Raw genomic sequence first — 133,924 nt, 5'->3', positions numbered from 1 at the left:
CAAAAAAGTAACTTTTCCAAGCTCTGAGTGAAACTGACCACAGTGGGGTGGGGAGGGGAGGAGGAGGAGGAGGGAGGGGAGGAAGGGCAGAGGGGAGGACTGGGATGGGAGCAGGCAGGAGGGGGAGGAGAGAAGCATAGGTTTCATCATTTGCATGTTTATTAAGTTCAGTGGGATTTACTCCTGTGCAATCATGCTTATGATAGGTAAAACTGACCGGGGGGAGGGAGGGAGGGCTGGAGTGGGCAGGGGAGGAGGAATAAGGAAGAGGGGAGGGGAATAAGGAAGAGGGGAGGAAGGGAGAAAAGAGGGGAAGGAGGGGAAAGGCAGGTCGGATCATTTGCATGCTTATTGAGTTCAATGGGATTTATTCCCATGGAATCATGGGATAGGTAAAACCAACCATGGGGGAGGAGCAGCGGGAGGAAAGAGGAGAGGGAAGGAAAAAAGGAGTGGAGAGGGGAGGGGGAGGGAAGAGGGAAGAGGAGATTGGAAGGGGAGGAAAGGGGCAAAAGGGAGGTGATGGGAGGAAGGAGGAGGAGAGGGCAGGTTTGATCATTTGCATGCTTACTGAGGTCAATGGGATTTACTCCCATGCAATCATGCTTAAGATAGGTAAAACTGACCATGGGGAGGAGGGGGAGGGGATAGGAGGGAGGAGAAGGGAGGGTGGGTTTCATCATTTGCATACTTTTTGAGTTCAGTGGGATTTATTTCTGTGCAATCACATTTAGGATAGGTGAAACTGACCTGGGGGAGGGGCAAGGAGGAGAGGAGAGGAGGGAGGGGAGGAGATTAGGTGGGTGGGCACTGGTCAGAGGGGAAGCCCCTTTCCTTTCCAAAAGGAAAACATCGTGAACAGTATCATCCTTTTTCAGGGTTTCCCCCCACCTTTTTATTCTACAGCAGGCACATGTTTCCTCCCACCCAAACTTAAACCAAAGCTGTCCCTGGCCACATCCACGCCAGACCTTTATTTCACTTTTGTCAGTTATGGCTTCCCACAAAGAATCCTGGGAAGTGTAGTTAGTGAAGGTTGCTGATAGTTGCTAGGGGATGCCCTGTTCCCCTGACAGAGCTTCAGTCAGAATGGCTGACTGTTAAAGCACTCTGGCCACTGGAGCTCTGTAAGGGGAATAGAAGTCTCCTCTCAGCACCCTTCACAAACTACACTTCCCAGGATACTTTCAGGGAAGCCATGACTGTCTCAAGTTAAATAAAGGTCTGGCGTTGGTGTGGCTTCCTGATTAGATAAGCCAAGCAGCTGTGAGTCTGGTTTTTAGAACACTGACAGTTGGTTCTTACTGAGCATGCCCGACATTATCATTCAGTTCAATGTAAAATTTCTTAAATTAATTAAAAATCAGCCAGGAATTTTTTAAACTTTTAAACTGCAAAAGATGATGGTCAGAGTATGGGGCAGGGACAGTAATAGGATTACAGGTATTCAGTGAACACAGCTGATTTTTAATTAATTTCAACAGATTATGAGAATTCTGACAGAAAAAAGTCCAAAATGGTGGGTCTGGTTTCTCTCTCCTTTTACACTTTGAACTCTCGATTCTCTCTGACTATTTTGTTTATCACCATGAAAACGTAGAGGGTTATTAAGCAAGCATTTCTGAGTTCAGGACTATGTTTCATAAGGTTTTGTTTTGAAATGAGCTTATGGGAAGCATCAGAATGGCATGGGGGTATTTTCAATTTAACAATGAGGAATGCAAAAAATCCACGCTTACTATAGTATACAGCCACTCTTTTGGCTGTATGAACATAGGGTGGGAGGGGGGCAGGGGAAGAAGGAGATACTGCATCTCCTTCTCCCTTCCTGACTGAGAGCAGGGGGGTTCAGTCCTGCAGGGCACAAGACACTCTTTCGCAAGTGCCTTCTCCATATGGAAGATTTGCCTAAGGAGCACCCCGCAGGATTGAATCCCAACTCCCCCTCCCCAAATACCTCCCCCAGGCCTCCTTGTGACCTGTTCCCAAAGCCCTGTTGCCACAGCAACTCCCTAGGGCTACCTTCAGCCATAGTGCAGCCTCCTCCCTGGTCTCTGCTGGCCATAATTTCTCACTCATTTCTCCCCATTGGCTTGTAATGAAATGTATTTAGGCTTGTGGTTTATTAATCTGTCTGTATATTGTGTTTCCCTAGCTCTTGTATAATATCTGAACTTGGTTTAAAAGTCTGGTCCCCAATGTCCAAAACAGGAGGAGCTTTGATGATTGATTTCAGTTAGTAGCAATGGTTTGTTTAGTTGATGGGTGTTCCCCTTTACGTGTGATGGCTTATTAAGCCCCTGTGAATGGATTTGAGCTGATGAGAGGGACTTTTACAGTACAGGATCTATACTGTAGCTGACAATTAACTGCAGATGGTTCAGCCACACACACACAAACACAATGGTGGTGGTGGTGGGGAAAGGCTATATTAAATCCTGGTGTCAGTCCTGAAACAGGATGTCATGGTACCACTTAAGCAACTGAGACTGAAACAGGAAGCCTCCTCTTCCTCTGATGAGGATCAATGGAGGAAGGATGGGGGAAAGAGAGATTATTTGTCTGAATATCAGGCAAGTTCATTATCATACTTAACACTTGCATACCACTTTCAAAGTGGTTCATATGAATTACTGAGCTGTAATCCTCAGAGCTAGGAAAAGTTACTTTTTTGGACTACAACTCCCATCAGCCCCAGCCAGCATGGCCACTGGATTGGGCTGATGGGAACTGTAGTTCAAAAAAAAGTAACTTTCCCAAGCTCTGGTAATCCTTACAACAACCAAGTAAGGGAAGACTGAGGCTGACAGTGTGATTTGTCTAAGGCCACTTAGTAAGTTCATGGCAGAGGCAAGATTTGAACCAGATTCATAGCTCACTGTCTTGATCACTATACTACAGAATACTCACCTTCCCATAAATGTTCACTAGCCATGTATCCCTGAATCAATGACTTTCTTGAAAGCCTAATCTTCCAGAGCTAAATATTACTATTCAGCCTTCTAGAAAAATCAAATATTGCACTTGGGGACACTTTGGTAAACAAAACCTGCCTCCCACCCTTTCCACTGAAAGGCTTAGGATCAATGACAGGGATCTTATAGAGAAGTTAAAAATTACACAGAATGCAATATGAAAGGCACCCCCATCTCCCCAAAGAAAGGCATGTCAAGTTTCAAGTAATAGCTGTGGACACTCTCAGGGCTCTCTTTTCTGGCTGTTCCAGGTAAAATTCTGTGAGCTCTTCCACAACTGAAAATGGGAAACGTCTGCTTGTGCACACAGAGCTGCCTTCACGGAAGAGAGCCAGAGTTGACAATGCAACATCCCAATGCAGTTACCCCTTGTGGATTTGGGGTTGCCAGGGTACCCATGGGATTTCTGTATATGGAGTGTCTGCCTTCTTCACTGTAATGGAGAAGCAGCTTTTGCATGTAAGAATGTGGAATTAAACCCTTTTTTGAAATGAATGGGGAGCTTAATGTGTACACAGGAGCTCCCACAGAGCTTTGGATTGGAACTAGGGTGACTGAATTTTGCACAAAGTTACATTTTTATCACTGATCCTATACAGGGTTGGAAAAATGCAACCCTAATATCCTTTGGAATACCTGGAAGTTTCACTGTTTTAAAACTTTGATTTAAATAGGGCTGTGCTGAATGTTCTTGGGTGAACATTTCCAGCACAGAGAGGGTATGTGGGGTGATTCCTTTGAAGCCTTCCCCTCCCTCTACATACCTTTTTTGGTTCCTGTTTGACTGCTGTGAACTTCCTATCTGGGAAGTTGCTTTGGTGGTTTTATTTTTATTTGTATTTTGTTTATGTGTGGCATGTGAGTCTTCCATTGCAGATTCTTTTCCATAATGTTATCCCAGCTAATCAGGGATCATATTGTACACCAGTCAAGGCTGGTTCATTAGGACAAATGGAGCACAACCTCAGTCAGCCCTCGGGTAGCCCCCATATGCCCTGCCTTTATGTCCAGTCTAGGGAGTGGCATGGCCTGTCCGCTTCCTTCTCCTCACTCTAAGTGTTGCTGTTGCAGAACTCAGCATGGAGGAGAATGGGGGCAAAAACCAGTTAGTTGACTCTGGCTGTCCTTGGTTCTGGCTCCACCTACTATGGCCTTCCCAGCCTTCTGCCCTTCCAGCTGCAGTGGGCACCAGCCATTGTGATGATGTCACAATGACAAATAGCTGATCAGCATTGTTACGTGCAGAGGGGGAAGGGAATCTTGCCAGTTCAGAGTAAGGACATTTCTTCCTGCATTACATTACTCTGACTAGTCTGGCAGTTCTGGAGTGAGGGACACAGCTAGTATTGTGGATGCTGCTGCCTGGGGTGGTTAGCCAGATAAGTGGTGGGAGGAAGGGGAGTGTGCCTGCTGCTTTTGCCTCCTGGAAAGTAAGATGCATGAGACTTCACCCCAGTACAAAGCTCTCTCGCATGGCACAGAAAGCGGGGGGCTTTTATTGCTTGCAAAAGGGCTGAGAAATGGGGAGAAGATCTGGTTCAGCTTGTTTCAACACAGCTTCCTAAAATGTATTAGGCAGGGAAATGGGGATACCTGATATGGAAAGGGGGAAACAACCAAAACTGCTTACCACGTTCCATGTTCTTCTGCATGAACATTAAAAACACCTACTTTGGAGGGGTGGTTTTCCCCCCCCCGTTTGTTGTAAACACATCATTTTGATGCTGATCTTCTTGGCAGCCTTTTCCTTCCTCCTGGCCTTCACAGACCCTGCCATCATTGTCACAGACCCTGCTACTTAGCCTAGCACCCCATGTGACTTGTTGATAAATCATGACATTGTATCTTATGTGACAATGTTATAGATGTTGAGCAACAAACAGTCACACAGAATGTCACAGTCAATTGCGCTCAGTGGCAGTGTGGGCAAAAGATGCCAAGGACTCTTGAGGACTAAGCAGGAAAATGACCCTGGGAAGGAAGAGAGCCAGGAAAACGAAGGGCACCAGTCAGTACTGAAGCAATGTGAATTTTGATATAGTGAGTGTTTCTGGAGGGTGGACTGGGGGCAATGGGCAGTCTCCAACAAGGTGCTTCCACTTGCTCAAGGATTTCTGCTTGCGCAACAGAAATTCTCTTCCCTCTCCCCTCACACCAGGCCCTCCACAAACCTGTTCTAGAGGGTTGGGAGAACCCCCAGAACAGATTTAGGGGGCCTGTGGTAGGTGTGCAGGGAGAGGAGAGGGAGGTTCCAAAGTCCTTTGGAAGCCAAAAATCTTTGTGCTGGCAGAAGCACTTGGCTGGATTCTGCCCAATCTGTTCAGCTGTGTTGAACGTTCGACTTTTGAAGCAAATATAAAAATTAGAAAATATTTGGTGCATGTTTTAAGTATAACTGTGGTATTGATTGCTCGTAATTTTATTTTGGTATACCATTCCTCCCATGCATTTTGTTGTTGTTGCCGTAATCTCAATGTAATTGGACACATGGCCACCAGAGGGCAGATACAAGTTTAAATATCTGACTCATTGGAGTCTACTTTCCTCCAGCTCTTGTTCAAAGCCTAGTTTCTCATGCTTTCCACAAGTTGCTTAGCAGTATTCTTGCAACAGTACCATCCAGACTGTGTCTGCTTACTGTGACTAGTGATTCCAAGGCTTAGTGGAATGATAGGCATAAGATATACATGTTGGCCTATTTAATGTTAGTGTTACATTTAATATTTTTAGGTTGGTCAATTTCAGACTTTTTATCATATGATACAGCAGTATTATACATACCTTGCTCCCTAAAGTCTTCCACCCACATGGGTACCTCAGAGATCTCAGTTAGCAATCATGTAAACAACACACCTATCAAGGCAAACTCACTTACTGTGAGAAAAACTTGCAGCAATAGCAACCACTTGCAACTATGACAACACTCACCAGTCATGTTGCATACATCTTTGCACCAAGCAACAGGCAAGGGCATCACAAATGCAGAGCTGACCTCATTTAGTCCATTCCCCTAAGGAGACAACAGCATCCTTCCTTTGCTGGCCACCTTAGCTCTATGCTGATTGTTGAGTGATAATTGAAGGGGGACACAAATTAAGTCAAGATTAGGATTAGAATGGGGATTAGGATAGGGATTTATACAAATCAGACTTGATTTTGCATCCCAGTTCTACATGAAACCCTTTTCAATGACGACACCCCTGGGAGGTTGGTTCAAGTCTACCTTTTGCTCCATCCCCATCAGCAGTTACCACACAATGCAATGTGACACTCTAGACACTGTGGTCACCAGGAACAGCAGGCGGATTGAGTCCTTACCTCAGTGGTATCTTTGAGGGCAATAGAGAATGGCTGCCATTCATGTCTGTGGGGCTTCTCTTGGAACTGCACTGGGGCAAAGCCTCTGTGATGAACCTGCCCCATATTTTGTGATAAACCAGTTTCTGTGATGAACCTGCCACTGACTATTGTTGCTGCTCTGGAATTGATTTTGTAGCTTTCCCCCACCTGCCATTCTGATCAGGTTAGCATAGCAATGAAGGCTCTTTCTGCTCTCGGAAAGTCTCTGGGATGGGGATTTATACACAGAACTGAACCAGTCTGAGTGAATAGGATCCCAACTGACCAAGGCTCTCCCATTCCTCCCCCAAGACCCTGTCTCCTCCAGCTTGCATAACTTGCAGAGAGGATCATGCTGTGAAACAGCCAGTAATTAAGTAGCCTGTTTGGGAGCAACTGAGTACACAGCCTGATGGGCTTTGTTATAATTAACTTATGCCACATAGAACCAAATATGCAATACAGGTATTCTTGGGAGTGCTCTTTATACTACAAAATATTTCCAGGAGAGAAAAGATATCTGCCGTGCAACTATATCAATTTCAGTTTCTTCAGTCATTGGGAATTCAAAGGCTCCACTGACTTAAAGGGCTCCAGAGGATCAGGACCAATGTTTACCAAAAAAACAAAACCAAGCAGGGCAAAAATGTTTATAGACCTAACCTGTCACTAGGCATCTATAAATAATTTTCTGTCCTGGTCTTCTAAGGTGGTGGGTTAAGCAGGTTCAGGCTAATCCCTGTTTTCAATGGAGCTTCATAGGGATGAGGTTCTTCATTTTTCCATAAACATAGTGCCTGCTGAAAACAGTAATACCAGCTACTGACACTAGATGTCATGAAAAGAACAGGGTTTTTTTTAAATTCTGAAATGTGCCAGCCCTGCGTTGACACATTTTTATGCAGGTTAACGCTAATCTCCATTTTCAACCTAGCTTCCTAGAGATGTAGATGATTGCTTTTCTATCAGCATGGTCTCTGCTTTTGTTTCTTGCTTATGATATATAAAGTCTTCATTTTCCATTTTTGTTTCTGCCCATATTTCTGCTAGATTATTTGGGTTTTACAAAAATGTTTATGTAATTTATACCATAAAGTAATGCTAAGTTTTAAAAACATAGTGCTTGCTGGAAGCTATTATGCCAGCTCCTGGCCCTAGAGGTCACCGTAAGAATACAGATTTTTCATTTCAGAATATTTCAGCCCTGTGTTGATGTTTTCAGTGCAGTATTACTTTTGATAACCTCCATTAAACAAAGCAAGAAGTGGCATGCAAAGCAATTATCTTGGGATGTATTGATTGCAGAGTAAAAAGTTCATGGGTCCAGCTCTCTGACAACATCAGTGATTGAAATATTAGTGCAAGAATGAATATGCACATTAAGAGTTTAATATATGAATAGACTGATGGAATACCTTGCTCTTCGCCTAATCATTTAGGCATACAATCTTAGAGATTTTTATTAGTGGGCCCCATACAAGTGGCTTGTAAGAACACTGCAGCAGCTGCTGACTTGCACAAATGAGTCACTGTCTGTGTGAACCAGTGCCTGTGGTTGGATCACCAATACAAGCATTGTGTATACTATGGCTAAGATTTCAGTGGTGGAGATGCTGGTTTGTACAGATGGTGGATCTACGATCCCATGGCCCAGCCAACAGTATCCCTCCGTATTCATATGTGGGCTGCTGTCATGTGTGAACTGCCCCTTGGTCAACTTTTTATCATAAGCAATCTTGCAGTCCCCTTTAGACAAAAATTGTGAGACTTGACGAGGTGTTACTAAAATCTCTTGCTCCAACTGATGTTCAGAATTTCCATGTGCAGAAGTATTAGCGAGGTTACAGGTTTAATTTCAGGCCTGTGTTATTTTCTTCATGTCATTTACACCTGGAGTGTTGTCATCTGTGAGATGGTTTAGTGGAGTCAGTGTAGTATTGTGACCCTAGATGTGTTTACTTAAAAGTAGGTTTTAATGTGTTCAGTGGAGCTCACTCCTAGATAAATGTGTATAGGATTGCAGCCTAAATGAGGAGGAAATGTACTATACAGATGCTATTATTATCTGAATCCATGCAGCTGCTATTTATTCTTATTTCATCATTGTTATTATTTACATGCGCGCACACATATTATTTTCCTATATTGTAGATGGGAGATGAGTATGAGAGACAGAGATAGAGAGAGAGAGAGAGAGAGAGAGAGATTAAGTGATACAATCAGTTGATAGTGATACAATTAGTTGACCTATCAGTTAACCATGGACTTCGTGGCTAGAGGTACATTGGAATTTCCTTTACTATATTCTATAGACTCATTTTATCCATTAAATTAAAACAAAATATTGCCTAGGGCCAGATTCATACCTACCTAATCAGAGCAATTAGTTCTTGGTATAGCAACTTTTGGAAAAACATGTGCAGAAATCCATAGGATATGGCTTTGTCTTCATAAGCAGCTACCCCTGCGTCAAGGGAGATTACTCTTAATAGGATTTGCTACTTGCAGGCTGTTATGTCTGTTGCAAAAGCTGCACTGTGTTTACTTACAGAAGAATATGGATCTCATCTGTCACATATTTCTTCTTCTCTTGTTTTATGGGACAAACCTGGTGATTTCCTCTTGTGTCACAGGATGCTCTTGTGCCAATTATAACTTTGGAAGGTAAGAAAGACTGACAGTTTCATAGAAAAGTGCCTTTTGAGATCTCTGTTTCTAAGCAGGCTTATTATGCTAAATAGTATCAGACAGGGAAATGGTGACTATAGGTACAAAAAAGGTTAGTTATGAAATAAATGGGATATAAGTTAGGCTTATTTGGGTGTAAACTGCAATAAAGAGGATTTAGTTCTGAATACATATCCATAGGATTGAATAGCACGGCCTATTTCATTGCTTTCAATGGAACTTGGGGGAAATTAACAGTTGCTGAATTGCGCCCATTATCTCTAGTATTATTTTGAATCTATTTGGATTTTAGGATATGATTTTTAGCCTTCTGAAATATGAAGAACTTTTAGATATGGTGCTAATAATTATTTCAATATGCTTTTGTTTGGGTTTTATGACCAGGAAGATGAAAATGAAACAAATGTGTTCTTACAGTGCCTGGAAAAAAGAAAAGTCAACTTTGCAGTCATTTTATTCATGAATTAAACCCAACTAGGCTGCCCATAAGAAGCAGTATTTTAACTTTGCTGATTTACTTTCTAGGAGTTTGCTTTGCATGTCTACATCTTTGAGAAAGATCCCGGAAGGCATCCCTCAAGATATAAAAAAATTAGAATAGAAAATTCTCACTTAACAGAATTGCCTCATGGGTCATTCTCTAATGCCAGTGCCTTGGAATATCTTTGGCTTAATTTTAATAACATCACAGTCATGCATCTAAAAAGTCTTGTGTACCTGAAGGATTTGACTGAACTAAGGTTGCAAAGGGAACAAGTTGAGTTCAGTACCATGGACAGCATTCCAAGATACCTCATCTTTAAAAATACTGGATCTAAAGCACAACAGGCTTGATGTCCTTGCAGAACATGCTGTCCGCTATTTGCCTAGCCTGACCTATTTAGACATATCTTCCAATCAGCTTACAGTCATCTCAAAGGATGTTTTCTATAATTGGCCTGTGTACCAAAAAAAACAGCAGCTGGAGAAGAAGATGGAAGCTATTCCAATGCAGTCTTGGCTTTCCATGATAACCCATGGATATGTGACTGTCGCCTGCAAGGGTTTGTCCAGTTTATCAAATCTATTAGCCCACCCATCATTCTGATGAATTTTTATTTAACTTGTTCAAGTCCTAAATTTAGAGCAGAGAAGTACTTTCATGAAGTGGAGCTGAACAGCTGCATGAAGCCATCGGTATCATCCTTTGAGTCAATGCCATTGTATTTGTTGGACTAAATGCTACCTTGACCTGTCTGGTGCAGGCCAGTCCTTCTCCAGCAATCTGGTGGACCTATACACTAAAGCACCTCAGAGTATTTAATGGTAAGCATTATTTCAAGAGAAGTTATTGAATTGTCTCTGTACTTCTTTGGATCAGTGGCTGGCTATATAACAGCTAATCTGTCTTAGTCCATTGAATTCAATGTTATGTTATGTCAATGTTTATTTATACCCCGCCTTTTGGCCAAAAGGCCCTCAAGGCGGCTTACAGAAAAAGTAAACACAAATATAAAAATACATCAACAAGGCAATACATCAACAAGGCAATACATCGTACAAAAAATTAAATTAAATATCAAATAACATTATATCAAGAAAAAATATCCAGGAAGGCATTCTGTCTCGCCTGAACTTACAACTATTTCAAGGGTGGTACACCAGTCCGAAGCAGCAATGGCCTGCGACTCAGGCCAAGAGTAGTACAGCTTAATGCTGAGGGTCTCCGTCTGCATGCCCTGGCCCATGACGATGATGATGACGCTGGTAGAGTAGAAGCAGGGTGGCGGCAACTGGCAGGCTGACCAACTGGTCTGGCCCGTGGGCCCTCCAACACCACAGTGGCAGCTCCCAGGCCTCGCAGTCCTGCAGCTCTTCTGGGGCTGTGGGTGCCATCGTAAGTACCCCTCAGGCTGGCCAAATGACTCCCCGGCAAAGTCTGCAGGTGGAGCGAACAGACCGGGCAGTCTCAATGAGACTAAACTGCCTTATTCGTCTTTTTTGTGTGTGGATGGGCTGTCAGTTACTGAATAGAAATGCTGAGTGAAACACGAACAACAGTCATGTGGCATTATATGACAAAAGCCAATCAGATTAGGAGCATAGGAAGCTGCCTTATAACAAATCAGACCATTGGTCCGTCTAGCCCAGTATTATCAACACTGACTGGCAGTGGCTCTCCAGGGTTTCAGGCAGGGAACTTTCTCAGCCTCACCTGGAGATGATGGGGATTGAACCTGGGGTCCTTCGTATGCAAAGCATATGCTCTACCACTGAGCTATGGCCCTTCCCCAGATAATGTTGATTCAGGAGGACAAAAGTTTTAGATATCTTCATAACCAGTCTCTCCTTCTTTATCTATTAGATTTATATTCTGCCTTACCTCTAAGATCATCAGAGCAGCATACATGGTTCTCTCCCCCCCCCAATTTTGTCCTCACAACAATTCTGTGATTAGGCAAGCTAAGAGATGGCAACTGCCCAAGATCACCCAATGAGGTTCATGGCTGAGTGGAAAATTGAACCTGGGTCTTCTCAGTCCTGTCTGATACTAACCACCACATCACACTATCTCTCATCTATGTGATGGCAGAGGAGGAGACTGACAAATAAAACATACTATACATGGATAGATATGTGCCTCCTGGATTTTCTTTTTTGCATTCCACATTTTTATGAATTGCTAAATGTAGCTTTCTGCAACATATAATGCACCTGAAGATCAGAATATTGTATCATGTTTTTGAAGCCAATCACAACAGGCTGTCTTAGGGAAGGAAACGTCTCAGTGCCTGAGCACCTGCTTTGTATGCAGAAAGTTCCACATCTCCATATCCTTCACGTCTCCAAGCGAAAAGGATCAGGTACCAAGATCCTTGATGGGAAAGACCCCTTCCTGAGGCCCCACAGAGTCACTACTAGTCAGAGTAGTCAATAGTGGGTTAGAGAAACAAACAGACTTGATATAAAACAGCACCCTATGTTCCTTAGAGTGCTTCTATTGATTTTGCCTTGCTTATTAGTTTTTCCATACATTGGCCATGATACAGTACCAAACTGAAACAACTGGGATGAAGTATTCCTATAACATTATGTTGAGTTGTGGGCATTGAGCATAATCCAGCACAAATTTGCTACGACTGAGTCCAACTAAAATGAATGCAAGCTGATTATTTTCTTCCTTTCTTTCTGGTATTTCTTACTTGTGCTTCACTCTAAGGTCCCAGGGTGGGCTACATAAACTAAAATACAATCACAAAATAATAAACACAATCAACAAATACTAACACAGCAACAGTAACAACGTAAAACAGATAAACTAATAACAAAATTCACAGGATGCACAAGTAGAAAGTCATACTTCACTTTCAAAGACCAGGGAAAACAGGAATGTCAAGAGGCTAAAAAACATGTCAATGCCAAATGTACATCTATGTGGAGGGAGTTCCACAGTTTTGGAGCCACCACAGAGAAGGCCTTGTCATGAGCCACTGTCACAATTAAATCCCTTTCCATTGCTTTTGATAGGACATAATTGTCAGCAAACTTTTGCTGGACTGTGACTCTTTACACCATATCTGATACTGAGACCTTTCACCTGCTCTGTATGTTTACACTGAGTATAAAATGGATGCAAGAGTTAAAAACATTAACTGAGCAATTTTATACGCATCTTCTCAGAAGTAAGTTCCACTGACTTCAATCATACACCCGAATAAACATCCAGATGGGCAGAGAGAGGCTGACAGGAGCAGTGGAGGAGCTGAAGAATCCAAATCACAGCTGCGCACACCAGCCAGAGCTGAAGACAGGGGGCTGGGGCAGTAGAACTGCTGGTTTTTGATGTTTCAGCTCCAGGCTGGCACACCAAAGAGGCCTGGATTATCCCATTGCTGGTAGCTGCAGCGACTTAGGATCCAGTAGATTTTTGGCTGGCCTCTTCCCCTCCCTTCTCCTGAAATGCCCCCATTCTGGGGTTTTACATTGGCTACCACTGGCAGGCATATCATTGATGGTAGCTGCTGCTTACCTGTGTTTTCAGCAGGTACAGTGGGGATTTCCTTAGCAGCAGTGGCTCCGTGCCGGTAGAGCTGAGTGGAACCAGGTAGAGGGAATCCTCTGCCACATCCCAACACCCTGCAATGGTAGACTGAATGGGGGTTGCTTCAACTGTATTGTACTTTTGCAGCCTTAGTATCTTGGCTAAATTGCCCATAACTTTCTTAAACTGATTCTTGTAGGGCCGAAATTGGCCTAGGCTGGCCTCAACTCTGATGTAAATTATTGTAGACAGTTGAAATGAAATTGGTTCAGCTTGTTTCTGAACTCTCTCTCTCTCCCCCGAACATTCTCCCATTGCAATCTTTTGCAGTTCACTTGAATGGTTATAGCTAGAAAGAGTAACCTTGATTTGATTCATAGACCTTAGAGAGAGAAAAGGAAAGTCTCAAGTGTATAGTAAAAGTGTTTCATATTATTCTGGCATTTTAGGTCAGTTGCCAACCAGTATGAATTATTTCTGCTTTGTTGACTTAAAAATCCTGTTTGATTCTAGAGAAGAAATTTTGTGGCTCATAATTTGTGAAGGAGAGATACTCGGCTTTATCATTGCCTGGCTACCTTCAGTCAAGACCTGTCAAATCACATCTAGAATTTCCATGATCATTGGATAAATCCATGCTCTTCATAACAGTTGCTCTTGGGTCTGCTTGAAGTATGAGATTTACAAAATCTGTAATCTCCTTGTTCACCAGGTGATCATGTGCAGTGCACAAGCTGGGGAGTATCAGAGATTTTCTTCATCTTGTACCCCTCCTGGCCTGGTTGGCATCTTTTCTACCATCACCTCACTTCTTGGTTTGCTGGTGGTTGTGGTGAGCTCAGGAGGTGCTCAAATTGTAGAGAGACCCCCCTTATGCTCATGAAAAGGCATAGAGACCTCACAGATTTGTAATTGTTCCATTTAAAGAACTGGTAATTCCTGGGAACCCTGTTACTTCATTACTAATGGACCAGGGGAGTCTGCTCATCACTAATGTAGGCATGGGGCAAAAAAACAGGTTAAAGAACTGGTCCACTTAGACCCAAACATTACATTGAGATGGAAGAAAAAAATAAAAAATACAAGCATATAAAGTAATATAATCCTTGAGGATTACCATTCCATTGCCCTCCAGCACATTTATTATGAAATAGAATTTTAGAATTAGGAGCTACTTTGGAGGTCATCTAATCCAATATCCTATTCAGTGAAGGAACCTGTGCTTTTTTCTCATGGGGTTATGTAATAAACCATTAACTTTTGGAATTAGGCTCACTAGACTGGATATCAAAACAAAACATCTGGATTTATAGTTATTTCTAAATCTTTGGGGCACAATCTAACATCCCCATTTTCACAGAGAATAACAGGATTAGCATTCCATATTAGGGCAATACCTTGATTAGGCCAACCAAAATGTTATCAAATAATGTGCAAGTTTTCGAGTTCCCCAGAACTCTTCATCAAAAGTTTGCACACTATTCAATGACATTTTCCTAGGCCTAATAAGGACATTACCCTAATTCAGACAGTGCAGCTTTTCTTATGGGGCAACATAGCTACCTTTAAAGGATTAGAATTGCCACGAATATTTGCCTAGTATGATATCTTAAAACATGATTTTGGAGATTCCTTCTCAAGCAAGAACATTTGAAGTAATTCGGATGTGAAGGCTATCAAAATTTCATAGGATGACACTCTGCAAAGCAAAACCTATGCAGAATTTGTTTTATTACATTCCCATCCCACCCCTTCCTTCAAGGTGCATGGGACTTTCCCTTTTTATCCTCACAACAGAAGTACCAGGTGAGATAGCATGAAACAGAGAATCTGAATATTTCATCATACAACATCAATGGGAAAAGCTGGTATGAGGGTGTGTGAGTGGAGCAGATGTCTGCTCCTGCAAAGGGACTTCCCCTTCTTCACCTCCCCTCTGCGTTCCCATACGTCTGCTTGGTGGATCCTCCAGAGCAGATGTTGGGGGTGCAAAAAGGACTCTATGGGGAAGGAGAGGAAAGGTAAGTGAGCTTCATGGCTGAGCATGGATTGGGACCCAGGTCTCTCCAGTCCAAATCTAGCAGTTGAAGCATATCACACTGTCTCTCTTAATTTGACAAAACATTTGAGGAATTTCAAGGAAAGCTAAAAATCATCGCACTAAAGCTGCTGGAATGTCTCAGGGACCTTTGCATACCCCTGGAGTTCTGTGTGATTTGGATAGTGCCGTTCAAACAATAGGGTGTCTACAGTGCTGCTGGTACTAACACATGTGCGTTGGCTTCCTTTTCCCCCTAGTATCCACCACCCATATCAGTGAAGATGCAATTAAGTCAGAATTAGTGATTCCTTCAGCCCACCTTGTGGATGAAGGCAATTATACCTGCATGGCTGCCAACTTCCATGGCAACACCTCAGCCACTATAATGCTGAATGTTCAAGCCCCCAGGATGATGGCCTCTTCCTTCTCTTCCTCAGTCTCAGAAGAGAATTTATACATTGATGTGAGGATCGCCAAGCAGACAGTCTATGGGATCACTCTGGAGTGGTATACCATGACAGAGAATCCAGGAGAAACCTGGTATACCCTCCATTTTGGGAAGCATGATGACTCCAAGAAAGACATGATCTACGTTGGCCCTGGTGTCAACAGCTACTCTGTCAATGACTTGCTCCCTGCTACCAAGTATGAAGTGTGTGTTACTTTGAGGAACCAGATGCCTCAAAGGGGGCAATGCATTGTGTTTGTTACAGGAAGTGACATCAGTGAACTGGCGCAGCGGGAGAAGCTCATCCATGTCATCATCATTGTGTGTGCCATGGTTCTGGCTGTCCCTGCTGGGATGTATGCATGTACCACAGAGACCAGATTTAATTGCATGGAGAAATGTGCTGACCTCTGCCACCCAAACAGGAAAGGGCAAAATCTTAAGAGGAGTCAATAAAAAGAGCACGTTTGACAGCTTGCCAATGGGTAGCGAAGAGGGCCTGTGCCACCGAGACTCCAGTGATGAGAAGAAAAAGCTGAAGGCTTGCAAGGGTAAGGGGAAGGCCAACAAGCAGAAACCTGAGCGCAGAAATAGTGCTGATCTCTATTAGCCGATCTCCAAGCACAATTCCATCTTAGGTAAGAGGAAGATAAATATAGGAAGACTGATGGATGGTAGGTGTGTGCTACATCAAAGTCAACATGCAACAAGCATACACAACAGAATGTATGGAACCACCAAAACCTACAGTGGACAAGGTTATTGGTAGGCAAGAGAGGAATGCACAAGGCACACATTCCAACAGGAACATTATGCCTCTCGAGTGAACTGGCTGTGATTTAGAGTTTATAAAGCAGGGAATAGATGGATGGAATTGTATTGCTTATAGAACAATCATAGAAGTATGAACTATCCATATACACTCAGAGGGCATTTATAGAGGTGCACCTGTAATTTAGATTACTAAACTGTTTTGGGACCTCACCACACCTCTTTTCCCTATTGTAACTGTTTGCTTGCTTGTTGTTGTTTGAAAGAAATTGATTGGGAAAGTTCAGAAATGGGACCTGAAAATGGGATCTTACCAATGGTGTTAGTAAAACAAGGACCTTTGTCTAAAGGCTTTTAAAACGAGCAAAATAGGGAAAAACTCTAGTTCAGATTAAGAACTGTTTTGCATAGGAATAACTCTGAAAGGCATCACAGTGTAAGACCAAAGCAGTAACAGAAATGTAAACAAAATAGTTTTCTTAAAATACATTGTACTTTTTTTTTTTATCACATCAGCCCCAACGTGCTCTAGTTCTGTGTAACAGCTATTGGTTCTGGAAGTAGATGTGCATCTCTATCAGCATTAAAAGAGGCATCCATCTTGGCCACTGTGTGAACAGGATGCTGGACTAGTTGGGCCACTGGCTTGATCCAGCAGGCTTTTTTAATGTTCTTATTGCAATGGGACTTGATGAGTATTGCAGGGGAATGCACATCCACATCAGCACCACATCAGGAAGCCTCTCTTCCACTCATGAATCTTATAGACAGCTTCAGAGGAGGAATAGTCAAATACATGGAAGAGAGGATATCTTCAGAGGTAGTACACTCCTGAATACCAGTACAAAGTGAGAGGGGTCTTGCCTTCATGCCTTATATGTGTGCTTCCTTGCAGCATCTGGCTAGGTGCAGAATATTGGCTAGGATGCTTGGTTGGATTCATCAGAGTTTTTCTTAGGTCCCTATAGATCTCCCTTGCTGGTCAGAGTCAACCATTTTTAACTAGATACGTTTATTTGAGCCTTCTAGTGAGACTTGCAGTAGTAATTTCATAAGCAGCACAAACAGCCAATATTGTTTTAGCTAAAGCCAAGTTAGATAACAAACCTTAAAGCACAGAAAAGCCTCTTCGTTACTAAAATGAAGTGATGCTTTTTTTTTTTTTGATCAGTTCTGGGTTGTGTGTTTTGTTGGTGGTGTTTAGAAAAAAAATGTGCATGTGCACATGCACACACCCAATCATGCAATATACACACTGCTCACAATGAGGATTCTTCATTGTCCGCACAGGTCAAAATCCAGTGCCCATTGGGGCAGGGGGAGATGCCAGGTCCACATACCTTTGCCTCTTCATGGCGAAAAGCAGCTATGGAGGAAAAATAAAATCAACAGATGTATTGCCCAAACAGAAAGGGCAGAGCACCGCTCTCCCCATCACTTTTCCTATCAGTTTTGCAGGCACGAATGCACTCACATGCTCCATGAAAGTAACAATAAATAAATCTGAAGACTCTTCTTGCATCTCCCATGTCATAACCTTTATAACCTGCCCAATAAACTTTTATCCCCAAATGTTAAAAAAAGTAATAGGCATAAGGGAAAAAAAATACAATCCATCTTCTGCAGAACCGATCTCTAAGATTTATTTGTGTCTTTTCTGTCTGGGACACTCAAAGCAATTTACAATAAATGCAATTAAAATACAAAATAGAAACCAGTCAAAAAATAATAATCAGTAAATGAAGAGTCACCAGAACAGTCTGAAACATGGCACTTGTTCATCATAATGGGTGTTGAAGCTATTCTCTTTTAAATGTGTGCAACCCCCACCCTCACTCCAATGTATATCGGGGGGGGGCAGCCTCCAGCCCACAGGCCAAGCTTGGCCCATTAGAGAGTCCAATTTGGCCTGTGAGGCCATTTTCCCCAAACCATGCCCATCTGTTCATCAACTGATGTAAGTTTTCTTTCTCCCTTTTATCCCCCCCCCACCTCTGCCACTGCTGTCTCAGCTGTCATGGGAAGCAAGTTTTAACATAGTTGTATACCTTCATTCATGAGAACTACACTATCTACTGATCTTAACTTTGAACTAGAACCTGAAACATTCATATTTTAATATTTTATGAATAGGCTCTTCAAAAAATTATGTAGAAACATTGTTACTTTTAAAAACAATTTGTATATCTCATCCTTCTTCAAAACAGCCCCTGCAGTAACTCTGTGAGGTAGGTTAAACTGAGTGACTGTCGCTGGTCCAATGACATTGAACAAGGTTCACAACCAAGTAGAGATTTGAACACAGGTCTCCCCAGTCCACGTGCAACAGTGTCCACTACACCACATTCATAAGCTCAGCTAAGTTTCATATTCCAGAGCTTCTAGAGCGATAACCTAAAGGATTTCCTTGTTCCTCTAACAATGACATTTGCTGCTCTAATATTTCCACAAATTAATTTCCTAATCCTTAAATATGATTGTGTTGAATATCAAAAATATATATTACAGTAAGAAGTTGTTAGCTGTAAACCCATGTTTTAAAATTAAACAAATGGGTTTCCAAATGCTTCTGTGTTTGTTGTGATACATTTATTCATTTTACATGTACATTCAGAGGATGTCGGGGGAAACACACACCACAATAAATTGAAAATCTTAACATGGCAATGCTTCAAATGACACCAGGGATGTATATTGGAGAATGGCCTTAGTTAAGAAGAGCAGTTGGTGAGTTGAGGACCCCTATTAAAGAGATCCAAAAGGAGGAAAAGATGATGCAGCTTTTAGTTTGCATGCTCCACTGTAGTTTGCAAACGTGAAGTGCTCCTGTCATGAAGCATCTTTTGGAAAAATGTAGCCCCTTCATGATAGCTTGAAAGTTCTATGGCATTGGTTCCTGAGAAAATGGTACAAGCAGGAAAGTAGAGTGGGAGAAATAAGAATACATAGATATCAGGGCTGCAGACAATTTTTTAAAAAACAAACTTTTGTGTTTAATGGAAGTTGAATGGATCATTTGTCAAGTTTGTCAGGTGAAATGAACATTTGCTTTTTGAGAAAAAATATGAGTATGTGAGCCCTGCCTTGAAATGGGACCTCTAACCCGTTTGATGTTGTCACCCCTGCCACTTAGACAAACCCATGGAGGATGAGGCTATCATGGGCTACTAGTCATGATGGCTTTACATTACCTTTAGTATCAGATGCAGTATGCCTCTGAGTACCAGTTGCTGGTATTGTGCTCATGTCCTCGTTGTGGCTTCTCATAGGCATCTGGTTGGCTAGTGGGAGAACAGAATGCTGGACTAGATGGGCTTTTAGCCCGAACCAGCAGGGTACTTCCTATGTTCTTAGCTCTGTAAACTGGAATGGGCTTGCCAGGGGGTATTTCTTGGGTCTGACTCTAATTACCTAGATTTGTTCCTCAGGCACCTCAAGGCTAGTCCCTCCTCATTCCCACTGAGGCAGAGTTGTCCAAGATAGTGGGGGGGGGATGAGAAGCATATATAGCCCTCTGACTACAATTAGGCTGAAACTGAGGTCCAAATTAGATGTTGTAGTGAAAACATGGCTTCTGTTTAAAGTGGCAGCCATGTATCTATTTCCACCTCCATAGCGCCCAGCACAACTTATTCATATCCAGATGTCACAACACTCTTCATTTTCCTGCCCTCTGATAGTAGCAGCTAATGAAGAGGAATCAGGGTATGGAAATGCAGAATACTATGACAGCAGATCACATATTGCCTTATTTTTTGACATATACAATCGCTATTTTGATATAATGACACACCCATGAAAATTGAAAATCATAGCAATGGCAGATAAGGGTGACAGCTAGTGAAACAGCAAAGAGAATTCAGGGGTTGTCTAAGCTATATGAAAAGGGCCAATTCACATGGTATCCTGGTATCAAGGCTGCCGATGAGGGTCCAGAGCAGCTGCCTGTGTGACAGAGAGATGCCCATATGGGTCAGGCTAAACTTAGCATGAGCAAATCTAGCTGAAAATGACGGCTTTCACTCATGGCGCTAAAATGTCACTTGAACTATGTTGATGTTGTTTCACACAAGCAGCTAACCATATCCACATGGATCAAGCCACAGGTGGCTGGCAACAATGTCATCAGGGTAACACATGAATTGGTTACTTGTATAAGTGTTTCATGTGTCTGGCATCTGGTGTAATTTGGCATTGTCAGGCTGGATTTTGTTAAAATCAAGTTTCAAGTCCTCATTCGCAGATGTATAGAAACATTTGTGGGCAATTTATCTGGAAAGCTCAGAACTAGAGAGGGGCAGTGTTTCTAGTGGTCAGAGGGTGTGGTTTAAGTGCTGTGCAAAGGTATTTGCTCCTATTCCTTGATTTCTATTTCTCTCTCCCTCTAACTCTAGACTTCATCTCGTTCTGATTTTTAAGTCCTTCCTTCTTTCCGTTTCCCCCTTTCCGTCACTCATGAAAAAATAATTACAAATTATTTGAAAGAGTGAATCTCAGGAACCAAATAAATAATTTAAAACAAGCAGATGTATGCACATTTTATTTTTGCATGCATATGCCTGTGGAACATTTGTCTTACCGTATTTGTGCTGTGGCAGTGAAATCCCTAAGACCAACGGGCTGGGCTGGTATATCACTAATCATTCCAGCTGCTCAAAACCGCCACAAGGTTTTCAGCTTCTGTAGGGAAAGTTGTCTGTTTGGGATGAAAACCTTACACAGGGCCTAGGAACAGGGGAAATTTTTGTAGATCAGGCCAAGGATAAAGATCTCAGGCAATAAGGTCACTGAAAGACAGAGAGCCCCAGAGGCAAGGTGACAGAAGAAAGGATATGATGGACTGAAAAATGACTGTGAGGCAAGGATGGGTGGAGGAGAAAGAGGGCTGAGGGAAACAGCAGAGGAGAAACAGTATTGTGGAAGGAATTACTAATGAAAGAAGGGGTTCTGTAGAAACACGATGGAGCTTAAAGAAAGGAAGGCTGTATTGTAGGCTAGGGCTGGGGGAAGAATTTGATTCAGTTTGCATTTGAAGGCAAATCTATCTAATCCACACTTTCCAGAACAGAATATGGACTGCAGCACAGCCAAACTTGCAGACTTTGCACTTCTCTAAATTTTGCAGGGCAGCTCCCCAGCCAGGGAATGTGCACAAAAATCCACATGCAAAGGTAAAGGGTGCCCAAAATTGTATATATTAGTGAAAATAACATACAAAATGCATTATATTAGGGAAAAACTGCTTGTGAAAATGTGTACATCAGGCAAAACTGCATACAAAAATGAATACATGAGGAGAAACTTGCACTAACATGCTGATGAATTTTCATGAGGACTTTTTTAAAAATTGCAAACTGATATGGAAATGTGGAGAACTAAACTTAAAGACTGGAAGAAACTGAGAAACTGAGAGAAACCAAAATTTTCAGTTCACCCATTCCTCAGTGTGGCCTAGGAATCCTAAAGGTAATGAGGGCCAAGACATCTTGGCCAGTGGTGGAGTGGACGGGAGCAGGATTTCGCATATTGATTTACAGTAACCAGTCAGTTCTTGGGTTGCAGACTTTTAGCAGAATCTTGGATGGCCTTGACCAAAACTTTTCTGGTCTAGAACACTCACAGTATTGAATATAAGGAATCACAGGGACCAGAACATCAAAATAAGGTAGCAAGTGCATTTTATAGGTTTTATTAACAAAAACATTCGGAACACAGTTTATGTAGTACATAGTAACTGTATTCAATGGGGAAAAGGTTGCATTGTGTAAAAGAAAAACAGGTTTCCCTTAATTATTTTGACACCTATACTGGTATTAAGTCTACAGTGTAAGGTTTTTTAAAAAACACATTACTTAGGGTTGCCACCTTTTCACCTGCAAAATTATGGACAGTCCGGCCATTCTTAATGTCAGTGGGTAATAGCAGCTCTGGATCTCCTATACAGGAAAAAAACAGTGAGATTGGGTTTCACTGCCCATTCTGTCAGTGCAGTGAAGCCCTTTGAGTGTGGTGTGCAAATGCATGCACACTCACACTGGCAAGGAGCTACAGGGAATATTTAATCCCACTCCACCTCAACTCCAATCTCTTTCCATTTCTAGCATCCACTTACTTTCCTTTGGTTATAGTGCAGACTCAGTCCTCCAATTCCTTAGGTCTGGGTAGGATTCTTTTTTTTTTTTTGCCTGTTCATGCATTGGCCTTGTGAACAGTTTTTTGGCCTACTCTGCACTATTTGCCTGAGGGAGATGGTTAATGTGTGGTGTTCATTAAATAGGTTGTTTTGGTCACATTTCTGGCAGGAGGGTGCACTAAACGGGGGAATTGTGTGTACACCCCGAGGCACCTTTGAGGCTGACAACTTCCAGCTTAGGGCTGTGGGGCCCGTGGGTGGGGTACAGTGCACCTTTGAGGCTAATCTGTGGGGGCCCAGGAGGGGGTGGTTCTGGAAGGCTTCCCTTTGCATCTTAACAGGTGTGACCCAAGATGGGGGCAGACTCACCATAGGCAGTGATAGTGCAAGTCTGAGTTAGTTCCCACTGCAGATTAACCTTAGGATAAATTAATGTAGCCCTAGTTTGACCCATTGTTTGTTATCTCACCTATTTCTGGTTCCAACTGCAAAATCATTTATGAGATAAATGAGTGGCATGGGGGTGGGGTTGTTCTGACCACAGAATCATTATTGTCTTTTGTTAGATTGATACAATTATTTTATATTATTAGAGACATGGGGAGGGGGGAAGTCACCAGTGCCTAATGGTCATTGTAACTCCAAGGTTACAACTCCATTGTAACGTCAAGGTTTCCAGAGAAGGCAGCTAAATAAAAAGAACACGTGCACAGTGCAATCCTATATGTCTACTCAAAGATAAACTCCATTGCGTTCAGTGGGCTTTACTCTCAGGAAACTGGGTATAGGATGGTAGCTATACTGCATTCGTTAAATGTAAAATCAACAAAGAGTCTTGCTGCACCTTAAGCACATTTTATTGTGGCATATATGCTATAATAATATAAGCTAGTCTTTAAGGTGCCACAGGACTCTTTTGATTTTACTAAAGACTAACATGGGTACCCCTCTGAAAATTGGTACAATGTACTGATTGTTTTTTGTGTTGCCAGAAACTTCCCTTTCCTTCTTCAAACAGAGCATTTAAAAATGGAATGTGGAACTGATTAAAGCTTGTTTGGGCTGAAAATGTTGACTTCACAAAAATATATGGACACCTTCTGTGCCTATAATAAGTTTTCTAATCATCTGGACAGATATTTCCAAAATTTAAAATATAAATTATGAACAGATGGCAACTCTAGAGTTATTTGACCCTTGTCACATTAAAAACACTGGCAATAAAATATTATGAAAAGAAAACAACCGTACAAACAATTGTTAGAAGCTTTTGGTACCTTAAGAAGTATTTGTTTAAATAGTTTCTGAAACAAAAGAAAGATATTACATGACTTACAAATCACTTCTTTACATGCATGTGCACCTCTGGGTGTAATACACACAAGAATTGTGCTTCTTTCTCTAGTTATTTATGACACATACACACAGCACTTCATCTGAAGAACTCAAAACAATTCACATACAGATCCTAGGAGGTCTTCTGTCCAGGCTATTTACATAGCTGGACCTGATAAACTTCAGCAGTAGCACTGTTTCATATGCCTTCAGGCCATTCTGTGATCCTATGGTTATTCGTGGAGATCTGACTCTTTGGTAGAACTGTACTCCAGAGCAGGACTGTGCAATACATCTGATGGATGTTTTTTCAAGAAATGGAAATGAGGTGCGTGTGTGTGCGCACAATCTTCTCAGGACTGAAACTGAGCAAATGAAATGGAGTAACATTTTGTTAGTTTGGTTCAGGGGTAACCAGGATGGTGGCCACTGGATGTTGCTGGGCCACAAGTCCTATCATCTTTGACTATTGGTCAGCTGGCCAGGACTGATGGGAGTTGGAGTCCAGTAACATCTGGAGGGCACTACATTGGCTGTTCCTACTCTGGGCAAACTATATATCTATATTACCTCCTTCAAACATCCTAATTTTATTTCCCAAACATGAACCTGTAACATCACCATTAAATTTTGCTTTGATGGCAACTTTCACTTCAAACTAGTAAGAAATCATGTTAGGACCACCACTGAAGATCTACAAACCAGTCTAGATGACACAGATCTAGGCTTCCCTAAGTCTTCTGGTTGCATTGGTAAAGGTGCTTAGTATATGTTGCTATTATAGCCACAGGTAGGTCATAATATCTAGAAAGTTGTGCTTTCCTCATGGCCTGTGTTGCTTCTGTGTCATGACTCACCTGTGGGCCAGTCACTCTGGGCAAAATGAAGGAGGATTCAATAAAAACAATACAACCCCCCCAATCACTTGGTTGTCAGAATACAGTTTGCAAGCCTGACATTATCTACACCATGTATTTAATGATATAGTGACTACCATTTTAAGGGGTACTGCTAACTACATCCCTTCAATGACATCAGGTCAGAAGTTCACCCAAATTGTGCTATGCGTCAAAATGCAGCAGGGTTGCAAGTGACCTCTTTCTTCCTCTCTGTCTCTTATTCACACTTTTCTTTGCACAGTTCTACTCCAAGGTAAACATTTCTGATGTTTCCTGTATAACTACACCATACAAGATGGAATTTTCATCCTCTTTCTCTGTAACACCTTCAGCTTTTCTCTTCAAATTCTCATAAACCTGGGCAGTTTAAACCTTCAGTGGTTAGGATGCTCATAATGCTGTAAACTGTTTTGCAGGTATGAAGGGAGCAATTCTGCCTTTTATACAGACACCACACTTGATTTCCTACTCCACAGTCAAATGTTTTACATCACTGGTTTGGTGCAGTGAGGCATATCAGACAGAAACAAGTCTACGCTCAATAATACTGTGTGTGGGTCAATGTACCATTTTCTTTGACAATAATACTGTGTGTATACAGCATTATTCATGCACTATTTAGTTTTGTAGGGCTTCGTCTGAGCCAGGGTTTCTGCAGGGTCGACCCAGGAAGCTATTTAGAATGCCAGAACATGACCCTGGACCATGTGGAGTGATAACAAACCTGGGAGCACCTCTGAGAATGTGCAGAGTGTACTTTTGATTCCCAGGGTGGGGAATATTTTTCAGTCCGAGGGCTGCACTCCCTTCTGGGAAACCTTCTAAGGGCCACATATGGGGGGGGGGCAGAGGCAAAATTGGGCTGAACAACAAACGTAAATTTTACATTTGTACAGTATGTGAGTTTCTATTCACTCACTCATCCCTCTCTATCCTCCATCCAAGCAAGCGAGAGGCATTCTCAGTGCTAAAGGAACATGCTAGCCAGGCAAAACACCCAAGCATGGCAAAGCAGAGAAGGTGAAGGGTGTGGCCTGAGAAGAGGGAGTGTGGTTAGGAAGGAGGTGTGGTGTGGGAAGGACCAGAAAGAGAACTTTAGAGGGCCTTATTTGGCCCCCAAGCCTGAGGTTCCCCACCTTTATCTTACGCCAAGTAACTGGAGTCTGCCTCTCCTACACAACTAGGATTAAAGGGGAGACTTCCAGGTCAAAGGATGTGACCTCTGGGAAGATTTGAGTGACAGGACCTCTCTTTCTAGAAGTTAAGCACTGTAACTTTCTGCCTGCTCAGAAATATCACCCCAAATGAAGCAAAAGCTGCTTATACATCTTACGAAGACAGTTCATATTAAGTGGATGGAACTAAGATACGTTTTCCTAAAATATGGTCATGGTTGCACTGCAGAATATTCTGGTTATAGTTTTCAGACTTTTTGTTATCCTCTGTCCCTTCCCCTGGACCTGCCTATGTTTGTTAAGTAGGCTGTGCTGAGAGAGGCAGGCAAGGTTTGCTTGGCAGATCAACCCAGGTTACTCTTTGTTAATCACTACCCCCATCATTAATATCTCACAAAAGCCACATTTTGCTGGAAAGGTGCAAAAGAAAAATGGCAGCAGCAATGAACAGTGAGGACACAAGAATTGCAAGTTGCTCTGCACACAGCTGCCAGTGATAGTCCCGCTGGGAGCCCATTTTTGTTTTCAGTGGCTGCCATCTCCCCTTCAAGAATGATCCAAGTCCCAGGGCATTTGGGGAAAAGAAAATGGTGCCTGCTGGGAGGCAGGCACCAAGAGCACCTCTGCTGCTAGCCAGAGAAGGTAAATCCTACCACCCTTGGATGGCATGAATGAGTAATGAATGGGAGTAACAAAAAGTGTGCTCCATTCATATTCCACAAATTCCTCAATGTTTTCAGCTGGCAATGAATAGAAAATGACATAAATGGGCCCCATTTCATTCAGTGTATCATTCATTCTGAAACAACCTCTTCCCCCATCCTTTAGAACTGATACCCAGCTGCATTTGAGAGCAAGGAATAAGTCCATCTTTTTTATCAGCATTCCTCCTCCTCAGGTTTGCAACTGTACTCCAATCAAATCAGGAAAGAGTTGTGTAAAATGAAACAAACTTTACAAAACAAGGCCAGGCCAGTCACTTTTGAGGAAGCGCAAGACCTAGAACATGCTTCACAAGCTATTGCAAAAACAAACAAAACCTACAATGTTGTTGGGATCCTAAGTGTACTTTCTCAGAAGAAATTTGCCTTGAAATCAAGATATCCTCCCAGTTCTGCCCAGCTTTGCTAGTCTCCTTGTCCATTTCTGTTCCCTGTGTTACTACTTGCCTGCATACTTCATGGACAGATACCATGAAGAGGCAGGGGCTACAGTGTCTTTGCTTGGAACATACACAAAGCCTGAATTCCTTTTAGGATGTATACAGATGTACTTGCACACTCCTAGTGGTGCTGTCAGAACAAGAGTTTGGAGGAAGATGCCTTGGGCTCCACTCAGTAGAATGAACAGATTCCCTCCGCCCCCAGTGCAGCAGGGCTGGCTTACCACATCTGGAAAAAGTGCATGTCATCATATAGAGAGGGGGTGGGCGGGCTGGAAGACCATTCAGTCCAAAGTCTAAAATTATTTAACTGTACCACTGTGCATCCCTACCTGTGATGCTGTCTCTGTACTTGCAATTGCCCTTTCTTTTGTCACAACAAACTTTGGTTTATTTGCCATAGGTGCAGACCATCAGATGGAACTGCTGCTGTATTATGCATTACCTGCACGTTCTAGAAATGATAGCTCTTCAGAGTCATCTGTCCTCTCTTCTGCACCCAAGAATTTATCTTGGGGAGGTTGGATCAATTGCATATCATATTGGGGCACATTAATCTGCTGCTTGACATCAATTTGATTAGGCATATTGCCAGATTCTGGCCCAAGTAAATTTTTGGCTTGATTCACAACTTATGGCTGGGGCAGACCAATTTCTAAGGTTAAACAATTTCTGAGATGGCCCCTGGGCCTACAAATTTCAGAGGGTGGCATGGGACAACCTCAGGGCTTGTTAGGCTTACCTGGCTACTCCTTGAGGCCTCTGGTATGCGAACAAACTTTTTTAAATATTTCAAACACAGCTTTAAGAAAGATCACTGGAAATTACTAAAAAGCATTGGCTAGATACAGAATAGGCATCTTGCAAATTGTAGCACAAAAGCAGTCTTTGCATGAGCGATCTGGATAAAAAATAGTAACAAACCTGCATCACACTACCACAACAATTATACAGGGCAATAGGCTAAGTACCAGCATGCAACCCATGCAAATGGTTGTGAAATACTGAGTGTTTTTAGCATGAGGGGAGATGGGAAATTGGTACAAAATGCAAATAACAAATCACACCATGTACCTGGAATGGCACACATACACTCCATATGCAGGCTTTAGAATACATTAAATGTGAGGGTTTGCTGCATTTCTCATTTCAAACCTCTGCTTGAGCTCTGACACCAGGGCATTGTGGGATGTGCAGATAGGGCCCTTTTTCTTGGGGCTCAAGGATCCTGATACTGTGGGCACTCTCCATTCAGGGGCATTACTCTTGATTGCTGGGGTTGGAGGTAGGTCTGGAGCACTGGGTGGTCGAGGTCGCACCTGTAAGTTGTTATTGCTATTCTCATTTTGTAGGCTTTTGGCATCCTCTTGAATGGTAAACTTCTCAGCAGCACTGCTGGATCTCTTGAATTTCAGCCACTCCATCCTGATCATCCTGGGCTGATAGTTCTGTCTTTTTTTAATGATCTGCCGCAATGGCATGATTTTGTTGGATCTTTTATTGCGCCAGAACATGGCAGTAGAGATCAAGATGGTGATCACCACCATCACCCCCATGACACCAGTTAGCACTCCTAGGGCTTTCATGGGGTTATCTTTTGTTTGCATCAAAAAGGCAGCCATAGGCCCTTTGTGAAGAGTCTGTAAAAGAGTACAAAAAGAACATAGTGACTTACTCTGGGGCACAGACAGAGACTTCACTTTCATTTGCCCAAAATATGTGACAAGCAGGGTTGACCAATACCACCAATCCATTTCCAATTTGGCATTTGAAATTCAGATTTAATACTACAAAGGCTAAAGGCAATCCGTACAGTGTTGTAGTAATTAAATAGTGGAGCGTTTCACCCAGGATGCTGAAGTTTTGGATAATTCCTATGAAGTACTCTAGTGCCTGTTAATTGCAAGTGGAAACAAAACCACCGGGATGTGCAGTCAACAGCACACCTATACAACAAACAGGGTTGTGGAACCCTGGAAATTGTAGTTCTGTTAGAAGGGGCTAGAGATCTCTAATGGAGAATTCTTAACACGCATAAACTACAATTCCTTAGGATTCTTCGGGGGAAGTAATCACAGTTAAAATGAGTATCAAACTGAGATAATTTCAGTGTACAGACATACCTTAAATGTGTTCATTATGCTTTACATTTTATTTTAGAATCTCCCAAAAGCAAAACAATGTTTTCAGAGCAAATATTAGTAACAAGATTTTCTTAACTATTGCTGTAACTGAAAACATGTTGAGGCTGTCAAATCAGTTTTTAAATGGCATACACTGTGCATGTTCTGTTTTCAAGTACTCTTTTACAGACATTACAAAAACAAAACAAACCACTCCAACACTATGAGGTAATGAATCTAAGTTGAAGAGACAGGCTCTGCATGGATGTGTTTCTCTTTGTTAAAAAATCCAAAAGTTAAATTAAGAGGTAATGTAGTCTCTCTGTATGGCATATTAAGGACAAATGAATGAAAAGTTCATTTAGCAGCTTAGCACACAGAGCACCGTGGTGGTCCCCGTACAATTTTCCTGATTTTGCCCTGAGGATGAAGTCTGGATCTTTTCACACTTTTCCAGTACATGATGGTGGAGATCACCATGGTTACAGAAATGGTGGAAAGGACGCCACTCATGCAAATCCCAAATATTGTCCATGGATGTTTCTTGAGGCCTAAAATATAGGATTTTACCCTTGCTTTGATCTGAAAATGTCAAAAATGAGAAAACTGATCAACCCATGAACCATTGTCATACAAGAAACTATGACTCTCCCTACTTTAAAATGTAGCATTGAGAGGAGCTACTTGATGTGCCAGGACATTAACAGCAACAAAAGAGGTGATGGGGAAATGCAAGCATTAAATATTTTTAACCCACCCTTCATCAATACCAGGGTGTGATACAATAATAAAATTTAAAAACCAGACACAGTCAACATAAGCACAGATAAAAGGAGTGGATAAAATCATAAACAAATTGGTGGCTAAAAGACCAGTTTTAGAAGCTAAAAAACTGCCCAGGTAATAAGGATGAAGGAGTGCCTGGAGTTACACATAGCAGTACCATAAATAGTAACATTAGATAACTGGAGAATGGAAGTATGCAACCACAGGTGTTAATTGTTGTTATTACTGTAGCTATGCTCTAATATGTGTGCATGTAAGCATACCATCAGCGTAAGAGTGGTGTGGTTATGCCTATATCTAAATATGAAGCAGATATTCTTTAGCTCAGAGTTCCTGAGGCCTGAGGCTGGCAGATGGAGCTTGAACTAGGCAGGAGGTATTGTACTCTTGAACTGGTAAAGGCAGAAAGCCAGGATCCCATTATTTATATTAGGCTTGGCCAATCTAGGGGCTTCCTACTGACTGTTAATTGTGGGGGCTGCTACTACTGCCTTCGGTGATTTCCTCACTGAATCATGAGGTACCAGATTGCTGAACTTTGTTACATTCTTCCTTTCCAGCAGGGTATTAAGTGCTTTCTGCCTCCTTTCTTGCTTCCTGCCAGCTGTCTTAATGTTAGTAGCACAGCAGGAAGGAGATACTACACAGAGGTAATTGTGTGCAGGATTCCAGCCTTAGAGACTGACTGTGCTACAATCCTGGTCAATGAGAAGATCCATCCATTGATTTAGAATGGCACAGAATATAGTCTTCCTGGGATTTCTGGGGTAGGCTACAATTAATGCGTGCTCTCTTGAGCTGCCTGAATAATCTTTTACAAGCTTGACTATCCAGTAAGCACACAGGTGACTCTGCACAGAGTTCATCATTAGATACACTTAAGATGACGCCCATTTCTTCAACATCACTGTGCATCATGACACATTATAAGTATTCTTATGTCAAATGCAAATGAGATGAGGCAGTGAATAAAACACACAGGTATGTGTTCAGTACAGCTGACATCTCATATAAAAACCTCTAGCTGCATGCAGCGGTCAATTCCCACACAGCATTACGATTACAGATCATTGGCATGCTAACAGTGTACGCAGATGGCCTGGACCACATTGTGAGGACCTTTGAAACAAGATAGCAGTTGAGTGCATCATTCCTTTTGGGTCATAAGGTCTCCTATTTCACTACCATAATATATAGTGATGGCCACTATCTCAGATACCTTTTTAAAAATCTGCCTTTGTCACCCTGATGGATATCCTAGCTTGGAAAGATATGGGAAGGGAGACACTTCTAATTCTCCTGGAACTCTCAGTGGCTTTTGATTCAATCAGCCAAGGTAACCTTTCGGATAGGCTGTCTAGGTTGGAAATTGATAGTATGGCGATTCAGTGGTTTTGATCCTAAATTGGTGGGGGGCTGATTTGAAATGTGATGATAAGGACAACTGCCCCAGCCCCATGACATCTACACTTTCTACACATAGCAGTAAGATAAACTGTAAGATCAGATGACTGGGAAATGGAGTTCCAAAAAGTTCCATCCTGTCCTCCATGTTTTTAAATATCTACATTATTACACAAATTGCAGCCTTTCCTACACAGAGATTTCCTGGCTATAGTCATCCATGCTCTGGTAAATTCCATGTTACCAGAGTACTGCAATGTGTTGTAAAGGGGCTGGCTTTGAAGAGTGTCCAGAAACTGCAGTGTGGTCTAAAATGCAGCTGCTAGACTACTAACTGTGATCAGTCATTTGGAACATATTTTACTAGTGCTTAAAGAACTGCCCTGGTCCATTTCTGAGCACAATCTGAAGTGCTATTGTGATATGTATAAAATGTGTTGCTTTTGCAGGGTGTTTAAAATGTGTAAATGTGTGACTTTTTGCAAACGTTGGGTGTTGTTTGGGAGGGGTAAGGATGTGGTTAGTGAGCAAGGAACATAAGCTTAGCTAAAGCTATGTAGACATAAATACCAGGAAACGGGTGTAGCAAAAGCAGCTTGTGGCTAGGTTCTGCTCTATCGGTTGGGAACAGGGGAGGGAGATATACCAAATATGGGTAATAATAAATATGAGTATGGGGGAGCTAAAATATGAGTAGTGGGAGATGTAAACAGAGGCAGGACTTCCTGTGACATGAATAGGCGGCACGGATAGGCTGTAAACCCTGAAGTACTCAACCAATGAGGAAACAGGGGAGGGAACGAAGCGACGGGCTTTAGGATAAAAGAACTGTACCAATGTCTCTTGGGTGTGCCTACTTTGTGGACACCCGCTCTTGCAAGAACGTATAATAAACTTTAATTGCTGCTTCACTAATGGTTTCGTTGTGGGTCTCTTAAAGAACCGTTGTTTCTAACAATTGGGGGCTCATCCGGGATGACTTCATTGGGTTGACCGGTGGTCCCAGTCGCGCCATAGGGAGACGTGTCCCGTTGTCCTTTTACAACAGTCCTACATGGCGGCAGGGGACTCTCTGGTCTCTCCAACTGACAGAAATCCCAGGACCCAATTAGTACACCAAGCCTTGTGAATCAGCGGGAAAAAGGGACTGTAGGCACATATGTGAAAGAGACCAGGCAACTCTGTGCACGGACCAAGGTAAGAAAACACTGGAAATTTGTGTAAGTATTATCTTGGTGGTCGGGAATCCTGTGGGGGTGTCAGATCTGAATGAGAGTGATTGAGACATGTTTTGAACATGAAGTGAGTGTGGAGTCCGGATTCACGGTTCCGTTTATTCCGCAAGGAATACAGCTGGAGAAGGACGAAGCGAAAAGGAGGATTGAAAGGAAGATCTGACCAAAGGGCAGGATAGGAAATAAGAATACTAAGATGAGTAGTATTCAAGATAAGGAGATGATTAATATACCTCCTGAAAGTCCCTTGGGGGTAATGTTGAGAGTCTGGAAGGATGCATCTTGTACAAAAAACAAAGACAAGAAAAAGATGATTAAATATTGTTGTTTTGAGTGGCCAAATCAACCCTTACAACCCCCGGGCATATTTTGGCCTAAATTTGGGGCCTTTGAGGGTTGGCTTTGTCAACGTTTAAATTGGTTTGTGAACAATAAAGAACCATTTTCACAGGAAGAATCAGATTATGCATCATGTTGGAAGGGAAATATAAGTGGGACCCTATACCCCTTAAAAATTACAGGAAATAAGAATCAGACCACGCAACAGACCAATAAGACACAAGATAAAAAAACAAAGGAAACAAAGAAGGATGAAAGTCCATCTTGGGATCCTATACAATATCTCCCACCACCTCCCTATCACATAGACCCGGAGTTGAGGGAACTGCCAGGACAAGACTTAATTGACCTAACTGAGTTGCAGGCTCCAAATAGGTCTGAAAACAATACACCAGTTGAATTAACAGTCCCCTCCAGTTCTACACCAGTTGGATTAACAGTCCTCTCAAGCCCCCCTGTAGTCCCCTATGCTCCCTCACCACCCTTTAGTCCACTATACCCAAGACTAAAAAAAGAACTAGAACAATGTATGAAAGATGTTGCAAACTTCCCTTTCACCACATTATTGAAGGAGGCAAAAACAAATTTGTTTCCTCTTTGGGAACTTCCTATGGGAAATAATGGTATTGGATATGTGAGTGCTCCACTTACCAGTACAGAGGTGAGAACCTTTAAAAAGGAAATGAAATCTCTCATTGAAGACCCCACAGGATTAGCAGAACAATTGGATCAATTCCTGGGACCAAGTTTCTATACATGGGGAGAAATGATGTCTATCATGAATATTTTGTTCTCAGGAGAGGAGAGAGCTATGATTAGGAGAGCCGTAATGAGGGTGTGGGAAAGAGAACATCCTCCTGGTGTAGGGGTACAAACAGCCAAACAAAAATTCCCAAATATTGATCCAGGTTGGAACAACAACAATGAAGAACATAGAGGGACTTGAGAGACTTGATACAAAAGGGAATTAAAGAAGCTGCCCCAAAATCACAAAATTTTAGTAAAGCTTTTGAAACACAACAGGAAAAAGAGGAAAACCCCTCAGTGTTTTTACAAAGACTAAGAGATCAGATGAGAAAATACTCAGGCATGAATCCAGAAGACCCTGTTGCACAGGGTCTCTTAAAGGTACAATTTGTAACCAAGGCGTGGCCAGATATAAAAAGTAATGTTCAAAAATTGGATGGGTGGAGCGAAAAACCAATGGAAGAATGATTGACGGAAGCACAGAAGGTGTTTGTAAAAAGGGAGGAAGAAAAACAGAAACAGAAGACAAAAATAATGGTGGCCAAGGTAGAACAGGTGGTGAAGAAAAAGAATGAGGTAGACAGATTCAGAGGTAGAGGACGAGGTGGATTGAATAGGGGAAGAGGCAGGGGACAGGATCGTAATTTTAAGCCCAATCCAAAATGGACAGGCCCACAGGCAGGATGTTATAAGTGTGGGAAAATAGGACATTTCAAACAAGAATGTCCTGAATGGAAGAAAGAGGAGAATATAACATCACTAATGGCCTTTGATGAACAATAGGGAGGTCAGGGGTTCCCTAAGGTTGGGTCCCATCGGGAACCCTTGATAAATATTAAGGTGGGACCTTGAGGAGAGGAGGTGGTGTTCCTAATAGACACAGGAGCTGCCAGGTCATCTTTAAATTTTATCCCTAAAGGAATGAATTTGACAAATCACAAGTTGTCCGTATCAGGAGTAAAGGGAGAAGCATTTGAAGTGTCAATATTTGAAGAAACACAGGTGGAAACAGACCAACTAGGGGTCAAGGGACAACTACTCTATATACCCGAAATAGGAAGTAATCTATTAGGAAGAGATTTATCGATAGAATTGGCAATAAATTTGGAAATCCAAGACAAACAGATTATAGCCACAAGTGGAATACAGAAAATAACTGGCTATTTTGACACAGGAACAGGAGGAAAGAATTGACCCAATAGTATGGGTCAGAGAGGGAAACTGGGGAGGTTTAAAGATTCCCCCCCTAAAAATAAAACTTAAACCAAACGAAGACCCAGTACAACAGAAACAATATGCTATTTCTTTAGAAGGACAAAAGGGGTTGCAACCAGTAATAGAGACTCTAATCAAGGATGGATTACTTGAACCCTGTATGTCTCCCTTTAATACACCTGTGTTACCAGTGAGAAAACCAGATGGGACGTGGAGACTGGTCCAAGATTTGAGGCTACTGAATAAGGTGGTCGAAGTACGCTACCCTGTGGTCCCAAACCCTTATACACTTCTTAGAAAAATCCCTCATGATCACAAGTGGTTTAGTGTGATTGACTTAAAGGATGCCTTTTGGGCTTGCCCACTGGCAAAAGAAAGTAGGGATATGTTCGCTTTTGAATGGGAAAATCCCTATACAGGGTGAAAACAGCAATATAGGTGGAAAGTCCTCCCACAAAGGTTCACAGAAAGTCCAAATTTGTTTGGACAGGTCCTGGAACAGGTCCTGGAACAATTCATAGTATCCCCAGAAGTGACGCTGTTACAGTATGTTGACAACCTCTTGATTTCGGGGAAAAAGAAAGAATCAGTAATAGAAGCCTCTAACCAACTGCTGGATTTCCTGGGGCAACAAGGATTGAGGGTATCCAAAAACAAACTTCAGTATGTAGAGTCAGAAGTTAGATATTTAGGACATTTAATTAGTAAAGGGAAGAGAAGAATCAATCCTGAAAGGATTGAGGGAATAGTAACTTTAGGATTACCCAAAACCAAGAAGGAACTAGGAAAGTTCCTAGGCTTGACTGGATATTGTCGGTTATGGATAGAAGCCTATGCCCAGAAAACTAAAGGGTTATATGCTAAACTCCTCGAAGAGGAACCTAATGTGCTAAAATGGACACAGAAAGAAAAAGACCTTATAGAACAACTTAAACAAAGCCTAATACAAGCTCCAGTATTAGCATTACCCTCATTAGACAAACCATTCCACCTGTTTGTAACAGTAGAAGGAGGGGCTGCCTTAGGAGTCCTGACCCAAACATGGGGTGGACAGAAACAACCAGTTGCATACCTATCCAAGTTGTTGGATCCAGTATCCAGAGGTTGGCCAGAATGCATTCAGGCAATAGCTGCTACATCTCTCTTAGTAGAGGAGAGTAGAAAGCTCACATTTGGGGGAGCCTTGGTGATAAACACTCCTCACCAGTACGAACAATTTTGACCCAAAAGGAGGGTAGATGGTTGACAGACTCTAGAATTCTAAAATATGAGGGCATCCTAATGGAAAAAGATGACCTTGTCTTAACAACAGATAATTGCCTGAACCCTGCGTCCTTCCTCTGGAAAGGGGAACCTACACAAGAAAGCAATGAGCACAATTGCCTGGATATAATAGATCTGCAAACTAAAGTTAGGATGGATTTGAGAGAGATTCCATTACACGCTGGTGAACGAATATTCATTGATGGGTCATCACGAGTGATAGAAGGAAAAAGACATAATGGGTATGCTGTCATAGATGGAAACAGTTATACAGTCAAAGAGGCAAGTAGATTGCCAAACTCATGGTCGGCCCAAACATGTGAGTTATATGCCCTAAATCAGGCTCTAATGATGCTCTCAGGAAAGGAAGGAACTATATATACTGACTCCAAATACGCCTTTGGGGTAGTCCATACCTTTGGAAAAATCTGGGAAGAGAGGGTACTGGTGAATAGTAGAGGGAAGGAATTGGTACATGAAGAATTGGTTAAACAAATCTTAGAAAACTTAATGTTACCTGAGGAAATTGCAGTAGTTCATCTTAACGGACATCAGAAAGGGAATACACCAGAAATACAGGGAAACAGATTAGCTGATGAAAAAGTGAAAGAAGCCGTTCTAAATTCAGAACCAATCACCATTCATGTATTAATTCCATCAGTGCCCAGTATGGAAACTATTCCCATATTTACAGAACAGGAAAGAAAACAATTAAAAGAAATAGGAGCCCTCCAAGCAGAATCAGGCAAATGGGTATTACCAGATGGCCGAGAAATGATAAACAAACAACTTATGAGAGAAGTAATGGCCATCCTCCACCAGGGAAGTCACTGGGGAGTACAAGCTATGTGTGACATAGCGTTGAGAAAATATGGATGTATGGGCATCTATACAGTGGCTAAACAAGTTTGTGAAGGATGTATAACATGCACAAGAATAAACAAAAAAATACAAAAAAAATGAACTCCAGGGGGTCGAAATCCCGGGTTAAGACCCTTTCAAAGCGTCCAGATAGATTACACTGAAGTCCCACCAGTAGGGAGACTCAGGTACCTGTTAGTGATAGTAGACCACTTAACAGGGTGGGTGGAGGCCTTCCCAATGGCTCAGGCAACTGCTGCAGGAGTATCCAAAGTCCTTTTAGAACAAATAATACCTAGATTTGGGATAATAGAAAATATTGACTCCGACCAGGGGAGTCACTTTACAGCCCGAGTGTTACAAGACCTAATGAGGAAGTTGGAAATCTCATGGGACTTCCATACTCCTTGGCACCCCCCTTCCTCCGGAAAGGTAGAGAGAATGAATCAGAAGAAACAGATTTCAAAACTAATTCCAGAGACCAAGTTGCCATGGACTAGGTGTTTACCTATTGCCCTCTTAAGAGTAAGGACGGCTCCCCGGAAAGATATAGGAATATCTCCTTATGAGATGCTATATGGGTTACCATATCTGGGAGATACAGGAAATGCACTAACCTTTGGAACTAAGGATCAATTCCTGAAGAATTATATACTGGCACTATCTTCTTCTATATCCTCTTTGAGGGAAAAAGGGCTTTTAACCCAAACCCCGCCATTGGAATTTGCTGTCCACAAGACAAAGCCAGGAGACTGGGTGTTCATAAAAAGCTGGAGAGAATCCAAATTACAACCTGACTGGGACTGTCCTTACCTTGTATTATTAACTACTGAGACAGCGGTTTGAACAGCGGAGAAAGGTTGGACCCACTATACTAGAGTAAAAGAAGGATCCCCTCCCACTACGTGGACCAGCACTGTGCAGAAAGAAGTCCCTGGACAAGCACCACAGCTACTCCTCCGGAAGACCACTACAGAATTGAGTTAGAGGATCAAAACTGGACAGATAAGGAAAGATTTGAGAATTTACTAGTGCCAGAATTAGATACTTGGACTTCAGGGTGGGAGTGGGAAGAAAACTTGGCTAGAGCCTTATGTCAACATATAAGGTTTAAAATATACCAGGCAGAATATTGTCCAAGGAAACAGTTAATAATCTTGTGGGGGAGGAGGGATCGAGGATATTGGATAACACATCATAAAGAACAAAATCTAGTCTTCCCCATATATAACTTCAAGTGGGTACGAAAAGGTTGGGGTTGGCAAAGTACGGGGGAGCTGGGGATAAGGGAACATCGGAACAGTTTAAAGTGTAACCAATGTGAGAAGGAGTGGGATTTCACAGAAGATTTGCAAAACAGCTCCTGGACCCCAGAAGAAGTAAGGCTGGATAGAGAAATGAGCAAATGGGAGGAGGGATACCCATTGTACTAGAAACCAGATCCTTACCTATCAGAGAGTTGGGGATTCAACCAATAATATTACTATACAAGAAACCTGGACAAATAAGACCAGAGATTATAGCAAAAGTACCTCTCCAAGTTGGGCCTACACCTGATAGAATACCCCCAGGTGGGATCCCTATATTTCCAGGTTGGCGATTGGCACCATACCAATAAATACAGACTGGGTAGAATGTATAATGTTACCATAGTCCCCGTTGTCCTTAACGAAGGTTGGATTAAAATAGTAGGGACTATAATCAGTGTTTGTATTATACTCATCTTCTTATATCTCTTTTGCTGTAAACGTCTCCCCTAGGAGAGCAGGAATTTGTGGGACATTCACCTAATAAGATGAAGAAGTGGATATGGCTAACTATATTCTGGGTCCTACATCTTGGGACCTGTGGCCAAGCATGGGCACCCCCCACTAAAATCCTACCAACTAACTTTGGGACAGTGAAATTCAAAACCAATATTTGGGAACAAACGACTCCACAAGCAGTACAGTTTGATATATGTACTCTTTTTGAATGCGGAAGCCTGAACTATCAGCGGTACATAAGACCCAAAGAGAAGTACATGTGTCGCGGTAACTCATGCCCCAGGTGGAGTGATGTTTGGTGGACAACTGAACTGAATGGATGGACGGCAACCACGTCCTCCAGACTCAAGGACATGATCAAATTATATAAAGGGGCAGCAAACAATAAATGTATGCTGAATAAATGTAACCCCGTAACCATGGTTATTAAGCAAACATCTTGGATGGAAGAAATAAAGGGGGGAAAACTATAATAGAACAGTAAATAACACCCTTTTTGGGATGGGAATCTCATTATCTGGAATAGATCGCTTGGAATGTTGCTTCAAAATAGTAACACTCCCATTACCATACAAAAAGACTGAGGCCACTGACAAAAGAATGCCTCAGGTAAAAGTATTCAGTCCCCCCCAGATCGACCCTAGCAAGGTAAAAGTCATAGGGGTTCAGGATTTGGCACAGACATTTGAGGTGGAAACAGGATATGGAGAAATAAATGCTTGGGTAGAATGGGTAAAGTATACAGTAAAAAGCTTGAACAAAAGCAATTGTTATGCTTGTGCCTCTGGAAGACCAATAGCACAGATAACTCCCCTCATTATGGGATGGGATAGCCACCCCACCGAAATGAGTTGCTTAGTGGCTCTATACCAAAATGAGGATGCCTGGAAGAATGAGACAGGTCAAGAACTTTCTCTCCTGTTTCCAGCCTTGAAACCTAAGGACATAAAAATACCACCAGCATTTTCCAGAGTTGTTAGGAACCATTCTACTTGTCTCTCAAGGCAGGATGATGAGTTAACTCGACCAGTGGGAATGCTGGATACCTGTGTCCAAACTCTAAATATAACAGGAGATACGTCAGGCAATTATTCCCATTTAACGGTAGCCCGAGCAGACTTGTGGTGGTACTGTGGAGGAAAAATATTGAGAGCTACCCTCCCTAAAAATTGGAAGGAAGTGTGTGCTATCATACAATTAGCAATACCATTTACCCTTGCATTTGAACAAGAAAAGACTCCAAACCGGAGAACCTAAAGGGATATAATGAGCACCTCATTTGATGACAGAATCTATATAGATTCCATCGGAGTTCCACGAGGAGTACCTAATGAATTTAAGGCTAGGAATCAGATTGCAGCAGGTTTTGAGTCATCTCTATTCTGGTGGGCAACCATAAATAAAAATGTGGACTGGATTAATTATATATATTACAACCAACAGCGGTTCATTAATGATACAAGAGATGCTGTAAAAGGAATTGCAGAACAATTAGATGCAACAAGTAGAATGGCCTGGGAAAACAGGATGATATTGGATATGATCTTAGCTGAAAAATGAGGAGTATGTGTAATGATTGGGGGAAGTTGTTGTACATTTATCCCAAATAACACCGCTCCAGATGGAACCATCACCAAGGCATTACAGGGTCTTACTACTCTAGCAGAAGAACTAGCCGAGAACTCGGGAATAGATGACTCACTCACCGGGTGGTTGGATTCTTGGTTTGGAAAATGGAAAGGGATGGTAATATCAATACTCACCTCCCTAATAGTAGTAGCAGGAGTATTAACTGCAGTAGGATGTTGTATCATACCATGTGTACGGGGGTTAGCACAAAGATTAATAGAAACGGCTGTATCCAAACAAATGCCTTTAAAACCACCTCCTTATAATGAAAATATGTTGCTCCTACGAGAACAAGAAGACCATCTCTCTCTCCGGGAAATACAATATGAAACAACATTATCCAGACTAGAGGAATTACACAGAAATATGAGAACTTCATGAAAAAGCAACAGAAAAGTATAAAAGAAAAAGAGGAGGGATTGTGATAAGTATAAAATGTGTTGCTTTTGCGGGGTGCTTAAAATGTGTAAATGTGTGACTTTTTGCAAACGTTGGGTGTTGTTTGGGAGGGGTTGTCATGGCCCCGTCAGAGGACTCCTCAGATGAGGACAACTCGGGAGTAACAGCAGCAGACCCAGGAGCAGCAGACTCAGAAGGAGACATGGAGGAGCCTCCTGAGAATCCAGCTCCTTCTCCCCCTCAGCTGCAGAGCACCCCAGATACAGCAGAGGCCCTGCAGCCGGACACAGACAGTGCACAGGATACTCCCCCCTCACCTGCAGAACGTAGACAGCAGAAGGTCAGGCAGAAGAGGGGCAGGCCTGTCTCCTTAAGGCCCAAACGCTGAGGGCTCACACCTGCTGTCAACCCTGCTCTTTATAAGGCACACCTTGGCTGCCGCTTGTTGCTGACTGCAACGTCAGGCGTGGCTTGTGTGTTCCCAGTTTCCTGGCACCCTCTTTCAGACTGACCCCTTGGCACTTGATCCCGGACCTCTACTGACCTCACTTCTGGACTCCTGACTCGGCAAGTACGCTTCGGACAAGCCTGGCCCTTATCAGCTCCCCTCCTCCTAGACCTGGCAGATTTATGACCAGACTGCCGGCTAAGGACTTTGCTTCCCTGCCAACCACCCAGGAATTTCCAGCCCCCCACCGGCACTGCTGACGCAGTGTAGAGCTGACAGTTTGCAGTCAGCCTAAACAAAGCAGGCAAACGAGGGAGTGGGGGAAGTGCTGACCATGGAGCAACTCCAGCAGGAAAACTTGCTCCTGCGCTCACAAGTAGACCAGCTGTTGTTGGCCATCCAAAGCTTGCAAACCCAGCTAGCAGCAGCCCCACCCCCTCTCCCTACAGGGAGAGCCAAGTGCCCTGTGACTCTCCCAGAGAAATTTACTGGGGCTTCCGACCAGCTCCCAGCCTTCTTGGCCCAGGCCCAGCTCTTCATGGAGTTACGACCAGAGGCCTTCCCAGATGATAAGACCCGGGTGGGATTCTTGATTAACCTGTGCACCGGGGCCGCAGCTAGATGGGCCACGTCCCTACTCCTCGAGCGGAGCCCCATGCTCAACGACTTAGCCGCCTTCACCAGAGAACTGAAGGCTATGTTCGAGGACCCAGTCCAATCAGCTACAGCCAACCGCCGCATACGCCGGCTGCGGCAAGGCTGACGCCCCTTGGGGGAATATGTAACAGACTTTTGTTTATTACAACAAAACCTGGGCTGGAATGAAGCAGCTCTCATGGACCAATTTCAGGAGGGGTTGTCGGATGAGCTTCTGGATGAGCTAGCTAGGGTGGAGTGCCCTGGAACCCTGCACGCCCTCATACGCCTGTGTCTCCAGATTGACGGGAGGCTGGAAAGCAGGCATGCTGCCAACCAACCCCGGCCAGTCTACAGAGCATCAGCCCCAGTGGCTGGGCCCTCGGAGCCCATCGGCAAGGACCCTACACCCCCGGCAGAACCGATGCAGCTGGGAGGGGCTCGGCCACATCTCTCTGCGGCCGAAAAGCTGCTGACGCCGGCAACAGGGCCTCTGCCTGTATTGTGGGGCCCCGGGACATTTTGCAGCCCAGTGTTCCGCGAAACGACCCACAGCCCCTGCCTCGGGAAACGTCCATGCCCCGGCCTTCACAGGCCCCTGAGCCGGGGCAACCTCGTGGTTCAAGGGGCCTGCCACCTCAGTTCCTCACTGCCCAAGCATCTGACCGTGTTGATCACACTGACAGTCCCCTGAAGGGGGACCCTACAAGTACCCGCCATGCTGGACTCGGGATCCACCAGCAATTTTATGGACGTGTCCTTTGCCAAGCTCCACCGGGTTCCTAGTCAACCCATTCGCCGCCCCCTCCTGGTGGACACTATTGATGGCCGGCTTCTCGCCTTGGGCCCTGTAGTACAGGAGACAGTGCCACTCGACGTGGCCCTGGGGGAGCACCAAGAAAGCCTCCAGTTCTACCTGGCTGCCGCACCCCACTTCCCAGTCGTGCTGGGCCTGGCGTGGCTCCAGCGGCACGACCCCATCATCCAGTGGTCCACGGGCCAGCTGACCCTCAGATCCCCCTATTGCCAAGCCAACTGCTGGAGGCCAAAGGAGCGCATCCTGATGACCCGGGAGGCAAGCTCCGCGCTCGAGCCCTTACCGGAGCAGTACCGGGAGTTCGCGGACGTGTTTGGGAAGCAAGAGGCAGACCAGTTGCCGCCCCATCGTCCTTATGACTGTCCCATTGATCTGCTGCCCGGAGCCAAGATTCCCGTGGGCCGGCTTTACTCCCTGTCAGAACCCGAACTGGCAGCCCTCAGAGAGTTCCTAGACAATAACCTGCGCCGAGGGTTCATTCGCCCTTCCACGTCCCCTGCAGCCGCCCCTGTCCTCTTTGTCAAAAAGAAATGTGGGGAACTCCGGCTGTGCAATGACTACCGCTCCCTCAACCAGATTACAGTTCGGAATCGCTACCCTTTGCCCCTGATCCCAGAACTGTTAGAGCGGCTGCGGAGCGCTCGCATTTTCACCAAACTAGACCTGAGAGGGGACTACAACCTGGTGCGTATGCGGGAGGGCAATGAGTGGAAGACGGCCTTCCGCACCCGTTATGGGCACTTTGAGGACACCGTGATGCCGTTTGGCTTGTGCAACACTCCTGCTGTCTTCCAGCACTTCATGAACGACATCTTCCGGGACCTCCTAGACCGCTTCCTGGTGATCTACTTGGATGACATCCTGATCTACTCGCGGAACCCCTCGGAACATAAGGAGCACGTTCGAGCGGTGCTGCAGCGCCTGTGGGAGAACCGCCTCTTCGCCAAGCTTGAAAAATGCGCCTTTGACCTCACGACCGTGGATTTCCTAGGCCATCGGATCTCACCCTCGGGTATCCAGATGGACCCCGCCAAAATTGAGGCCATCCTCCACTGGGCAGCTCCGCGAAGCCCCAAAGATGTGCAGCGCTTCTTGGGCTTCGCCAACTATTACCGCCGGTTCATCTCCCACTTCTCCGAACTCACCACGCCCATGTCAGACCTGCTTCAAGGCAAAGAGAAGTTTGTTTGGACGGAGGCCGCTCAACAGGCCTTCCGGCGCCTCCAACACGCCTTTACATCTGAACCCATCCTCCAGCAACCCGACCCTACCCGACCTTACATAGTGGAGGCCGATGCATCTGATAAGGCAGTGGCAGCGGTCCTACTTCAGCCGGTGGGGAGCAAGCAGTCCCTGCTCCCCTGTGCGTTCCATTCCCGGAAACTCAACGCTTCGGAACAGAACTACACCATTTGGGAGAAGGAGTTACTGGCCATCAAAGTAGCTTTCGAGACCGGGCGTCATCTCCTGGAAGGGGCACGCCATCCGGTGCAGGTACGAATGGACCACCGAAACCTGGAGCACCTGCAAAGCGCCCGACGGCTGAACCAACGCCAGATCCGGTGGTCCCTGTTTTTCTCCCGGTTCCAGTTCACGGTCACCTACCTCCCTGGCCGCCGAAACACCCTAGCAGACGCGCTCTCTCGCAAGCCAGAATACCGAGCCGAGCAGGTCAATCGCCCCCTTCGCCCAATCCTCCGCCCAGAGAACTTCGCCGCTACACACCAACCACAACCCCTCCTGGACCGGGTGCAGGAGCAGCAGCACAAGGACCCCTATGCCCTGGCCCAGCAGCGAGAGCTCCAGTCCGGGACGGCCGCCCGGGACAGCCCCTTTTCCTTGCATCAGGGCCTCTTGTACCACCGGAACCGGTTGTACATTCCCCCAGGAGCTCTGCGGGGAGAGGTGCTCCACCTCTGCCATGACAGCCAGCCGGCAGGGCATTTTGGAACATATAAAACCCTCCACCTGGTCCTATGGGATTTCTGGTGGCCCCGGGTCCAAGTGGACGTCAAGGACTATGTAGCAGCCTCTGATACCTGCCAGCGAGCCAAGAGCCACCACGGCAAGCCCCCAGGGCTCCTGCTCCCACTGCCTACCCCCCAGGGCCCTGGTGCTTGGTCTCCCTGGATTTTATCATGGACTTACCAGCCTCCCGGGGAATGACCACCATCCTCGTAGTTGTAGACCTGTTCACCAAGATGGCCCATTTCCTCCCCTGTGCCGGACTACCCTTTGCCCCAGAAACTGCGCAACTGTTTTTGACCCAGGTTTTCCGGTTGCACGGCCTCCCCGACCACCTGATCTCTGACCGAGGAGCCCAGTTCACCGCCCGGTTCTGGCAGGCCCTGTTTCGGGCCCTGCACGTCCAGATCCACTTGTCCTCCGCCCACCACCCTCAATCAGATGGACAAACAGAACATACCAACGCCACCGTCGAACAATACCTGCGGTGTTACACCTGCTTCCAACAGGACAATTGGGTGGATCTGTTACTGCTGGTGGAGTTCGCATATAATAACTCCGTGCATGCCTCCACGCGCCAGACCCCGTTCTTTGCCTCCTATGGCTACCACCCCCGATTCTTCCCCTCAGTGCAACCCCCGTCGCCGGTCCCCGCTGCGGATGTCATGCTGCAGGAGTTGCAAGCCCTGCAGGCAGTCCTGAAGGAGCAGCTGGAGCAGGCCAAGGACGCGTATAAGCGCTTTGCTGATCGCCACCGCCAACCAGACCCGCCGCGGAAGGTAGGGGACCAGGTATGGCTCTCGACCAAATTCCTGCATTCACAATGGCCGTCTCACAAGCTGGAGGCTCGGAACGTAGGTCCCTTCCGGATCACCCAGCAAATTAACTCGGTGGCATTCCGGCTCCAACTCCCTGCCTCCTTCCACATTCACCCTGTCTTCCATAGATCACTGCTGACTCCCGCTCTCCCACCTCACCCCTTGGGTAGTCAACCACGGCCCCCACCACCGACACAAGTCAACGGGGAAGAGGAATTCGAAGTGGCACAGATCCTGGACTCCCAGAGGCATCGGGGCTGCCTCCAGTACCTCATAGACTGGCAGGGGTACGGCCCTGAGGAACGCTCATGGGAAGATGTGGCGCAGGTGCATGCCCCTCGTCTGGTCCGGCGCTTCCACCAGCGCTACCCGGATAAGCTGGGCCCCGGCGGGAGGCAGAGGGTTGGTCGTGGGGCGGGGGATAGTGTCATGGCCCCGTCAGAGGACTCCTCAGATGAGGACAACTTTGGAGTAACAGCAGCAGACCCAGGAGCAGCAGACTCAGAAGGAGACATGGAGAAGCCTCCTGAGAATCCAGCTCCTTCTCCCCCTCAGCTGCAGAGCACCCCAGATACAGCAGAGGCCCTGCAGCCGGACACAGACAGTGCACAGGATACTCCCCCCTCACCTGCAGAACGTAGACAGCAGAAGGTCAGGCAGAAGAGGGGCAGGCCTGTCTCCTTAAGGCCCAAACGCTGAGGGCTCACACCTGCTGTCAACCCTGCTCTTTATAAGGCACACCTTGGCTGCCGCTTGTTGCTGACTGCAACGTCAGGCGTGGCTTGTGTGTTCCCAGTTTCCTGGCACCCTCTTTCGGACTGACCCCTTGGCACTTGATCCTGGACCTCTACTGACCTCACTTCTGGACTCCTGACTCGGCAAGTACGCTTCGGACAAGCCTGGCCCTTATCAGCTCCCCTCCTACTAGACCTGGCAGATTTATGACCAGACTGCCGGCTAAGGACTTTGCTTCCCTGCCAACCACCCAGGAATTTCCAGCCCCCCACTGGCACTGCTGACGCAGTGTAGAGCTGACAGGGGTAAGGATGTGGTTAGTGAGCAAGGAAGGAAGATAAGCTTAGCTAAAGCTATGTAGACACAAATACCAGGAAACAGGTGTAGCAAAAGCAGCTTGTAGTTAGGTTCTGCTCTATCGGTTGGGAACAGGGGAGGGAGATATACCAAATATGGGTAATAATAAATATGAGTATGGGGGAGCTAAAATATGAGTAGTGGGAGATGTAAACAGAGGCGGGACTTCCTGTGACATGAATAGGCGGCATGGATAGGGTGTAAACCCTGAAGTACTCAATCAATGAGGAAACAGGGGAGGGAACGAAGCGACGGGCTTTAGGATAAAAGAACTGTACCAATGTCACTTGGGTGTGCCTACTTTGTGGACACCGTCTCTTGCAAGAACGTATAATAAACTTTAATTGCTGCTTCACTAATGGTTTCATTGTGGGTCTCTTAAAGAACCGTTGTTGCTAACACTAATGCTTACCTTTAAAGTCCTGTATGGCTTGGTATCTGGGAACTTGAAGAACTGCCTGTTCTACATCCACCTGCCTCTACACAGAGATCATCTTTGGAAGTCCTCTTCTGGGTGCCCTCACCGTCTGATGTCACATGGGGGACAACTGGGGAGAGGATCTTTGCATCTGAGGGATCCTGCTTATGGAATTTACTTCCCAGAGTGGCTCACTTAGATATTATATTAATGGCTAAGAGTTTTCTATGTTCCCAGATGTGATATGCAACTTATTTTTATTTTTATTATTATTGTTGAGATTTTTAATGTTTTAATGTATTTGTATGTTTTTATTTTGTACATCGCCCAGAGTGGCTGGACAGCCAGCCAGATGGGTGACTAATAAATTTAATAAATAATAATAATAATAAATATTTTTTTTAAAAAATGAGCTCCTTCTGATTATTTCTTTACTTCTTCTACATCACCCTTCAATAAATATTTTTGGGTGACACATTTAAAAAAAGATATCAAACAATAACTGCATAATAAAAAAAATAAGACGTAGGGATTCATGGGGGATAGGCCTGTCAATGGCTGTGAACCATGATACTAACATGGAACATCCACGTGTGGAGGTAATTTACCTCTGATTATCACATCCTGGGGACACACACCATGGGATGACCACCTTCTTCATACCTTGCTTTTGAGCCCTTAAGAGGACTCTGATCGGCTGCTGTTGTAAACAAAATGTTGCACTGAGAGTCAAGCTGTACATCTTATTCTTCATAGTGTCCTACCTCTGCCTGCTATAATCTAGAAGGCTACCTGAAGGATCCCTCCCTATAGGCAAGAAATGTCTGCCCATTAACTTTCCATGCTTTCTTGAGGAAGAGTAAGACCAGACTCACGCTCACATCAAACAAGGAGTCACTGGCTGGGATTTTTACTTTCATGTTTTTCTCTCAAGTAGCTAATCTTCCCTAACAGGAAAGGCAGGGGAAGATTAACCATGAGCTCTTCAAGTCTCTCCTCCTTTCCTGGCCTATACAGAGGGACCCTTTTGGAACCCTTTAGGGATCTAAGCAGGCAGAACTAGGCTGCTTCCCAATCTCACATAAGTGTAGTAATGTGTAGCTCAGCTCTGAATGGACCTTGTTCTGGTCCATTTATGTTCAGGATAGTTAGTCTAAGTAATAGTCATCCTTTCTAAACGTGTGTTTTTGTAGTCTTATTGACTATTGGCAAACTCCTGCAGAACCATTAGTGTGCTCTGTCATTGCAAACCACAGACCACAGAAATCTAGGCTTAAACGTTTTTTCATAAAAATCTGTAATCAAGGACAGAGGGAAGTAAATCACATATGTACTGCAGCACACTTTCCCCCCAGTGGGTATTAAAGAAAGTGTTGGTTTATAATCAATATCACTTTCTGTAAAAATAGAACCAGTTAAAAACAATCCCAAGGCTATTTAATTTATCACTGCATTATTTCAAGAGTAAAAGATTTTTTGATGTGTGACACCACCAAAACTAGCCGCAAGGCATCCATCTAGAAGGGAGCAGCATTGTGTTAATTGCTATGGTAAATGTTAATCAAAGATATGCCTGTTTAATGACTCATTGTGATTAACACTGCTGGACACCTCTAGTTATGTTGTCAAAGAAGTGTTTCTTTCAAAAAGGAAAACAGCAGACAATCCTGCAGGAAGCGGAGGGGTGAGTCAGACACAATGGAAGAGGAGCAGATGCATTCAACTACATCCTGAGCACATAATTCAAAGAGAGTGCCTCATTTGCATGCCATTGACTTTGATCATGCCATCTCTACCTGAAAATGTTTTTCAGTGTAGTATATGCTGACCTTTTTCCTCCTGAAAAAATGTAACAAAACTTTAAAGATGGAGGTCAGTCTCACAGATGGCTTCATGTACCATGCAAGCTCACAGGGGTTAAGTACAGATGCAATGAAGGCTCAAAGGCTATAGTAGATATAGGATCTACTATAGAAAGACAAAGGACTGAAGCAAATAAGTACATTATTGCAGAGCAAATTATAGTCAACACAGCAAAGACTAGGGAACAAGAGTTTCAGATGGACATTTGTAGATAATAAGCTTTTAGGATAATAAAGCTTGAGACGGGCTCAACGGATGGTATTTCAAACTTCGTAACTACTAATTTGCTGTGCTTATTCAATGAAAATAAACATTCTAAAATAGCAGAATAGCATCCTGGTTGCTGATATTAATTGACATCAGATCATCACCCTTTGTGGGCTGAATCACCACAAAAGGTAATGGGTAGAAGGGAATCCTAATATACATAAGAGGAGTCCATGGAATAAAATGTGTATGTATCATCATCAACATCATCACATGTATGCATTGTGGAAAAATGTAAAGGAACATCTACAGTCTCACAATTTATCAGCTTGCATAGCTGGGTACCAAGAAAAACAGCTAGGTTCTAGCATAGACTTCACCCTGACACGCTGTCTATGTATATGCATTTTCCTTTGATTTCCCACATGCAGCCTGACATAATGCAGCTCAGCAATATATTTTACAAGACTGCTATTGCATAGTTATCTCTCTGGAAAACTGAGGTAAACAAAGGAACCCATTGCATGTCTAGGTTGTCACTTCCATCCTTAAGACATATGTGGTCTGTGATAGGTATAAGGAAGATTGTGCCTTAAGTAATCATCTGTACATCTGAGGCAGACTGCCAAATCTAGTCCGCCTACACAGACATAACACACACCCCAGCAATGGACCTTCTACCTCAAACATTCTGAAAATATCTTTGGGGAAATTAAATGTAATAGTAAAGACATTAGACTGCAATCCAATACATGTCTACTCAGAAGTAACCTGCATTGGGTTCAATGGACTTACTCCTAGGGATGTGTGTATTGGACTGCAGACTTAATGAGCTGTTTGCAGAATGGAAAAATTAAAGGTGAGTTAAGATAGGTGTGGACATTTATGGCCATTGATGGAAGGATCTGTCAATTTTGATTCAGTTTTTCATTTTTCCAATCTTAAATTCAGTTCTCCACATTTCTGCAGTGATTTGCAATTTTTTTTAAAATCCTCATAAAAATTCTTCAGCATTTTAGTACGAATTTCTCCTACTAAACACATTTTTGTATGCAATTTTGACTAATGTACACATTTTTGCAAGCAACGTCTAATATACTGCATTTTGGTATGTTATTTTCATTAATATTTCATTTTTATACACACTTTTACCTAATGTATGCATTTTTGTAAACATTTGGTTGGTGAATTGCATAACAAAATTCGGCTAAGTGCAAATCTCAAAGAATGGTTGCACTTTAGGTCTCATATTGTTTCAGAAAGTGAAAATTTCATAGATTCAGCTTTAAATGGTAGCTGAATTTAATTTCTCCTCCATCCCTAGCTGTAAGACATCCAAATTTTCTCCTTCCTCACTTTCGGTGTATCTGAAGCAATTGTAACTCCAGTCTGGTAGTGACAGGGCTAAATAGCACAGCAGAAGCCCTGCAGCTCACGCTTGCCACATGGAAGATGGGGGAGCACCTTTGTCACAGTTTTGCTGTGCCAACTCCAATCTCGTACAACAGACAGACCAGGATTGGATCCAGTCAGTAGCTGGGCTAGCTTAGATCTATTCTACCCTTCCCCAGAAATTCTCATTTTCCCAGCCAACAGCACTCCTTTACTTCTTCCAACTTTACCTTGGTGTATTAAATAATGAAGCTTTTGCAAATCACTTTTTGTTTTTCAGCCACAAATCCAGTTTACCATTTCTCTCCAATATCCTATCTTCTTACCTCTTCTGTGATACCAATCTTCAGGACAGCTGTGGTACTAAAGGAAGGAGAGCCACGATCTTTTGCTTGGACTACCACTGACCAAATGCAGTCTTTGTTCTTGGTGATGTTGTGAATGATATCCAAGGATCTTATGTAAGATTTCAGTTTTATTTCCCCAGTGCTTTGGTCTATATCAAACACATTGGCAGGATCTGCTTGCATAATAGAGTAGTCAACTATATTATTGGGTTCTTCTGCATCTTGGTCTATTGCCTGTTTTTTGGGGAGTGGTGGAAAGAAAAATGATGTAAGAGAATCTTTTATTGAATGGACAAGTAGAAGAATTCACTTAACACTTAAAAAAGATCTGCCTCAAATGGATCCTGCCTTGCATTATGAAGTTCCATACTTCTAGAATGGCTTCTCTATCAGAACTTGGTGGGGTGAAATTCAGTTGGATTCTAGAGTGTCTCAAAATTTATCTGGGAGAAAATGCAAATGTTAAAGGTTGAAAGAACAGTTCAATCCCCCCGAAAAATGTTTGACAGTTCAGTTCTCCTCTACCATCTACCACTACCTCTTTTTTATTTACAGAATTGTGTGATGGTGAAATATGGAAATTCCACCATTGCACAATTTTGCCAATAAAAAAATGGGAGAAGGAAACCCAAGAAGCTGTTCTTTTGAAGTTCTCTTTATTTAAATTTCAAGTAAAGCCTCCCCCTCGCCTCCCCCCTGCAATGGAGAGATAGATATTTGCACAATTTTACCACTGTGCAGTTGCAGGGCAGTTTTTTTAAAAAAATAAAAAATAAGTATAAATATATGTATTTAATATTCTGATTTGAAGTAAATGGCACTTGTGCAGAATTCTGTCAGCTACATTCTGGAATCAGTATTTCCAATCAGAATTAAACTGAAGTGGAACAAAGGTGGTGTTGGAATCCCAGAACATACATACATATACTTATTTATTAGATTTATATCCTGCCCTTCATCCCAGTGGTAGCTCAGGGCAGCAAACAAAAGCATTAAAAACTCTCTAAAACATCATAAAAACAGACTTTAAAACATATTGCAACAAAACATCTTTAAATACATATTAACACAAAACATTTTTTTAAAAAAGCTTTCAGAACAATTCCAACACAGACGCAGACTGGGATAAGGTCTCTACTTAAAAGGCTTGTTGAAAGAGGAAGGTCTTCAATAGGCACTGAAAAGATAACAGAGAAGGCACCTGTCTAATATTTAAGGGGAAAGAATTCCAAAAGTAGTTGCCACTACACTAAAAGTCTGCTTCCTATGTCGTAAGGAATGGACCTCCTGATAAGATGGCATCTGCAGGAGGCTGTCACCTGCAGAGTGTAGTGAGCTGCTTCATTATGCTCATTTTATTAACAATTTCATAGTATTCCACCTAAGAGTAAGAGTAATGGGAATGGGATACAGCACAATCAAAATGGTACCAAAATGGCATATGCTTTGGGGAGAGCACACTTTTAAATAATGCTTTGCAACTCTAGTACTCAAATAATGGTTTCAGGCTTTTATTATTATTTCTTATAAGCAAAAAACCCATGACATTTTATGGGTAAGAGGGGAGATTTGGGAAACAGGGTACTCCAGTACCTTACTCCATTTCTTTCCGCTCCATTTCTTCACTCCGTTCCTCTTCACTCTTTCCCCCTCCTTTGAAATATTCCCCGGCTCTCTTTCTCTCTTCTTCCATTAGTCCTTTACACTTCTTTCTCTTCCATTTGGCACAACTCCAGCTCTCTTTGTACTCGAATACCCTTCTGGATATCCCCCCTCCCTCTCTGCATGGTGATTTGTCTTTCCATAGGCATTTCCAATAGGTATTTCCACTGGAATGACTAGAAGTTATTCACTTACGGAGGAGAAAATAATGAAATGCCCCCTGGACTGAGTATCCAGTCCAAGCTAAACTTGCCCCCTGCCCCTAGTGAACATAGCTATTAAGAGTAAACTCTGCTCCTACCTGCCTTGTTTTTTCATGGGCCTCTCTAAAGTATAATGGTATTCTGAAAAGTGGCTTATACTCATATCTGCATTGATTTACATTTCTTGTTGGACACGTAAGTTCTTTATTTAGCCTTCTAGTCCCTATTATGAAACTTCATGACACAAGGAAACAATTGTGATCCCTTCAATATAATATTACCTACAACTCCACACATAAGGATATCATGACCAACCTCCACTTTCACTGGAGAGCCAATAATCATGGTTTTTTCCTGGATGTTCTCGTTGAACTCTGGGGAGTGATCATTGACATCTAACACAGTAATGAAGACTTCAGACAAGCTATACTTCCCTTCTGTATCTTCTGCCTTCACGTAGAAGTTGTACTTGGATATAACTTCTGCATCTAATGTAGCCCATGGCTGAGTGTAAATAATTCCAGTGGATGGATGGATCAGAAATCTAGAAAACACAATGACAAGGATTATGCTTATTTCCTACTCAACTGCAGGGAAGACTACAGATAGAAGAAAGGAGAGGTGTACCATTTCCCCCCTAGCTGCTGTGGTGGCTCTAGTTCTAATTCTGTTTGGATAATTGGAATTTATTTGTTAATTAGTTTATTTACAAATCCCATTAGCCCATTCTCTATAAAGTACTCAAAGCAACATATTACAAAACTAAATTATTTAACATAATGTATCTCTTCAAAACAACATTTCACACCAATAGTTATAAACTACTCATTTAAAATCAAGCTCAACTCAACCATTTTCAGATGTCATGGTGAATACGAATGCATTCACTTGCAGGTAAAAAGAACACCAGGATGGAGTCTGGTATACATCTTAGTAGGGAGCTCCATGGGGAAAGTGTCATAACTGAAAGCCTTACTCTCTGCCTTTACATTTTTAACTTCATTAAAAAAGGTATGCAGGAGGAGGTGCTTCCTGAGGTATACATGATACAGGCTGTGTACAGCTTTAAAAGTAAGTGAGCGCACTAATCGGTATCCAGTAGAGATGCTTTAAAACTGATGCTACTGTTCTCTGTGGCCATCCTTGGCAAAATCAGGTTTCTATGAATACTTCTGTTAGTGCAACTTCTGGGCATGGATAAGATTCAAGGAATGGTACCAACTACCTGTATCCCTGCCCATTCTGACTGATTAAGATATGTAAACTGGGACTAATTCTGTGGGATGGATGATGTTATGAATGCCTCACTGAGAGAGTGTAATGTTCCAATTGCTCTAAAGAAGGAAATGATAGTTTTCATTATTATATAAAAAAACAAGCACTACCATCTTTGGACCCCTCAGTTTTGAGTTGACCTCAGGCTTAAGAGGTGGCAGCAAGAGACCTCTGGGAAAGAGGGGTCATCTAGAGTCAGTGCTGAGAGTAATTTCTTTATCTGTTCCATCTCTTCAGTGTCCAGTATAGCCTCATTCCCCTAAAAGTGGGGAGTCTGACCTTGAGACAATGACATCTGTTGGTTCTTCTGGATCTCTCAGTAGCATTCAATACTGTTGTGAGTTTGGGGGTTAGAATGGATGATCCCTGTGAGTCCCCTTCCAGCCTCTGATCTGGAATCCTGTGCCTTGGGGTGAGGGGTTGGCTCTGCTGGCCGGATGAGTTTCTTTTGTTAAGCTAATAGAGTGGCCAATTTGCGAATGGGTCTTTCAGGTGCCCAGCAACTGGTGAATGGGTCAGGAAGATCCTTTTGTCATTTAAACTCTTCAGGAGAGCCTCCTCCCCCTCCTGGCGGCTAGCAGAGGTTTGTGCTTTGAGTGTATGTAGGGTTGTGTTGGAGAAAGGCTGAGAACTGTAGGCAGGCAGAGAGGCTGTCTCTCTGCACCATGGCTTTAGGATGCCTCGTGTAACACTGATGGGAAAGCTGGATATTGGACTGCAGATGCTTTGAACCCCTCCATCCTAAGCTCAGGTTGGAATGTGTGTAAATAAATAAACCATATTTCATAAAGACACCACAGTCTCCGCTGACCTTCTTCCCAAGGAAACCAAGCCCAGGTCAAGCGCAGGGACCCCGGAATCTCACCGCTCATAGATTGGGAGGCGTGCAACACTACTATCTATCATTGTATCCTTCTGAGCCACCTTGTAGGGGCCCTTGCCACCTTGGGCTCTGAGAGGAAGGGCAGTATATATTTCTATGTATCGCTATCTCTATCTCCATCTCTAGACAGATGGGGGCAAGACTGGGAGGCACCATATACAGCTTTGGTTGTTTCTGGAGGGCAGGTCCCAGAAGTTCATGCTGGCTACTACTTTCTGGACATTGGTTTATGTGGTGCCACAGGGTTTCACCTGTGCCCTATACTGAAACCACTGGATGAAGCAGTCTGGAGATTTGTGCTGAGGTGTTAGTAATATGTTGATGACACCTAGTTCTCACTCATTTTCTTCAGATCCTAGGGAGGCAGTGGAACTTCTGAGTCAATGTCTGATGTTAGTGAAAGACTGGATGAAGAGGAACAAAGTTAATAACTATTGGTTGAAGGACAATAGTTTAATCATATATGTAGTAGGTACGCAGTCTGTCTTGAATGGAGTTGCACTCTCCCTGATGACAAGATCATACTGTGGAGATCTCCTTGATCTGGCACTATCTTTGCATGTCCCGGTGGTGGTGGTGCCAAACTTTTACAACCTTTGGCACACAGTTCTTGCAGAATTCAAATATGGCCACAGTCATTTATGCTTAGTAATTATCTACAGTCCATTGGAAGGACTGTAGCTCAGTGGTCAACTATCTGCCTTGCATGCAGAAGGTTCCAAGTTCAGCCCCTGGGTGTCTCCAGGCAGGGCTGGGAGAAATATTTTGCCTGAAATCCTGGAGAGCTGTTGCAGAGATAGTCAGGGTAGACAATACCAAGCTAGATGGATCACTGGTCTGACTTTATCTGCAGTCAGCTGAGTCTGATTCAGCATCTGGCAGGTTCCTATGTTCCCAACTGGACTACTATAACACATTCTGGGGTGTGTATGTGTGGAATGGATGTCCAAAAGGAGCAAGGTTTTTTCAGCTGTACCAATCCTGTAAAATCCCTTCCCTAGGGACGCCTGCCTAGTCCCAACACTTTTAGGCACCTCGCAAAACCCTGCCTTTCTAGAGAAACTTTTGTTATTGAATGCCCATCAGTCTCTTACGTTCTGCTTGCCTTCCTTGCTGCTGTGTTGGGAACATCTTCTTTTCAATGAAAAATAATTTTAAGGAAATAAAATAATCTTGAACGTATGGAGCATTTCTTCGGGATGTGAAGGGCATGTTATCTGTACACTGTTCTTCATAAATCAAATCAAATCTTTTATTTGCATTAGCCACAAGCCATTGCAATTGGAATATACTGTTCTTCATAATTTGTGTACATGTTTTCATCCTTCACCCTACTTAAAATATTTTAGAAGCTTTTACAACAGTTGGAAAACTGCTCTGAGCAGTGGTGGTGGGGGAGTATGTTACTTGGTTCCAGTAATATCACAGATGCCCACATAGGCATAAACAGTGCGTGAATCAGACTTCATTCCCTTTCTTGGAGTAGTAATTAGGTTTCCCAGGTTCAGCTTGGAGCATGTCAAACTCTTGCAAAATCAGTTTTACTAGAGCCCATAATGAGGCAGAGAAATGGGTGATACATACTGCAGGTAGTGATGCTTCTGTTGTAGCACTCCCACTGCTGTGAAAATGATACTTCTGCTCATAGCCTGATGATCAATTGGCTAAGTCAGCCTTCCCCAATCTGCTGCCCTCCAGATGTTTTGGATTACCACTTCCATTGGCCCCATCTACGCCAAACATTTAAAGCATTATGATACCACTTTAAAAGGTCATGGCTAGGGATGGAAAGATCTGTCAATTTTGGTTCTCTTAGTTTTTCATTTTTCCAATCTTAAATTCAGTTCTCCGTATTTCTGAAGCAATTTGTGATTATTATTTTTTAAAAATCATGAACATTCTCCAGCATTTTAGTGTGAATTTCTTCTAATAAAACACAGTTTTGTAGGCACTTTTGACTTATATACACATTTCTCATAATAGTATGCATTCTTGTATGTTATTTTCACTCATATTTTTATTTTTATGCACTTTCCCCTAACATACGCATTTTTGTAAACATTGCTTGGTTTGCAACTGCATTGCAAAATTCAAATAAGTATGAATGTTGAAGGATGGCTGCATTATGGTTCTCATATTGTTTCGGGAAGTGTGAATTTATTTTTTGAAATGCAAACTGAATCGAATTCCTCATCCATGGCTTCTCCCAAAGAATGTTAGAAACTGTAGTTTGTTAAGGGTGCAGCGAGTTGTTAGGAGACCCCTATTCCTTTAGAGAGCAACAGTTCCCAGAGTTCCCTGTACTTAGTGCCTGGCATTTTAAGTTTCATGTTTTAATCCATTTTTGATATATTCCTTGTTAACAATTTGCATATTTGTGAACAGCGTAGTGCAATGCTTTCCCCCTCAATCTCTCTGTGTTGAAACAAGAGAGAACTGCACATTTATGTGATTTGTGAGAACAATATATTGAGTCATGCCCTGAATACAATAATACTGAGACCTTCAGAATGCAGGCAATGGAAGCATGATGGATGCAATATTTGACTGCTAGTTTTGCTGAACAGTTCATCAGATCCCATTTAAAACAAGGGAAGAAGAATTTATTTGCCTCCGATTCTAAAGGCAGTTACTCTGCTCCTCAAGCCATCTGCATGCAGAGTAATCCCGAGGTACATTTAGACTACCCCAGAGTAGGGACCTCTGAGCATTTTTATTTAAAGGTGTGTAAGACTACAACCTTATCCTTCACGCACACATAAGTCTGGAGGCAGCAGGTAAGCAGAACTAGCAGTCATACATTCAATACCAATCATTTCAGAGGACAAGCTAAATTTATTTGAAAGATGCTAATATGAAAGTGCAGACTGAATTATTTGAGGAGGATTTTTTTAAACATAGGATAGTACTAATGGACAAACATTCTGTTCTGAATTTCTTTTCTTTTACAACCTCAATAGCAATGAAAATTAGGTATGTGTAATTAAGGCTTAGTCAGAAGTTCTTGAATGAACATATTTTACTCAAAAATTGTGCTGGAGTGTGGGGAGAGGTTTCACAAACCACTCCTCTCACCTTTTTCTTGCTACCAGCATCTGTTTCTGGCCTTACTTCAGTTTGGTTTCATGATAATGACACGTAGCAGATGTGACTTGATTGCAACTTCATAAACATTTATTTAGGACAGAAGTTCTATTGCTCAGAAGGACTTACTTCTGAGTAAACGCATGCATAGGACTGCACTGCAAGCTGTGTGATGATGCCTGAAGCCAAATCAGAATGACGGCAATGCTTCCTGCCCTTACTTACTCTGATTATAAAAATAAAGAAAATAATGCTGCCTAATAGCACACAGGATGGCTACCACTGAAGCCAGGAGCATCAGCAAGTGAGCTAAACTTCACAGGAGTTCTTCAAAATTGCTGAAATGCCCCATCCAACTACTGAATTCATCCCAACAACAACCATAACAACCTCCTAATGCAAAATGTTCAAAGCAGAAATTAAATATCACCATTGTCTCACTAGGCATGAAAAAAAACACACAGAGTAAATATTGGAAGTAATTAAAAATCTAATTATTTTGCTAATCCGTTTGAGACTTTTTGTTAGGTATTTTAGCTATGACTGTGGATCCATTATTTGTGCTCAACTTTCTGCAAATGCAAAGGGCAGGATATTTCAAAGGTTGTTAGTGAAGACTTGTTATTACTATTATAATTCTGCTTGAGCATAAGTGCCTTGAGCTTTTCAGAAGTACCAAAACAGATAGCCTATCCCACAAATTGCTTAACATCATTCTAAAAGAGAAAAAAATATATGCAGAAGATGCACTTTTTAAGTCATTGTTATTTTTATATTATCCCCCCTTTTTTGTAGACGGGAAGGCACACATGGAAGCCCCCCCCACTCCAAAAGACTCTATCAGGGCTGGTCCAAAACTTTTTTGATGTCCCAGGCAGCTGCACTGTTATCCGAGAGGGTTGCCTCACTATCCCTTACCGCAGGCGTGGGGAACCATTTTCAGACTGATAGCCACATTCCCTGTTCAGCAACCTTCCCGGAGCCATGTGACAGTAGGGGTGGGTGGGTAGGAGGAGCAAAGGAGGGCAAAGCAAGGAAGGTAAATGTAACCTTTGTACATTAGGCTAGTTTCTGCATGCATTCACATGCCTCTCTCTATCCTTGATCTGGACAAGCAAGAGGCATTGTCTGAGTTCAAGGATACATTCCAGCCAAGTGAAGACACGAAAGGAGGATGCAGAACAGGGACAGCAAGAGACATGGGTAGGGAGGGTGTTTGGCATGAGGAAAGTCTGAAGGGCCCGATAGAAAGGTATGGCAGGGCTGCATTTGTCCACCCCCAGCCTAAGTGTCCCTACCTCTGCCTTTCAGCGTTGCAGAGGAGGGATGTTATGTGGCACGTCTCTTGAACCACATGCAGCTCCCTGCTAAAAGGTTTGCTGGCCCCACTCCCAACTTTTTACCCTTTTACTTTTTATTTATGAAAACCTTTTGAATCCCACCACCTTTGCACAATTGCTCAAGGCAGTTCTTTATATCATTTTCACACTGTTTCATGCAACAAAACAAACTAAAAAGTACACACTAAAACTGGGAACATTAAAATGAAAAACAGCAACACCTATTCCACAGTCTGTTATTCATTTGCGCATTATTATTAGGTTTATGCCAAAGAGCCTAGGAGATTTGGTCCTCTGCCTGCTACTTTGCTTGAAATAGAACATTGTCAGTGAGAAACAGCCAGAAAAAGATATAGATTCCCCTTAGGAAGGAATTTCATCACATTTGAATGTGATGTACCAGAACATTACTCTTGTGCGTTACCCAGTAGCAACCCAAATTATTCAAACTTTTTTTTGTATATAAAAAACATTATAATATGTATATCTTTGTATCTTTAAACTTACAGATCTGCACCTGTTCCATAAATGGAGTATTTCATTTCACCCCAAAGGCCTGAATCAGGGTCTGTTGCCTTAAGAAGAGAATGGAAAGGGGTTCTGATTGATTAAAATAGAAATGAAGCTGAGTTTCATAGCATGCAGAACTGGTCACATTGGGGATGGAGAACTACAAATAACGTGTATGTGTGAAATAAAAAACAGAAGGCTACTTTCCCTAGGGAAAAGCAGCTTTGGGAGTGGGATTTGGAATGAAGAAGTAGTTGGAGTGACAATGAGTACTTAACCCTACTTCTTCACTCCAAATTGCCACCACAAACTGCTTCTCTCCCCGCTGCCTGCCGCTGTTCCCTCCGCTGCTCAAGCACGTTTGGAGATGCAAATATAAATTTGAAACCTCATGGGAGGGGGAAACTGCACTTAATGAATGGGAAAGAAGAGTTGTGTTTCATAGAACAGTAGAGTTGGAAGGGGCCTATAAGGCCATCAAGTCCAACTCCCTGCATTTCCAAGAATTGCAAAGGAGAGGATTGTTGCTCCTGAGGTATGTGTGAGACATTAGAATAAACTTCAGATTCGTGATCCTACATCCAAAAATTTAAAACTCTTGAGTAGAAGAATACACAAAGAAAAGGTGAAAATTTCCAACTCTGTACTAGCAGCAGCACAGAGCATGGCCACTGGGTGGCTCCCCTCACTTGAGATACAGGCTACCATTAGGTTTGGGGCTAGAAAACTATGTTAAGATCCTCATTCTATTTACATTTTTCTTCTAAAATATCTAGGTATTGTGGAGATCGGGCACCTAGAAAATATGGGATATGGGTGAAAATCTACTATCTTATGACTTGCTGCATATGTCTGACATGTTTTAACTTTTACTCAGAAATTCTAGCTAGACTAAACAACATCTGAGATGGAAGAAAGCATGCAGTGCAGAAAATTCCAGCTTCTCCAAGGGCATATCAACAATACAAACTTGTATCCTCATTATATCAGCTTAACTGTTATGTCTTCCCCTAAAGAATCCCAGGAATTAACTTTGTAGTGCAATCCTAACCATGTCTGTTCAAAGGTCTATTCAGTTTAATTCAATGGTGCTTACCCCCAGGTAAGTGGGGTTAGGATTGCAGCCTTAGTGAGGTACTGAGATTTTTTTTATTATTAGAGATCTAACACTCCCCCAATTAAAACTGCAATGCAGAAGATACACTATAGTGTGGACAGAGCTTGGAAAAGTTATTTTTTTAAACTACAACTCCCATCAGCTCCAGCCAGCATGGCCATTGGATTGGGCTAATGGGAGTTGTAGTTCAAAAAAGTAACTTTTCCAAGCTCTAAGTGTGGATATGCTCTTGGTGTCACTACATGTTTTATGTTACTAAAGTCTCTGTACTTTAAATCAAGAATGGGATACCTGTGGCTCTCCAGATCCTCTCCATCATTCTTGACCATTGAGCATGCTAGCTAGGCTGATGGGAGCTGGAGTCCAACAACATCTGGTTTCCCTAACCAGGTCCCCCACCCCTGCTTCAAACACTAACACAATAAATTCTGAAGCAGCAAAACACTAAAAAAGTCCAAGGACAGTCTCAGCTTGATGTCACATGGCCAGGCAAACCATCATACTGTGTATCCTGTAACGTCAGGTCTTATCTTTAAAATAGTTTCCATTTTGAAATAATTATCTGGGGAGTCCTCCAAGCACAGAAAGCACGTATTATTTCCTCTGTGCTGGGATTTCCCCCCCCCCCCATTTCAGAACATGATGAAAATTGTTGGGGGAAATTTCAAAATTTTAGTAGCCTGCAAAGTCTTAAAGTGGTGATACTACATTCTTCTATCTGTAGGAACACACATTATAACTTTTTGAGTGGAGATATTTTTTGGGGGGTGTAGGAAAATATTGTTATTGTATAATTTAACAAACACATCTCTGCTTAGCACAGCAAGTTCCAGAATTTATGGTAATAATAAACTCCGGGGTATTCAAACTGAATTTTCAAAAGGCAGTTTTAGTTTGATTTTGTACTTAGATTCTTGAGAGATGTTGTTGTTAGTTTCTGAATATCCAGGTTCCGCCCCCCACCAAGGTGCCAGTACCTGGGGGGGAGGGGTTTGGAATGCAGTAGCAATCTAGGGAATAATTACAGATACTGAGAGAGTTATGGAATATGGAATATCACAGAATTAATTAGTGAAACAGAGCACGACTCTTGAGGAACAAATAAAACTTACCGTTACAGTCACTACATTGGAGCCACCAGGAGAATTCTCTGGAATCCTAGCAATGTAGTATTCAGATGAAAACTTTGGGACATTATCATTGGTGTCCAAGAGATGGATCGCAATATCAGCTGTTGAACTAAACTTCTCAGGAGTGTTAACTTCTATTGCAAGAAGCTAAGAAGGTAATTGAGGAGTTAGTAAGTCATTTACAGTTCATTTACATTGAACTGTAAAGTTCTTTTATGCAGCACAGATATTTTATAGGGAAGTGACTAATATGCATTATAACAAATAATAATATAAAACCACATCAGCAGAGGGCATTTCAGGCAGAACCAAAATAAAGAACGACTTCAAAAGGTTGGATTTACATGGTTGATAAGTAAGACAAAGTTAATCTTCAAATGGCTGCTAAAAGCTATGTATACATTTCTTAAGGCATAGTCATGTTTGTGTGTTATATATTATTTGATAAACCACTGTATGTACCCAAGGTTGCAGCATATCATGAATCAAGATGATTCCAAGTGGAGTTTCAAGCATCACCACTAAGGTCTCAACAAAGAAGGAAACACACAGCATAAGAAGAGCCCTTTTGTTCTTTGCTGAGACCTTGGTAGTGATGCTTAAGGAAACGACATGGCAACTAGCCATCAAAATAAAATGAAACAGAAAAATGCTTTTATAGAGCAATACATCAGAACAGATTACATGGGTAAGGCATGACTCTTTAAACTGAAGGGAAAAACACAAGTGGGATAAATTTATGAGAAGTGAAGGAGTTTTATTCTTGTGACTAACTTAAGGCTAAGATTTTATTATTCTGTGTCCACCTTCCCTGATTCCTTTGAATATTTGACCACTTCCTTAGGCAATAATAGAAAAATAGTGGTGCAGTGGCTTTGGCTTGAGTGTTAGAGTCAATCTTCAGCAGTGAAGATCATTGATTTGCTTTGGGCACATCACTGCTACCTAATCTGCTGGACAGGGTTGTTAGGAAGATACAATGAGACAACCCCTATGTATACCTTCCAGTTTTCCTTGGAGGCAAATGGAGATAAAAATGTGATGAATAAATGCAGCATAGATGTAATCTTGAAGGTCATTTAGTCCAACCCCCTGCCAATGCAGGAAACCATCCCTGAAAGGTAGACATCTGCCCTCTGCTTAGCATTTATGAAGATAATAATTTTCTTTGCTGGGTGGAGGCACATCAATAACTACCAGGTCCAGTTTTCATGCCTATTGTTCTGATTGCTGTTTGAGGAAGGAAATCCTCCTTGATCAGAGTAAGTGCTTTGCTAATTTGCTTTACTTTGTTTCTTTTGTAGTGTATCACATGGCTGTCTATCTTGAGTCATCCAGATTTCATGCTTCTTTACCTTACTGACAGGCCTGCATGTACTCTGTGCTAAAAAGATTTAAAATTCTAGACCCAGGCAATCCAAATTCTATGCCAGGGAAAGCTAAGTTTAGCAACCTGTGTGATGCAAACTGGGTAAATATGAACGATTTCTCTTATATTTGCATAATTTATTCTGCTTTTGCCAGTCTTGAGAAGGCGCAAGGAACACTTAAGGAAGGGCTGTAGCACAGTGGTAGGGGATCTGCTTTAAATGGAGAAGGTCCCAGTTCAATTCCTGGCATCTCCAGGTGGGGCTGGGAGTGACTCCCTGTCTGAAACTCTGGAGAGCCACTGCCAGTCAGTGTAGACACTACTGACCTAGATGGATCAGTGGGTCTGATTCAGTACATGGCAGCTTTCTGTATTCCAAAATTCTGTTCCCCATTCCTGGGAATCTTATTTAGTCACCTCCTTTGGGGCTGAATCGGGGATAGACATAAAATAAAGGTAATGTAAAATTAACTTTGTATAATCTGTAGCTGATGGATGAAAACTACACATCACCTGTCTTAGATATGTCAACTAACCATTTTTTGTAAACCAGTGCTATGTTTTGAACATAAGATCTCATGTGAAAATCTGGTCCCCAATATATCAATATCTCATCCATGAAATGGTGAATCCATGTCAGACTTCTTTGTCTCCAACCAGTTTGGAATTTAGAAAGGGGCTATAAAAGTTTGTAGAAAAGTCCTTTGCTGTTTATCTTCAATCACTTGCAAATAATAATAATAATAATAATAATAATAATAATAATTTTGCCCTAGACAAAGTGTACAATGTCTTAAGCAAAAAGAAACACACTCTTTTCTCTTTTAATTACTTCCTTTGTTGTTTACAGCAGTGCCCTTAATCATGCTGAATTCTATTAATATTCATGAGGCCACACAATGTAATTTCTTTACCATGCATACTTGGGCGATGCTTCATAACCTTCTGTGAATCTTCTAGTTTTAATAGGAATAATTATAGGTTGCATTCCAATAGCACTCTTTAATCTAAACCCCATGAAATAAACAAGCAAGGCCTTGATAGAGCTCAAAAGGAGCAGAAGGTCATCAAATCCAGCCCTCTCCTACCAGACAGATATAGCACATATCATTCCCTACAGATTAACCCACATAATCCAGAACACTTGTGTGCCAAAACCAGAGAGGTCAAACAAGTAGTAAACAACACAACAAGATATTTGCAATACAGGTAGACTGAGATGATTCCTGCAAGCGAGCCAAGGAACACATTTCAGAGAGTGGCAACCCTTCTTGTGACCCCAGGTCATTAGCCAAACTGACCTGAGGGGAATCTATACTTTCAGGGAAACGTGAAGCCACATGAGAAACTTCACTAGTCTCATTAAAACTCTTTTGGCTTCGCTATAAATATTTTTCCTGAGGAGGAGTCTCCATATTTGTTTCAGATTTTACTTTTAGTGACATTTTTATGTCATCCCTATAATTTATCCTATCATGCTAAATCACATGAAATGTTTGCCACTGTCCAATGTCTTGTATACATGTCTTGTATACATGCCCAGTCAGATGGTTGGGAGGGGTGAGGGTTGCTAAATGTGTGTTAAATCTATTTACAACAGCAGATTCTATATTAATCTACACTCTTTGGTGAATACACAAAAACCTCTGAGCCATGGAGAAAGCAGTCATTTCAACAGACACCTGAGAGCCGCTGTAGCTCTCTTCAGGCATCCAGTATTCATGGCAAGTAAACACATGAAGAAAGGGTGGGCACAGCAGGGGACAAGCATGCTAACCTGCCCCCCAGTCACCATTCTAATCGCCCTCCATGAGTTGGAGGGCAATTCTCTGATGCAGGGAGCCTCCTGTATACTCATAGGTGATCCCTGCACATTTTAAAATGGGGTTCTAAAACACTGAGGGAGCCTACACAAACACAGGAGGCTCCCCACTTCACAGGGTTGCCCTCCAATGTATGCAGAGCAATCAGAATGTAATGGGGGAGTGGAAATAGCACCCCTCCCTGCTTCCCCCTCCCCCCCACACTTTGTGTGTGTTTATATAACACAACAACTCTTGGGGCAGCCACTGGAAAGCACCCAGCATGAGTTGGGGACGAGGGATTCAGTTGGGCCAGGTGTCCAGCTCAAGCAGGCTAGATGTAGTGGTGGTGGTGGTGGTGGTGGCTGTCTTCAGCGTCAACACCATGAAGCCAAATCTGGGAAGATCCACAACAGCTCCATTTCCCCATCTAGGTGCTTCCTAACCTGAGCGGTAGGGCTGCTGAGGTTGTTGTCTGACTGCTGTTTGGGTTTGGGGACTACAGGTGTGTACATGAGTGTAAGCCCCCAATGCCATTCCAATGACTTGTCAGGGACTCAAGAGAGCTGAGATGAAGAATCAATCTCCCTTTTGATACATATTCTAAGTAGTTACAATACCTTGAAGGTTAAAACCTGGAACATTTCATAGTCTATGGCAGCAGAGTTTTCTACAATTATTGTGACCTGTGCTTCATTCAGTACAGTCTGAGGGACCACACGGAAAATGCCAACTGGCCCAACAAGGCGGAGGTTGAATTTAGCATTTGCTCCCTGCAAATAAAGAATTGGTGGAACAACAAATTAGAGATTCATTTATCATAGTGTCTAACAGTATTGCTGCTTTTGTTGCTGAAAAATATATTTGTGTGTGTGTAAGAGACCCTGTTCTGCATACATTAAATGTGGAGGAGATGGGGATCACATTTGCTGCCCCCACCCTCATTTCAATGTGTCCACCAGTTTCCCATCTCTGTACATTGACCAGAAAACACGTTCGTGTAACTGAGGGTCTGTATTTATATTCAGGAACCCTCTTGTGGTACAGAGGAGAGTATGAGAGGGGAGAGCTGGAATGACTGCTTAGAATCTTCTGTTCAACAGCCATTGGTTGAGAGAGAACTAAGATGCTTTCTTAAGTAATCTCCTAAGCTTTGGACATAAAACATATGCAGCTTTTATAAAAATAGATCTGGGAGGTTACCTGTTTTTACATTCACACTGGAAGAACAGCAAGTTTAGACTGGCTAAGTGTGAGAATAATCTGGAAGGCAGATTCTGGTGCTGAATATTCAGAATAAAATGGTTACTTAAATAGGGGTCATTTTAGGTACGAGTACACATCCATATTCTTTGTCCAGGGGCATGTTTGAAAATTATCCCCTCCCTTCTCCTGCTAGAAAATACTAGCAGTGGGCCTTGGGTTGGTCATGCAGATCTCTCTCTCTCTCTTTTAACTTTGCCATGGCAGATTAATATGGCTATTGCTCTGGAATTTGTCACTATATATAAGAGCACCAGCATACAACCCCTCCCATTAGATAATTAGCTTTCCTACCTTTTCTCTCTAAGAAGCCTGGGCAGGGCAGGCCCTACCATTACGTAGAGTGAGGTGTTTGTCTCAGGCACCAGATGCTGAAGGGTGAGGGGTGGATAGAACTGCATGTGTCACCAGGCCTACCTTGCATCTTGTAAGCTAGCCTACTGCCCTCAGGTGCAGTGGAGGAGAGTGTCCTATTGCCAATTTTGAATTAAGATTTGACTGCTAGTCTGGGTGATTTTTTTACACATAATGGGGAGAGGCACCAACTTATCCTTCATCTCAGGCAGCAAAATGTCTTGGGCCGACTCTAAGATAGGGCAGTTTCACAAGGGCGACAAAAACTCTGTTAGAGTCTCCATACAGTCTTAAAATTCTAAGTAGGGATGGATATCAATCTGTCTCCAGTCCATTTCAATTTTACATGTGTCCACCTTAATTTGTTTTTAATAAATAACAAAAACTGCACAAAAATCATATTTAAATATGCATGTAGATATGTATTTTATTGCAAAATATATATTTATATATGCATTTTATCTCAATATATACATTTCTAAGTGTGCTTTATTGTAAAAAAAATATTTATTTATTTATTATTAGATTTATATTCCGCCTGTCCTCCCAGTAGGAGCCCAGAAATACACATCTGGTATTTTTTTGAACTGCAAACTGTATAATCCGATTAGAAGAACTGCAAAATATGAAGGGAAATTTTGTTCTGATCCATCCATTTGTCTGGGAGGTGTCATGTTCTCTTTAGATGAGTCCTCAGAGGAGGAAGACTGGAGGGCAGCAGCAGCAGACCCAGGAGAAGGAACAAGCGGAATCTCCGAGGACGCAGCTCCAACTCTCCCTCAGCTGGAGAATGTTCAGGACACAGCTGAAGCCCCTCAGTCAGATTCAGAGAGTGAACAGGGGACTCCACTCCCCCTGCAGAGCGAAGATGCCAGCGAGTAATGCAACAATGCCGCCGGTCTGGCTGTTTAAGACAGTAAGCTCTTGGGAGCCAGAGGGCTGATTACCTGCACCTGTCTTAGGGAGTGGGATTTAAAAGGCAGTTCTTGACTTCCGTGGGTTGTGACCTCCATGCTAGACCCAGATTCTAGAACCCAGACCCTTGGACTGATCTCTTGGCTAACTGGACCTGGAATTCCCCTTTGATTTCACCTCCTGGATGCACTTGGAAAGACTCCTCTGATCTTCCTTCGTCTCTTTCCCATTATCTTCCTGGCCCTGGCAGATTTACAACACAGCCAGCTGCTGGCTAATGAGTTTATGGCCCAGATTTCACCTCGTTGAAGCTGACAGGAAGTGTGGATCAGGTACATTCAGGAGTCCAGCAATGGAATTCTTCAAGCAGTCCAACCTTTCAGTAGAAGGTGTGCCTTGTGCTGTAGATAGGTCTTATCCACAGACAGTTGCTACTAAAGGTAAAGGTGTCCCCGCACTTGTAGTGCGAGTCATTTCCGACTCTTAGGGTGACGTCTTGTGACATTTACTAGGCAGACCATATATATGGGATGGGATTGCCAGTTCCGTCCCCGGCCTTTCTTTACCCCCCAGCATATGCCGAGTACTCATTTTACCGACCACGGATGGATGGAAGGCTGAGTGGACCTCGACCCCTTTTACTGGAGATTCGACTTCCTCCTTTCGTTGGAATCGAACTCCGGCCGTGAGCAGAGCTTTGGCTGCGTTACTGCCTCTTACCACTCTGAGCCACAGAGGATCTAGAGGCATATAATTACAGGGGTTAATCAATGATATGGAATAGCAGTAAATATAGTATATGGAATTCACAGGAACCAAGATACTGTAGCCTGCATGCTACCTTTTTTTTTTTTCCTGGCAGGGCTTCTTTTTAAGTGCTGTGCTTCAAGCAGAAACTTCAGCAGATGCAACTTTTCCCAGCATGGAGATGCAATGATAGGAAAAGCTTCACTTGCTGGATTTCTGTTTTTCACATAGCTATAAAAGCAACTTGAGTCCTGTGGGGGTGGAAGGCAGCAAGCCAGCCCAGTTAAGTGAGAAGGTTTTACATTATCTCCCACTGTATTTAAATGATTCTGAAATACACTAAGGTGGGCCTGGTATAGCCTGGAATGTGAGCGGTACGGATAGGATGGGGAATAATTAGAATATCAAATGGTGCATGCTAGTTTTCCAGCCTGAGATATCATCTGTGCTTAGAATCTTATGTATATGAAGGGTGACGGGGCATGCGTGTGTGTGGAAAGTGAACAACTGTGCTACCAAAAAACCAAAACAGTTATTTCCTGTCACAAAATTTCCCAGAATGAGTCTTCCCTTGGAGGAAAGAATGCCTGGTGAGTCCCGATGAGCAATTTCAGTGTCATTTCCCACAATATAGAAATATTGTAATCATCAACAGTACATATTAGAGCAGCCTTTCCCAACCAGTGTGCCTCCAGATGTTGTTGGACCACAACTCCCATCAGCCTCAGCCAGCATTGCCAATGGTCAGGAGAGATGGGAACTGTGGTCCAACAACATCTGGAGGCACACTGGTTGGGAAAGGCTGCATTAGAGGATGGGGGGAGAGAATGGCTCAACAGAATATGAACAGATACTGAAAAACTGCAGTTAATGATTGATAATTAGTTCAGCCCTCTTTAGGTGTTCAAGCCTCATGCGATTAGAATTGCATGGGTGGGTGTGTCAGGGTTATGCTTGCTGTTGCGATTCTATTGGCCAGCCCAGAGTTCTAAATTATGCAGGGGGGCCACATATATAGAGCAGGCTGCCCTCTTCACCTGTCTTCACAGTGGAGGGCTGAAGAGCTGAGCTACAGGGATGCCACAGAGGGGCTGCTCCACTCTCCCCCTTCATTGAATAAGGCTTGAACCCTTAAGAGAGCTCTTGTGAGAGAGAACTGATACAGACTGACCAAATAGATACAGACCAATTTCAGGTATTGAATGAAAATAGAAATAAAAGTTAAAAAAACAAACAGTATTTAAATTCAAAACAAAACTGTATTGTTTTATTGTAATAAGAAGGGGAAGAGAATGTAACAAACAAAAAACAGGAACAAAATATAAGCCCTGTGACAACCTTTTGCAGGTCTCTGCTTGCTTCATAATATTGGTAAGCACTTTAATTTTAATTTTGCTGCCTTCTGTGACAGCAGTAGCAGCAATTAAGTGGTTGGCTGCCTCAAAAGTAGTTACTTATCCCTTGCAGCCGGCTGGCGGGAAAGCTGCTGACTTTTATACAGCGCAGAATGTAGCCATGTTAGCACAACACTGAATATATGCTACATGTTGATGGGCTAGATTTTCTTTTCAATAATTGCAGTCTTTCATGTGTATTAAACCTTCAGGCCTCAACTTTTCATCTCAGGTTATCTCAGGTGGAAGCTATTACAGAGGTTTCCATAGTAACCCTTGCCATAGTTTCCACATAAAATAAATAGTACTGTAAGGTCTTCAGTAAACCTAGAAGAATCCCACTCCTCTGGTTAAATAATACAGTGCTGCTCATTGCATATGGAATAGAGTGATTAATTTCCAAAACAACATTCCAGTAGGACAGCTTTAACAAAGCTCCAGAAAGATCCAAATCAGAAGCTCTTTTCAATAAAAGAAGTGGGGGAGTACAGGTGTATTCTTTCTTTCAACTAATGGAGCAGATCAGTAATAATGCAATATAGAAAAAGCACAGCACAGCCAAACTAAGCAGACCAGGCTTGCAGGATCAAACCAAACATTCATCTAGCCCTGCATTTTGTTTTTGTTTGGACATGAAGACAATAGACTGTAGGCACCTGGTTTTCAGTGCTATGGCACTTAAAACAACAGGTAGAAAGGCAAGAATGGACAGATAAAAGCACACTGACCTGATCTGAATCATTGACTGTAATTTTGAGGCCTCTCAGAATCTCACCCTCTGATGGATGCTCATACATTGTAAGTTCAAATTGGTTCTGTGGCCCATTTTCTCCATAGAACGTTGGTGGGTGATTGTTGAGGTCAACAACTCTTATAGTTGCTGTGGCAAAGGCATGTGCAGTCACATCACCCTCTGGACTAATTTCTGAGGCCTGTAGTGAGCAAGAGACAATGCTGTAAGAGCTCTTCCAGGACCTTTATTTCTTTTCCCCTACTCTGTTTTATGACGTATGTAACCTTACAGTTTGATCATGCTTTTACTTCTTCAAAGCTGCCACTGAACTCTCCTGTAGGAGAAAAGAAAGCTGTGAGAGAAAAGGGAGTAAATTCCTAAACAAAAACAAAAGAAATGCTATTTCTTAAAAAAGTAAAACAAACCACCCATTTCATGTACAATATACAAAGGGCTCAACGTATATGCCTGTGTGGAATGAATGAAATCTACTGTTGTGTTCTTGTATGACTTCTGTTGCTTTTAGTGGAGCATAGGAAACAGTAGAACTTCCTGGAGAGTTGTGGCCCAAAACAAGAAAGAAAGAATTATTCAGGAACCAACTATACATTTTTGTTTAAGGCTGTTATCATAAAGTCTTGTTAGTGTGTAACATTTCTGCAGGAGGGATACATGCTGTATTAGCCCATCATGACCTCAGGTGTTTGACAGGCAGGCCATCCTGCCCACCCGTCAAAGTGGCCCACAGGGAATGATGGAGCTCAGGGGATCCAGTCTGCTGGCCAGATTCTGTTCGTCACTCCTTCATTAGATGAACTCAGGGTGAAAGTTTACAATACCTGTAAATTCTAGAGGAAGTTCTCATCTTAACAAAACTATCACAACTCTGAAATTCTGTACAGTGGTCATGTTCTCCTTTCCTTTAATAATTCCTCCAATGGTATAGTGTTAGGAATCCAGTACACAGTATACAGGTAGATCTTAATAGCTCTTGTTTAGCATTCCTTAAAACTATGGATTTAACAATCAAAGAACCCCCTATCTAGACATTATTTGCATCAAAAAAACCTGAAATTATTTTCTTAAACTTGACAGATGTAGTGTTTTTATGCCACATTTTTGGTTGTTGCATCCATTTATATGGACTTATGTGCATTTTTATGAGCCTTTTAAAGGAAAAAGCAGTCAATACATTTCAATAATATATATCTCAAACATTTGTACAAAGTAACCATAATACTAAAATGGAAAGTGCTTGCAATTCCTAGACTTAATAACCCATTAATTATATTTGGACAGCTTTGAATAACTGGCAAAATCACTGATATGAAGAAAAAGGATCTCTATAGCACATTTGACACTTCAGGCATGTGTAAAACAGTCTGGGATACCAGTTTGAATTTTAGCCTTCTTGTAAATCTTGCATTGTATAAGAAAAAGGTATTCAGGATGAAGAAGATGCTATGAGCTTGATCCTGCAGGGCAGGGATGGGGAACCTATAGCCCTCCAGATGTTGTACTTTTCCAGTGGCTATGCTGGCTGGGGCTCATGGGAACTGGAGCACAATAACATCTGGAAGGCCACATACGTTTCCCATCCATGCTACAAGATCAGGTCCCTATACTGGACATGTCTGCTGCCAGTTTTTGTTGTCTTTCCAGCACAATCTGTTGCATATTTATCGCCTTCTGCCTAACTCGCTGTTGGGTCTATTTAACAAACCTCCTTGGAAATTCAGGACAATCTTACAATGAGATGCCTACTTGCTTCTACAGTGGAAGTGCCAGTTTCTCTGTTCTGATCTGTTAGGGTTCCATTTGTGTCTGTCCTCTGAATCCCTTGTCTGCCTGCCTTGCGTAGCCACCTTCATGGTTGTCTGTCTGTCCTGGAGAGCTAACTGTACCCTGCTGACTTCCTATTCAGTCTTAGCTTGCTTTGCCAGGAGATCCTGGGACATCATTCCACAAAGACTGTCCAATGTGCTTGGGGATGCCTGTTCATGTGAGTTGGCATGGACTTTGTTCCTGGGATTGACTTCAGCTCATGGGTTTTAGTCTGCCAGTGTGACTTTGACATATCCATAGATGGCAAATGCTAGAAGACTTCAATATCTTAAAATCAATAATCTGGAAGAGAGATGCTGAGCCATCTGGAAGAGATAAACTGAGCCTACCCTAAAGTTCATCTGGAAGGGCTCCCAGATTGGCTTTCATAACACTGAAAAACAAAACAATACCAGCTCTCAGGTTTACAATTGAAAAGATGCAACACAAAAGGCAAAAGAGACTGACAGGAATATGTAATATCAGCTCCTTTAACTGTCAGGCATTATGAAGCCTCTGGATTGGTTAATCCTTGCATAAATTCTAGAAGCCTGGCCTCCTTTGCTGGTTCAACAGAGCAGTATCTTCTGCTTGTTGCAGTTGAGGCTTCAGTTTGTCCAGCTCAAACCACTGGCGTCAGGGCTGACCCAAGGTGAAAGATCTAGATTTGGCTGCTCACAGCCCCAGCCTGGCACTGTGTTAGGTTAGGAGTATTGTCAGTTTTGTGGGCAGCTGCCTGTGTGAATTATTAGAACATCTTTATGACAACAGGACATTTTTCAGGTTCTGGCTTGCCCCAACCCATCTAGGCTGACTTCTGGGCCCTCCTGGACAGAATGGGTTACAAAAGGCTTCCTGTTAGTGCTGAGGCCTTACCTGATCAACAAAGACTTCCTGGCTCTGGTATGTTTCTGTGCATCATTCTTTGACACCTGGCTTGGTCCCTTGGCTCAAACTCTCTGGTGCAATTCTGACAGCTTGGCCTTCTCTGTCCTTCCCCAGAAACATGTACACTAATATATATTCTTATTAAAATGTGTGGTTTCCTAATGAAGGAATCCAGATCTTTTCCCTGTAACACACCAAACCCCTTTGGTAGCAGAAACTTTTTTTTTTTAAAAAAAATAGTATCATACCATACAAAATCGCTATTCTTCTGTATAAAAAGAGTGCACTAAAGTTACAGCAGTTGAAATTCTGCACAGTACAGATCCATCAGAAGTGATAAGATCAAACATTTATGGTGGGAGGGGTAAGACAAATACCTGAATTTTTAGTTCATATACTTCTTTCTTCAGCTGAGTTGGGCTTTTAATAACAGAAATGGCTCCAGTTGTGTTGTTTATTTCAAATGAACCTTCACTTCCTGTTACAAAACAGAGAAATACATGGTTATGCCTATCATATTTTCCATCTCACCCCCCCAAAGCAGCCACCCATCCAGTTTTAGTCACAAGCAACTAGTTGTGCATATTAGCAACTAGCAACCCGGGATAGGGATATAGCCAAAAACTGAGGAGTAATGTTGATTGAAAATAGCTTCCCAGTAACACATTTGACCTGCTGTTAACAGACCTACTTGTGTGTCTATACACATGTACATGTGAATCTGTGTCTTGCGTCTATGAACACATGTGTAAACAGTAAACAGTAAACAAGTTACACAGGCTACCTAAATCCATGTTGCCTGGACAATAAGTTTAAACAGTTCTTATTAGACAGACAGACTTATATGAGGCAGAGGTGGGCACTAGGGAATCAGGCATAATGCAGTGGAGGCATAAACACATGGGCAGGGTAGAGGGAGTTTGCATGCAAATGACAGGAGTCTGGACTGACATGAGGGTTGAAAAGCAGTGAGATTAGGGAAAGGAGAAAGGAAGAGATAGGAAGGAGATGCTAATAATTGCCTGTCCTGAGGAAGGGAGGGCATAGAGAAGTGGTTTCCTAAGTTTCATTGTGACCTGCAGGTACAATGTCACAGCTGAGTCTGGGGTTTCTGGAAGTGAGGCAAAAACTGGGTGGTGGGCCCTTTTGGCATGCATAAACATCTGGTTGCCTCTGCCTTCTAAAAGGATGCCCCACAGGCTCAAGTGAGGACAGATTGCTGTCAAGGTGGCCCTTGAGCCAAGTTGGGCTCTCACCCTTGGTTCCTCAGAACTCTAATAATAAAGTTCCAAAAATAGGAAAAGCTTCCTTTTGGGGGGATAACACTTTCTTGTGCTTCCCACAAGTGTCCTGACTAATCCAAAGAAAACAACAAACATGGTTAACAGGCAGGGAGATGGGGAGAGGAGACAAGACTATAGCTAGGTCGAAGAGGACATCTTGCTCCTGCAGGCATCTGGAGTCAGAGCAGGCTTGAAGAAGGGTGACATGGAGTAGACCAGTGAATGTAGCACCTGCAGCATACAACTGGAGAGAAATGTGAAGCATGGAACAGTCTAGATCAGAATGACTAAACAAAGTGAGAACTGTGAGATGTCCAGTTATAGGAAAGGAGCTCTCTTCTTTACAGGTGGTAGTTCTAACACAAAAGGTGATCTCAATTTCCAAAATGACATCCATACATGTTGGCTTCCCCCCTTTCCCCCCCCTTCTATTTTTGAGTATGGCATGTATATTTTTGTGGACAGTTTTAGAAAAGCATTAAGGCGAGTCTGTTTCTGGAATGGTTTGGCGAGTGCTTGGGATTGTTGAAGAATGCTTAGTTAATCTTCATTAATGTGGAAGGGGCATTAAATGATAAAGGGCACAGGTAATGAGCTTTCAGCCAGCGTTACAGTATGTACTCCTGAGGAATAATCATACGGTGCCTTAAACAAGGTGTATGTGTGTAAAAGAGAGAGGGGGGCAGGGGGGAGAGAGAGAGATTGTCCCCTGCCCTCCTAAATGACCCCCTGGTGTTCAGTACTGATGTTCAGTACCCATGTTTGAATGCCATATTGCTTGGATGTGTGAAGCATGAATTAAAGCTGGAAAAGAACACTTATTTTAATTAGTTGAGACATAATTATGTCATTCAACAGTGAGAACATATCTCACAAAGCTCAAATAGGTGAGAAGTTTAACTTTCACAGATTCCTTTTCCTGCACATATTTCTGAAAAACAGACAACTGCCACCGCCGCCGCCGCCACCACCACCACCACAAGCTCAAACCCTTGCATCTTGGGCATTCATTGCTCATCTTCAAAAGCAATGACATGAGCAGAAGCAGCAAATCTAAATCCTTGTGTCTTCAGCATTAAAGGTTCAACTGCAAAGTGATCTAAAAAATTGTGAAAGGATATGTGTCATACATGAGGCTCAGTTTTCCCTGATGACTACGTGAGGCAGCTGTGTTAATATGTTCATCTTGACTTTAGATCTAAGTGGCCCTTTAGAAATGGAGATCTCATGATTCACCAAACTGAGCACAAGCACCAAACCAACGCAGCTTGGTGAACCACCTTACATGAGGATAACCTGCATTTAGCTTGGTGAGTTGTATGTAGCAAGAAAGTGGCAAATAAATATTGGTAATGTACAGATTATGTATTTATGTATACATAATTAATGATTTTAAGACCTTTTATACAGAAATCTTTACCATCTCATCCCTTTGCAGTTGGGTAGAAAAGGAAGGTGCTGGAGGAAAGGTTAGATGCATTCCTCAGTTACACAGAACTCTGCTACTGCCATACATGGAATAAGAGTTTCTGCAGGATAAAAACTCTTCCAACCATATCTGTAAACAGCAATGACTAAACAGCTATAGTTTGTCCCTCTTATACCAGACATAATTGGTCTAGTCTAGCTAGGGGCATATGCACACAGAGTCAGCGTTCTTCAAAACAGGAGAAGGAATCATATGCACACACAGTTACTTAGTTACTAAGTAGGATTCCAATCTAACAAAACGTTTACTGGCCCAATCTAAATATTACACTCTTGGCCAAGCCCTAGAATTGGACGATGCACAGCAAGAAAATATTGCAGCTGAGCTGATGTTGCTTTTACTGTGCATACACGTGTACCGACAGCAACATCAGCTCGGCTGCAATATTTTCTGGCTTTGAATCCTCCAATCCTAGCAGTTGGCCAAGAGGAAAATATTAAGGTGTAATGGCTGCTTGTATTTTATTCCATGTTTATGAGCAGTGAAGGCCAAGCAAGCATATGCCTCCATTTTGAGCTCAATCCCTTCATCAGAGCATCCATGAAGATGGCTGGTATCGTTTTGTAGGATGCTTTCTCCAAAATGATATCCATACATGTTGGCTTCCCAATCACTGTGTAGACAAACAAGCCAACCCAAAGTAGGTCCTGAAGTTTTTCCTCTCAGTCATGTCACCCCAGGTCTGACATCTCATCAAGTCATCTCTTAAGCAGTGCAGCATATGGGGACACTGCCACTTTAGAAGGGGGGTTGAATGCCTTTGCTTCCTGTCTACCTCCTCTTCACTTCACCCAAAGAGAATACCAATGCTATCAATCAATTTTCTGACCAGAGCTACATGCATGTGGCCCTGGCTGGCACATGCACATTCAACATGCTCAGTATAAAAGGAGTGTAGGATGCTTTCAGGAGTACTTCTATAGCAGGGATGAAAAACATTCCGGGATTCAGCCAAGTCTTGTTTGAAACTAGATGTGTAAAGAAAACACCATAGACATTATTCTCTCTGTTTCCTTCTCTCTAATTTGACATCAATGCTCTCTTTTTAAAACTGTCCAATAATGTCTCACTTTGCTAATATCTACCATAACTGTGACTTCATTAGAGGGCATTAGACTCTACATTGAACATGTATTGACTTATGCAGAGGGTCATTATCAAGATTCATAGGCCCCAAAAGTAAATCTTCACTACAATAGAAATGAAGTCAATAGCAATTTCAAGTGTTCATACATCATGATACTCACTGCCTAATTGCTATGTGGAAATTGGTAATTCAGAACATGGTCTATTGTATGCTTTCTGAAGGATTAGCCAGCTTTTAAAATACAAGTTTCTTTTTAATTGCTTGGTATTATTTAATAATAAGAGTAGTAAACCAGTGGAATTATAGAAAGGTCAACACACATGAAATATCACATGGGACCAAGATGGTACATAAAGCTTGAGGGATTAAGTTCTCATTAAGTTTTCCTTTTATACCGGGGAGAGGGAAAAAGGACCATCCAAAAAAACCAGCATCTTTTGCTGTAATCTCTGTTGCAATGGCAAATTATTCTCCTGTATATATTATATTGCTATAACTGTTATTGCATGTTAACTTTAAATATTATATGCTTTGAATTAGTATATAGAAAGGCATGGTAAAAATATTTATGCTGCTACTACTACTAGCACTACAGCTCTATCAAATAAATAATAAATATTAATAAATGAATAAATAAATGTAATCTGACATAGTACTTCATCCACAAAAGTATACAGGGCATGATCTAGCCAAGAGGAAGCACTTTGAAGCGCCACTGATTGCAGTAGTAAAGTGGGTGATGCTTCCCATATTTTAATGCTTCCTATATTCTAACAGGAGGCATGATTTAAGGATGGGGTGGCTTTGATAAACGCATTAGGAAGTAGGGATGTTGGAGAATTCCATTCAAACTGGAGCCAGCTATGGGAATCCCCTCCATTTGTGTGTTCACTCGGTGTTCAGAAATGGAATTCCTTGAAGTGAATGCAATCCACATTCATCCACAGCAGGTTTATACATAATTAATGTAATATTTTGGCATGTCATGACATTTCCTAATGTGGTTATCATGAAGCTCAATATAGGATTTGAACCCTCCGGGGAGATGGGTAATTGATAGGCCATTAGCTGATTCATTTACTTTGAAAGAGAACACATAGGGAGATGAATAACACAAGATATTTGGTTTTGGCTGAGAGAGGTGCTGCCTAGGTGTGAGAAAGTCACTGATGTATTTAGGCACCTCTTGCCTTTCCTTATTTCTAAAGTGATGTTTGTTGCCAAAGGCAACTAATATACATTAAGACTGCTATCCTGACCACATGTACTCAGATGTACATCCCACTGAATTCAGTGAGGCTTACTCCCAGGTAACCAGGGTTAGAATTTCATTCTTAATCTGCTTCCTATTGTGAATTTTAAAAATCAGTGGAATGCACTGCTCATTATTGTTCTTTGTTCATGGAAAGAAGTGGTCTCTCTTTTTACCTGTGGATTTTACCTGTGCTCCTCTACTAGAATTGTAGCCTCTTTGTCAAAATGGGGAGAACCATCTGGATTTGACTGCACATTTCTGATCACCCTAAACATGTCTTTGAAAATTCAAATTCCTTTCTCTTCCCCCCCCCGCCCATGTGTTCTCCACTTGTAACTAAACTGTCCCTCTCTGATGCTTGAGTGAGGGAAATGAGTGGGGGAAACTAGAATGACAAGTTTATACTAATGCTGAACTCTGAAAGCAAGTTAGTGACAGTGGCTGCAATCCTAACCCCACTTAGCTGGGAGCAAGCCCCACTGAATTTAATGAGACTCACATGGTTAGATGTGCATCCACAGTTGGCTTTGTGATGAACCATTAGCCACATAATTAACTTTGTCTTTATAGTGTCACAAGGCTTTTGATGTTTTTCTTGCAAAAACCTAACAGGTCTAACCCTCTGGAAAGGTAATTGATTTGTAAATATCTAGCAATAGCTGAAGTATGCATGTCCATTGTGTGCTATGTTAAAAAAAAGTTAAAATATGTATATTTCCACATTGGTAGATGACAAAATGGAACACAGACATATGCAAAATAAACTGATTAGCAGTGGAATGGGGAAAGTACCATAAGAAAGTGGCACTTAATATCTGAACAGATAGAGGCATATTTGTACATCACTATTAGGAAGCCAATGAAAGTCAAACTGCATGTAAGAATAGAAAACACATTTGTTTAAACTGAGTATGCCCCAATCGCATATAAATGTGAAGGGGGAGAATTTTAAGTGCAAAAGGGGATGCAGATAAAGGGAGCTGAAGTTTCCCACTCCCAGTGTATACCATTCTTTCCCTGCAGTTGGACTCTGAAATGGAAAATAAGACTTCTGAACAGGGGAGGACAATACCTGGGGACTGGACTGTAAGGAGTTAAACTGCAGAAGTGGGAAAAGAAGGTTCAGTTCTCCTCACCTATATGCCCCCTTTATCTTACACCCTTTCACTTTTATACTTGATCAGGGCAGATGGGCATTTAAATGAACACAATCTGCTGCCATCACTTGTAGTCTGAGCCTGAGCATGCTAGCTCTCCATAACTCAGTTAGGAGCATTCCAGGTAAAAAAAGTCATTCAACCATGTCCTTAACATACTGGGTACTTGATTACAAAGTACGTACTTTCCCCAAATGCGAAGACAAAAGTAATAAGCGAAATGATTCTTAGATTGAGCTTGGGAAAAAATACTCTGCAAATGCTGGCTGGGGTTGATGGGAGCTGTAGTCCAACAATATCTGAAGAGCACCATGTGGTTATCCGTACTCTTAAGTATAAGTGAGGGAGAAGCCTGTGACTCCCCTAGAAACTGCCTACATCTCCTTAGACAGGACTACCTTACACTGAGAGTGGATAAGCTATATAGCAAGCCAAAACCTTTTTTACATCTGATTTTTTATATCTGATAAGCTTCCTTAGATATATTAAACCATAACCAAACTGTTAATTCAGTGTCATAGATGGCTTTGGTATTCCTTTAGGATTTCACACCAATCCAGTCCACTTACCATTCACAAGACAGTAATGAATGTCATTAGGCTTCCCTCGGTCCCCGTCAACAGCAACAACTGTTATTACCTCAGAACCCTTGCAAGAAAGACACAGAAAGCATGTTTGTACAAGGAGAACACTGTGGTAAAACTGCTGAAAGGTATCATGGTAAGCCAGCCCAATGTGGCATCTCCCTCCCGTACAGACAGGCAGCAAGGGATACAATTTGGCATACCACTTGTACAAAGCTTTGCTAAAAACAATCTCTTTGTGAAGTAATGTAGGTCCGCTGACAGGGAATACAGGGTGTACACATAAACCAGGCCCCAAGTCAGCAAGAGCCCCCGACTCTTAGCTTTCCATTTTAAAAAAGGTAATAGGATCTAAAGGAAGTTATTAAACAAAATGCAGAGACAACTCTATGCACTCAGCAGGCAGCACCATTGCTAAGGATACTTAATCACGTAATTGCTGTTGCTTAGCGATCAGAGGAAGGAACGCTGACCACCCCCTCCTGGGATTCGGGAGCGGTGGGGAAAAACCCCACAGAAGAAGCTTGTTGCTGTTGCTAGCTTGAGGCTGGACAGAGTAGGATATTGAAGTATGTTTGTTTAAGGACTTTCCTCCATGTCCACATTTCATTCACTCACCAAGTGTGCTGCCTTTACAGTATAAAACAAAGCTTGGAAATGTTACTTTTTTGAACTACAACTCCCATCAGCCCTAGGCAACATGGCCACTGGATTAGGCTGATGGGAGCTGTAGTTCAAAAAAGTAACTTTTCCAAGCTCTGGTTTAAAACAAATGGCTGGGTTTGGTATGTTTTACTCAGAGGTAATTCCCTTGAAATAAATGAGGCTTCCTTCCTACTGAGAAAAAATGGTTGTTATTCCCACCCCCCTACAATGTTGTTATTCCCACCCCCTGCACCCCCCCAATTTCCCATGTTTTCCACACAGCCACTGCTGGTCTGCTGGTCATCACTAGGCTGTTATTTATTAATATACAGTAACAATTCAACAAAAGCATAAAAAACTAAAAGAGTAAGCAAATACAACCATAAAATAATTAAACACTTTACTGCTGCGGCAAGTTAAAATTCCTGTTGACTGTGCTTTAACACAAGGATATAATTATCAAGGTTGGCAAAAACATTTTTTGTATATGTTTTGCTGAGAGCCAATGTGGTGTAGTAGTTAAGGTGCTGGACTACGACCTGGGAGACCAGGGTTCGAATCCCCACACAGCCCTGAAGCTCAGTGGGTGACCTTGGGCCAGGCACTGCCTCTCAGCCTCAGAGGGAGGCAATGGTAAACCCCCTCTGAATACTGCTTACCATGAAAACCCTATTCATAAGGTCTCCATAAGTTGGGATCGACTTGAAGGCAGTCCATTTTCATTTTTCATATTTTGCTTGGAACTGTGAAACTGTGCATACTTGTTGCTTGCTGTTGTATATTTGTATTTTGATTTTCCTCCAACTACGTCAACTACCTCAAGGCTGTGTGCATTGGGAGTACACCTGGATCCTGCACTACTGCTTCACTATCAGGAGGTTGTGGTAGCCAGGAGTTCTTTTGGCCATCTCAAACTGGTGTACTAGCTGCACCAGTTCCTGGAAGCAGTTGACTTTGTCACAGTGAAATATGCATTGGTGACATTGAGGCTTGACTAACACACTCTACATGGGGATGTCTTTGAAAATGGTTCAGAAATTGCAGTTGGTTCAAAATGCGGCAGTCAGAATGTTAACTGGATCAAGATGTGTCAATCACATCACATTATTGACTCCATAGGCTCTCACTCTGTTTCCAGGCCCAATTCAAAGTGCTGTTCTTGACCTTTAAAGCCCTAAATGGCCTTGGACCAATGTATCTGAGGGACTGTTTATGCCCATATGTACCTACCCATGATTTAAGATCACCTGGCTCTGGTCTCCTCTGTCTACCTGGAATGAAAGATGTTATGCACACGGGAGAGGGCCTTTTCAGCCATGGCCTCCAGGCTTTGAAATATCCTACCCAAGGAGCCTGCTGTGCTCCCTCCCTCCCTCATCGTGTTTCAGAGACTTTTGAAAACAATTTTGTTCTGGAGAGCCTTTCAGAGGGACTGAAGGTATAGCGTGAAACTGAATTTATTCCCCCCCCTTTTGAGTTTTACCTCTTTAATCCCCTTTTAATATCACTTCCCTTGAATTGTTAACTGTATTTTATGTATTTTAAATGTTTTATTGTGTTTTTATTTACTGTGTACGATTGCATTGTGAACCTCCCTGAGTGCCCCATTGTGGGGTAGAAGGGCGGGATAGAAATATTTTAGATGAATAAACCAACCATTGACCACCTATTGAAATACCCCATTGGTTCCTGAAACCATTTAGTGGTCAGGAAGATAATACATCTAAATAAATGCAGTACTATACAATGCATGTTTTCCTCACTGGGGGTGAGGGGTAGGGGGTGGGGAAACACAAGAGCCCAAGGCTCATATCTAGTCAAGAGTTTCCTTGGACTGTAATGAGTGAGAAGCGCCCCTCTGCAATTATTTGAAAAGCTCTGAACAAAATTTGCAGAGGTTTGAAAAACTGTATAGGAAGAATTCCATTTCACTGATTAAGAAAGTGATGTGGTAAAAAAATGAAAAGAAAGCTGGATCTGAAAATGCATCTTTAATGCAAGTTTAAATGGGCAACAAACTGCATTTCACTATGTGGAGTTTTCTGCCCTGACTAAGCTAGGAAAGAGGTGAGTGTTTCCATCATTATAATATGATAATATTTTTGGTTATGGGGCTCAGAGTGTAGGTAATTAATGCTTAATTATCCTTGATTTCCTCAGTGGGTTCCATAAAAACCCAACATACTTAATAATTATGGGCATTTCCAGATCACTGGTTAATAGCAGCACATGGTAAATTATTGTTTCCCTATTTTATAGCAGCTTTTATTGTCAAGGATTACAAAAAGCCTGAAAAACACCTCCAATATTCCCAGAAATTATTATCTCCTGCTCTCTGGCTGGGCAGGCTACAACAATATAGGCAGTGAAATATGGTACCAGTGTATATTGAAATAACTGTAGAATAGGACAGACGGTGTAGGCGGAAGCCTCTGTAAACATGGGCTGAAAAGCAAGCTGCAGCACCGCAGGGCTAAACCATGAGTTGGCTTCAGTGCTGGATAATTTTATATCTATTTGTAGCCCTACAAGCTAAACCAGGATTAACCAAACCTTATATACTCCTGCAGGTTGAACTTGGATTTCTGCCAAGGATAAAACTGCAAGTGGAAGTGTAGGAAATAGCGCTGTAAGAAATAATGCTTATTTGGCTTTTGTAAAATTTGCTTGGCTGCAGGAAATAAGGACAATGCTGGTGATTCAGTGGACGTTGCTGTTTATGTAAACTGGCCTGGCTATCTCGCTGTTTGTGTAAACTATCTTGGCCTGAAAAACCGGTTGTGCAAGTGCCTTCAATGGTGCTGAGTGAAGAGACAACGCCTGGCTAAGGAATGTGGCGAAGGGCCAAACAAGCCTTATATGGAGAGGCATGAAAATAAGGAAGTAGGCTGAGCAAGCAGTTAATGTATGCATGATGTATGTAGTGCCAAGGGTATAAGACCTGGCTGCGTCCAGGGAGGGGCAGACTCAGCTTTGTTCGTTTCTCCACTTGCAAGTGATTCAATAAAACTCTGGCTTTACTTTCAAGATCGTTTCGTCGTTCCTTGAGTAATATTAAAACCTTGTACTTGGGAGCGGATCCTCGCCTAACAATAAAACAAATATTGTGGGCGTTTGTTACAGAAGTACTATGCTGTATAGTTGGATTTGATTTACAGTTGGATTAGGTAGGGCTGGCCTTTCCATTTGGGACAGTTGAAATAGCTGTGGAGAAAGTGTGTGTATTATCATGCTATGCTACAATCCTATCTCTTTTGTCATAATTATCATAAATTCATTGTGAACATGGGTGTTTTAACAATATTTCTGTTAAGCCACTTATGGTTTGTGTTTTACCTGTTACCCCAGTCTACCTGACCTCTCTGACATCTACTCTTTTCTAATTCCCCCTCTTCCTACCATATTTCCAGAACACTTGAAAAATGTAATGTTAATGCATTATAAATGTAACCTGATTTTAATGAACTTAATATGATGAATTTTGAGCATCAGGTGGAATCCAAAGATGCATATATGATCTACTGCATGTAAGGTGGTAGGATATTTCAGTCTCCCCTTGAAGCAGGAGCTGCCTACACTCCCCTGAAAAGCTACCCCCTAAAGCTCAGGGGGACTCCCTGGAAGTGCACTCTATGGGGTGCAAAGGGCCACTGTCAGAAAGGAAATCACATTGGGCATATGCAGAAGCATTTTGCAACCCCCCCACTGGTCTCTTTGAGTTACTTGTTGAAGAATTTACATTGCCTTGACAGGCTGTGCATGAAATGGTCCTGGCAATACTTACCGCCAGCGTGTCCTCATAGACGTATCCATAGTAGGGGGTGCTGACAAACATTGGAGGTGTGTCCTGAACATCTTCCACATTGATTGTGACAGTGGTTGTGACTGAAAACACCTTATGGTGACCACGGAGCTTGCCACCACCATCCTAGGATGCAAAACAATCCCAAGATCTTAGAGTTTCTTCTCATTTCACAAAACAGCATGCTATGAATTTCCTCGTGTAACTGAAGTCCTTAAACTCCATGCAAAGTACTCCACACATGAGGGTCTGTTCAATTGCTCTGCTCCAGGGAGAATTCTCAGTCCACTCCACTATCAGTCTTGGGTGTATAAACATTTCTCCTCCTCGCCAAAGAGAGAAAAAGCCCAAGCAGATTGTTAAACTATGCTGAGTGAGTTCCCTCACCCTAACGTAGTTTGGGCATTTGTTTCCTGTATTGGGTAAGGAGGGTTTTCCACACATAAGTTTCATATATATGGGAAACTAGGGCCTGTATGCATTCAGAGCAACAAATTAATCAATCTGCACCACATTTATTGGAAGGGACATCTCTTTAGCCACCCTATTGTGTCCAGAAAGAATGGGGATGTGGTTTCAATGGAGTGCCCAAAATGTGTTTCTTTATACCTGTTCTCTGATAGCCCATTTTGATTCATTGGCTATCTTAAATGTAAAGTATCTCACTGATACCATGAGGGCCAGCCTACCCCATATATCTTCAGGGTATGTGCGAATTCTGATATGAGGTGGCTTGATTAGCACCTCCCTGACTAATGTGCTGATTGAAACTTCTTATCCACCAGATTTTCCACTTCCTGAATAATCTGACAAACTTCTCCATTCAAAATGTATTTTAAAATGCCTTTTTTGAGAGAAAATATATTTAGAGAAATACATTTTTAAATTTTAAGTATGCTTTTTAGGATGCAAATTTTCATGCAGATATTTTTTAAATTTGCAAATTAATGTGCAAACACAACCAAATAGACTAATGGGACATGTGAAAATTATGCATGCACCAGAACAGACGGCAATAGAAAATATGCCATCTAGCACAGATAGCTGGAGTTCATACCCTGAACAATAAGAAAGCCTTAGCCTTATTTTCAGCTTTTGTTAACTATCTCTGAAGAGCCCCATCCCATTATGCCTACATGTTCTAAAGACATAGGGTCAGTTTCCTAGGGACCATTCCAAAGGTGACCACTGTTAGCATCTCTTGACCACGCTTCCAGATAAGTGTTTATCATGGCATCAGCGCTCCTCATGAATGCAAGCTTTTTGCAATGTCCACAACAATACCACTGGCATCAGATTGCCAGCCAGTATCTTCATCCCCCATTTAATCTGGATTTACCCTCACTGCAGAAAATCCATTGTAAAAAAAACAAACCCACTTGTTGCCAAGAATCTGTTTGCAATAACTCAACGACCTGTTTGCAATATTAAGTCTGCAAGCACCTAGGACAGAAAACAGTTCTACACATTTCTAGATTTTCCTTTATTTTTAATGGGCTTTGTTTATTCTTTATATAAGCAGCCAGAGTAAATTAATCAGACATCCTTTTTTAGCTGTTGTTTTTAAAGGTTTGCAAATTTGAGCTTCTATTTGTTAAGAAGCAAAGAAGTTGGAAAGTTCTATTCTTGTGTATAGTTTACCTGAGGCTAAGGCTGAATTTTTCCAGAATCCTTAAGTACAGGCCTTAACATAATGGAAATGCTGCACTACCCTTGATAATATTATTTCTAAAGGAAAAATCAGAGGACTGGAGTTTCTTTGAGACTCCTTTGTAATGGCAAAATCAAAGTCATAGCAGCACAAAGCTCAGTAGTCAGCATGTGAGAACAGCCTCTATGGGCTGTGAGAGAAACAAAGGCAATTAGAGATAATTTGGCATATGCATCAGAGGAGATTTTCAACACCCAGTGAGCATCATGGCCGAGCAGGGATTTGAACCTGAGAGCTCATCTACACAAATGGGCAGTCCTTAGTTCTTACAGTTACTGTTTACATTCCACTCTTTTTGAACCAGGAGATCTGAGATCCTTTGGCAGGTATGCAGTAGCCACTATTGGAACGTACACAGCAGCTGTAAGAATAAGTTTAAAATCTGCACAAATATGTTTTTAGGTAATTGTCACTCTGTTCTTTTTTCCTTTCATTTCCTTCTGAATTCACTCCTGTACATTCCACTGCCATCACCCATGAGTATATATGCTTGCCAATTCACCAGTTCTTCATGCTTCTGATGAAGTGGACTGTGTGGCCCATGAATGCTTATGTCATAATAGATTTGTTAGCCATTAAGGTGACACAAGACTCTTTGTTTTTACTACAACAGACTAACATGGCTAGCCTGCTGGAAATCCACACAGATGGATTCATACTCCCCTGGTCCCATCATTCAATCAAGGAACATAGTCTCCTTCTGCACACCAGACAGACTGATGTCTAAAAGCTTGGAAAAGGTATTCAAAAATATGATGCGATACAGTCTGGGATTGTACTGGTTCAAAATGAAGGTGGAGGAATGCCCTCTCATCTATGAAACTTCCTGAACCCAGAAAAGTAGGATGTCAGGGAGCAGGAGTCTAATCTAGTCTTCTTCTTGAGATGTTAACTTTCTATGTGCAGGGTCGGTTTATTGCCCTTATAAATTTCTATTCTGAAATAAACAGGAATGACTGTAGACCTGGCCTCCCAGCAGTAGGATTACTGCCACATACCAGGATGGTGAAAGGGAAAGGTGGTGACAAGGTTGGGTCATGTCAGTGTGACTGCCAGATTGGCTTGACTGGTATGCCTGAACCATCCTAACTCTGCTGGTGCCTTACCACCTCCCCTCACTTTTGGGGAAGCCAGGTCCGCAACAGTTCCCCTCCCTGCCAGCCACTCTTGGAATTAAAGTTAAATACAGGCAACCAGCACATCAAAAGAAGAATGCATCTATCAACACAACAAGATCACCAAAGGGATAAACAAACCTACCGATTACCATCCTTAATATATCAAGGTTGTGTGGGACATCTAGAGTTAAACAGTTGGAACATCTAGAGTTAAATAGTCTAAGAAGCAAGCAGCTTACTAGCTATGGCATATATATCAACGAGTCCTGTGGCACCTTAAAGTCCTATCCTAATGACACAAGCTTTTGTGGACTACAGTCCACTTCATCAGATTCATAAAATGTTATCCTGAGTTGCAGATACACGGTTGGATAGGAAGGGGATTTGTAAAAAGTGAGGTTGGAGAAATATAAAATGCAGAAAAGTACAGGCAGCAATAATTATATACTTGACAGTGGTGATTCACAAAACAATTTTTGATGGCACAGACACCCTGGCACTGGTAAGCCAATTCACACATATAATGTGCTAAAAATCCTTTATCTTGGTTCAGTCCACAAGTGATAGCACTGAGACTTTTGGTATAATTCAGCAGTTTCACACTGCAGTCTCCCTTCAAAGGGCAGAATAGACATGACTGGACTAAATGGGCCATTGGTCTGCCTCAATAATAAAGCAGCTCCATATATTCTGAAGACCAGAAATTGGTCATCCCTACCCAAGTGTATACCCATTATCACCACCTCTCTCAAAATACACACAAACATTTTACACAGAGACACACACACACACACAGCCACATCATATTATTCACTCTATTATGGGAAAGCTAGATATGTCTGGCTGCCATAAACCATTTCTGTAGCACTTCACATGGCAAAAATACTGAAAGATACTCAGGCCATCTCCTTCACTGTAAACCCCAGGAGAAACCACAGCAAGACTTCTTAAGAATTGCTTTGATAAACTGGCAGAAGTACTGTTTATTCAGGGTTGAAAAAAGATTAGATGTCACAAGCTATTCCAGGCCTGTTAGATCTTACACCATTTCTATCATCTGCCTTTTCTTGCCCTCATACAGTTTTCCCCTTAGCTGGGAGAGTATAATCAGAAAATATATAAGTACCTTGGCCACCACAGTAACAAAATAAGTTCTTGATTTTTCATAGTCAAGAGTGATCCCAGTTTTGATGCGAAGGACACCGCTGTGACGATCGATAGTAAACTTATTTGTATGGATGTTCTAGAAGTAGAAATAAGGAAAGGTCATGTATGACTTTAATACATAGGTTAGAAATGGTATTTTGCTAATTTTCCTCCTGCTGTAAGAAACCATTTATATATTTTTTGCTTTGAAATAACAAGACCTGTGGCAATTTGTTGTTGGCAATACAGAGACCAAATGGCTGCAAATGCAAAGAATGAACACTCTACACACTATGATTTTCCTTTAGTTAATTGGTGTTTTAACAATTAGTAGGTCAAGTGAATGAAGCAAACTGTAGCAAGCAGAGAATATATCCATACTGACATTGTATTGCCCAAATGTTTTTGCATTGCCAGGCACTCATGCTCACCCCATTGTGATTTCCCATTTTTCTGCACTGTCCAGAGTGCAATCTGCAAGGGTGAAAGAGTGATGTTGACATAGCAAGCTCCAAACTGCATCATACTTCTTTTAGAAATTCTATCTCAAATACCAGTCTAGAAAGGTGGCAGAATTCTTGTGGAGATCCTACCTGACAGTCAGTTCAAAAGTATTCAAGAGTCAGAGGGTGCATAGTATAGGACTATATCTTAGCATATATGAATGTTCTTGTAACAGACTCAGAGGTGTTCTTAGACTTCCAAAAAGAAAAGACTTCTTATTAATGACCCTAAATTGTTTATTTTATTACAAAGTTATCGTATCTCATTTTTTGATTGGGTAACCTCCCTTGTAGACTGTGGGAATGCTTTGGACACAATATACCTTGACTTCAGCAAAGCTTTTGACAAAGTGCCCCATGATATTCTGATTAGCAAGCTAGCTAAATGTGGGCTGGATGGAACAACTATCAGGTGGATCCACAGTTGGCTCCAGAATCATACTAAAAGAGTACTTATCAATGGTTTCTTCTCAAACTGGGTGGAAGTAACAAGTGGGGTACCACAGGGCTCAGTCCTGGGCCCAGTGCTCTTCAACATTTTTATTAACTACTTGGATGAGGAGGTACAGAGCATGCTTATCAAATCTGCAGATGATACAAAATTGGGGGGCATAGCTAATACTGTGGAAGACAAAAACAAAATTCAAAGGGACCTTGATAGGCTGGATCATTGGGCTGAAAACAACAGAATGCAATTCAACAGGGATAAATGCAAAGTTCTACACTTAGGAAAAAGAAACCAAATGTACAGTTATAAGATGGGGAATACTTGGCTCAGCAAATACGACATGTGAGAAGGATCTTGGAATTGTCGTTGATCACAAGCTGAATATGAGCCAACATTGTGATGTCGCTGCAAAAAAGGCAAATGCTATTTAGGCTGCATTAACAGAAGTATAGTTTCCAAATCGCGTGAAGTATTACTTCCCCTCTATTCAGCACTGGTTAGGCCTCATCTTGAATACTGCATCCAGTTCTGGTCTCCACACTTGAAGAAGGATGCAGACAAACTGGAACAGGTTCAGAGGAGGGCAACAAGGATGATCAGGGGACTGGAAACCAAGTCCTATGAGGAGAGACTGAAAGAACTGGGCATGTTTAGCCTGGAGAAGAGAAGACTGAGGGAAGATATGATAGCACTCTTCAAGTACATGAAAGGTTGTCACATAGAGGAGGGCCGGGATCTTTTCTCGATTGTCCCAGAGTGCAGGACATGGAATAATGGGCTCAAGTTGCAGGAAGCCAGATTTCAACTGGACATCAGGAAAAACTTCCTAACTGTTAGAGCAGCCTTTCCCAACCAGTGTGCCTCCAAATGTTGTTGGACCACAACTCCCATCAGCCTCAGCCAGCATTGCCAATGGTCAGGAAAGATGGGAATTGTGGTCCAACAACATCTGGAGGCACACTGGTTGGGAAAGGCTGTGTTAGAGCCATACAACAATGGAATCAATTACCTAGAGAGGTAGTGGGCTCTCCAACACTGGAGGCATTCAAGAGGCAGCTGGACAGCCATCTGTCAGGAATGCTTTGATTTGGATTCCTGCAATGAGCAGGAGGTTGGACTTGATGGCCTTATAGACCCCTTCCAACTCTACTGTTCTATGATTCTATGAAAGTACAGTTGAGGCTTAGAGCCTGTAACTGTCATCTACCAGCTTAACAATGACAACATAATCCAAAATAGGGGGTGGTTCTTCCTATGCTACCTCTGGAAGGCAGGTGGTACCTCCTACAATTATTAACTCTTCACTCACCACAATACATTTATTTATTTATTTATTTATTACATTTATATCCTGCCTTTCTTTTCATGATAGAAACCCAAGGGTGCTTACATATGGTTCCCAGGCAGTCTCCCATCCAGGCACTGGCCAGACCTGACCCTGCTGGGCCTCATATGCCTTCAGACCATAGCCTGGAACCATGCTATGTTTATATTTGCTTTATATTTACTTATAAAAGCATTTTATACCATGCTTTTTGGCCCTCATCTGGGTCCTCAAAGTGGTTTGCAATAAAAACAAAGCAAAATGCAACAAAACCAGGAGCTTTTAAACTGAGCAAAAACACAGTCAGCATGGTGGAGACAATAAATAAAAAAAATAAATGAAAGTTAATAAGTGATATATAAAAAGGCCTCAGCCCTTAAAGTTTAAAAAGGAGGCTTTCTAACTAGCAATTCTCTGTGTGAATTCTGAGGTGGTTCAAGACTATGAGAACTGTATTATGTGCCCCTTAAACACCTGGAACACCTTGTTAGAGGGACTGCTCAAAAAGAAGAAAGAAAAAGCTAAAGTCTCTTTTCAGTAAAGAAGAGTATTTGGCTTTCTGTCTTCCTTGGCCGTTCACAATGCTCGGCTTAGAGTTTCTTTCCTTTCAGTATTTTTCTCCTGTTAAGAAGATTAGATTTAATCCTACTTAATATTTGTGCTTTCAGAAGCATCTACTTGATTAGTGAGCTCTCCTGTGTCTAAGGGAACACCAAACTGGATCGGTTTATATGAACTCTTTTACCTCTAGCTGGGTGGAAATCAAAATTACTCAGCTGTGAGATTTTTATATTGCAAGCTCTATTAGTTCAGGTAGAAGGCATCTCTCTTTGCACTGAAGTTTTGTCTTGGAAAGAAAAAACATCCATTGGAAGAAACTGCACTGCTCCTACTCAAATATTGCTTTCCCTCCTGCAAGGCTCTCTCAAGGATACACAACTGCAGCTTGGTTTTCCCAAATAATGACATATATAGCTAGCTAGCAACTGACACTCTTATAACATAATTCAAGATTATTATAACATCTATAAAAATGTATACGTGTGGGCAGTACAAAAGTATCAAAGAGAAAGTAACATAAGTAGAAATTCATTTTTACAATGGAGAAGTCTCTAAGGTAAGGCTTGCTCTTCCTTTTCCCAGGATGCACTTTTCTCCTGCAGTGAGTGTGGCTCCTCGCACTGTAGAAAAGTAGAGCCAAGACGACCATACTTATCTCTGCGGCCCCAAACACAAAACAATCTTTTCTAATTCATCCTCGTACCTAATCCTGGGAGGTAGATCAGCAATGATTTCATTTTCTGGATTGGAAATTGAAGCAGACAGCTGCAGTGACCTGATGTGAGATTTGGGGAAGTCCAACCATCTGACCTCTGAGTCACATGACCATCATTTCAGAAGAAGTTTATTTCAAGCTGTACCTGACTAAGCTCATATCCTTAAAGCGGGGGTGGAGAACCTGTGACTCTCCAGATGTTGTCATCATCCCTGACTGGATGATGCTGTCTGGAGCTGATGGGAGTTGGGAGTCCAACAGTATCTGGAGGGGCACAGAAGTCCCCTTCCCTGCCTTATATCCTAACAGAAGTTCTAATGTTCTTGGGCTTAACTTCCTGGTCGGATGGTGCTACCACAAACAGACTCCATGGGGTAGGTTTAAGCGACTCCTGATCCTACAAATCCAGTCTCTCTCTCTTATGCCTTTGGCTGCACACACACCGTAATATAGCTTAAGGGTACTGGGAACTGTAGCTCTGTGAGGAGTAAAGTATAGTTCCTAGGATTCTTTGGGGAGGGGGAAAATGTGCTTTAAATGCATGGTGTGTGTGCAGACTTTGTCTTCTTCCTGGGGTTCCTGGACACCTCAGTCAATATTTACCTGTAGAAAGTAGGTAATGCTCCCCCCTGAACCCATGTCTCTGTCCACTGCTTCAGTTTTGAAGATGCTGCTTCCTGAGGGAGTGTTCTGTGAATGCAAACAGAAAGTAGAGTCAGAGATGAGAGTGAGAGAGAACAGTGACACTGGCAGTTTGGTAAGTAAGATGGAATGGAAGAATAAGGTGGCAAGAAAAGGGCGAGAAAGGAAAGTAAACCAAGAGAGATTAGTAGAACAGAAATATATAATGGGAAAGCGATGAGTTCGAGAAAATAAAAGAGAGGGGAACAATGAGAGACTGTTTGGGGATAGAAAGGGAAATAAAACAAAGTTTATTCTCCCTCCCCCCCCCAAAGAGATAGCAGCAACAACGAGGGACACAGAATTAAGAATATGTCCCGAAGTGAGCTGTTTTTGCTCTTCACTGAACACTGAAGGGTACAATCTGAAGCTTGTGAAGCGTCCCTGGAAAAGTCAGGGTAAAAAGTGATATAACATTTGACAGATGCAGCATCTATAAAGCAGTGGGAATAGTTTCAGATACACTTTTACAATGATCAGAACAAACTTACTTTTTCTGTCTCTGAAAACTGTTTTTGCCAGTTTCCTGGAGATGCTGATTGTGGACAGATGTAACTGATAGGCTAGCCCCTGTAACATCACCAAATGCTGCTTCCCAATCCAGAAAACAGCTTGTAGCTTTTACCCCACCTTTTCTTAAGGCAAGGAGTGACTTCATAATATCATGCAAAGTTGCAAAGCTGGGCTCAAACTACAAGCAAAAAACCTGCTGTGACTTCTCTCTAAATACTATGTCTGCCAGTGTTCAGATTCCTTGTTCCTAAGCCCAGGGATCAGGACCCATTTTCTTTGGAAATTTGCCAGTTCCAAAGGGTAGACCAGAAGTTTGGGAACTCCTGATCTAGCCCATCAGAAACCCACATATGTGTGTCATATGTATGTTAACCTTACTTGAAGCTCACCACAAAAGGAGCGAGTTGGGCTCACTGCACAATTTGTGCTGGTCTTACAGCCATATCATGGGGTATCCCTGCCCAATTTTCTCTCTATTCACTTTTACCAAAAGGGCTAAATAAGTTTCACCAACCTCTAGGACTTGGAGTATGTAAGGTGTGTTGATAAATTCTGGACTCTCATCGTTCGCATCTGTTACAAGGATTCTGACCTTCTCAGCTACCTGAAATTGAACATGATGAAATTTTAGCCAGGCAAAGTGAATTCAAAGCTTGATTGGATCTTAACCCTAATGTCAACAATTTGAAGAACTATAAAAATAGAAAATATTACAGAGAGCTAAGCTATACTAAGACAGTGACACTAAACATTCTTTTGAAAGTGGCTTGGGTCCATAATACCCTGATTAAAGAAAGTAGAATATGATGAGAGAATGCCTATGAACATTAAAAATAATAATTTATCATCATCATCTGCCTTTCACCTGGAATGTGGGTCCTGAGGCGGATTACGTAGATTTAAAAATACAAAGCATACATAAGAACCATACAAAGATTTTAAAATATAAAAAAACATACAAAAAATAAACAAATCCTTAAAAACATCAGTATGATGGCATAAAGGGTAGAAATTTAACCAAATGCTTGCATAAGAAGGTGAGTCTTCAGCAGCAGTCTAACAACGGGAAGAGAAAGGGTTAATCATACATCACAAGGGAGGGTATTCCAAAGTCTAGGGGCCACAACAGAGAAGGCTCTGTTGCAAGTATTTGCAAATTAGGCTTCAGATATAGTAGGCACTCACAACAGGCCCTCTTCCTTGGCTCTTGTGCAATGGGCATGACTAATGAGGGGAAAAGTGGGCAGTCAAATACCTAGGTCCCAAACTGTTTAGGGTTTTAAAGGTCAAAAACAGCACTTTGTACTCAGAAGCCAACTGGGAGCCCATGTAGCTCTTTTAGCACAGGCGCAATGTGCTCAAAACGGGTCTTTCTAGTTAACATCCTGGCAGCCACATTTTGAACCAGCTGGAGCTTCTACATAGTCTTCAAAGGCAGCCCCACACAGAGCACATTACACTCTTCCAAACATGAGGTGCCTAGGGTTTGGATGAGGGTGGTCAGACCTGAGAGTCCAAGACAGGGTTGCAGCTGGGGTAACAGCAGAAGCTGAGTGAAAGCCCCCCTGGCCACCACCACTACCTGATCGTCTAGCAGCAAGGCCAGATCCAGGAGGACTTCCAGACGATGAACCTGCTCCTTCATAGGGAGTACAGCCCCATCCAGAGTAGGCTAACAACCCCAGTCCTGGTTGGCATTTCTGTTCACCAACAACAGCTCTGCACATTCACTCATTTGGAGGCGGGTATGTCTATAATTTATGCCCAATAAAATCTTATTGTGGAAATAATTTATCTATCCACACCTACTTACGAGATAGATACAGATGTGCCAAATCACTCTTGGATTCTTGGCCATGCCCATTTCTGAGTGAGTGAGTTCCAAAGACCTGGATGAGACAGGTATGAAGGGCAGGTAAGAGCACTGGGCTTGTGTCCCGATAAATGGGTTTCCTAAGACTGGTCCTGATTTAACATAGATAGACCAAAGAACCTAGGAGCAATTCATCATATTACACATCTGTCACTTGCAAATAGGTATCCAAGGAATTGGTTTGGCAGCTAGAGGATTGCAACTGCACCATTTTTCATTATGTGATATATGACATGAACAGGCTGCAATGAGAAAGTCCCTTTTCTAGTGGAATACTTACTGTATTTAAACCATCTGAGATGCTGACAACAACTTCAATCTCATCTTCTCTCTAAAACAGTAAGTAAAAGAGTTATTCATAGCAGGAGTGGTGGAATCTAAGACTCCCATTTTTAAAAGCATACAAATAAAACATTTCTGAAACCTTTGCTTGCTTTATATATGATAAAGTTTTAGGTGGCTAAATAAATATCATATAAGTCTGAAGAACAAATTCTCAGGAAACATATTAACAACTCTATCTGAGGGATGTCCACTCAAATGTAAGACCTACAGAGTTCAGTTGGGCTCACTCCTAGGCAAGCATGTACAGGATCCTGTGCACAGTTCTTAGGGAGTAAGCCCCATTGAATTCAGTAGTAATTAATTCTGAGAAAATATTCACAGGACTGCACATTGACTATTGAGAACATTGGTTTCTGGAGTAACTTTCCTAATATATAGAGTATGTCCTAAGTCTATGGACTTTTTAGAAACACCTCTCTTATTTTTTTGTGGGCATGATTATGGTTACTAATATTATATACAGGGGCGGCTCCAGGTTTCTGGGGCCCTCGGGCACAGGGTATCACTGAGCCCTTGTTCTCTCCCTTTCCTCCTCAAACATTCCTCCACCCTTGTGGCCGCACCCCTTTCAAAGAAAACAAATCTTCACCAATATTGCCACCCCCTATTGTAAAATAAAAATTTAATTTAATATTTTAATATTTCTATTTTAATTTGTTGGGGTAAATTTGCCTATTTTGTAGGCCTCAGCTCCAAAGAATTTATTCTGGTTTACTATGTTAATGATAGACAGATTATATGAATAGTATCAGAGCCTGGGATCTTCCATCTAGTGTACTTTTTCACCTTTTCTGTTGACTTCTCTATTCTAATACTTTCACAGACAAAAAAGGGTGTGTAGGGAGATTGAATCCATCCTTTTCTGTCATTTACAAAGATATTTGAAAAATGTACTTTTCAATTCCCCACCAGAATTTTCTACTCACATAGGAAGCTGCCTTATACGGAGTCAAACCATTGGTTCACCTAGTCAAGTACTATCAACACTGACTGGCTGCAGCTCTCAGAGTATCAGGCAGGAGTATCTCCCAGAAGGTCCTACCTGGAGATGCCATTGGGGACTGAACCTGAGGGACCTTCTGCATGCAAGGCAGATGCTGCAGTTGCCCTTTCCCTGCACTCACAACTTACTCAACTGTCCTGAGATATTAGGAGGCATTCGAGAATTAATCTTAGAACCCCTTATTGCCACATGGCACTGTTATATCAGAGTACTAGGGCACGCCAAAGACATAACAGAAGATGAAAGGCTATTCTAATACTGTTTTTTAAAAGTTAAAATTCAATTCCTCAAAAAACAAAGGCATTCACACGAATTCAGCTTCAATTCACTTATACGTTAAGAAGGGTGCATAGTGTACAAAAATGACACTGAAGGATACTTCCACATCACAGGGCTTACATGCATACTTTCAGATACTGTAGACTCATATAAACGCAGATGCAACACAATACTCTAGCATGCCTCAGTCCATCAGAAGCCCACATAATGCCCCTGGAGACTAATGGAATCCATTGGATTCCTGAATGCCCTGGGGGAGTTCCCAGTAGATAGAGCAGGTGACCCTGTTGAAGCCCTTGTCATGCTGTGGAACAGAGAGGCGCATTGGGCTGTTGACACGTTTTCCCCCGAGCACCCTCTCTGGCATTGTGGAGCCCAGTTTGCACCTTGGTACACCAGTGAGCTAAGGGCAATGAAACAGGCTGGACGATGGCTAGAGCGCAAGTGGCAAAAGACGTGCTGTGAGGCTGATCAGGCATGAGTAAACATCATAACCATGCCTACTGTGTGGTGGTGAGGGCGGCAAAGAAGTCCCACTTCTCTGCCTCCATCGCATCCTCAAGTAGCCATCCAGTGGAGCTTTTCCGTATTGTCAGGGGTCTGTTGACATCAACCCAGAAAATGGAGTTTTAGACCCTTCAGAGGCCCACTATGAATTGTGAATGTCTGCTGCAACTTCTTGGGAACAGTTTCAGTTGATGCAGCCTGATGACATAGACAAGATGCTTGCGATGATGCAGCCAGCAATGTGTCCTCTTGAGCCTTGCCCTTCTTGGCTTATTAAAGCTTGCAGAGGGGATTTGACCAAGTGGATCCAGGGTGTAGTCAATGCATCATTGTGGGAGGGAGTGGTTCTAGCTGCCCTGAAAGAGGCGGTGATCTGACCATTTCTGAAAAAGCCCATCCTGGACCCATTGGTTTGCAACAATTACCAACCAGTCGCAAATACCCCCTTCTAAGGGAGGGTTGTGGCGCCGCAATTGCAAGTACTCTTGGATGAAACAGATTATCTTGACCCATTCCAGTCTGGGTTCAGGCCTGGTTATGGGACTGAATCGGCATTGGTTGATGACCTTTATCAGGAGAAGGACAGGGGGAGTGTGACCCTGTTACTCTTACTTGATCTTCCAGCAGCTTTTGATACCATTCACCATGGTATCCTTGGGCCGACTTGATGAGATGAGTATTGGAGGCACTGTTTTAGAGTGGTTTCGATCCTATCTCCAAGGTCATTTTTAGAGAACAGCATTGGGTAATTGTCTTCCGGCCCCCTGGCAGTTGTGCTATGGGGTGCCACAAGGTACCATCTTTCCCCCCATGCTGTTTAACATCTATATGAAGCCCTTGGGAGTGGTCATCAGGAACTTTGGGGCGAGGTGTCAGTAGTATGCTGATGATACCCAGCTCTATTTCTCTGTAACATCTGAATCGGGAGAGGCCATGCAAGCCCTGGACCACTGCCTGGACTTGGTGGTGGGCTGGATGAGGGCCAATAAACTGATTCTGAATCCTAGCAAGACGGAGGTGCTGTGGGTTGGTGGTTCCCGAGTTTGGATAATTGGTCAGTTGCCTGCTTTGGATGGGGTCGTACTCCTTCTGAAAGAGCAGGTCTGTAGTCTGGGGTTGCTCCTGGGTCTATCTTTGTCACTAGAAGCCCAGGTGACCTCAGTGGCTAGGAGTGCCTTTGACCAGCTTTGGCTGGTACAACAGCTGCAGCCATTTCTGAACTGGGATAGCCTTACTGCTGTTGTCCACTCACTGGTAACCTCCAGTCTGGATTACTGTAATGTGCTCTCTGTAGCCCTTGAAGCTGGTCCAGAAGGTGCAGCTGATACAAAATGCGGCAGCAAGACTGCTCACTGGGGCAGGGTATCACCAATATGTTACCCCGCTGCTTAAAGAATTGCACTGGCTGCCCATTTGCTGCCAGGCCAAGTTCAAGGTTCTGGTTTTGGTGTACAAAGCCCTGTACGGCTTGGGACCGGGATACCTGAAAGACCGTCTTACCCCTTATATACCCAGTCGATCACTGCGCTCTGCAGGTGAGGGGCTCCTGCAGATACCATATTATCAGGAGGTTCGTTCTGCACAATATAGGAAACGGACCTTTAGTGTGGCGGCACCTACCCTGTGGAATTCCCTCCCCTTAAATATTAGACAGGCACCATCTCTCTTATCTTTTCGGCTCCTATTGAAGACCTTCCTCTTTCAACAAGTCTTTTAAGTTGATACTTATCCCAGTCTGCGTCTGTGTTGGAATTGCTTTTTAATATGTTTTTAAACCTTCTTTATATATTTACACATGTTTTTAACCTTTTTTTTTTTTAAAAAAAGTAGTTTTGAAAGCTTTTTAAAAGATGTTTGTTTTAAGTCTGTTTTTATGATTTTAAAGTGCTTTTAGTGCTTTTGTTTGCTGCCCTGGGCTCCTGCTGAGAGGAAGGGCAGGATATAAATAAAATAATAAATTAATTAATTAATAAGTCTAATAAGAGGAATTGAGAGCCAGTGTGGTGTAGTGGTTAAGGTGCTGGACTATGACCTGGGAGACCAGGGTTCAATTCCCCACACAGCCATGAAGCTCACTGGGAGACCTTGGGCCAGTCACTGCCTCTCAGCCTCAGAGGAAGGCAATGGTTAACCCCCTCTGAATACCACTTACCATGAAAGCCCTATTCATAGTCTCCATAAGTCGGAATCAACTTGAAAGCAGGCCATTTCATTTTTCAATAAGAGGAATCACCTTTGACATGTAGTGCAGAATAAACACACAGCACTGGTGGAAATTTAATGCTATTAGTACTACTAATATAGTGCTTTGTATGAAGGACTGAAAAAGTGCCCTTTCTAGGGACAGACTATAAGTCTCTGAATGTGCCATGTTACTATCAGGCATTACTAATGTGCATGTTTCCAAGTTAAAGAGAGACATGATAATTAGGACCTCCTGCCAGACCTGGTTTCAAATCCCTGCTCAGCCATGAAGCTCACTGCGTGACCTTGGGCCAGTAACTGTCTCTCAGTCTAACCTACCTCATAGGGGTGTTGATGAGGGGAAGAACTATCTTTGAGCTCCTTATAGAAAAACCTGGATATAAATAAATAATAATAATAGGAGCTTCCCAGCTACAAATGGGGTGGTAGAGAGATGGAGGAGGGGAAGAGAGGGAATGAGGGGATTCATATACAAAAGCTCCCTACGGATCTGAACAATGGAAGCTTGCCTGTAAAAGGTGAGGGAAGGTCTTAACTTGCATGCATGCACGCATGTGCACGCATGCACATGCACGCACACACACACACACAGTGCCACTATCGGATCAGTGGGGCAAAAGGAATGAGGGGGTCGGTAGGCAATAATTATTATGTATGTAAAGTTGCAATCCAATGCATTCTTACGTGGGAGTAAGTGCCATTGAACACAATGGAGCTTACTTCTGAATAGACGTTATTGGATTGCAACCTAAGAAAGCCAGGAAAGCCTTCTTACCTTTCTTCCAAGCTCCACATCTCACTCTTAGGCTGCAGTTCTAACTGCACTTACCTGGGAGGAAGCCCTTCTGAATTCAACAGGGCTTTCTTCTGAGCAGACATTACAATAGACCCTTCCTCCCCTCAGCATTGCTTCGCTTCTGCCGCCACAGGTCAGTAAGCTCCACCCCTCCTCCTATGCCTGAAGCTCAGGACAGGACAGGCTGCTCCTTAGCAACTGGCCTGCCGCTTGTCTTCACTGGCGCAGCTGAGCAGGACAGACTCTATTGCTGTGGAGCTGGCTGGGGCTTATCTGTGCCACTGCCCACTGCTTCCCTTCTCCACTGCTGGCTTGCACTTATCTCGGGAGGCTCCCCTGGGGTCCTGTGTGAGCTCATGGGCCCTTGGGCCAGTGCCCAACCTGGCCATGTGCTAGCACTGGGCCTGATTATATATTTAATTTTGGGGATGATTATTTATGTGGAACATTATATCCCAACTATTCTGTACAAATCTTAGGCAGTTTGCAATAGACCCAAATAATCCAAACTGTCAAATTACACTTAAAAATGTTAAAAGTAAGACAATTACAAAAAAATAATAGTTATTTGTCACAGCTATAATTCTCTTACTCATCTGGGTTTTAGTCTGAATTTTTCAAGGAGCTGTCTAAGGTGCTGGACCTATTGTAGGAATAGGTTTCAGAACCTTGGACAGCTCCTTAAAAGTTCAGGCTAAAACCTGGAGCCAATTCCGCTGCCCCACTGACACAGAGCCACTAGCCACCACTGGAACTTACACTAGATGTACTCATTTGGCTATTAAAATTAATGAACAATATAAGCAATCATCCTATGACTGATAGATATGGCCCACGGTTTCACTGCAGGCAATAAACCTGTGTCTGGGCTAAACTATTTTATACCACAGGTACCTTTGAGGTGTTAAGTGCTACAGCCCAGACAGAGGGTTTCCACCTCAGTGAAAGGACAGTTGCCATGTAAACAACCATCTGAAATTGATCCTAGTAGGGCAAATAGATTGCTGCTTTGTTGTGTTGTACCTCACGGTCAAGCTCCTCAATCAGTGTAACGTTTCCATAGTTTTCATCAACAGCAAAGCAGTTTCTTGACCCTGCTTCAAAGGTCATGCCGTAGGTTACCGGATCACCTTCTGGATCAGTTCCATTTAATGTATATACATGTGAACCTGAAAGAGATAAAATTTGGACACCTTGTAGGAAATTCTGGAAGATTTTACTTTCAGAGGATTATTATTATTATTTGTTGAATGTATATCCCAACTTCCCTCCCGAAGGAGCTCAAGGCAGCAACAGCTGCTATGATATTGTTATAACTTTTTTTTAATTAAGTGAGACTTCTTACTAGTTAATCTTTTGTGAGACAGCCCTTTTGGACCCACTCCTAATGTTATCCCCACATCATCTTGTTTCCTGCTTCCATAATAGAACAATTAATTCCATGGAGAATGCATGGAAGTGATTTGGGGGACCTGGCATCTGTTTCCTACCCACAGGAATGGGGAAAAAAACATTGCAGGGGCAAACTGGGGGTGAAGGAGGAGGCACAATCCCTGCTGGTTCTCAGTGGCTGAGAACTGGCAGATTATTTACAAATTAATAAATTAATAAATTTGTAAATTTATTGGTGGATTATTGCAAAAATCTGGCAGATTATTTACAAATTTCATCCAAGTCTTGCATGAATGGAAATATTTTACCTCTGGCATGTTCAAGGGACTCTTCTCTTCTGAAAGCAGTGCATTGAGAAATGGCTCACAGCTGAGAACATGATCCTCACCCTCTTTTGGAGAGTAAGGGCATCATCCAAACATGCACCAAAAGAACCCACTCTTCTTTCCTGCCTCCTCTCTACCAAGCCAGTATCCTGAATATCATCTGATGCTTCACTGCTTGTGTGAATGTCAGAATGTTAATAGAGCACTAAAATTGGAGGGCTTTATGGTTTCTCTTCCAGATCAGACTCAATGTCGTGCTGATAATTTTTACACCCTTCTCAGCACAAACTCTCCATATCATTAACACCCTGGGAACACTTCCCAGCACAGAATTAACACCAATTAAAAATCTATCTTTGGCATTTCTGCCTCCTCTTGCTGAAAAGAAAAGTGAATTACAATAAAGTCTTATCTTTGTGGGCACAAACAAATGGAAAGAGAAGCAAACACAGCAGTCTTCAAGGGGTGTGTGAGGGAGACAAACAGAAGAAGCATTTCCCTGTGTCCATTGCCATTAGTGCGCACATAACTGGTGAAAGTTAATATTGGCACAAATCTACCTACACAACCAATATATTAGGGGGCTACAATGGGGGTAGTAAAGATTTGGAGGAAATGCCTAAGAAAAAAGTAGAAACTGGGCAGGTAGAAAGGAAAAACAGGGAGTACCATACTAATGGGAAACTGGCAGCCTGGGAGGGGGGGGCTCAGTGGCTGTGATGATGATGGAATTTGTCTCACCGATGGAGGCAGGATCAGCACCTATCCTGGTGTCTGCCATTTTCTCCTCAGAGTTCTCCCACAGAGCAATGATATGTCATAATGTAGCACTGCTCTGTGGGGAAATTGTGTGTGTCTGTATATAGGGCAGGGAATTGTGATTGTCATTGATGGGACTGCCCTACCCCTGCAAAGTTTCACCCCCACATTTTACTCCCCCCCAAACAAAACACTGAAATGTGGGGAACCATTTTGGGCAAGACTTATAAATAAAGGCAAAGTCAGATTAACTCTGCAGTCCCACTGTTGCAAAAAGGGCATCTGCCCATTGTTGTGGGAGCTGATTGAGTGAAAATAGATACTTAGTTTAAGAATGAAATGTGTCTCCAATTTTAATCTAGAAAAAAACAAAACCAACTTCCCCAGGTATCAAATGTCTGAAAATTACTGTCTTTAAGGCTCATTATTCTAAGCATCATGGCAATATTGTGATACCAGCACTCAAAAATGTAACCTTCATTTATTATATTTTTTAAATCACTGCTTTTAAGAGATTTATAAACTGATGGAAAAGAAATAATGGTTTCCTACGGCATGATTACCGCTATGACCCCAGATACAGACGGCAAAGAGCTAAACCACTAGTCTATATCTCTGCACCTTAGACATAGGTTGGAATAAGCCCAAGTATAACCCACAGAAAGTATGGAATGAAGTGGGAGGGGAGTTGTGGGGTGAAACATACCCACAAGCTCCCTAATGTACCTTTTTCATTTCTTCTGTGGCTGTTCACAGCCATGATGATGATTGACCTTTCTACTCCATCCGTCACCATTTTTCTTCTCTCGTTGCATGACACTAGCCAATCAAGGATCACATAAAATGAAATGATGTCACACTACTATGTAGCCAATCAGAATTGGCTACATAACATTATTACTGAAAGCAAACATTGTGCTTACTATGATGAGTGAGGTGGATGGATAATATTTGTGTTGCCTTGGCAGCCAGGTGACTCTCTCACTAGTTTATTGCCAGAGCTTGGAAGTAACTCGTTATTTTTAACGAGTTACTTGTAATTAGTTACAATTTTAGATAACGAGTGGGTAATTCCATTACATTTGGCAAGTAACGGAATGACTAGTAATTTCCCTACTTTTCAGCTGCAACTTTAACGTTTCCATGTTAGGTTGGACGTTACTTGGGGGCGGGAACAAGGGGAAGTCAGCTCCTGGCTGTGATTGGTTAACACAAGACATGTGCCTCACACTGATTGGACCTCTGCGCAGACTCTCTCTTCCCTCGTGATCTGTGTTAGGAGGGACGAGGGAAGAGGTGAATAGGCAGGGGGGCTGCTAGTGTCTGACTCTGAGAGGAAAAAATGGACGCCGGAGGAAAAAGCCAGGGCAAGGACAACAACGGAGGAGAAGGCAGCAGCAGAATGGCGAAGAGCTGTGGAGGTGAGTGACAATGATTTGTGTGTGTGTGTGTCTCTGTGTGTGCCCCAGTGTGTGTGTTTTCGGCTGGAGTCTCTGGTTTTGGGGGGGGGCTCCGGCTCTCTGGCTACCACCCCTTACTCTCCAGACTCTCAGCTTCAATTTTAAAAAAAGTAAGTTTCTAGGTGGTCTAATTCCCGAGATATACACCAAAATGTCAACCGCCCCCCGCACAACTTTTTTTTAAACAGATCCATGCTCTAGCTACAACTCCCATCAGCCCAATCCAGTGGCCATGCTGGCTGGGGCTGATGGGAGTTGTAGTTTAAAAAAGTAACTTTTCAAAGCTCTGGCTGTAACCCCGCCCTTTCATGATTGTAGCCAATGACGCCAGAGTTGTGACTTGTTGATCCAGGCATGCCTAGGCTGAACGTCAGAATATGGTGGCTTTGAGATTTTTACAGTTTGCGTAAGTAATATGGCTTAATGTTTTTTTTCCTCTTCTGTCCAAGAGTCAGACCCTGGGCTATGAAATATGAAAGTATTTAATCCAATATCTGCTTTTCTGGGAGTAAAGCCATTTCTGGGAGTAAAGCATGTACCTGGAGTAAACCCCATTGAACTCCATTAGGACTTGCTTTTGAGTAGACATGGTTAGGATTGTGCTGTAAATTAATGGGACTTGTGAGTAAACATAGCGCAGACTTGTTTTTTTTTTAAAAAAATGAATGAAGTTTATTTATTTATTTTTATTTATTTATTATTTGATTTATATGCTGCCCTTCCTCCCAGTAGGAGTCCAGGGCGGCAAACAAAAGCTCTAAAAACACTTTAAAAATCATAAAAACAGACTTTAAAATATATTAAAACAAAACATCTTTAAAAACATTTTTAAAAGCTTTAAAAACATTTTTTTTAAGAAAAAGTTTAAAAACATATTAAAAAGCAATTTCAACACAGACGCAGACTGGGATAAGCTCTCAACTTAAAGGACTTGTTAAAAGAACAAGTTCCTTATCACTTGAGGCTGCAGTTTTCCCTGGTTGAGTAAGCCCCATTGAATACATTGGGACTTGCTTCTGAGTAAACAAACATAGGATTGCACTATACATATCTTTACAGGTTATATAAATAAACATATTTGATAGTCATGCTTATATAAATATTTTCATAGAATCATAGAATAGTAGAGTTGGAAGGGGCCTATAAGGCCATCAAGTCCAACCGCCTGCTCAATGCAGGAATCCAAATCAAAGCATTCCCAACAGATGGCTGTCCAGCTGCCTCTTGAATGCCTCCAGTGTCGGATATCCCACTACCTCTCTAGTAATTAGTTCCATTGTTGTATGGCTCTAACAGTTAGGAAGCTTTTCCTGATGTCCAGTCGAAATCTGGCTTCTTGCAACTTGAGCCCATTATTCTGTGTCCCGCACTCTGGGATCATCGAGAAGAGATCCCGGCCCTCCTCTGTGTGGCAACCTTTCAAGTACTTGAAGAGTGCTATCATATCTCCCCTCAGTCTTCTCTTCTCCAGGTTAAATATGCCCAGTTCCTTCAGTCTCTCCTCATAGGGCATTGTTTCCAGTCCCCTGATCATCCTTGTTGCCCTCTTTTGAACCTGTTCCAGTTTGTCTGCATCCTTTTTGAAGTGCAGAGACGAGAACTGGACACAGCACTCAAGATGAGGCCTAACCAGTGCTGAATAGAGGGGAAGTAATACTTCACATGATTTGGAAACTATACTTCTGTTAATGCAGCCTGATATAGCATTTGCCTTTTTTTGCAGCCACATCACAATGTTGGCTCATATTCAGCTTGTGATCAACAACAATTCCAAGATCCTTCTTGCATGTCAGACTGCTGAGCCAAGTATCCCCCATCTTATAACTGTGCATTTGGTTTCTTTTTCCTAAGTGTAGAACTTTGCATTTATCCCTGTTGAATTTCATTCTGTTGTTTTCAGCCCAATGCTCCAGCCTATCAAGGTCCCTTTGAATTTTCTTTCTGTCTTCCACGGTATTAGCTATGCCCCCCAATTTTGTATCATCTGCAAATTTGGTAAGCATGCTCTGTACCTCCTCATCCAAGTAGTTAATAAAAATGTTGAAGAGCACTGGGCCCAGGACCGAGCCCTGTGGTATCCCACTCATTACTTCCACCCAGTTTTGTCATGCTGTGTCCCTATAAGTATCCAATTGCATACTATGGTTGTACAATACTTCCTTTTCATTTTAAGTATGCCTTAGGGTAGTCATGGTTCTCCATTGTTTTCATCCTGAGGGGCAGATAGGCTGAGAAATGGTGAGTAGCCCATGGTCACCCACTACACTTTATAGCTTATTTCCATTTTGAAAAATTAATTAAAACAATTTACATGCAGGCAAAATTTATTAAGCGGATTCACACAATATGTGTAAAGCACATCCAACTCACATTTAAAGCGCATGACTTCCCCTAAAGAATTCTGGGAAGTGTCATTTCCCCCTCACAGTTATAGTTCTCACAACTCTTAACAAACTTCAGTTCCCATTATTCTGTGGTGGGATTCATGTGCTTCAAATGGGTGTTGAATGTGCTTTAAAGGAATGGTGTGGATCTGCCCTAGGTATGATGTTCATTCAAGAGTGAATTGAAAAGAACAATTTTAAAAGATACTTTATATATATATAAATATATATATATACAGAAAGAAAGAAAGGAGAGATGTAAAGGGGAGTATTTCTTTAGATGTTACCCTACTTTCCATTTTTGCTTTCTATTTGCTTCTAGCCCTATTCTGTCACTCTCCAGTACACATGAAGAAGGGGCAGTGAGGGCAACTCCCAAACCTGGGTGTTGCGCCTCCAAGTTAGTTACTTAGAACTAGGTATGCCTTTCCTATCTATGATGTATTTCTATAAATGAAATAGCTTTTCTTATTTTACTAAGTCTTACGTCTCAGTGATCTCAGTGCAGAGTAAAAGCCTGCCACAAACACACACATTGGCACACACAAGCATCATAGACTGTTGACAATCTCTGCTAATATCTATACAAATGTACATAACATGCATCACCTGAACTCACATGATCTAGAGTTACCTTAGATCTTGCAAGATTTGCAAATGAGAAGCAATAGGGTTTTATATTAGTTCTGATTGTCTATTGGGCTATCATAGGTTATATGTTTTTTTCATTTTCTATGGCAAAAACTCCAGCTTCAGTGGAATTTATGTGATGTGTTCTAATCATTTGAATTTGGCTAATGAGTGCTTTATTCTTTCATCAGAACTTTAGCAGTAGTACTAAAATCTTAATAAAAAAGAAAAGGGAAAGAAAAAATACTTTACATACATCATTCAGCTGTATTGCTAATTATAGATATAGATATAAAAGATAAACGGCATTTTGTCAAAAGTATTTTTGTCTACATTTTATACCTCATCCTTGGTTTTCCAAGCTTGGCATGGAATGCTTCTCATACAGAATTAATTTGAAATGCTGCATATTTATTATCATAATCATCATCTTCAAAATAAAAAATATGTGTACCGCCTTCAAGTTGATTCCAACTTATGGTGACCCTATGAATAGGGTTTTCATGAGGCTGAGAGGCAGTGACTGGCCCAAGGTCACCCAGTGAGCTTCATGGCTATGTGGGGATTTGAACCCTAGTCTCATTTTGTTCTCGCAACAACCCTGTGAGATAGTAGGTTAGACTGGCCCAGGCAGGGTTATTTAGTGAGCAAAAATGATGCAAATAGGATCTCTTTTAATTGTGCTATCGACCTGCTTACTTCCACTCTGACTGGGGGATCTTGCAGCATGGGGAAGAGATGGGGGCACATCACAGCTGAAGTTCACCCATATAGGAGCATTATCTCTTGTTTATTACAGAGACGTCTGTTGCAGGTTTTGCTGCTGAGAGCAGCAGTCAGTTAGTGCGGCCACTTGAGTCATAGCTTGTTGATCCTGAGGAGGCAAAACTAGAAAGTGAGGTTCAGAAAGGAGGCCCTGTGCACGAGGAGGAGGAGGGCATGAAGCAGTGCCAGTTGCCCACAGCCACATCTGCAGAACAGCAAGTACCATGGTTTGGCTTTGAGAAAGCTTGTACATTTGTGAGCCAGAGTGGGAAAAATGCTGTTGTACGATGCAATTACTGCCTTCCAAGGATCAAAAATCTGAGATCAGCTGTTTCCTCCTCATCCAATGTAAAGAAACATTTTGAGGTAAGCCTTTGTCATGCTGGTCCTCAAAGAGTGTCCATTGTCTATTTATGTTTAAATTGTGAAGTTCCTCTTCCATTTTTTCTTGGATTCATGCTTTGTTCTTCTTCCTCAGAGGGCACACCCTGAGAAGCTGAGAGCAATTGAAGAAGCAATAAAGGCAAGGAGACGTGGCCTTCCTGAACCAATGCATGACACCCCTCCTCCCAAAATGCTGAAGCAGCAGCAGACAACCCTTGAGAGGGATCTGGCAGGGAGCCTGTCACCCAGAGCAATCTCAGCAGGAGAATCATTGATTTCATTGTAGAGGAGACATTACCACTTCAGACTGTGGACAAACCATCATTCATTAATCTGGTTCGCATTGAACTCCCCAAAGATCTCACCATCATATGTGCCAAGACTCTGAGAGACAGAATTGAGAAGAGAGCATGCCACATGAGAGAAACTCTTGCAAACCGAATGGGTGCTGTGGCATATATAGCAACCACTGCAGATTGTTGGACCAATGGCAAGAAGAGTTACTTTGGGGTAACAGCCCACTGGATCAACCCAACTACCCTGAAACGTGAGGTCGAGGCCTTGGCTTGTAAGTGTCTGAAGGGGCGCCGTACATACGATGTCCTTTCAAAAGCACTGCATGATGTACATGTGCAGTACAGGATCCACAACAAAGTTATGTGCACTACTACAGACAATGGCTCCAACTTTGTGAAAGCGTTCAGAGTTTTCATGGCCAAAGAACCAGTGGAAGCTGCAGGCACCAGTGACGATGATGGTGATAACCAGGAGGAGGAGGAGGAGGCTGAGGTGGAGTTTGTGCCTATCTGTGAGATCCTGGACACAGGACCTGAGGCAGAGGAAGAAGCTGCAGACTCAGGAGAGGATTTTGTTTTACCACCACACCAGAGATGTGCTAGCCACACCCTCAACCTTGTGGCAACACAAGACGTAGAGGCCATGCTTTCTGACTCCTCCAAAAGTAGTCTTCTTGGTCCTTTCAAGAAACAGTTTCGTTCCTTGATGGGAGAGTGCAACAAGTTGTGGTCCAAGCAGAACCACTCAGCCCAGATTGCTGAGTATATCCATGAGCAATGTGGTGTGTATCTGAAGGTACCGAATAAGACCAGGTGGAATTCCACCTTTGATGCGTTGAAGCAACTACATGAGCTCCTATCAACTGTGCCACTAAAAATCCATAATGGACCGCAGCTCCTTGTCCAGGATCACAGCTGCTGAGATTGAAGTGGTACAGGAATACACAGAGATTATGGAGCCACTAGCCCAGTCCCTAGATATCCTGCAACGGGAGAACGGCATGTTCATGGGGTATTTGCTACCAATGCTCTGCAATCTGGAGCGCAAGTTAGAAGGACTGGAAAACAAACCTGAGAGGTACACATACTGTTTTCAGCTGCTGAGAGGTGTGTGCGAAGCCCTAAGAAAGCGGTTTGCAGCTATCTGGGAGGACAAGAGGCTTCTTCTGGCAGCCTGCCTACACCCTCGCTTCAAACTAGATTGGTTGGAATCGTGTCAGGCCACCACCCATACCAACAAGTAAGAACATTAGGGAAGCCCTTTGGGTGGATTACTCCAAGGGAAATGTTGTCTCAAGGGAGGCATCAGAGGGCTTAAGGTGGTAGGCAGGGGCTGGGCCTTTTCTTCCTGGGGCTCCTCATCACAACCTTGGGTTGCTGCAGGTAATCCTTAAGGGTCTGCTGTGCTGCCCCATGAGTGTGGTGACTTGGTCACCTTCCTACCTTCCATGTCATCATCCACAGGCTCAGGCTGGACCCTGAACCAGGGGACATGACAAGCATCAGGAAATGAAGAGCAGATGATGGTTTCCTAACATATATGTGTTAACATATCCTCTCTCTTTCTTGGATACACAATGGAAGCCTTGCTGAAAGCTGAAATAAAGATGGGTGTACTTAATGAGGACAGTGATCAGTCTTCAGATAAAGACCAGGAAGGAGATGACTTAGCAGATGACTTCTTTAACTTTCTGCCCCAGGGCAAGAAGTCAGCAGTGGACACTGCTGAGGAGGAACTGGTGAGGTACCTGAGGTCTCCCAGCAGGGAAGTGTCATCACTCCATGGCTTTCCACGTGTGCTGCAGTGTTTTTTGCAGCACAACACGGGCATGCCTTCAAGCGCCGCAGTAGAACGCCTGTTCAGTACTGGTGGCAACGTAATGACTGTAAAAAGACATTCCTTGTCTGACATGCTCTTTGAGCATCTTGTTCTTTTGAGACATAACAGAAACATATTATAAAAGCATTTTAAGTGTAAAATTTGATTTCAAGAGTTGGGGTATCTTCATTGCTTGGGGGGATGTGAGATTCTGTTATGCCATTATGTTAATCTTATGGATAATTTTTTTTATTCTACTACCCCCTGTGTGTGTGTGTTTATTTTTAATATTGTTTTAGGCTTCTTAGATGTGCAGCAGCCAAGGCCAGCACCTTGTAGGAGTTTTTTTAAAAAAGTAACTGAAATGTATTTGTAGTGATTATTTTTGAGAAAAAGTAAAGTAATCAGTTACTTTCAGAGCAATTGTAATTGTAACGGTAATTACTTTTTTGGGCCAAGCAATTGTAACTGTAATTTATTACTTTTTAAAAGTAATCTTCCAAGCTCTGTTTATTACCCTTTGTTGGAATGGTTTGCAACACAATGCAGGAAAAAAGGGAGGTTGTCCAGCTGCCTAGGAAATGCAGAGATGTGCTCATGAAAGGAGAATTTTGGAGGGCAAGCAGGTAGGTGAATGTGGGAAGGAGGCTTCAGACAGCGGTGTTTCAAAATTGCTGAGGAGTGCTCAAGCTGGGATGGGGAAGCCACTGATCTGTGGCAACAGTGGCATTGGTAAAGCAATTTGGGCAGGCAAGTTGTGGAAGGGTAGCACATGAGGGTTGAGCGGTGAGGGAATTTTTAAAAGAACCTCTGGTTCCCTGACAAACTGGCAATTTCTGTTTAAAAAAACTGTGTGTAGACACCTACTGGAAGGAAGCTTGGCCCTTTGACCTATTTAAGTGTAATGCTCCTGCCCTGTATTAATTTCTTTGACTGTTACATGTGAGCCATATTAGATAGCTAGATAGATGATAACTCATTTCAGCAGAGAAAATCCAGAAACAAGCTTAGGCATGCAGAGCCAATGCAAATACAAGTTCACATCTGGATGCTCACCAACACTTGCACTGCAGCGCTCATCCAGGCCCCACTGATCTCGCTGTGTGGCACCATTCGTGGTGCAAAACTACAGCTGAAATAAGGTATGTGCATGTACTTGAACACACACAAATAACTCTTACACCAAGAATCCACTTTCCTAATTTAATTTATCAATAATTGTATCAAGTTCAAAGCTAAGAAGACCTTAGAGCACATAATCTCTACAAATATGATGGTGACCTTTTTTTTTAGTTTTAACAATAAAAACAAGTTTCAGCATTCATGTTTTAAATATATGTACTATATTGTAAGACTGACCCACAGGTGTGTCTTCTGAAAGGTTGAGGAGCGCCATGTTTCCATTAGTGCTCCTGGCTCCATTGTCAAAGAAATAGGGGGCGTAATTTGCCTGAGCTGCAAGTTGAAAAGAAAACAGAACTCAGAAGAAAAGCATTCTGTAGATCACAACCAGATTAATTCTCTACCCTCTGAGTACAAAGCAAAGATCAACCCCCATGGGAATAATCTGAGTGCACAATATATCCAATTATGCTAATGGATCTCATCCACATTTTAGAAAGTTCATGGGCATATTAAAGGGACCCTGTACTATCTTGTTAACAATGCAAATAGCTATGCATATAGATATAGATACACACACACAGAGAGAGAGAGAGAAACACACAGAACAGGAATTAACTAGGACCTACACCAGACATTCTGAAGTATTCTGCTTGTTGAATTAACCTTCACAGAAAGCTCACTAACTGCAAAATGTACATCCTCAACCTCCACGCAATCCCTATGTAAGCTATCCAATACATTTTTATTTTCATGGATGCCTACCAAGAAGCTGTAATGAAATACTTACTTGCTGCAAGAGAACAGCAAAGTTCAAAGAAAATAAAAATAACAAATTAGTTGTCATGCTAATTACAGATCAAGAATCAATAACAGCCTAATTGAAGCTGCAAACAATACAATCAGCAGGAGGGGAGAAAGGAATAGCAGCCAGCAAGTAAAATTTATGTAGACAGTTATCAAGAAACATTTGCAAGGCCACATTATGAAGGATTACCAACAAAGCTTAGGCATATGCTGCTGTCCTAGTATTTCTTAAGGAGCCGAGAGATTTGTTGTACTTACCTAGGCAAACATGCATCAAACTGAGGAATAAAGATGGGAGAAGATGCCATGCTCGCTTCATCCCACCAAAGTGAGGGTCAGTTTCTTCTTAGTATGAGGGTGGGGTGAAAATATGGCCCCCAAAGAGCCAGCAGCAAGTGTCCTTCAGACCTGTGCAGCAGGGAGAGGCAAGAGCAGATGTTAAGTGGATGACACGTCTTAATTTCTGAGGAATTTAAATGCGCTCCTTCCTTCCACCTAATTAGACCAATTATTTTGCAGGGAGCTCTGGGACTCATTTCTGAGACAGAGTTTGGAGGAACCAGCATCACTCTCTGCTGGGGCTGTTATTGTTGCGTGCTGTATTCACATCACTCAATAAAACATTCTCCAGATCCAGAAAAGACAAGGTAAAACGGGTTTTTTAAATATTTTTCTCCTTTTTCTAATTTCACTTTTCTTATTTCCAGAAATGAAAGGAAGGGCAGTTTTATCTTCCTTGAAACCCTCTCAAAAGTAAATCAACTTCATGTTTATTTACTGATTAAACATTTTCATAGTCAGGAAATCATTGCATGAAATATAGATGTAAAATTGAATGAAGAAAAGCCAATCAAGTGTTCATTTATCTGGAGAAAGATTTTATTATATTTTCAAGACTGACTTTATATTAAGTTTTTAATACTTCATTGAAAAGTCAACAAATGTTGTAACCAATATAGACAGCCTTTAAAAACGGGGCTTTTATTTCTCATTTCAATTTTAGTCTGATAGAATTAAAACTGCTTTTTAAAAAGTAAAATAATAATATTATTAAAATAATAGAATTCATTAAATCAAGGGCTAAAACTATACTGAAAGTACTTGTCACCAGAATTTGTACCTCTAGTTTTTAAAAAATGGCTTCATAAATGATTGAATAAGCCCCATTCTGTGATCAGAAATGTCAAACTGAGTTCAGTGGGACTGGAGCCTTAAATGGGGCTTTCCAAATTTGGATTAATACAATAACCCAACAAGACATTACTTAAAAATCCATTTAATGGGACTGATAAGCATTCCTCCCTATATATAGAATGTTAAAAGTGTGTGTCTCTGACAGTAATTGAATCCTCCTTTGTCTCTTCCCCTGTTCATAAGACAGATATTAAATGTTGGACTAGAGCCAGGATAAAGTGATCTCAAATTGGTGATCTCAAGTCCAAGCTAGTGACCAATACCCATGCAATTAGAATGGTCATCAGAGTTTGTACCCAATGGCACAAAGGCTAGGAGGTATGGGTGAATGGACAAAACATTGTGCATTCATAAAGAATAAACCTGCCTGCCCAAAAGTCTCTTTCAGAGAGGTTTCAGTAACACACAGTTGTCTCTCCCACCTCGGAAAAGATTTCAACCACTCAAGCTGCCTACCAAAGTATTTACACAGGTCCACCGGCCTTTCCCAAAGCAACTACATTGGACACCATTTTCTCCACAGTACATACCACTCTGTTTTATGGAGGGATAAGTCTATCAATGGCTGTTTGCTGTAACAGCTAAATGGATCCTTCATGTTTAGAGACTTTTTGAATAGGTCCTGGGAATAAACAAAAAAAGGGGGGTCATCATCTTCATGACCTACTGGTGAGCTTTCAGGAGCAACAAACTGACTGCTGTTGGACATAGAACACTGGACTAGATGGACATCAAGAAAATTATTATGTTCTTATAATGGTTTCTGATGGAACAACTATCTCCTGACTCATCGCCAATACCTTGTTCTTATTTTTTAAAAAAATAAACACACGTCTAGTAGTATACCATATATTGATGCTACATTGTTGTGAATAGCATGCATACTCTGATGTATGTTTGAATGCATATCCCCATTCTCATACCGTTACTCTAACAAAAACATCTTGTTTATGCATGACAAGGGGGGGGTCTATAGTAACAACACAGGTAGCATTTCAGTCCTTCCTTATTTATGAGCAGAACAAGTAGATCATTGCTATGTATGCACCCCCAAAGTAACTCATTGCCTCCAATTAGAATCTGGATCCTTACATGGGGATAGGTAGGGCTACTTCCCTTTGCCTTCTGCTGTGGTCACGATCTGGATTGAACCCCCCACCATTGGTAAAATGGAAACTTTTCTTCCAGTGCAAAGATGCCCACTTTGGATCAGAACCATAGTAAGGGGCAAAGGGTTAAATTCCCCACAATCCCCCATGCTAGGGTCCTGATCTAGATTCCCCCTCCCCATACCTGCTATTTAATTTTTTAAAGCCATTCATACAATTGAAGTAATTTAAAATTTAGCTGAAAAGAAAGTGAGAAGGGGTGGGAGAAGAAAAGGGCTCCATCCATCCACCCATCCACCCACCCACCCATCCATCTTACACCACCTGTCAAATGATCAGGCTGTTACCTAGTGCAAACATAATGATCTGTACCTGTTTGCTAATGGATAGTGCTATAACAGCATGGTGAAATAACATCTTGAGTTCCTCCTCTTCCCCTCACAAATAACTTCCTGTGAGAGGAGGGGCTTCTGTGTGAATGGTCAATCATACAGAGGTCCTACCTCATACAGAAAGTTAGATGTGTAGTGGAGAAGAGCTCAGATTGCTCCCCCGTCATGGTTTGGAGTCCTGTTCCCCAGTGTATGGAGGATCTGGAGCTGTAATTTCCTATCCTCACGGTACTTGAGGTAAAATATATATTCACTAATAGGCAAAAAACCTTGCGGTTTAAGAACATAGCTATAGCCAACAGATATTTCTATCAAACTTTAAAAAGCAGGAAAATTGGGCAGCTATAGTGAATGCACCAGGGGAGCAGGAGACCTGAACTCCTCTCTGAAATATTGTACTGCCCTACAAATTTGTCAAAATACTAACACAATTTGGGTTGGTCTTTCATGGTCCAGTCCACTTGCTGTGTAGCTTGGAAGAATTTCCCTGCTTTTTAATCCGGGAGGTAAGAAATGGGATCCTGTCCAAGATTGCTGAGAATGGATTGATCATTTGCACGCTTATTGAGTTCAGTGGGATTTATGCCCCTGCAGTCATGTTAGGATAGGTGAAACTGACCACAGGGGATGGGGAGGGGAGGAGGAGGGAGGGGAGGAAAGGCAGAGGGGAGGCCTGCGATGGGAGCAGGCAGGAGGGGGAGGGGAGAAGGACAGGTTTGATTATTTGCATGTTCATTGAGTTCAGTGTGATTTATTCCTGTGCAATCATGTTTAGGATAGGTAAAACTGACCGGGGGGGAGGAAGGGAGGGCTGGAATGGGCAGGGGAGGAGGAAGGAAGAGGGGAAGGAGGGGAAAACAGGTCTGATCATTTGCATGCTTATTGAGTTCAATGGGATTTACTCCTATGCAATCATGGTTAGGCTAGGAAAACCTGACCATAGGGGAGGAGGGGGAGGGGGAAAGGGAAGGAGCATATTGGAAGGAGGCAAAGGAAGGGGGAGGGCAGGTTTGATCATTTGCATGCTTATAGGGTTCAATGGTATTTACTTCCGTACAATCATGCTTAAGATAGGTAAAACTGACCATGGGGAGGGGGGAGAGGAAGCAGTTGATTGGAAGGGGATGGGGATTGGGAGAGAGGGGCAGAGGAAGGGGGAGGGAAGGGGCAAGAGGGAGGGGATAGGAGGGAGGAGAAGGGAGGTGGGTTTGATCATTTGTATACTTTTTGAGTTCAATGGGATTTATTTCTGTGCAATCATGTTTAGAAATGGAAATGGACTGCCTTCAAGTCAACTGGACCTATGGTGACCCATTGAATAGGGTTTTCATGGTAGATGGTATTCAGAGGTGGTTTTACCATTGCCTTTCTCTGAGGCTGGCCCAAGGCCACCCAAGGAGCTTCATGGCTGTGTGGGGATTTGAACCCTGGTCTCCCAGGTCATAGTCCAACACTGACCTGGTGGACAGGAGGGGGAGGGGAGGAGATTGGGTGGGTGGGCACTGGGCAGAAGGGAAGCCCCTTTCCTATCCAAAAGAAAAACATTGTGAACAGTATCATTGCTTTTCAGCATTTCTCCCACCTTTTTATTCTACAGCAGGCACATGTAGCCTCCCACACAAATTTAAACTACAGCTGCCCCTGGAGATATCCATGTGACGCCCTTCCCTGGCTCTCCCAGTCAGGTTCCTACCTGCTCGTGGTTACTGCCTGTCTCTAGGCACCACCAGGGACTCCACCAGTCCGGACTGTCCTTTTATATGGTTTCTCTCCCCGCTCTAGCACAGATCTCAACAGATCCCCCTGCTAGGCAACCACCAGTCACGTCCTAATACTAGTATTCCCAGAGACTCTGAATACTGGTATTGTTATTCTCTTCACCGCTGCCACCATTTGTTACAGTTTCCCTTCAGCCTTGGTCATTACCTTACCCTCCCTTCTGGTCTGTGAAACCCCAGCCAAGGATCAGGCCTTTGGTAAACCAAATTAAGTATTTATTAAAGATAACAAAGCTAACAAGATTAACAAGATTTCTTCTTAAGGCACATAAGCATATGGTTTTACTCAATACTAATCCGAACTCCACCCCCTCCTTCTCCACTCTCTCCTGGCAAACAACTCTCTGAACCCCACCAAGCAACCCACTCAGTTCACATCATCCACCACCTAGATTCCACTCTCCCTCTTCCTTTTATACGTTCAGCCATTTTAAACACTCAGCCAATCATCTAGCATTCTACTGCCCATTCACTCCCCCTCCTCTTTCACTCCACTTACCATGTATCTTCTAAACAACCAACACTTACCATATATACATTAATATAGGAACATCACATTTCCCCCCCCCTTAAAACAATGGCAGAGTATTATTCCTGTTCCAGGATTTATACGTCGCGTTAACAAATAAAAGGCTCTATGGGGAAAATGTCTTTCTTTGTTCCTCCGTCTGGTCACGTCACTGCAGTCGCAGCCATTTGCCTGGAAAGTCCATTGGCCAGTACATTGTCCTTGCCTTTTATGAACTGGAAGTCCACTTGATAGTCCTGTAGGGCCCAGGACCACCTCTGCAGCATAGTGTTATGGTTTTTCATAGTCTGCAACCATAACAAGGCCCGATGATCCATAGTCACTGTGAATCTTCGTCCCCACACGTATGGGCGCAACTTGTTCAGTCCCCACACGACCGCTAGGCACTCCTTCTGGACCGACGAATAGTTTTTCTCCCTTGGCGTCAGCTTGCGACTCAGGTACGCCACTGGATGTCTGGTGCCTTCTCTCTCCTGTAGCAAGACGACTCCCAGCGCCAGGTCCGACGCATCTGTAGCCACGATGAATGGTTTCTCATAGTCTGGTGCTATTAATATGGGTCCTTGGCACAAGGCTTGCTTCAGTAGATCAAAAGCCTTCTGACATTCATCCGTCCATACCACACGCTCAGAACACTTCTTCTTTGTTAATTCATGCAAGGGGGTTGCTATTTCCCCAAAATTTCTCACAAACTTCCTATAAAATCCAGCCACACCCAGAAATGCCCTTACATGTTTTTTGGTTAAGGGGATTGGCCACGCTTGTATTGCCTCCACCTTGCTCCATAAGGGGGTGATTTTCCCACTCCCCACCTTATGTCCTAAATAGATTACTTCCTTTAGTCCAAACTGGCATTTCTTAGCTTTTATTGTGAGGCCTGCTTTTCTTAAGGCCTCCAATACTGTTGTCAGGTGTTGGACATGCTCAGGCACCGATTTGCTAAAAATGGCCACGTCATCGATATAGGCCACTGCAAAATCTGACATGCCTCGCAACACAGTATTGATTAGCCTCTGAAATGAACTTGGTGAGTTCCTTAGTCCCATGGGTAAAGTCACAAACTCATATAACCCATCTGGTGTACTGAAGGCAGTTTTGGCTCTGGATTGCTCGTCTAGTTCCATTTGCCAAAATCCTTTACAGAGGTCTAACGTAGAGATAATGGTTGCTGCCCCCAATAACTCTAACATTGCGTCTACCCTGGGCATAGGATACGCATCTGGGACAGTAATTTTATTGATTAGCCGATAATCAATGCAAAACCTTGTTGTTCCATCTTTTTTCAGAACCAGGACAATACTTGAGGCCCAGGGACTGATGGATTCCCTGATCACTCCTAATTCCAGCATATCTTCCACCTCCCTTTTGATCTCATTCAAAACTTTCCCAGTCACACGGTACGGAACAGATCTGATTGGGGCATGATCTCCAGTATCAATGGAATGTATAACTATACTGGTTCGGCCAGGTTTGTTGCTAAAGAGATTCCTATAGGTTTTCAAAACTCTCAGAATCTCTTCTTTTACTTCCTCCTTCACCTCCTCTGACCATTCCACTTGATCTACCCCTCCTTTGTCTTTGCTTTCCTGTACCAAATCTGGAAGTTCAGGCCCACTTCCCTCAGGGAATAAGGTAACTTGCAACACCTGTGCATCCCTGGTATGGTAAGGCTTCAACATATTTACATGAACCACTTTGCTTTTGTTTAATTGGTCTGTGGTGATTACATACGTCACTGTGTCAAGCCTTTCTCTGATGGTATATGGTTGTTCCCAGTTAGCCTGTAATTTGTCATGTTTCCTGGGTATGAACGCCATAACCATATCTCCCACATCATACACACGTTCCCTGGCTGTTCTGTCATACCAGTAACTTTGCTTCTGCTGAGCTTGACTGAGATTCTCTTTCACCACTTCCATCATTGATGTTAATTTATTGCGGAATTCCAATACAAAATCTACTACAGATGTTTTGTACTCTCCCAGGGTTCCTTCCCATGAACTTTTTAATAGTTCCAAAGGTCCCCTCACTTTTCCAGTGAACATGAGTTCAAAGGGTGAGAAGCCTGTTGACTCTTGAGGGACTTCTCTATATGCAAATAAGAAGCATCCCAACCGTTCATCCCAGTCTTGTGGGTGATCTTGAACATAGCTTCTTATCATGCCCTTCAAAACGCCATTGAATCTCTCTGTTAACCCATTAGTGGCGGGATGGTAAGTAGTGGTCTTTAGATGTTTTAGACCACAACATTTCCACATACATTGCATCACTTCTCCCATGAATACACTGCCTTGATCCGTCAGCACTTCATGAGGGAAACCCAGCCTCATAAAGATTTTTAATAAAGCCTCTGCCACCACAGGGGCTTCTACAGATCTTAGTGCTTCTGCGTCTGGGTACCTGGTGGCAAAATCCACGACTACCAATAGATATTTCTTGCCATGCCTTGTGGGTTTGGAAAAAGGGCCCACCAAATCTATTCCCACTCTATAAAAGGGTTGTCCAATTATAGGAAGGGCCTTTAAGGGTGCCTTAGTCTTTACTCCACTTTTTCCCACCTTTTGGCATATTCCACAAGATAGACAATGTTGTTTTACATCTTTGGAGATGTTTGGCCAATAATAGTGTGCCGCCAATCTCCTCTTGGTCTTTTTTATTCCCAGATGTCCTGCACATGGGACATCGTGGGCTACCTCTAGCAATCTGGTTCTGTATTTGCTAGGTACTATCAATTGCTTCACTGGTTCACATTCATTCTTTCAGCAGGCATCCACAGTCTATATAAAATCCCATTTTCACACACAACTTGATTCCTCAGTTTGTCAGTGAAAGGAATCTGTTGGGTCAGAGCTTGTTCCTTTATCTGTTTCAAACTTATATCTTTATGCAGCTCTTCCCTGAATTGATCTGCTTCTTTATTATCAGAGACCACTTGATACAGTTTGTCTCCTTCAGCAGGCCTGCTAGTGGTTGCTATGGTGACCTGAGGCTGGTTAACAGATTCCACCCTGTTTGTTTCAGCCCCCCTTAATATGGCTTGTTTTTCTCTGCCAATTTGCTGTCTGGTCACTACATATATCTTTCATTGAGCTCCCATTACATCTCTTCCCAGTATTACTGGTTCTTGTTGCTGGGCATTAATGCCTACTTTATATCGGCCCTCTTGGCCTCTCCAAGTCATTTCCACCAGGGCCACAGGCAAACTTTCTGGTTGACCCCTCACTCCTTGGACAGTCACAGTTTCCTGAGGTAATATCACCTCAGATTTTATTAAATCTGGCCTCAGTAATGTCTGAGCGGCACCAGTATCAAGCAATGCCCAATAATTTGCCCCTTGTACACTCACTTCCTCTCTCAGACTTGAATCAAGGTCTGTTACTTCTGTCCAGTTTATCTGGCAGAACTGAACCTTTTTCGCTGTTTCTAAAGCCTTGGGCTCTGTTTTCACTGCCCTTGTCTGAGCAGGATTACTAATGGGGTTGGCAACCTCACATTGAAAACGTAGGTGCCCCGGTCTACCACATTTGTACCTAATTTCTCCTCACTTTTAGGGTACACAGATCCACTCTGGGGTGTCCTGTGCCCTTCAGATTTTACTGGAGGACTCACTCTCTGTGGTACCACATCCCTTCTGCCAGCGTTATATGGTCTGGGTTTAAAATCTCTTGATGTTTTCCCCACCCAGCCAGTTCTGTTGGAGGCGAAGTGATCCGCCATCTCTGCGGCCTCCTGCACTGATGTAGGGGAATGGTCTTTGACCAGGAGCCTTATTTCTGGTGGTAACTGATGGTATAATTGATCCAATATCATGAGGTTTTTCACCCCCTCCACAGACTGAGCTTTTGCACTTGTCAGCCATTTCCCAAATATGTCCATCAGTTTTGCCCCCAGCTCCACGAAATACCTCCCTGTCTGTATCTGGCAGTTTCTGAAAAGCTTTCTAAAATAATCAGGTCCCAGTCTGAATCTTTTAAACACTGCTTCTTTGAATTCAGCATAGGTGACGGGCCTGTCTGAGGGGAAATATTGGTATACCTCAGCCAATTCCCCTTTAATCAGGTTTGATAAATACTGCATGTATTTATCTTCAGGTAGCCCCCACAACTGAGCTGCTTTTTCAAAGGTGCTGAGGTAAATTTGAGGATCTTGACCAGGCTCATAGACAGCAAAGTCCTTTGGAGTAATTTTTATTTTTGCTCCATCTCTGTCTTTCCTTGTCTCCTCAGAGTGAAATTTCTCTCTATCAAATTTTAACTTTTCTACTTGTAATTCAGCATCCAATGCTCATTGCTTCTCCCTCTCCTCAAACCCCAATCTCATTCTCTCAATTTCCAACTCCCGCTGTTTATCTTTTTCCTCAGCCTCAAAGACCCGCTGCTTTTCTTTCTCATCAGCCTCCCTCCTCAATCTCTCAGCTTCCAACTCCCTCTGCTTGTCTTTTTCCTCAGCCTCCCATCTTAACTTCTCTCTCAAGTACTCTATATAAGCGGGATTGCTTAAATATCCTTCTGGGGTCTCTTCCCTGACAGGTTGTTTTTGCTGGGCAGTTGCAAATCCTATAAGTGCTACCCTCAATTCATCTACCCCTTTACCCTCGTGAGGTAAATTGAATGTTATGCACTTCTCCACCAGCTCCTCTCTTTTCATTTTTATATATTCAGCCATGGTCACTCACTCTTTGCCACACACTCTTTGCCAGTCACTCTCACAAGTAATCTTGTTTTGTTATTTCTGTTTGCCACACCACTGGTAGGGATTCTCTAGTATTCGTATCTCACTGCTACAGCCAACACCTGTGACGTATTCTCCTGTGTTCATATCTGGATTCTCTGTTGTTCGTATCCCACCGCTACTGCCACCACCTGTGACAGCCTTTCCTGGCTCTCCCTGTCAGGTTCCTACCTGCTCGTGGTTACTGCCTGTCTCTAGGCACCACCAGGGACTCCACCAGTCCGGACTGTCCTTTTATATGGTTTCTCTCCCCGCTCTAGCACAGATCTCAACAGATCCCCCTGCTAGGCAACCACCAGTCACGTCCTAATACTAGTATTCCCAGAGACTCTGAATACTGGTATTGTTATTCTCTTCACCGCTGCCACCATTTGTTACAGTTTCCCTTCAGCCTTGGTCATTACCTTACCCTCCCTTCTGGTCTGTGAAACCCCAGCCAAGGATCAGGCCTTTGGTAAACCAAATTAAGTATTTATTAAAGATAACATAGCTAACAAGATTAACAAGATTTCTTCTTAAGGCACATAAGCATATGGTTTTACTCAATACTAATCCGAACTCCACCCCCCTCCTTCTCCACTCTCTCCTGGCAAACAACTCTCTAAACCCCACCAAGCAACCCACTCAGTTCACATCATCCACCACCTAGATTCCACTCTCCCTCTTCCTTTTATACGTTCAGCCATTTTAAACACTCAGCCAATCATCTAGCATTCTACTGCCCATTCACTCCCCCTCCTCTTTCACTCCACTTACCATGTATCTTCTAAACAACCAACACTTACCATATATACATTAATATAGGAACATCACAATCCACACCAGGCCTTTATTTCACTTTGGACAGTCATGGCTTCTCTCATAGAATCCTGGGAAGTGTAGTTAGTGAAGGGTGCTGAGAGTTGCTAGGAGATGCCCTGCTCCCCTCACAGACCTTCAATGAGAGTGGCTGACTGTTAAACCAGTCTGGCCACTGGAGCTCTGTCAGTGGAATAGGAGTCTCCTCTCAGCACCCTTCACAAACTACACTTCCCGGGATTCTTTGAGGGAAGCCATGACTGTCTCACTGAAATCAAAGTCTGGTATGGGTGTGGCCCCCTGATTAGGCAAGCCAAGCAGCTGTGAGTCTGGTTTTTAGAACACTGACAGTTGGTTCTTACTGAGCATGCCCGACGTTATCATTCAGTTCACTGTAAAATTTCTTAAATTAATTAAAAAACAGCCAGGATTCTTTTTAACTTTTAAACTGCAGAAGATGAAGGTCAGAGTATGGGGCAAGGTCATTAACAGGATTACAGGTACTCTGTGAAGATGGCTGATTTTTAATGAATTTCAACAGATTATGAGAACTCTGACAGAAAAAAGTCCAAAAGGGCTTTGGGCTTTTTCCGCTCTTTTTAGACTTTGAACTCTCTATTCTCTCTGACTGTTTTGTGTATCACCATGAAAATTGAGTGTGTTGTTAAGCAAGTGTTTCTGAGTTGAGGACTATACGTTTTGTAAGGTTTTGTTTTGAAATGAGCTTATGGGAAGCATCAGAATGGCATGGGGGGTATTTTCAATGTAACATTGCAGAATGTGAAAAATCCATGCTGGCTATAGTATACAGCCACTCTCATGGCTGTATAATGATGGACCCACATTAATACAAAAGAACCTTCTGCTGAACCCCACTTAACAGAATCCATTTGACTTGTAGCCAAGAAATCACCTCCTATCTGAATGATGCTCTCCTAACTTGGACTCACTAGTGGTGTAGATCCTTCCCCTCCCCCCAGCCCAACTTGCATCATAGCTGCCCCCCTCGCATTCCACTTTTTGATTCCATGCTCTTGCTAATGTAAAAAAAGTCAGTGACAAGCTGGTGAGTGCATTTGTGGACCCTTGAGCAAAACACTTATTTTTCCACCCCTGCTTTACGCAGCAGCTCGCTCATTATTGTAGCCAGCTTGAAACCATAAAGCTCATGCCAGCATGAAGCTAATTGGTGAGGAAAAGACCATCTAGAAATTGTAATGGTAGAGTGTGGGTTTGAATCCCAGTTAACTACGGTGACAGGAAAAGGGACAGTGCAAGCAGAAACTAAAGACTGTACCATATGTTACAGTTTTTCCGAGGGAAGCAGTGATAGCAGTGGCAGCTGGTGGCTCCATGTCCAAGCTCCTTGAAAGTTCAGACTAAAACCTGAAGTGGGTTCCACTGCCCCACTGACATGGAGCTATCAGCTGCCACTCTCACTGCCCCTTGAAAAATGGCCAACCAACACAAGTAGCAAAATCACATAGTGTCATTTTCTGTGGCTTTGACACTTCAGATTACTTGCAAAATAATAATATATTTAAATGCTTTTCCATGAAAAAATGCTTTGCTCACTGAAAATTCGCATGCTGGAGATAAAGGGTTCTAGGCTACCATTTTTCCTGCTGTGCTCATGTTCTGTTACAGAGAGTCTTCAAACGGTAGCATTCATGCATGCAATTCCCCTGCTTGTTGTCTGAGAGGATAAAGTCCAAGAAAAGCTGTTTCACAGAAGGCTGAGACAAAATTTCCCCTCCTCCATGTTTTAAAAACAGTCTTCACTTGTGAAAATGGGGCCCAATTTTTAGTTGCTTTCTTAGGGTGGGGAGAGATTCCTCTGAAATTTTCAGAAAAGAGTTACCACTTACTTTACCTGGCCTTACCAGCTTGCACCGTTTTCTGCCTGCACTTCCCATAATGCCCTGGGAACAACACAGCATTCCAGGAAGTATGGCTGACAAGAAGATGCAAAGAGAGCCTTGTGCTGCTGTGTGCAGTTCAGCACTTGTTTTAATGTTTAAAAAACAAGAAAGAAGAAAATCTTTGTAAAGTTAGATTAGGTCAGGTTAGGTAAATGCAGAGCTTGGAAAAGTTACTTTTTTGAACTACAACTCCCATCAGCCCCAGTAAGCATGGCACTGGCTGGAGCTGATGGGAGATGTAGTTCAAAAAAGTAACTTTTCCAAGCTCTGCAAATGGCAACCCCCTCCTCCAAATTTTGGAGAAATCTCTCCCCTCCATGATTTTTTGGGAGAGGGTTGCCACGTACCTTACTTAATCTAAACTTATTTTGCCCTCCCCCCAGCAAATGGTCATAATTTTTTTTTTAGGATTTTTGTCTTGGCAGAGTTAGCACAAGTGTGCTGGGTTCATAGATCAGATCTTCCGCAGTGATACTGGGTCCACCCACACAATCTGTTAAGTGGTTACTGTGGCACAGGACTTGGTGCACAAATATTGCTTAAACCTTCCACAAAGAAGAGAATTGATTTGCCTTTCTTAATTGATGCAGCAGAGAACATCTGGATTTGGTCCACTGAACAATAATGCTTTTTGAACTGTGTCACTGCATCTCACTAGTAACCAACCCACACAAAGCTGTGTGTACCTGCAGATTGTTCCATGCTGCTCTCTCAGTGTCACACCTGCAGCAAGAAGTGTTATCGCACATAGCAAGCATAACAAATTTCACCTTTGTGCTTGGATATGAGCTCTATTTTACAACATATCACTTGTTAACCCCTCCATGGATTGAAATAGGACTGAAGTTTATTGACAGAAAGTGATACAAAGCTAAAAGCACAAGCCACTCACACAGCGCCCCTCAAAATAAAAAGAAATCCTCATTCATAGCCATAGCCATGGTAAACAAACTACTACTTTCTACTACTATTTAATAAAAAAAAATGGGAATTTTTTAGAATGCATTGATTCTTTACTCTTCTTTGATTTAAAAATTATTACTGCTTTGCTTGTTACTTGTTGGACTTTAAGCATTGTCCAGAGATATATACCCAGCTCACTAGAGTTTCCTAGACTTTTTAAAACAGGGATTTGGAAGGCAGGTGAAAAGCTACTGCAAAGGGAACTGAGGACCCATCTGCGCTACAGTGGAGATGGCAAAGAAGTTCAATTCAGTTCACATTTCAAGCAGAATCTATGAAAATCATACTTTCTGAAACAATATGAGAACCAAAATAAAGCCATCGTTCAAAATTCGCATGTATCCCAATTTTGCAATGCAGTTCTCCAACCAACCAATGTTTACAAAAATGCATATATTAGGGGAAAGTGTAAAGATGAATATGAGTGAAAATAACAAACAAAAATGCATTATTTGATGAGAAATTGCTTCCAAAAGTGTGTACATTAGTCAAAACTGCCTACAAAAATGTGTTGTATTAGGAGACATTCACAGTTAAATGCTGGAGAATTTTCATGAGAGTTTTTTAAAAGAAAAAAATGCAAATTGCTGCAGAAATGTGAAGAACTGAATTTAAGATTGGAAAAATGAGAAACTGAGAAAACCAAAACTGGCTGATTGTTCCATCCCTACACTATATATTTAAAGCAGTATCATACCACTTTAAACAGTCACAGCTTCCCCCAAAGAAGCCTGAGATCTCTGGTTTGTTAAGAGTGATGAGAGTTGTTAGGAGGCCCCCTACTTCCCTCACAGAGCTACAGTTCTCAGAGTGGTTTAACAATCAATCCCTCTTCCCAGAGAACTTGGGGAACTGTAACTCTGTGAGGGGAATAGGGATCTCTCTAACAATTCTCAGCACCCTTAACAAACTACAGTTCCCAGGTTTCTTTGGGGGAAACCAGGACTGCTTAAAGTGATACAATACTGCTTTAAATATCTAGTGCAGATGGTGCCTGACTCTGGTAACTATAGTCTGGTGGTTTCTTTCCAGGGAGTTTTCCCTTTCAGCAGTTCTGGAACCAATGTATTGCCTAACAATGCCATTTGTAGGCATTCAGACCCTAACATTGCAATCCAAATCCAAGATTTGTCAGGATGAGTGTTTTTGGATTGGCAGACCTTGGCCTTTCCTGGCTAAGCCAGCACTATACTGGCATAAATCTCTCAAACCCAGGTGAGCCAGAGTTATGCTGGTGTAGGTCTGTCACCCTAGCTTATCTAAGGCTCAGCTGGTGGGGCTTATGCCAGTGTAAGTCTCCAAAAAGGGGTGTTCTGAGGTTGTGGTAGGGACAGAACGAGGTAAGGAGAGACTTACACCAATTCCAAACTCTTTCAACTCAGTCACATGACCTAACAAGTAGCAACCAGGCAGAACTTAGCTAGCAAAAAGGGTGGTGTGAGTCAAATTCCTCCTGAACAACATTTGGAGTAGGGGTAACTTAAGAAGGCATAATTTATGCCTTCTTCAGTTATGCTGGATTTCTACAGTTAGGATTAACATCTTGTTAACATCTTGTATCAGAAGAAGTAGGGATGGGCTAGGATTTCAATTCAGTTCGCCTTTGGAGCTGAATCTATTAGGTTCTCACTTTTCAAAATAATATGAGAACCGAAACACAGCCATCCTTTGAAATTCACACTTATTTGAATTTTGCAATGCAGTTCCAGAACCAAACAATTACAAAAATGGCAAATTGCTGCAGAAATGTGGAGGACTGAATTTAAGATTGGAAAAATGAGAAACTGAGGGAACAGGAACTGACAGATCTTGCCATCCCTAGTAAGAAGCAAAAAGTTCTTTCCTCACTCCCCTAATGTATCTAATTCACAGCAATGAAAAGTATGTTACACAGTAGTATATAAGAAGAAATGCCGATATTAAAGTCAATTTGAAATGTGAAATTACAGAGAATACTATATCTATCAGGGGTGGTCAACTGTGGCCTCAACCTTCTCAGCTGATGATGACCTTTGGCTGACTTGAAAGCAGTGGTCTAAGATGCCACTGATGTAACTAGAAAACATGAAATAACACCAAGTTCCAATGGGAAAACAACTCAATGAAAGGCCAGTCCAATTCCATCCATTTTTAATAATGTCTTAACAATGAGTTAAGAAATTGTTTGAGTTGACAGTGTGGTATGATCCAGCCATCATTTCCTTCAGAAGTATACACTACTTCCTTTTGTCCCAATGTCATTTCTGGTCAAACAGGTTTAACAGGTTTCTGAAGCATAACAAAATCCTGCAAAACCTGTTCATCCACAGATGATAGTGGGATGGGTGCGTACACTTTGGACAATGCAGACAATGGCACTTCTCTAATTCCACCATCAACTCTTGGACTGAGGGGGTCTATTATCCATCTCTAGTTCCACCCATAGCCTCTGGTCCAGTTGGGGGCAGTCCAACAGAGCATGCATTCAGCAGCCAAGAGGGAGTGTGTGTGATTTAATCCATCCCCTTGTCCATTCCCAAATAGCTGCTTGGTGGAATTTCATTTTCTTTTACTGGGCTGACAGATGTAGCCCTGGCTCCTTGATTAGGCTGAAGAATAGTACACACTGCATCCATCTGCACGGCCATGTGAATGGGAGCCTGCTTTCACACGCATAAAGCTAGAACAGGGCTATATATCTTGGGCTCATTAAAATGATGGCTCTTCATCTTTTTCTAGTATGTGAAAGCACAGAAACTTCCATATTGTGTGTTGTGCGGCCTTCCCTGTCTATACTGCACATCCAATATAAAGTATGAAAATTTAGTGATGTTCTAGTAGTAACATGCTTTCTTTGCAAAATATGTTCTAATGACAAAAACTGGTGGAGAGGATGGCTGCAGAAGCTGAGACTTGTCAAAGGAATTCCAACCCCCTCCCCCAGCATGCTTCCTCACACTCCTTTTCTCCCTCTCTCTCTCTCTCTCTTGGGTGGTACCCACTTTCACAGGTTTTGAAATTCCTCGTTTGGCAAGATAAGGTTTTTAAAAGGGAAAGTAAATATGAGTGCTACCAAACAATAAAACCAGTTGATTCCTCTTAGTTATGCCACAATGAAAAAAGCCATCTAACTCCAATTAGTTCCCAATTGAAAACGATGATCAGCAAAACACCTCCAATAAAGCATACATTCCCATGAGCCAAGTGGCAGTAATTACAAAATAAATATTTGCCATGAAACTCAAGGTGGCCCAATACCAGCTTGACAAACAGAAAGCACCCTGTCAATATTGCAGGTTGCAGAGGAAACAAAATCCATTATACCAAGACTTCGTAACATTCTTTATCTGATTATCACCTGGAAATGCAGAGCACTTTCTCCTCTAAGGAATGCAAAATGGCCCATCATTAAGACTAGATTTTAAACCATTTCCACTAGGAGCAAAATCACATAAACAACCATGAATTTAGCCTAAGTATACATTTCCCTACTTTCCAGAAAACAGGATCAAAGACTTTTCTCAAGATGAAACTAGATTCACTAATAGGCAAAAAACCTTGTGGTTTAAGGACGTTCTTGTTGCCAACAGATATTTTTATCAAACTTTAAAAAGCAGGGAAACTGGGCAGCTATAGTGAATGCATCAGGGGAGCAGGAATCCTGACCTCCTCTCTGAGATATTGTACTGCCCTACAAATCTGTCAAAATGTAAACACAATTTGGGTTGGTCTTTCACAGTCCAATCCACTTGCTGTGTAGCTTGGAAGAATTTGGTAACATGTGCCTCTGAGCATATGGTGAGGTGTGGCAACACCTGCCATTTCCAAAGATGGAGAATTACATTTTTGTATGTTAGTTGGTGTTTTTACTTTGCTTCTTTTCTGTGTTACTACTGTTTCTACAGAGAATCTAACCGAGAAAATTATATTTCTCTCATTATTCATTCTAGAAATCTGTGTCAAATTTATTTTTATTAATTTCAAAGCCTTTTTACTGGTCAATGTCATATGATGGTGAAGACAGCCTTTTGTGTTTCAAACTAGAGGTTATGCTCATGCTTAGCTGAAACTGACCACAGGGGATGGGGAGGGGAGGAGGGCAGGTTCAATCATTTGCATGTTTGTTGAGTTCAGTGGGATTTACTCCCATGCAATCATGGGTGAAACTGACCATGGGGAGGGAGGCCTAGAGTGGGCAGGGAAGGAGGAAGAAGGAAGAGGGGAGGAGAGGAAGAAGAGAGGTGGAAGGGAGAGGAGAGAGGAAGGAGTGGAAAGGCAGGGGAAAGGTCTGATCATTTGCATGCTTATTGAGTTCAGAGGGATTTACTCTTGTGCAATCATGGCTAGGATAGGTAAAACTGACCATGGTGGAGGAGAGAGTAGAGAGAAGGAGGAAGGGGGGAGAGGGGAGCAGAAGGAGGGGGAGGGGGAATTAGATGATTGGAAGGGGAGGGGAAGGGGTGAAGGAAGAGGGAGGGAAGGGGCAAAAGGGAGGTGATGGGCAGGAGGAAGGCAGGTTTGATAATTTGCATGCTTATTGACTTTAATGGGATTTACTCCTGTGCAATCATGCTTAGGACAGGCAAAACTAACCATGGAGGAGAGGGGCAGGGAGGGCGGAGGGGAGGGGAAGGAGGGGATTGGAAAGGGATGGGGAGGGAGGGGTGAAGAAAGGGGGAGGGAAGGGCAAGAGGGAGGGGATAGGTGGAAGGAGGAGAGAAGGGCAGGTTTGATCATTTGCATGCTTTTTGAGTTCAGTGGGATTTACTCCTGTGCAATCATGCTTAGGATAGGTTAAACTGACCTGCGGAAGGAGCAGGGAGGGGGGAGGAGGGCAGGAATGGGAGAGGGAGGGAGGGAGGGAGGGGAGGGGGAGGGGAAGAGATTGGTTGGTTGGGCACTGGGCAGAGGGGAAGCCCCTTTCTGGCCACTGGAGCTCTGTCAGGGGAATAGGAGTCTTCTCTCAGCACCCTTCACAAACTTCACTTCCCAGGATTCTTTGGGGGAAGCCATGACTGTCTAAAGTAAAATAAAGGTCTGGTGTGGGTGTGGCCCCCTGATTAGCCAAGCCCAGCAGCTGTGAGTCTGGCTTTTAGAACACTGGCAGTTGGTTCTTACTGAGCATGCCCGGCCTTATCATTGAGTTCAATGTTAAATTTCTTAAATTAATTAAAAATCAGCCAGGTATTTTTTTATCTTTTAAACTGCAGAAGATGAAGGTCAGGGTATGGGGCAAAGTCAGTAATAGGATTACAGGTACTCTGTGAAGATGGCTGATTTTTAATTAATTTCAACTAATTATGAGAACTCTGACAGAAAAAAGTCCAAAAGAGGTCTGGGTTTTCTCTCTCTCTTTTTACACTTTGAACTCTCAATTCTCTCTGTTTTGTATATCACCATGAACATTTAGAGGGTTGTTAAGCAAGCGCTTCTGAGTTCAGGATTATAAGTTTTGTACGGTTTTGTTTTGAAATGCGTTTATGGGAAGCATCAGAAAGGCATGGGGGTATTTTCAATTTAACATAAGAACATAAGAAGAGCCTGCTGGATCAGGCCAGTGGCCCATCTAGTCCAGCATCCTGTTCTCACAGTGGCCAACCAGGTGCCTGGGGGAAGCCCGCAAGCAGGACCCGAGTGCAAGAACACTCTCCCCTCCTGAGGCTTCCAGCAACTGGTTTTCAGAAGCATGCTGCCTCTGACTAGGGTGGCAGAGCACAACCATCATGGCTAGTAGCCATTGATAGCCCTGTCCTCCATGAATTTGTAAATTTAACATTGCAGAATGTGAACAATCCATGCTGACTATAGTATACAGCCACTCTTGTGGCTGTATAATATGATGTGGGGTTGGTGGCAAAAATGGTAATCCTTTTCCCCTCTCCCTCTAAAGTTAAGGGCCCCTCAGGATTGTTTTTCCCCCCAGGGTGTATTCTGAGGCATGTCATTGATGCAAAAATAGTGCATTAGTTATGGATTTATATTGGACCATCCACACCTTATTCCACTTTATTAGCTGTTCCGCAACACTTTTGTTCTGTAACACAACAAAAGCAGGACAGCAAATAAACCAGAACATTTGTGATACAATTTTTTTTTACATTTTAGGTGAATAGCAGAGTGTTTTAGATGTCTATCTCAAAATACAAGCATGCATCTGACCATCAAGTATTTGCAGAACATGTCATGTATAGGTAGTCTTGTGAGTAGTAATGAACTAAAATGACTCAAAGTACTCAAAATACTTTTTTTTCTCACCCAACTAGGAAAAGAAGGCTGCTTTGCAGAATCTTCACTGAATAGTTTTTTGGTGGCAGCCATTCCCCTCCCCCGCCCCACAAATGTCCTAGAATGACATTATGTTTGGCACATTGTGAATGTTGCAAGATGGTTTTGTTACTGCCATTGCTAACAGTGAGCCCCACTCCAGAGAAAACTATTGGAGAATTTATCCTCTGTCCATATGATGTTATGTTTCCTAAGTAAAACCTACTGCATTTTTTTCAGACCTGATTTACTGTGACTTTTTTTGGGGGGGGGGAGGGTGTCAAATATGCAGTCGCAACACCAGTCTGCTCAGTCAGTGTGGATTGCTAAAGCACTGTTAAGGAACTTTAGAGCTCCTGTATCTTTAAATCAAACACTTCCTCTTTAGTCCAATGTATTGCTTCCTGTAATTCTAGTGGATTAGAGATGAATAGCCTCTGAACACTCTTGAAAATAGCTTTTCTAAATAGCCCCAATGTCCATTCAAAGACTGGTTTCTTCTCACATTATTCTGCATCTGGCAAATCTGGGTTTTGAATTAAAATCCTTTAAACTGTTCCCACAAAACAAATTCACATTATTCAGATACCTCCACTCCATTAATAACTTAGCTGCCCTATTTCAGCTTCGCTTAAGCTTCTGGACCATTTTAAAAGGCAGCTCCATGTACAACATATTGCAATAATCCAACCAGGAGGTTAACAGAGCATGGATAACTGTCACAAAGCTATTTCTGTCCTAACAGAGTCATAGTGGGCAGATCATCCTAAACTGATAAAGTCATTCTGAGCAACTGAGGCCATTTGAGCCTCCAGTGACAGAACAACCCTGAACTATGAGCCTGCTCCTTTAGGGGGAGTGCAGCTCTTTCCAATGTAGGTTGAATACCCCTTAACTGGGCAGATGAACCACCTGCCATCTTGTCTGGGTTGAATCTCAGTGTATTGGCCCTTATCCAGTTGAATACTGTGTCTAGCACTGGTTGGGAATGCTTTGTGTCTTATCTGTATTAGATGAAAAAAAGAACATATTGGTGGCACCTCAGCTCAGACTTCTGGATCACCTTTCCTAGCAGTTTTAAACAGAACCCTAGGGAACTCCATAGCATAATCGCTAGGGGCCAGAGCAATAATCCCCCAGCATCAAATTTCAGAATTGACCATCCAGATAGGAACAGGGCTACTGCAACGCAATATCCCCAATCCAGATTAACCCATCCAGAAAGATACCATGTTTAACGATGTCAAAAGCTGCTGAGAGATCCAAGAGAATCAACAGAGTGGCATTCGCCCTCTCCTTTCTCTCAGCAGAAGGGCATCACACAGGGCAGCCAAAGCAGTTTCTGTCGAAAACCAGGCCTAAAACCCTATTGAAACAGATCAAGGAAACAGGGATGGGGGAGAAATGTGTTCAGTTCACATTTAAAGCCAAATTTATCAAATTTGCAATTTCCAAAACAATATGGGAACAGAAACACAGCCATCCTTCGACATTCACACTCATCTGATATTTACCCAAATGTAGTTCTCCAACCAAACAATGTTTACAAACATGCATATATTAGGGGAAAGTGTGCACAAAATGAAAATAACATTCAAATGTGTTATATTAGGATACATTGATTGCAAAAATGTGTACATTAGTCAAAACTGTCTATAAAAATGTATTTATTAGGATAAATTCCCACTAAAATGGTGAAGAATTTTCATGAGGATTTTTTTTGTAGAATCACAATTTGCTGCAGAAATGTAGAGAACTGAATTTAAGATTAGAAAAATGAGACACTGAAAGAACAGAAACTGGCAGATCATTCCATCCCTACTAGGAAATCAGTACAGTAT

At 42.6% G+C, this 133,924-nt stretch overlaps 2 protein-coding genes across 3 annotated transcripts; one reads left to right on the top strand and one right to left on the bottom strand.

The window, feature by feature from the left end:
* Positions 1 to 9,695: 9,695 nt before the first annotated feature.
* Positions 9,696 to 16,122, top strand: LRIT2 (leucine rich repeat, Ig-like and transmembrane domains 2). The gene is given in 6 exon segments (XM_061634314.1): positions 9,696 to 9,749; positions 9,751 to 9,982; positions 9,985 to 10,188; positions 10,191 to 10,307; positions 15,322 to 15,961; positions 15,963 to 16,122. Coding segments are annotated over 6 exon segments (1,407 nt in total).
* A 10,756-nt stretch (positions 16,123 to 26,878) lies between these two features.
* CDHR1 (cadherin related family member 1) lies at positions 26,879 to 112,830 on the bottom strand. Of its 2 annotated transcripts, XM_061634312.1 has the most exons (17): positions 112,683 to 112,830; positions 111,855 to 111,950; positions 101,304 to 101,449; positions 95,426 to 95,476; positions 93,787 to 93,876; positions 92,682 to 92,768; positions 88,508 to 88,624; positions 84,535 to 84,678; positions 80,091 to 80,169; positions 73,628 to 73,728; positions 70,534 to 70,737; positions 65,753 to 65,905; positions 61,944 to 62,108; positions 59,712 to 59,779; positions 52,938 to 53,166; positions 50,737 to 50,991; positions 26,879 to 28,627 (listed from the first exon to the last, which is right to left on the bottom strand). In XM_061634312.1, exons 1-17 carry the CDS (start codon positions 112,741 to 112,743, stop codon positions 28,106 to 28,108), a joined length of 2,568 nt encoding a protein of 855 aa, XP_061490296.1. In that variant the 5' UTR covers positions 112,744 to 112,830; the 3' UTR covers positions 26,879 to 28,105. The 2 variants fall into 2 exon arrangements, with proteins under 2 accessions (XP_061490296.1, XP_061490297.1); XM_061634313.1 differs by lacking the exons at positions 111,855 to 111,950; positions 112,683 to 112,830 and adding an exon at positions 103,484 to 103,540.
* Between the last annotated feature and the right edge of the window lie 21,094 nt (positions 112,831 to 133,924).

This window comes from Rhineura floridana, chromosome 7 (genome assembly GCF_030035675.1).
Source record: "Rhineura floridana isolate rRhiFlo1 chromosome 7, rRhiFlo1.hap2, whole genome shotgun sequence".
NCBI lineage: Eukaryota > Metazoa > Chordata > Lepidosauria > Squamata > Rhineuridae > Rhineura > Rhineura floridana.
Note: the sequence above shows the minus strand (reverse complement) of the source record. Positions and strands in the feature narration are given on the sequence as shown.

Bases quoted from the DNA above. Each gene is read 5' to 3' on its own strand.
- CDHR1 (XM_061634312.1), bottom strand. From the start codon at position 112,743: ATGAAGCGAGCATGGCATCTTCTCCCATCTTTATTCCTCAGTTTGATG. The intron at 101,450-111,854 runs GTCAGTCTTACA...TATCTCTTTCAG, and splicing joins TTCAGAAGACACACCTGTGG to GTTCACATGTATATACATTA. The intron at 50,992-52,937 runs GTTGGTCATGAT...CCCAAAAAACAG, and splicing joins GCTCTCCAGTGAAAGTGGAG to GCAATAGACCAAGATGCAGA.